Source organism: Lygodium microphyllum, chromosome 7 (assembly GCF_053477565.2).
Source record: "Lygodium microphyllum isolate KBCC chromosome 7, Lygodium_microphyllum_v1.1.10, whole genome shotgun sequence".
NCBI classification, from domain to species: domain Eukaryota; kingdom Viridiplantae; phylum Streptophyta; class Polypodiopsida; order Schizaeales; family Lygodiaceae; genus Lygodium; species Lygodium microphyllum.
In genome coordinates, this window is record NC_141141.1 from 28,194,716 (window position 1) to 28,338,894 (window position 144,179).

Sequence of the window (144,179 nt, forward strand, 5' to 3'; positions counted from 1 at the left end):
GAATAGTGGCTGCACAACATAAAACTGGGCCTTTTCTTGAGTGCGTGCAGAAAAGTTCCGCCTCCAAAACACGCCCCGAAATGGCCTCAAATAAAAAAAACAGGGTCACCGAGGGCTAAAGACCTCGCCCCCGCAGCATATACTGCCCTCTTACTTCACCACGAAGGGCGTCTCAACCTGAGACAATGCACTCTTGCAATTTCTGGCTGTGCTACCTGCAGAAATCTGCTCCCAAAACAGAAAATGAAAGCAACACTACTCCTCTTACCAGAACACCGCGAGCTTGGCTTGCTTTCTTGAGCTCCTTACTACGAACAAGGCTTTGATACCATGTCAAGATTGTGGGAGAGAAGGAAGGAGTCTCACTTGTAGCTTTCTTGCTTGCACAATGGGGGAATACACACACAGGTGGAGGCTGAAAATAGTTTTTCTCTTCTTAGTTGTGTAAGCCAAAAGAACTCTTATACAAAGAAATAGAAGAACCCTATATATGGGTCTCAAACCAAACTCAACTAACTAAGGTGGCATACTAACTGAGCCACGAACTAGAGTAGATAAGGATAGCTGTCATCTAGCTATTATTCATGGGTGGTGTACCAACCGCATCTGCAAAACAACTGACACGTCGGTGACATAAATGCACAACGGTCACCCTGGCATATCACGAGTGGAGTTCGATATCTCAACAAACCTGACTCCCCACATGCTGCATAAAACCTGTGCAAGGTTATCTCGCACATTGTAATTATCGACAGTTTAATCCATACCCTGCATGTGCAATAACGAGGCCTCCACATTGTGAAATCGAGCCCGGGAGTTCAAGACTGCATAACTGCAGGAAAACACCCTTTTGGAAGGGGGAAAAATGGATAATGATGGAAACAAGGAAAATTTTTTTACAAATTCCCCCAGTCGATGCATGGCTGGAGGGAAGGGAATGGGAGAAGGGGGTGATGTGGTGAAGTGGTGTCCAGGGAGGGAGCCATGCACCAGCTATGTGGTGGCTTCTCTCTCCCCCCCTTAAGCCTATATAAGAACACCCCTTAGTGGGGGAAAAAGGGGAGGAGATGGTCGTCCTCCACAATCGAGGAGAGAAGGAGAATGTCGCAGCTGCCGCCTGCTATATTCCGCCACATGTTCACCGACGGGGGCCGCCGCCCATCTCCGCCATCGTCATCAAGTCCCTCCCCCTTGTCCAAGACCACTTCTACTTGCCAATCATTGGCCTTCCACGACATCCCTGCTAGTCCTCAAAAGCTTCTTAGAACCTTCTCTAAGAAGCTTCTAAAGGATAAGGCGATAGGCCTTGTTCTTGCGTGCCTTCTCGGGTTAAAAATAGAGCTCATAAAGCTCCTTCCCACAAGCCTATTCGTAAAGCCCCAAATCCCACAAGCCTGCTCGTAAAAGCCCCAAATCCCGCAAGCCTTCTCGTAAAGCTCCATTCCCGCAAGCCTTCTCGTAAAGCTCCATTCCCGCAAGCCCTCTCACAAAGCTCCTTCCCACAAGCCTCCCCATAAGCCCAAAGTCCACAAGCCCCGGGTTTTTTTTTTTAAAAGATCTGCAATTTGGTGAGGGAATCCCCTGCGTACAAGGGAGAAGGCAAATCTTGAAGCTATTTGGAGAACGCGTAGAAGCGAGGGTAATCCAAGGAGTTCAAATGATGGCTCCCAAGAAGTTGCAAGGGGCACCTACGGGAGGTTCCTCCCCGAGCTTACACGTGGACCTCTCCCCAAGCCCACAAACCCAAGTTTTACAATTCTGATTCCAAGCAAAAGTAATGCATTAAGCACGATAAATTTCATGGAATAGGAAGCACCTATGCATGTTCAAATTCACCTAGCCTAGTTAAAATGAAATTGAGGAAAATTCACCTATTTGATCGATTACTAGAATTAATTCATGACATGCAATTAGGTTATTGGCATTTTCAATATAATGAACGCAAATTGTCTATCCATCTTACAACCTTAGTAGCATGTTGCCTTGTCGTGCATCTCAAAGTGACGAGCCTAAAACACCTATTGCCTATCATTATAAGGTTGAAATTTTTAAGTGCACTTTTGAGTAGACATGGAAAGAATAAGCGTATGTCGCATTTTAGGGAAAAATCTTCATTGTAATGATTCATGAGGAAAAGTCGTTAACACCCATAGGATGTTATCCGAAATGAAATAACAGAGCACGAAAATGATTCTATGGACTTGCATGTGGCATGTGCTTGTAAAATGGAATAAGTTAACACTAGCTTTAGTTTTGCTTGAACTTCATTAACTACGTTGTAGCTAGGAGAAGGTTGCTTGTTGCATATTCGTCATGCAAAAAAAGTTCATTCATCAAGAGTTGCATTTAGGAAGGGTTGCATGGTGTATTAAAGCATGAGATTTTAAAGCATAAACAAAAAGGTTGTAGGCATGATTCCTTGATGTGAGTCCTAGTAGGCCCTATGAAAGTTATTCTGCGAATTATCATGCATTTTGACTTTTAGCAAGAAAGGATAGGATTATCGCGAATCTAGTGGTACGTAGAAGCAATGAATCCCATGTGTAGGTGTATTGTGACATTTTGCAACTATTTTTCTCCTTTAGATCAAGTTTATCATCTCTAGGAAAGGTTCGTCCTTGTCGCAAGACAAGTAGATTGAATTATCTAAATCACCTAACCTGCAAGGGATTCATATAGACATGGTTCAGTCGATACGATAAATACCCCAAGTGCTAACTAGGGTTTAGCATGTTAAGGATTCAACCTAGTTTCGCACTTGTTACCAAATTGAAACCCTCAAACCCAAAGGTCCTACCCACATTCACGGAATGTTAGGTCAATTGGACACTCATGCAAATAATGATCTAGGGTCTCTACCCTAAGGATCGACTGACTTAATGTAAGAACTCGGTTGGAGTTTGGAATCCCTAGGACTGAACATTGTCGGCCTACTGCAATTAGGATTGGGTTGGGTAAGAAGACACCCTAAACCTTGCTTCTTGTCTAAACATAATTCCTTGACCAAGAAACACTGTTCAATGGGTGAAATGATCCCATGGAATAGATGCGACACTTGTGCAACAAGTTGCAACGTCGCATGGCCTTGTGGTTTGATCACAAGAGAGTTTTGCCATTCCTTGGAATGAGGTTGGTAGGTTCTTGCACAAGTTTAACTTGCAAGAGGATGAGTAATCATCCTCTTGCATCACCTTTCTTGGGGACAATTGCCAATTAAGGAAAGATATGTATTTGCTTGGAAGTAAAGGATCAATCAAGTTAGAGCGACATGGTCGCTAGGATTTACTATTGATTTATGAAACCTAGGGTGTTGGTTAAGTTGGGTTAACAGGGTATGGCCGTAATCCAAGGACAAAAGGGCGAACAAAAAAACCCTTGGGGATCTTGCCAAGTTGCAATTGATCCCGGATCAAATGTTGGATGCATTGAGAGATAAGGATTCACTCCTTAGCAGTTGGCCAAATAAACAACCACTAGATTGATTGTGCTTATAATAGTTTAGGAGCACTATTTGCATTGTTTGCTCAAAGAATTAAAAGATGGAAAGTTGATAAATGCTTTAGGTTGAAGGCCTGAAGGAAGAGGCAGTATCAGTTACCCCCGACTATCTGCCTGCTGACCCTAACCAAGGGGGTTGTTAGTCAAACCGAAAACGTGGACCGAACCCGCAGCGAGAGGTCTCTCCGTTGGGCACTACTTGGAGCAGGAGGACGTTTGGGTGCCAGGGGGGCCTCTGGCTGTAAATCCCCTGCCTTCCGGGCCCTACACAAGAGGCCAATGTGACTCCGGATTAGATCTCGAGGCCGGGATACTAGCCTACGGGCGAAATCTTGGATTAGTAATCCCAGAGCACTGACCCAAAGTTTAGGTTACTAGAATCCCGATTTATGCTATTTTAGGGGCTATGCCTGATGGCAAGGAGGTCGAGCTTTGTATCCCTCTCGTTTTCCATTCTCCTTGAACCAAGTGCAGCATGAATCCCGTGCTTCGTCCTTGGAATTTTTGCGAAAAGTAGTTCTCCTGGGGGTTCGATGCTAGCTGCCGTTTAGGAAAGTGACCATTAGGGGAAAACCTGATTCTGGTCGGTCCTAAGTGGGAACGGCCGGAATACTTCCACTACGTGGCAGACGTGGAAAGTCCTAGATCGCAAACCCCACAACATTCCATGGGAGTGTCGGGCGGAGCTTTCTAGACTCTCTTTCCGATGGACTGCTAAGACGTGTCCTGAGAGGGAACAGGTGGACATGTTACACTCTAGGAGGAGCTAGCAACATGGGCACATTTTGAATCTTGCCTCCTCTCCCATTGACAATACTCATGGGCATCCCTTGACCTCCATTTGTCAATGCCAAAGTATTTCCAATACCTAGACTCAAATTCAAGTTTGCCCTAGAGATATAGGCCGGGCAACTCTACCTCCTCTTCTCGTGTAATAGCTGTACCAATGACAGCAAGAGCAACATTGCTCAACTACACTTAAATTTTAAAGTCCAGCCCATGCAAAAAGTATTGCAATTGAGCAATAGCTGGAATGGGAATATAGGTCTGTCGTTTCTTGGCATAGCCTCAAACGTTCTCATGAGATTCTTGACGTGTTACATTGAGAACACGTAGCCAACAATGACCTCCCCTTTCAGGGTCAAACTCTCTTCAAAATACCACAAAGAATATATCAATCATAGTTATGGTTCCAGCCTCTAGGCTATGATACCATATTGCAGCCCATCCTTTCAGAGTCATATTAAAGAACATCATCGTGCCCTTCATCTTGGATTTGATAATTAAACATTAACTTTTAGAATTCATTAATATGAAGTTTCACATCTTCCTCTGCTAACCCATTAAAATTGGGTAAAGGAAATCCTAAGGCTAGCAAGTGCAACATTCATGTGCTGGGATTGCAATGGGTTGCACGATGGTGACAACCAAATTCACTAAAGGAGTTTGAATGGATCACACTATTACTTCACTTGAAGTGGGCTGACTGACTCAAAGAGGGAGAGTACTAGAATGTCCTCCCCCTAACGGACTATGCATGGGGCTTGGGTTACTAAGACCCCTTCCTTGTAGGGATAAAGGAACACTCCTTTCCGGAGAATATCTCCTAATAATTTCGGCCCACCATCTGAAGCTTGGCTTGATGGTCTTTTGGATCTATCTCAGTGTCTTTTGGCATATGCTAATATATTGGTTCCGATTGATTGAGATTCAGAGACTACCACTTATTAGGGGCTCTCAGAAAATGCACCACTTTTTGAAGCCTAAAAGAGGCCTAACACTAGCTCTATGGCACTAGCTAGGCCTCTACTGCACACCCAAACCACCCCACATGGCCTCGCGGCCAAGTGTCTAAGGGGTATACTACCCTAACTGCAAATGTAGAACTTTGTGTTTGTATGGATTTTAATCCAACCAATAACCCTTCCCACACTCCTCAAAGGGAGTCTCTACACATATCGGTGTTATACACTACATAAGCACAAACAAATGGGGCACCCCTTGGTTGATTGTCGTGGCCCCACTACAGCTCTCCCCTGCACCTTGGGGATTAGCCTCGAGATGCATCGTGAACATATAACACACATTTGATACATACTTCACTCTTTTAATGAATTGATCCAAGAGATAATAAACAGTTCTCACTGAATATTCCCCAAGGAAACAAACCACTAACCCTATAGCTTTGGGTACCTCACACTCAACGTAGATCATCATCCATGAAAACAATCACTATGCGTCCAGGATGGTACCATGTGGTGAGTGCAATGCAGTTGTGTATGATGTATAGTACTCAAACTTTATTCATTGACATTGAGCATTGTGAAGGTGCAAAAACAATTCATTTCATGCCTTTCTTATAATTGAGATTGCTACATTACTACTTAGGGCGGCTAGCACTGAGCATGCTCGTGCTATTGGACCCTCTTAAGTTTAAACCACACATATCTTATAAGCCATGCATTAGAAAAAGATTAGAATTCAATGTATTTTAAGCACTTAACATCCCCCTTCTCTCTACCGCTTAAGATTGTGCATTTGGTGGTAGCTTTAGAACATATTTTTAATGTATTTTTCCTTCATGAAAGCAATAAAAACCCATGAAGGCTTCATTGGCATCGTCATTGGCTACACATGAGAAGCTCCCACTAGCTTGTAGGAAAATATTCCCAGAGTCTATTTCACCAAGTAATAATTTTCTACTAGAAGATTTACTTATCTTATGGCCTTGGAAAGCACTTGACAAGTCATGCTTGTGTGTGGCTTTTTTATTTAGTCCTTGATTAATCACTCAAGTGACTCACTAGAGAGTTAAGTGGTAGACAAGGAGTCATGAAATATGGCTAGGATCTTCATCATAATTTTTTACCTATTTTGATAGGCGTCATTGTGTTATCCTAGTCATGGAGAAAAAGAGATGGAGGAGAGCTCATGGGGGCCATGCAACTCAAGTGACAAGTGAGGATGAAGCTCTCAACCATTGGAGCAAGGAAAAATGACTTTTTATTCATGTAAAGGGGCTCTCTTACAGAGAGTGTATTGCTGTATTCTCCGATTTAGAATAGGGTATCCATGGCTAAATACTCAGATTTGTGCTCTTCTTCTCTCTTTATCCTATCCATAGCTTCTTATACTTGCATCTTGGACTTTATCAATAGAAGATTCATCTTTGCTCATCAAAGGAAAGTGCTATGTGTAATGAGTACCATTTGCAGATTGATTTGGGATTTTTTTGATAGTCAACAATAGAGCATACATAAGACTGTAAAGAATGGGATTAGAGTGTCTTACATGGGGTTAACACAGGGATAGCACATGCGAATACCCGGTTACACGGATGGGGTATTTAAGGTGTACAAGGACCTGATTAGGGTACCATTTGATAAATATACATCTATCCTTTCACCTTCTTCACATTCTTCCCTGTCCTTCCATGGCTGCCAGCCATTTCTCTCTCCTCTTCTTGAATTTCTCTCTCTACTCCTAGTATTTCTCTCTCCTCATCACCCTCTTTCTCTCTCTTTCTCTTCTCTCTACAGTTCTTCTCTCTCTTCCTACAGTCTTTATCTCTCTTCTCTGCACTCTCTCTCTCCTCTCCTTCTCTCTCTCCTGTCTCCTTCATTACAGTTGCTATCAGAGCTTAGGTATTTGGTCCCTTTTTCTTTCTCTTTTCTCACATCCAGTTCTATAAAAAATGTAAAAAAACAAACAAACTAGTCAGACAGGTACAGCATGGACAGCAGGAGCTGTAAGGAGCACTGATGGAGTACAAGGGGATGGCAGCTTTCTTGAAGACCACACAAGCTATGCGAGGAGGCTGGGACAAATTGGAGGCAAGGGGATAAAAATGACAATTCATTTCAACCCCAGTCAAAATTAAGAGCCATGGAGGACAGCCTTTCAAGTTGACGCTTTGTTGGAGGAGCTTTTGATAAGAGAGACTCTTCTTTGCGGGATACTGTATGTTTTGTGTTCCATGAAGCATCCATAGCTTTTTCAACCTTTGAAGCCTATGCACCCAAAGGTTTAGTACTAGATGAAGAAACATAAGAGCCACCGGGTTGTTGTTCCAAGGCAAATTACTAGGATGCCAAACCACTGGATTTAGGAGCTGTCCAATTGGAAAGAAACATAAGTTTGTTAGTGTCAAGGGTGTAGTCTTCTCCCGAGTTCTTAACGATCGGCGGGAGCAGGCCTTCAGGAGAAATCCTCACTCTACAGTGAATATTACATCTGCTTTGTTGAGCATTGTGTTGGATAGAAATAGGAGAATCTAGCTCATTGGGCACTCTGGCAGTATCTGTGAAAGCATCTCCGTTCACATTACAGATTTGGATGAAAATCCCCTCTTCCAGCTTTGATGCCTCAGTCTCTACAACCCCCTTAAACACAATTAGGACACACACACCTTCATTATTGTCCATGGCTTCTTAGCAATAGTCTCTGGTAAAGCAAAGTCGAAGGCAGTGGAAGGAAGAAAGAATTTGAGCAAAGTTCACATGATCCAAAGGAATTTGGTTTATATCGTTGGAACACCTGCAAATCCTACTCAGCAACGTTTGGGTGTTGTTCTACCCTCTCCTTTGGATTTGCATTCTACACCTTTGACCACTAATGCACAATGGGAAGATCTGGTACAAGATCCAGAGGTGCCAAAGTAAAAATAATTACAAGCACCACTGTGCCATTAACATCAACACCCAGCAACGATCTCTGCAACATGCAACGTAAGCAAACCATGCAGTCACCTTTCACAAACAGTTATAGTGGTACAAACTGTATGAAACTCAATGCTACAGATGGAGCCTCAAATCCAATTCTGCTCCCGCAGATGCATAGTCTCTTACTTCTCGTGCCTTACAAGCAGAGCTTTATTCTGTAGGTGCTGAATGTAAACACTCATGTTTATATTGAGGCCCTGGATGGGACAACAAAAACTTTTGATCTACCAGCACATTAATCGGTTTGACCTGCCATTTTGTGGTGACCATTTCAGAATTCATCAGTAGCCATTTCAGAGTTCATGGTCTGCTGGAAACGCTCGCTAACCATGCACAATTTTGCTACCACAAACTCGTCACTAAGTTTAATTTCTCATCTAGCCTTTCTGAGGACAATGTGAAGGCAAAGATAGGACAGTCTGGTCGGCAACGTGAAAGAAGTGAGGCCATCAGCTAGAAGCCATTACAGAAATAGGCAGACGCTCTGCATGCAAAGAGTTTTTTTATCTCTGTCCCATTCGAACATTCAACTCCTTTGGAATAGTCTTTGTGATTATTATTTTTTGCAGCTGGCATGATCAAGATTGAATTCTTGTAGTTGAGCCATTAACACTTTCGGAGTGATCCACAGGCCCTTCAGGTTGTCACAGTGCTTTGAAAGTGAGGTGATACCAAACAGAAACAAAGTGACCAACATTCTTCAGAATTGATTGCTATTGCTTCAAATGTATCAGAGATTGTTAAAAGTTTTCAAATTCACTTTGTTAGACTGAAAGGGGTACTATTTACTCGGACCAACTTGGAGATTTTTGCACATGTTCACAATTTCATTTTGTCTTAGTACAAGCAACTGCTTACATCCAAACCTAAGGGAGGAGATCTAGAAGTGAGCTACAATGTTCTGGCTATAGGGGGCATGTGGGGGACATGACCAAACATTGTTCTTTAGCTTGTTGCTATTCTTATCTTTACTATTCACAATGAAATTGGGGCTCTGATTCTCATCAGCCTACCTATGCAGAGATACTTCAACGCTCTGTCATTTTGGAACATGCATTTATGGCCACATTTGAATGTGCAACTGCCATGTCAAGATACATAGAAATTAGCTGCTGATTTTGAGAGGAAATTTCCAAGTCTAGAAATTCAAATGTGTTCAAAATGTCAGCTTGAGCTACCCACCATACATCATCATTTCAGGGAGAAGCTTAAAAGTGGACAGATTGACAGGGCCTTCAGGAGACCAACATCTCCTTGTTTTCCTTGCAGGCTGGCTGGTGTTCAATCCATCAGTTACAATTCCATTGCCCTTAGAAGTGGCAAAACCCCAAAGATGCAGATGAGGTCACTGTTGAATTCGTTGCCAAACTGGAAATGGGACCATTTTCTTCACTACCCCTGAGGAGGGAGTGCATTTTTATGTGAAAGATGGGTACTTCTGTCCCACCATCAGCAAGGCATCTGTGAAGAGGAGAGTCCATATATGTGGTTATAAGTGTGTGCAAGCACTTCATCAGCTTTCTTGGTGGCTACATAAAGGCTGTCAAGAATCGCGTGGTGGAGGAGGTTGCTCAAGATGCTGCGCCGAACACACACAGAATGCACAAAGAGAAGCTCACTCAAGAGACAAGAAGAGAGATGGAGGCCAAAACGTTTTCTTGCTGATTTCTTCTTCTTCTTCCACACACTTTACAATGTACACAAAGTATAGATAAGATACAACATAAAAGGAAAGTGGCCTACTAAGTCAAACAATGCATAACCGACTACACTAGTCGACTGGCGCTATAACTATGCCAGATGTAAATAGGTGTAACAACCTGAATATAATAAGTAATGAGTCAGTGGCCATGTGAGAGTCATAATGACCACCGACGTGCTAAGTGTAGACGTGTGGACCCATCTAACCAGGCGGTCCATCATCCATGTCCACATGTGTTGAGCTTGCCATCTCGACACTCCCCCTCAAGCTCAACTGCATCTCTGCAACTCCAAGTAAGCTTCGAAACTTTTGAAGCTTCTCTGTACCCACTGCCTTCGTGAAGATATCAGCTATCTGATCCTGTGTGCTGACATACACCAAGTCAATCTCACCTGCTAGTACCTTCTCTCTCACAAAGTGGTAGTGTACCTCAATATGTTTTGTCCTGGCATGGAACACAGGGTTCCTAGCCAACTGTATACTGCTCATGTTGTCACAATAAATGACAACTGGACCTTCCACCTGCACATCCAAATCAGCTAGTAACTTTTGCAGCCATACTACCTCACATGCTGCAACAGCAGCACCTCTATACTCAGCCTCTGTACTCGACAAAGCAACTGTAGATTGCTTTTTGCTGCTCCAAGCAACTGCTGCACTACCAAGAGAGAACATGTATCCGCTGGTAGATCGTCTGTCAGACATACTACCAGCCCAATCTGCATCTGTGTATCCAAACACCTGTACGTCTGTACCTGCCTCATAGAAAAGCCCATAATGTAATGTGAACTTCACATATCTCAATATGTGTCTGACTGCATCCAAATGTGGCTTTCTAGGTACTTGCATAAACTGACTCACAAGACCAACAGCGTAGCTCAAGTCTGGCCTTGTAATGGTCATGTAGATCAAATTCCCCACTATCCTCCTAAACATAGTAGGGTCTTCTATCTCATCCCCAACATCAGCACTCAGCTTTACATTCTGCTCCAACGGGACTGAAAGTGGTTTGCATGCAGTCATACCATACTTGGACAACATATCCAAGCCATACTGTCTTTGGGACAGCCATATACCATCATCACATCTGATCACCTCAATGCCAAGGAAGTACCTTAGCTCACCTAAATCCTTCATCTCAAACTTCATCTTCAAACAGCCCTTGACTTCAGCAATTCCACTATCACTATCACCTGTAATAATCAAGTCATCCACATAGATGACTATGATGACCAAGCCTGCATCTCCCTTTCTCACATAAAGTGAGTGATCAGCATCAGAAACATAAAAGCCAATATTGACAAGATACTCTCTAATCTTGTCAGACCATGCTCTAGGTGCTTGCTTGAGCCCATAGAGTGCCTTCTTCAACCTGCACACATACGTGGGATGCTCTAAATCTTCATAACCTGCTGGCTGATCCATATACACTTCTTCCTGCAAATCACCATGCAAGAAGGCATTCTTTACATCCATTTGCTGCAACCTCCAACCTTTGGCTGCTGCCAAAGTAATCACACATCTGACAGTTGCCATCCTAGCAACTGGACTGAAGGTTTCATCATAATCTATGCCATATGTCTGGGCATAGCCTTTTGCAACCAGCCTAGCTTTGTACCTGGTAATAGAACCATCTGCATTGTGCTTAATCTTATAAACCCACTTACATCCAATAGCTTTCTTTCCCTTCGGCAATGATACTAGATCCCAAGTCTTATTGGCCTCTAATGCAGCCATCTCCTCATCCATTGCTGCATCCCAATGAGCATGACCAACAGCCTCCTCAAAACATGTGGGCTCAACATCCTCAACTAGTTTCACCATATAAGCATAATGGTGAGCTGCATAACCTTCAAAACCAAATCTTTTAACAGGGTATCTCACCCTGCTAGACCTGCGTACCACTGGATCACTCAATGGAGTCTTTGCATTAAGACGTGCTCTCTGCACACCTGGAGTCCTCACTGAAGGAATGCCAAGCTCATCATCCAAGCTCTCTGAGCCACTGGAGTCTCCATCAAGAACTGCATCAATGCCTTCAGACACTTTATTCTTTCCTTTGTCTTTACCTGTAGTGCTACTAGATGCACTCGAAGATGTAGAGGTACTCCTTAGTCTCCCAGACCAAGGACTACCAGATGATGTCTCTGGTCCACTAAGAGTCCGTGATTATTGCCTTTCAGCCTGCACATGAGTGTCATGATCATCATCAACATCCAATGCATCACCACTAGATGCATACCAACTGCTCATTTCATCAAAGATGACATCCCTGCTCACTCTGAACTTACATGTGACAGGGTTGTAACAGCGATACCCTTTCTGCTCTAAAGAGTATCCAATAAAGATACACTTTTCAGCTTTTGGATCTAGTTTCTTCCGCAACTCATCTGGCACATGAACATACGCAATGCAGCCAAATACTTTCAAGTGTGAAACATCAGGCTTCTTACCTGTAAAACATTCTTCGGGAGTCATACCATGAACTGCAGCTGTGGGAGTTCTGTTCATAATATAAACAGTAGTATGAACAGCCTCAGACCAAAAATGCTTAGGCATATTCTTTTCAGCCATCAAGGCGCGTGCAACTTCTGCAATATGCCTGTTTTTCCTTTCTACAACCCCATTTTGCTGTGGGGTATACCTGCATGTGAACTGTCTCTTTATCCCATGAGACCTCAGAAAATCACTAAACTCATTGGAGAGGTACTCTCCTCCTCCATCTGACCTCAAACACTTTACTTTCAAGCCTGTTTCTCTTTCAACTGCAGCCTTGAAAGTTCTAAAGTGCTCAAAAGCTTCACTCTTTTCCTTCATAAAATATACCCACAGCTTTCTAGAACAATCATCAATGAATGTGACAAAGTATAAACTGCCTCCAAGAGATACATTTTGTGTAGGCCCCCAAATGTCTGTATGCACAACATCAAGGATATTTCTGCTTACATCCCTGTCATGTGAAAAGGGTTGTCTTTCCTGCTTACCAAACTGACATGCTTCACATACCTTCTGAAATTCTGCAACTTTAAATGTAGGCAAACCTGTAACCAACCCTTTGGACAACATTAATTTCAGCCTTTGTACATTTGCATGTCCAATGCGTTTGTGCCAAATTTCAATGTCTGCAACAGCACCTTTTCCTTTGGCATACATAGCAGCATTCATAGTAGGAATTCCAGCATCTAGAGTGAACATACGTCCAACTCTACTTCCCTTTGCTACCAACCTGCACTTGTCATTGAAGTCTTCTACAAAACAGCCCTTTGCATTAAATCTGACTTGCAGTCCTTGCTCTACCATTTGACCGACTGACACCAAGTTCTTTGTAATAGATGGCACATGTAATACATCTGAAAGACTCTTTGTCTTACCATCATGCAAGGACAAGGGAACTTTTCCAATGTGTGAAATTGGGTGGCATGAGTCATCACCCGTCTGCACATAACCTGCATTCTGCAAATCTTGCATCTCTCCAAACCATTCTGCATGGCTGGTCATATGATTGGATGCACCTGAATCAACATACCAAACATCTTCATGTGTTCCCTTTCCTGTAACAGCATTCACCATATGCTGCATAACGAACAAACGTTCATTTTTGTCTTCATTCTGTCGTGAAGACGATGCATAGTTTCCTTGCTGCAACTTACCACTGCGGATATCATCTCTCTTAGCATAACATTGGGCTGCAATATGACCTGTTTTGCCACAGTAGTGGCACACAATACCAGAGTTGTTAGAACCTCTGTTCTGCCATCCACCTCTTCCTCTAAAGCTCCCCCTGCCTCTAAAGTTACCACGACCTCCTGAAACCTGCATATCGCCAAATTGCTGATTCAATCTGTTTTGCTGGTTGTCACTACCACGTCCTGTACCACGGCCTCTTGAAGAGAACCTGCCACGTCCCCTTCCTGAACTGGAGTAGGAAGCTTGGACCTGTTCACCACTTCTTTCAGATGTCTCACTCTGCATGTTGATCTCTTCAGTGATCATAAGGGAGACCAATTCATCGAAATCTGGAAATGGCTTTCTGACATATACGGAAGTTACAAAAGACTTCCAAGCCTTTTCATTGTTAAGTCCACCCAAGGTAGACGACACCAAATCATCATCATCGGGCATTGCATCAATCGCTGCCAATGCATCTGCAATGCTTCTTACCTTCAATGCATACTCATTGATAGACATCTTTCCTTTCTTTAATGTATTCAACTCTTGCTTGAGTTGGATCTTTCGTGCCTTTGTATTTACAGAAAACATACTTTCAAGTATGGTCCAAGCTGCATATGAATTCTCTGCATTTCTAATGTGTCCCAGCATATTATTGTCAATTACTGCAGACAACCAATACATGACCTTTTTATCCTTTGCATTCCATTCTTTCCGTGCCTTTATCTCTTCTGCAGTTGGAGGATCACTCATCTCCGGCTCCTTTTCTTCACCTGAAACGAACTCGTAGAGGCCTTTTCCAATAAGAACACCATATTGGGGAATATGGGAACTTCCTATAAGTTTGAGACACATGGTCAAATATTTGGATTTGTCATAACTTGAATATTATAACTCCAAATTGAATGCTCTATAGCTCAATAGATTCTATTTTTCAAGCGCTTTCCAATGATAGGTCATTTCATATAGTTTTGAGAAACTTATGAGCATGTTATCCGTGTGCCACCTTTTTAGTATTCAAAAAATGGGAATTGGGAGATTCCCAAACTCATTAATATTATGTTTAAGGAAGTTCGTGACACGAAACTTCCATGATGGGTAGTTGTTCTTGTCGAGCTTCTCAATGATGGGGCTTCCACTGTTCTCTACCATTATCACAAAATTAATACCAAACAGCAAGCAAATCTTCTGCAACCCTTGACCTGTAGTGCACAGCAATACACCAGACAGCCTTTTTCACTGTCTACTCAACAATACATGCAATCTGCAACCAGTTTGCAGATAAACCTTGTGTTTACTCACTGGTAAACACCTTTAAACTTACAGATCTGAAATCTGTAACCTGCGCACCCACGTTCGGTCAATACAGTCGAAGTCACAGCGTACCCTGAAACTGCTGTCTGCAACCTTGCGACTCTAAAACGGGCCCTGAAACGGCCTCAGATGCCCAAAATAACTGTGGGAAAGCCCTAAAGGACTTATTTGCAGAATACACAGCGCTCTTCGCGCACACCAAATCTCACTGCAATCTGAGATTTTTGCTCTGCCCTGCTTCCGGTGCCTCCACAGGCACTATCCAAGAGAAGAAGTGGAAGAATGGGAGAGATTCTTACCCGTAGCTTGCTTGCTCGAACCTTGCTTCTTCTCCTTTGCTTCAACCTTCGAAATCAACCTCTCTCAATGGCGCGGCTCTGATACCATGTCAAGAATCGCGTGGTGGAGGAGGTTGCTCAAGATGCTGCGCCGAACACACACAGAATGCACAAAGAGAAGCTCACTCAAGAGACAAGAAGAGAGATGGAGGCCAAAACGTTTTCTTGCTGATTTCTGTCAGGATTGTGGGAGAGAAGGAAGGAGTCTCACTTGTAGCTTTCTTGCTTGCACAATGGGGGAAGACACACAATGGTGGAGGCTGAAAACTGTTTTTCTCTTCTTAGTTATGTAAGCCAAAAGAACTCAAAATACAAAGAAATAGAAGAACCCTAGATATGGGTCTCAAACCAAACTCAACTAACTAAGGTGGCATACTAACTGAGCCACGAACTAGAGTAGATAAGGATAGCTATCATGTAGCTATTATTCAGGGGCGGTGTACCAACCGCATCTGCAACTGACAAGTCGGTGACAAAAATACACAACGGTCACCCTGGCGTATCACGAGTGGAGCTCGATATCTCAACACTCCCCCTCGAGCTCAATCCCAATTCCTGCACACCAAGCAGGTCTCTGAACTTGCGCAGCTTCTCTGCGCCCAATGCCTTCGTGAATATGTCAGCTACCTGATCCTCTGTGCTGACATAAACTAGATCAATAAGACCTAGTAAAACCCTCTCTCGCACATAGTGATAATGCACCTCAATGTGCTTTGTTCTAGCATGATAGACTGGGTTATTTGCCAAGTGTATACTGCTCATGTTGTCACAATAAATGACAACTGGCCCATCTGTAGAGTGATGCATATCGTAAAGTAGCTTATGCAACCAAGCTACCTCACATGCAGCCATTGCTGCACCCCTGTACTCAGCCTCTGTGCTCGACAAGGCAACTGTAGGCTGTTTCTTGCTGCTCCAAGTGACTGCAGCACTCCCAAAAGAGAACACATATCCACTGGTAGATCGTCTATCAGAAATGCTACCAGCCCAATCAGCATCAGTGTATCCATGCAACTGTATCTGAACCCCAGTCTCATAAAATAGTCCATACTGCAATGTGGACTTCACATATCTGAGTATGCGTCTAGCCGCATCCAAATGTGGTTTCCTTGGAGCCTGCATAAACTGACTTACCAATCCAACAGCATAGCTCAAATCTGGCCTGGTAATAGTCATATAAATCAAACTTCCTACTATGCGTCTGTACATAGTAGGGTCTTCTAGAAGCTCACCTGCATCTGTGCTCAGCTTCACATTCTGCTCCAAAGGAACTGAAATAGGCTTACAGCCTGTCATCCCATATTTGGACAGCATGTCCAATCCATACTACCTCTGCAAGAGCTGTATCCCACTTGGTGATCTAATCACCTCAATGCCCAAGAAATAACGCAGCTCTCCCAAATCCTTCATCTCAAACTTCTGCTTCAATAGCATTTTCACATGAAGGATATCTTCATCACTGTCACCTGTCATAATCAAATCATCAACATAAATGACAAGTAGCATAATACCTTTCTCCGTTTTTCTCACATAAAGTGAGAAATCTGCCTTGGGAATCTGAAAGCCAATAGTGACAAGATACTGTCCTATCTTGTCAGACCATGCTCTAGGTGCTTGCTTCAAGCCATACAAGGCTTTCTTCAACCTGCAAACAAACTCAGGATGAACAACATGCACATAACCTGGTGGCTGCTCCATATATACCTCTTCTTGCAAATCACCATGCAAGAAGGCATTCTTTACATCCATCTGATGTAAAGACCATCCCTTTGATGCAGCCATAGCAATGACTGCTCTTACGGTTGCCATCCTTGCAACCGGACTGAATGTTTCTTCATAGTCAATGCCATATGTTTGTGCATACCCCTTGACTACTAATCTTGCCTTGTATCTGTTCACAGAACCATATGCATTGTGCTTCACCTTATAAACCCACTTACAGCCAATTGCATTCTTACCTTTAGGCAAAGGTACCAATTCCCATGTAGCATTTGCTTCCAAGGCATCCATTTCTTCATCCATGGCTTTCTCCCATTTTTCTTTTCCCATGGCTTGCTCAAAAGAAGTGGGTTCTGGTTCCTGTATCACCTTGACCATATATGCATAGTGAATGGCTGTAAATCCATCATATTTCAGCCTATCCACAGGATACCTAACTCTGATAGACCTGCGCAAAGTGGGTTCACTCCCAGGTGCCCTCAAAACATCCCTGGTCTTCCTTACTCCAGGTGTAACAATAGAAGGAATACCCAACTCATCATCAATGCTCTGTTCTGAGCCACTGGATTCACCATCCACATAAGAGTGACCTGCATTCACATCAAACATGGGCTGATCAACCTTCTCTTTTCCTTTTCGTGATACCTGCATACCACTATCTGCATTGCTTTGAGAAGATTCTCCTGATCTCAATCTGCCTGTCCATGGCGAAGAATGTGAACCACTGCTAGAGGACGCTCCAGGTCCACTAATATTTTGTGACTGCTGCTGTGAATTCTGTGCAGCATTACCATTTTGTGCATCTACATCATCAATCACATTTACTGGTTTATACCAGCTACTCATCTCATAAAAAACAACATCTCTGCTCACTGTAAACTTACGAGTAGAAGGGTTATAGCATCTATACCCTTTTTGCTGCAGAGAGTAACCAATAAAGATGCACTTCTCAGCTTTTGGATCCAACTTGGATCTCAGCTCATCTGGCACATGTACATAGGCAATGCAACCAAAAATTTTCAAATGAGAAATATCTGGTTTCCTACCAGTATACCTCTCCTCTGGAGTCATTCCATGTATTGCTGCAGTGGGAGTCCTGTTCATTATGTAGACTGCTGTAGCAACTGCTTCAGCCCAATAAAAATCTGGCAAGTCTTTTTCATTGAGCATGGCACGAGACACCTCTCCAATATGTCTGTTTTTTCTTTCTGCAATTCCATTTTGCTGTGGGGTATGACTGCATGAATATTGCTGCTTTATGCCATGCTCCTGCAGGAACCTTGCAAACTCATTTGAGAGGTACTCTCCCCCTCCATCTGACCTTAGGCATTGTATTTGCAGGCCTGTTTCTTTTTCAACCATAGCTTTAAGAGTTTTAAAATGCCCAAAAACTTCACTTTTCTTTTTCATAAAATACACCCAAACTTTTCTGCTATAGTCATCAATAAAACTGACAAAATAATGACAGCCTCCAAGAGATGCAGCTTTAGTAGTCCACACATCAGAGTGGATTAATTCCAATGGCTTCTTACTCTCTTGAACATGTCTAGGAAATGGTTTCCTTGCCTGTTTTCCAAACTGACAGGCTTCACATACCTTATGCATTTCTGCAACCTTGAATTTTGGCAATCCTGCAACAATATTTTGGGCCTGCATTGATTTAAGTCGCTGTACATTAACATGACCAATGCGTTTATGCCATATATCAATATCTGCAACTACACCGGTCCCATGTGCAAACATTGCTGCACTCAATTCAGACATGTCTGCATCCAACGTAAACATTCTGCCCTTCTTCTTTCCTTTTGCTATCAAGCGACCTTTATTTTTCATATCCTCAACAAAGCATCCATGAGGATTAAATCTGACCTGCAAGCCCTGCTCAACCATTTGACCGACAGAAACTAGATTCTTGATCATATTCGGGACATGAAATACATCGGATAGGTATTTCTTTTTCCCATCCTGCATAGACAAAGGAATTTTTCCAATCTGCACAATAGGATGTGCAGTATCATCACCAGTCTCCACAAATCCTGGTTTTTCCATTTTCCTTGCATCCTCCATCCATTCTGCATGACCTGTCATGTGGTTTGATGCACCTGAGTCAACATACCATACATCGTTGCTTTCTTCTGCACTTGTCACAGAATTGTTCATGTGCTGCACCATGAACAAATGCTCATTTCTGTCATCACCCTGTCTACTAGAAGATGCATAATTCCCTTGTTGCAGTTTTCCATTCATGATGTCATTCTGCTTTTTATAGCAGTCTTTAGCCATATGACCCATTTTACCACAATAGTAGCATTCAACATTACTGTTTGCATTTTGGCCTCTTTGCCATCTACCACGACCTCTTTGGCTCCCCCTGCCTCTAGAGTTACCACGTCCTCCTCCATAGGACTGGTTTTCTTAAGTTTGCTGCATATTCTGATTTCTACCACGGCCTCCAAATCGGCCTCCTCTACCTCTGCCTCTACCTCTTCCAGCATTTGAGTAGAAGACAGCTTCTTTTGAAGTTCCTCCTGAAGAAGATGCACCACCATTTCTTTGCTCCTCAGAAATTAGAAGAGCAATCAGCTCCTCAAAATCAGGAAATCTTTCACGAACTGAAATGGATGTCCGAAACTGTGCATAATCCTTTCCTAGACCATTCAAGGTCACAGAAACTAAATCATCATCTTCCACTGGCGACCCAATGGAAGCAAGTGCATCTGCAATCTTCTTCACCTTCATGTGGTAGTCATTGATGCTCATATTTTCTCTTTGCACATTATGCAACTCTTGCTTGAGCTGCATTTTCCTGGCTTGAGTATTTGTGCTATACATTTTTGACAAAGTATCCCATGCCTCCTTTGGCGTACTTGCATCCTGAATATGCACAATCATAGAGTCTGAAATACTGATAGACAGCCAGTACATAACTTTCCTGGCTCTCTCATGCCATGATTTGAATGCCTGCATTTGCTGTTGAGTGGGAACATCAGGAAGAACTGGTTCTTCTTCATTTCCTGCAACAAATTCCCAATATCCTTTTCCCATAAGGAAATTCGTCATTCTAAACTTCCATGCCTGGAAGTTGTTCTTGTCAAGCTTTTCAGTGACAATCTGTGAAAGAGAATCAGATGCCATTACAGAATACTGCAAAAAATTCTGTCACTGCAAAAAACACAGCTTCACCCTCACAAGGGCAAGTCTGCAAAACTGGCGAAAGTGGTATTTGACCACACAGTCACTTCCTAGTGACGATTTTGCATAAACAGGAACCAATGATGATTCTGAAACTCCCAATGTCTCTGAGCACAAGCATACGATGCAATCTCTACAGTAACTTTTCACCGACCTGTAGAACAGTGGTTGCACAGCATAAAACTGAGCCTTTTCCTGAGTGCGTGCAGAAAACTTCCGCCTTCAAAACAGGCCCCGAAATGGCCTCAAATCAAAAAAACAGGGTCGCTAAGAGCTAAAGCTCTTACCCGCAGCATATACTGCCCTCTTGCTTCAGCGCGAAGGGCGTCTCAACCTGAGACAATGCACTCCTGCAATTTCCGGCTGTACTACCTGCAGAGATCTACTCCCAAAACAGAAAATGAAAGCAACACTGCTCCTCTTACCAGAACACCGCGAGCCTGGCTTGCTTTCTTGAGCTCCTTACCATGAACAAGGCTCTGATACCATGTCAGGATTGTGGGAGAGAAGGAAGGAGTCTCACTTGTAGCTTTCTTGCTTGCACAATGGGGGAAGACACACAATGGTGGAGGCTGAAAACTGTTTTTCTCTTCTTAGTTGTGTAAGCCAAAAGAACTCAAAATACAAAGAAATAGAAGAACCCTAGATATGGGTCTCAAACCAAACTCAACTAACTAAGGTGGCATACTAACTGAGCCACGAACTAGAGTAGATAAGGATAGCTATCATGTAGCTATTATTCAGGGGCGGTGTACCAACCGCATCTGCAATTGACAAGTCGGTGACAAAAATACACAACGGTCACCCTGGCGTATCACGAGTGGAGCTCGATATCTCAACAATTTCTTCTTCTTCTTCCACACACTTTACAATGTACACAAAGTATAGATAAGATACAACATAAAAGGAAAGTGGCCTACTAAGTCAAACAATGCATAACCGACTACACTAGTCGACTGGCGCTATAACTATGCCAGATGTAAATAGGTGTAACAACCTGAATATAATAAGTAATGAGTCAGTGGCCATGTGAGAGTCATAATGACCACCGACGTGCTAAGTGTAGACGTGTGGACCCATCTAACCAGGCGGTCCATCATCCATGTCCACATGTGTTGAGCTTGCCATCTCAACAAAGGCTTGTAGGGTGATCAGTCCTATTATCTTCAGAAAATAGAACCTTCAAATTTAGGCCATACACACTACTTGATGATGCATAAACTATAGCTCGCTGTCTCTGCAAGTGTAACTGTTTTCAGGGGCTCAGTTACAACTTAGCTTAAGGAGTGTGTTTGCTGCCACCAATGCTGCAGATTTGTAGATGTTAAGTGGAGAAAGCATTGGATGATAAGTCTAATTAACTTTTAACACACAGTGAACAGTGTGCTGTATAGAGTGAGCGACATACAATAGCAAATAGCAGTGTGCAGATCCGATTTTTAGCGGTAACACTGGGGATCTTTTGATGCTCTGATGTGGCAAACAATATAGGTCAGTTGCCGATGCTAAGCTAAATCACATATGGGCAATTTTGATAACCAAAGTATTGTACAATACGACTTTGGGCAACACCTAGGCTATGTACCTTGTCATGAGGGTGGATGATACTCCAATGGATTTGATCAGTAGTATGGCTATCATGGGCAGTATGATTATGGCCATTATGGATAGCATGATTATGCTTACAAGCACTCCTTTATGCAACAGCATAGTTCTTATGCAAGTCATGATCATGGACATGTACATGGTAGCTCATACAGCATTGGTCAACAGCATGCATATGGAGATTCTTATGCAATGCAGGCGCAGCAAGCCAGTGATTATGACCAGCATCATGCCAATATCTATGCTCATGGACTTGCCACTCATCATATTTATGGTCAGCCTAGGATGCAAGGACACCATTGTAGTCATGTTGAAAAATCATCATGCAATCTTGGGCATCATGTTTATGGGCAACAATATGGCCAAGGTTTTGGTAGTAGGCAACAGCAAATAGATGTATTTGGGCAGCAACATGAACATTTTTGTGACATGCATTCTCATAGAGATTATGGACAGCATGACCAATGCTGTGGGATCAATGATCAAAGGCAGCATGCTTATGACGGTTATGCGTGTGATGCACAATAGGGCTATTATCAACATATGCAGTATGGACAACATGAATATCATTATGAGCAGCAGCCACATTGGTATGACCATCCATATGGATAGCATGAGCATTATGGTCATGAGCATGGATAGCCATCTACTGTACATGAGCAGCAAGATGACTATGAGCAGCATGTCAGGACTATTACTGAGCTGACCGATGGTGATGAGCATGTGTGTAAATTGCGATTTAAGGCTAAACACATTAGACACCTTATTAGTGATACGATACGGGAATTGCATGCTGCGGGCTTATGCTATCGATGTGCTAAGCCAATATCTTATAATCATCAAGCCACATGCAGGGCAAAGACTGCCAAAATACTCTTGGTATTAGAGTATTATGATGCAAAGGATGGAGAAGATCTTGTTGAAGACCATTTTGGTATGGGTCCACAACAAGAACTTCAGTTCAAGAAAGAAGATCATGGGCAGCATGTGGATTTGGATGATCATGACCCCATGTAGGAGCCCCTTTAGTCCACAGACCTACAGTTTGAATGCTTGGACATCACTAAGAATGCAGGGTCCATGAATATGCAGCACTTAGGGACTGACACAGTAAACTTTTTAGCTTATGCAACCCCGTGTGTTGTTGACAACATCCAAGCATAAACCGAGCTTAATCATATGATGCTTATGGCAGACTCAATGCAACAACTAGTGGTTCTGTTTGTGGATGGTAACCCAATGCATGGAAAGGATAACCACTTTCCATTTGACCCTGGTGGTAGTGCAGAGACCCACGCTTGCATGGATGACCTGTATGCTAGTGATGCTTACCATGCATGTTATCCATTTGATCCTGGGGGTTAAAGAAAAGCTCTACCTACATCAGCACTTCCCCGGTGCAGTCCCCTCACCTTGAGGCGGCAACCTTGGCTGAAGGACAACTCAATTTGGGCATGTTTTGCAGACAGCCATCTGTTTTCGAACACCCATGCATGACCTATCTGGGCTGAAAGTATGCTCACAATGAGCTTCTTTTTGACATGCGAAACGTCTCGTTTGGAGTTGCCCATGGCAAGTTATGATTAGTTTTCCACCGCATGCCTGTTTGGGACAACATGCTATCTGGTGTTGTCCAGCCTTTTTTCTTTGGAATTGGTGTCTATCTTTGTACCGAGTTACCTTCTCCCCTCATGCTCACAGTGCATAAATGCTCATAGGCTACCGTTCCACAAGATTCCCCCCCTCCCTCCCCACCTAGCCATACCAATACGTCCTCTTTTTGTTTTTGAGGGCAAAAACCTTCCGGGTCAGATGGAATGTAAAGAATGGGATTAGAGGGTCTTACATGGGGATAGCACATGCCAATACCCGGTTACATGGATGGGGTATTTAAGGTGTACAAGGACCTGGTTAGGGTACCATTTGATAAACATACATTTGTCCTTTCACCTTCTTCCCTGTGCTTCCATGGCTGCCAGCCATTTCTCTCTCCTCTTCTTGACTTTCTCTCTCTACTCCTAGTATTTCTCTCTCCTTGTCACCCTCTTTCTCTCTCTTTCTCTTCTCTCTACAGTTATTTTCTCTCTTCTTGCAATCTTTATCACTCTTCTGCACTCTCTCTCTCCTCTCCTTCTCTCTCTCCTGTCTCCTTCATTACAAAGACTCAAGACAAACATTTGATTATTCTCTTCTCTCTTTGAACCAACTATGTAATCATCTACTAGATACATAGCCTCTGACAATGGAAGATTGACCCTTGATCATTCTTGGATTGTTCTACAAGCTTAGAGCTCCATTTTTGGGCTATCTTGACTATTCATGATAGGTCAAAACAGGGCTTAATGTAGTATATGGGTTTCATGCACTCTCTTTGAACACTTTATGGTGGTTTATACTTGGTTCATGGTCCCAAAGAGTAGTGGCACTTGTGTGTTACCCCAAAGAGGAGTTTTGACCATGTATGGACTTGATTTGGGTTGTTTTTTAATGTGATAAACAGTCAAAATTAGGGAAACTTGCTGTGATTTTTGATTTGGATGCATCAAAGTGGTTCTTTTAAATAGCTTTTGACTCAAAAGGAGTCTCTAACAGTAGTAGCATAGTCTAGATAGTTTCGAGCAAAATTATCTTGGAGTTTGAGCTTCTTATGGCTCTTGATTGACTGTGTCACGACAAAAAATGCGCCTAACACTAGCTCTAAGGCTCTAGCTATGCCTCTACACTCAAGTAAAATACCCCACGGCCTCACAGTTAGGAGTGTTTGAAGGCTACACACACTGATCTAGCTAATACATGTGTTTTTGTCCTTTATAGTCCAACAGATCCCTTTCCAACCCCTCACAGGGAGTACTCAAACATAAAGGTGCCTAGTACCTCATAGCATATACACAAGGAGCACCCCCCTTGGTTGAGTGTCGCAATCCACTTTGTCTCTCCTACACCTCAGGGATTGGCCCAAGATGCAATGTTCATACATACAAACATACAATACATAATCCCCCCTTATAATTGATCATTCTAGGAGATAAAGTATAATCCTCACTGAATAAGTTCCCAAAAGAAATGAATCACTAACCCTACAACTTGGGACTCCTCACTTTCTCCACGTAGGTCAACATTTCTAAAAGAAAATGCTATGCATCCAAGATATATATTTCCAATACAATGTAATGAATGCAACACAAGAGTGGATGATTTGTCATTCTTAACCATTTTATTTATTCAAAACACTATTGTGATAGTGCACAAACAATTCTCTTCATGCTTTTCATACTAACGCACTTGCTTCGTTGCATAGGGGCAACATCAAGTATACCCATGCTACTGAACCCTTTAACTCTTAAAATAATCGTGTCCTATATGTAAAGTGCATTTTAAAAAATCAAATTTCAGTCTATATTCAATGCTCATAAATCCTCCTCTCCCTATCGCTTAATGTTATGCTTGCAGTGGTAGGTGTAGAGAATGGTCCATGTCATTTTCTTGTCTGAAAATCAATAAAACACGCAGTATAACATGGAAATGGGGCTAAGCTAAGGCTAAACCTCATGCCTGAGACCCATCATACATCCACGAATACATTTATAATTTTCTATAATTTTTTGCATAAAATCTATTATTTATTTATTTATTTATTTATAAATAGTTACTCTTATTTTCTATTTTTTGATTCAATCTTATTAGGATTATTGAGAATCATCATTATCTTTCATTTCATTCCATAAGAACATTATTTAACACACCAAATCCCCAAAAATCCATTATTTACCCCGTAAAACCACAATTTACGATGTTCATTGTAAAATTAATAGACTATTAATTCTTGCTAATTTTCTTAATATTTCTAATATAGCAAATCATTTGCAATCAATAGAAGCCATTTTCAATATCATAAACTTGCCTATGGTGAAAACAATGGTGTAAAGGCCAAGAAATTTCTAAGCCAACCACCACACTTGAGAAAAGTTGAAGGAAGCTCTGTGCAGGAGATGCCTTTTGCCAACTTATCGGACCATGAAGATGAATGAATTTTTCACATTGTGCCAATTGAGCTTAAGCTTAGAAGCTTATTACTCAAAGTCCTTATCACTTTTAAAGTATGTAGCACTCATGGATACCTCCCAACAGGTATCAAAGTTCTAGTATGGATTGAAATCTCGATTGGATACATGCCTTGAGGCCATGTGTCCATCTGACCTTCAAGATGCATTAATCCAGACAATGCAAATTATTCAAGAGCTTCAATTAAAACCTCCCCCACAACTAGGCATGGAACCCTGCTCCAAGGTAAATTGTTTTGTACCACCACCCAAGGAGCTTTGGATTGGCCCCAATGGCAAGAGGTCGCTCGATGAGGAATCCATTAAGAAAGAGGAGGCAAGAGTGCCAGGGGGGATCTGGCCATAAATCTCTGATCTCTCCTAGGAACTGCCTGACCCTCAAACAAATCAAGATGGGATCCTGGAGTCCCTGGTACTAGTGAAGGGATGGAAATCTTGGAGGTTTTCTTTTCTTTTGCATAGACAAAATGGATTTTTTGGTGAATGGAGGTTTATCTTTTGTGTAGGCAAAAGGGGAAAATCATTCTAAATAACTTTGCAAAATATGTTTTGCCAAAAGACTATTTCTCTATCTTTGTGTTGTGCCCTAAAATTATGCGAAGGAACCTGTGATGACAGGTTAATTAACAAAGCTGCTTTAATATGTTATAACTTAATGTGATAGGTAATTAGAAAACTAAAGAAAACCATTTGTGGGAAGCAGGTGGGCAAGATCCTTGAGATGAATCTGTCCTACGGATGGGTGGTCTAGGTAAGCTGGGAGCTTCTCTCAAGAGATTGAACAAAATGTTAGTTAGGAAAAATTAGGTAGAGCCGAGCATTGACTTACCTAGGGTCAGGTCTTAAAACTCTGATAAAAAATTATCTTAGGGGAAAAGGTGTAGCGGTTGTGTCAGAATTCCATTAGGGTTCCCTAAATCCTAACTTGTTAAAATTACTAGAAAAAAGTGTTACACTCCATGAACCAAGGGTAACTACGATCACTCTAGTCAGACGAGAAGCCCTTGTGGGACATCTCTGATGGAGCTAGCTAATGTATAGATACTTTAGTTGCAAAATTAGGACTTCGAGCTTGTAGGTTGATCCTCGTGGTTGGGGACAGTCGATACCTTTCATTATGGGGTGGACCCTGGGAAACCTATATGATAGACCCCATGCATTCTTGCAGAGTGCTGGGCAAAGTCATCTAGGATAGGAACCACTAAAACATGCTGCCAAGGAATGTTAGGCAAGCACATGACATGTGGTATTAGAGCATAATTGAAATTAAAATATCTATGGTTTTTAAGACCAACTATTCTAAGTAATAATCAGCTTGCTAATTGTTAAGGGACAAACTTTGGTAGAATAGTGAAGCCTAGAACCAATTCCTTGTTTTTTGAACAATGTACAAATCTGCGTTGAACTTCATGGTTGATGAAACAAGAAGAGAAATTATGAGGATACTTGATCACCCAGAGGATCCATCCCCTGTGAATCACGAAAGAAGATGGTTCTATGATGAGTGTTACTGTTACATCGAGGCTGATCAATTCTTCAACATGCAAACTAATCTGAAATGCCTTGAATGGATGGAAAATTTAAAAGTAGTTGAGGCCTTTATCTGAAATGCCTTGAATGGATGGAAAATTTAAAAGTAGTTGAGGCCTTTATCTGAAATGCCTTGAATGGATGGAAATTTTAAAAGTAGTTGAGGCCTTTATCTGAAATGCCTTGAATGGATGGAAATTTTAAAAGTAGTTGAGGCCTTTATCTGAAATGCCTTGAATGGATGGAAATTTTAAAAGTAGTTGAGGCCTTTATCTTTTGTCCGTCTAGAAGGAATTGACTTATGATTACCAGTGGTCGGCAAATATGTCTAGAGACCGTTATGTCTATGACAAGGTACAAAAGGTAATCCTAGCCGACAAGATTATAATCCAAAGACGTAGTAAGTATTGAGATTACCATATCCATGGTTTTTTAGATCTGCCATTTCCACAGTATAGGTTTTTGGACATAGACAACAATCGACCTACTTTCTTCTACATGAATGTAACTGATATCCATCCTTGAAAATGAAAGATATAATGATCTCATGTTTTGGAAAATGTACATAGCATCCAACCTATCCTATCGATAATACTGATGTATCTCTACTTGTAAAAACCTGTCATTTGTAAATATCCCTTACTTGGAAAAATCGTAGCTTATAACTACTGATAATAAAAGATAACAACGGCTAGATTTTGTAAAAATAGTGTGCTCTTTGGCCCATCATTGTTTTACAAAACTAGTAAGTTATGTTAATATGGAAACAAAGTTGAAAAGTTTAAGCATTAAACTAATTCATGAAACTTATGATAACCCAAGGTAATACACCTATCGCTTGCCCGATTGAAATTTAGGAGAATAAGTATCTCTTTAAGCAGGCTAAGCCACCAGAACTTGATGGCAAGGGAAAAGACATTGAAGCTCAGGCAAAGATTTGGATTGAGGCCATGGAGGACTACTTTACTGCCGCGGGAACTATCCCTGCTAATCAAGCTATGATTGACAAGTTGAAATTGATTGGTGAGGCACGCCTGTGGTGGAAACAATGGTGTAAAGACGAGGGACTTGCTGAGATAGCTATTACCTAGGAAAAGCTAAAAGAAGTTGTGTGTGGTCAATATTTGCCGCCAGCTTATCGCACACTAAAAATGAATGAGTTCTTTAACTTAAGACAACTGGGAATGAGCCTAGAGGCATATTACTCAAAGTTTATCTCACAACTTGAATATGTGCCTTCCATGACTATTGCTAGCACAGGTGTTTAAGTTTTATCATGGATTGAATGCTCCTCTAAACACACGCCTTGAATCTATGCACCCAACTGATCTGCAAGATGCTTTGATTTGTGTAGCACCTCTTGTTCAGGAGATTTGTTCAAAGCCAAGGAATAATAGGCTCTAGAATCAAAACAAAGGGACTTCACGGGGCTATGTTAAGCAAGACCAAGGTCAATGTCCGTCTGGTCAAAGAAAGAGGGCCAAAACAAATGCAATTTAAAACTTCATACCTACGGGAGGTAATTTAGGAGTACTTAGGTGTTTCCACTATAATGAGCTAGGCCACCACTATAAAAGACAATGCCCAAAGCTTGGCCAAATTCCTCGCTAAGGACAATATAGAGAGGTCAGAACCAAGCTTCAATTGCAAAAGGAAAAGCATCTGTTGTAATTCTTAAAGAGCTTGAAGAAGAGGGAAACCCAACTATGGAAGCTGGTATGGAGAGGGCATCAGTTCACGCCACCCTCCATAAGAAAGGCCCCAATCACCAGTTTTCGGTGATCCAAACACCAAAAAAATATCAAGGTAAGTCCTTTAAAATTCTAATTGAGTGTGGAAGCACACACTCGTTCATGTCACCAAAGTGTGCCAAGAAATGAAGGAATATGATGAGAAGAGCTGACTATATTACCACCTCAAAGAGAAGTCGATCACGAGATCAGACTTGAACCAGGAGAGACGCTCCAATCGCTAAGAGTCTGTATAAAATATCTATCCCTAAGGCAATTGAGCTAAAACAACAACTCAAGGAGTTACAAGATCAAGGATACATCAGGCCCAGTAATTCTCGCCATGGAGAGCCCTAGTACTGTTTCAAAATAAAAATGACAAAACTCTTCATATTTGCATTGATTATCGAGGACTAAACCAGGTAACAATTAAGAATAAGTATCCAATCCCAAGAATAGACGAGCTACTTGATAGGCTGCAAGGGGCAAAAATCTTTTCCAAGATTGATCTCCGATCCTGGTTATTACCAAATTAGAATCAAGGAAGAAGATATCCCCAAAATTGTCTTTAATACCAGATATGGTCATTTTGAATTTATTGTAATGTCTTTCGGTCTAACTAATGCCCCTACTACATTTAATAGATTAATGCATGAAATTTTTCGACCTTATCATAATGAGTTTGTCCTATTCTTCTTTTATGACATCCTAACATACTCCAAGAGAGACGAAGACCATGAGCTGCAATTGTGCATTGTGCTGGACACAATGAGGATGCACAAGCTCTATGAGAAGAAAAAGAAGTGTACCTTTTTCAAAAGACAGATGGAATATCTCAAATTCATAGTATTTGTTGAAGGAATCTCTGTAGACCTAGTCAAAGTTAGATGTGTTCAAGAGTGGCAACCACCAACGACAGTTAAGAAAGTGAGAAGTTTTTTAGGACTGACTGGATGGTATAGAATTTTCATCAAAAATTACACCCTATAGCTTCACCTCTCACTAATTTGCTGAAAAACAAGACTACTATTGTGTGGACGCCCATTGAGCAAGCCAGTTTTCAGTAGCTCAAGAAAATTTTGGAAACATCACCATTTGAAGTCGTAACAGACGCAAGTTCTCTACAATAGGTTGTGTGCTTATGCAGCAAGGTCATTTGATAGCCTATTCCTCAAGGAAGTTGAAAAGCCATGAGAGGAATTACGCCACATGATCTCAAGCTATTAGCTGTGATCCATGCTCTCAAATTGTGGTGACACTATCTACTTGGAAGCAAGTTTACTTTGGTCATTGACCACAAAAGTCTCAAATGGATCTTTACTCAACCAAACCTCAATATGAGGCAACATTAGTGGATTGAAGTCTTGCAAGAACTTGATTTTGAAATCAAGTTTAGTCCTGGAAAAGAGAATGTTATTGCTGATGCATTAAGTCGTAAATATTTTCTAAATGCACTTATCATGGAAGAGCCATCTAAAGGGGATACTTTAGCTACCATGATATCGATACCTAGCAATCCAGTCATTGAGCTAGCCAAAGAAGAGCCAGACAAGGATCCTAAGTATCAGCTAATGCTTAGAGAAATCCTAGTTAAGGACACTAATCCTAAGCTCAGATTCAAATACCAAAATTTCATTGTGGATGATAGACTTGTCTATTTCAAGACAAGGCTCTGCATTCCTCTTAATAGTCAAGTGCTGAAAAAGAAGATACTATGGGAAGCCCATGACTCCCCATTCTCAAGACACCCTGGCTATGCAAAAACTCTTAATGTGGTTAGGAAAAGTTGCTAATACTAAGAAAAACTAAAGCATGATGTACTCATATATGTTGAATGCCTAAGTTGCCAGCGGGTGAAAGCGGAGCATGTCAAAATGCTAAACAAGCTACAACCACTTGACATTCCATAAATGAAATGGAAGTTCATCAGTATGGATTTCGTAGTTGGCTTACCTTCTGTTCAAGGAGGGTATAATTCAATCATGGTGATTGTGGATATGTTGATGAAGGTCACTCCTCTTATCCCCAAGGAGGGTATAATTCAATCATGGTGATTGTGGATATGTTGACAAAGGTCACTCATCTTATCTCAGGCAAGACCAACTACGAAGCTTCAAATATTGCACAGCTGTTTGTGAAAAAATATTTAGGATTGCCTAAACAGATTGCCTAAATGGATCGTTAGTGATCGCGACTCTTTGTTTACGTTACATTTCTAGAGAAGCCTATTTGAAGTAATTAGAACCTAGCTTTTCTTTAGCACAACTTACCATCCCCAAACTTATGGTCAAACAGAGCGGGTTAATCAAGTCATTGAAGATATTTTGAGATCTTACTGTTCTAGAGGACTAACAAGGTGGATATAGTATTTGCCCTTAGTAGAATTTTCCTACAATGTGTTATATCACTAGAGTATTCAAATGACTCCATTTCAAGCATTGTATGGGCAAGATTTTTTAACGCCATTAAATTTATTTGATCCAACCCTAAAGGTTGAGGCTTCTAAGAAAATGCTAGAAGACATGGATGATCATGTCAAAACTATCGGATAAGGCATCCAAGCTGCCAAAGACTACCATAAAGCTTATGTTAATCTAGGATGGCAAGAGCGTATCTTTCAAGAGGGAGACATGGTTTTCATCAGTGTGTGCCCAAAGAAGAGTTCTCTGTCATTAGGAAAGTTCAAAAAGTTGAGTCCAAGGTATTGTGGACTATACAAGGTTCTCAAATGCCTAGGAGCTAATGCCTGCAACTACAACTTCCTAATCATGTGAAAGTCCACAATGTATTTCGTGTTAGTCTTCTAAAAGCTTATGTGGAAAATCAAGATCATATTCTTGATGACCAACAAATTGTAATGCCTAGTCAAGGAGGCCTTGAACTCTAGCCTAATAAGATTCTAGATATAAAAGAGAAACCTTTGAGAAACAAAACCTTTAGAGAGTATCTTATCTAGTGGAAAGACTATCCTGAGGAGGATGCCACTTGGATAGAAGAGACAACTCTAGAAAGACAGTTTCCCCAGTTCTTTTTGAGATAAGGATATCTCGATTCCTCTAAGGAGGAGAGGATGTAATATTCCTGCCACAACGCTTCATATCAAGAAATGAATTCGAGCTTGAGATGTTTTAGAAATTACTCATTGAGCTGTCACATAAGTGACTGCACATAATTTTCTTGATATCGAGTCTCGCATTACATCAATTCCGCAATCTGACATGAGAAGATACCTCAATGTTCCCAGCCAACAAAAAGCAAAGATGTCTCATAAATAGTATTACGACAGCTTGATCATATAATTTTTCTCGCATTATATTTGATTTGGCATTCGTGATTCCATTTAATGCATCAATGATCGCATTGATTTCGTAACCGCAAGACAATTCATAAAAGCCTCAATCGATACATGAAGAACGTGCAAGAACGAGCATGATATTAAGTAAGTTAAGTGTCAAAGACTATGACATGACTTTATATACTAGATAAGTCATGAAGTAACTAGGCCAAAAACCACCAGAATAAGTCATTTTGAAGAGAAAAAATAAGTTTTTAAAAAAATAAGTCAAAATACATTATGTTTTTGATGCGTGGAGAGAGAGAATGCATTAAATAATCATCCCCATATTACCATCCAATAGGTAAGCAATCAAAATGAATATTTAATAAAGCTCTATTGGCTCTTGATAAGTAGCCAAATGAATTAGTTGACTACATACTCCCCCTTATGCCTATAAATGCACCCCCTCTCCTTCACAAAAATCCAAGAATGAAGACCTTTTGATACTGGCAAAATTTCTCTACTTCTCTTATCCATTGAAGCTTTGAGCAGAAAAATACCCCCCCTTCATGTCGACTGAGAGAGAGAGAGAGAAAGAGAGATCCATAAGCCATCACATTGAGAAAACTGGAGAATTAGAGAGTGTGGGAGAGAGATAGGCCTTCTCAAATGTCAAGGGCAAAGGCCATTTTGATCTCCTCTTGCTAAATTTCTATCTCATTTTCATTTTCTCTACCCCTTGGTACACCTTCATCCCATATGACCATATCACTAGACAAAATGCTAGTGAATTTTTTCTGGACAACCATCAACTCTCCCTAAACTTCCAATGGCTCTGCAAGGTTGCAAAAATTCAAAAAGCGCATTTGAAGCAAGGGAATTAAGGAACGTAGCCAATGGAGAAAATGATACAGTAGGAATTGGCGACACCCCTGTTACAACAAACTTGAGAGAGGTAACATCTCGTCAGTTTGGGAAAAATTAATATTTTATAAGCTTATCGCTTTATTTGGTTTTAAATGATTATAAACGCATTCTAATAAAAATGCATATAAACTATCACTTAGGAAAATAACCTAAGTAATATAATAATTAAATATTCAATAAAAAGAATATTTCACTTAGAAAATGATTATATGACTATCATTAAGAAAATATCTTAGGTATGTTTTATTTTGCGATATTTATTGTTATTTAATTAAAGACGCATGTGATCATAATAACAAAAAAAATGATACACATTGTTAGGGAAGGGAATATTTTATAAAATTTCCTTGAAATTAGTTATCTCTATTTCATTTTGCTAATGATAAAGAGATACATATGAATTTTATAATAATTTATGAAAAATCATTTAGATAATATAATAAAATAATGCATTAAATCAACGAAAAATTGCATAGGAACATATATACTAGAAGCACATAATATAGATGCATGGAAATATAATTCGATATCTGAAAGATAAAATAAAAATTACACTTATGATTTTTTCATTGCTTGGAATAAGATATTCAAAAAAACAAATAGCATTACACCTAGAACATAGGTAAATGAAAATTGATATTTCTAGATAATGTTTTGGTATGAATGAAGGTTTATGTTTCTTATTCACCTTGTAATTGACAAGATCATTTGATGTTAATAGACTTATATCCATCAAGCATCTAAAAGTGGTGGCCAGTAGAATGTGTGGTATATGTAGATGTGAAGGGAGATGAGCCCTGAAGTGGAAGCACTAGGGAGTAAGAGCTATGGTGGAAGGATCAAGAGCAAGAAAGAGTGATAGACTCCAGATGTGGGAACTCCAACAGTCACAATGCATGACCAGCCTTCCCTTTATTCAAATGTCACTGAAAGAATAAAGAATGAAGTGACAATGATGGGTACTTGCTGTTGCCTACAATGTGTAGACGCGAGTACTATCAATGTAATAATACACGAGTAGCTAGACAAAGTGATGCCTTTACTCCCAACAACCTCCCACTTAAAGGTGAATCTTCCTTAGTGAGGAGGAAAAAAAGAAAAAAGGAAGAGAGGAAAAAAATTACAAGTGTACATAGGTAGAATAGGATTGAGGAAACATGTCATCTCATCCTACGCCCATCATCTTCGTGAAGAAGACAAAACGATCCATTAAGAGACTTTTCGTGAGCAAGTTTGCAGGATTCTAGTAAGTCGAGATCTTGACAAGATCAACACTCTTGTCCTCAACAACCTCACAAATGAAGTGATACCTCACCTCAATGTGTTAAATCTTTGCATGGAAGTCCGGATGCTTGGCTTACTAGATAGCACTTAGAGAATTTGAATACAATGTAGGGATAGCATCTGTCACACTAAGGTCAACAACCAAATGGCCTAGCCAGATGGCCTAATTGCAAGCCTCAGTTACAACATACTCATCCTCTTTAGTGGAGAGGGCCGTGCATTTTTTCACCCTAGACATCCATGAAGCAGCACCTGCAGCAAAAGTGAACACATAGCTAGAAGTGGACTTTCTACCATGTGCATGTCCAACATAGTCAGAGTCAGTGTACACCATGACTCATGTATCCTAGTTGCCATTAAAAATGCACATATTAGTAGTTCCCTTTAGGTACCTCATGATACCTTTCACGGCATCCCAATGCCTCTTGCCACGTGTAGCCATATAACGTACCACCACCAACTACAAAAGCAATATCTGGATGGATCACTATCATGGCATACATGAGACTTCCCACTACGGACGCATAGAGAATCTGGGCCATCTCGACCTTTTTCTCATCTATTTGCAAATAATCAACTTGTGATACCTTCACATGAGAAGGTGTAATATTTCTACAACAAAATATTATAGGATCCTAGATCCCACGCAAAAGCAATTTGAAGTAATTTCCTGCAACAAAAAAAAAAACCTCTGGCCTAAGTGCTCCATCCTCGTGTAATAACAATATCATCCCCCGTGTTGTGCATATGAAACCGTGGCTCACAAAACTGCAAATCACCGCAGGAACTCCCCTTCAAGAAAAAGGATAATGAATAATTGCAAAAAAAATTTTAACGCCCTCTCCTCCCGTTGCATGGCAGGGAGAGAGAGAGTGTGTATGAGCTTATGGAGGGGCATGGGGAGGAAAGCATGCGACTGCCACCTGTGTGGCCACCCCCACACCCCCCCCACCTCCACCTTATATGAACCCCCCTCCCAAACTTCAAGGCCATTGTTCGGCCTGCTGCCAGCACCGTCAAGCTGCTGCCAATGCTATCAGGCTGCTGCCGCCATCGCCGCCAGGCTGCCACCATTGTCATCATCTTCCTCATCCTCACGCATTTATTTATCATCATCTTCACCATCATCACCTCATTAGTCATCATCATCATTCATGTCATCTCTAAAAATCAAAAGCTTGAGAAGCTTCTATTGAAGCTCCTCTAGACCAAGTTCACCCGCGGCTTTCGGGATTCCTAGATCATGTTCTGCAGGGCTTAATTCCTGCGCTATGAAGGAGATTCCGGGCTGCTAGTAATTTCGGAACTTGTAAGGGATCCAAGGGAGAGTTTGCTGAGTCGATATTAATTTCGTTAATGGCTCCTAAGCAAAAATTGAGAGGAGCACACGCGGGAGCTTCCACCCAAAGCACGAGAGTGGACGCCTTGATATTAAATGCCCAGGTTCCGAAAAATGTCTTCGCATGGAAAGGATGCATAAAGCATGTTTTAATTCACATAGAAAAACTTAAATGCATTGGAAAATTTATATATTTTTCTTCGATGTAAAAAGTTCAATCGCATGACGAGGTACTTGTAATGCTTGCACTTCCATGGCCAAGGGTAGTCGCATTTTGAACATATGATACACAAGTTAAAAGATGCACTTGTGCAAATATGTCCTTGTTGCATCGCGCAGATAGGTTAAATGCATTTTTGAGATGTTCTTACAAATTGGGAGGTTCACATTGTTGGAAAGGAAGGGGCATATAGCATATGATGCACTTATGTAATAAATTCCTTGCTGTGACTCGTATATAGGATAATTGTAGAAGGTCGTTTAATGATGAATAAATAGTTGCAATGAAAGGAAAAGATTTATGAACTTTGACAAAAAGCATATAGTATGCAACTCGCATGAAATGATAGATACATTTTAGGCTAAGTGAAGTGGTAAAGGAAGGATTAAATCAATGATGTATCCATTGGCATCTGGTCATGAAGGAATGATGCATCCATGCATAGAGTTCTTTCATCAAAGTTCACAATTGGAGAAAGGATGCATCTTCATTAAAATACAAAAGCTTTGAATTCGATGCATAAATGTAAGGGTTATAGGAGATAGTCTTAATGTCAATCAAAATCGTATAGGGCAAGGAAAGATGGAAAGATCATTGTAGATCCTATAGTTGCATAAAGGTGAAAGGCCTATGGTCTTGAAATTGCATATTCGCATGGAATGATACATCTCATACTTCTTGCAGTTACTTACATCTTTTAAGGAAAGTACTTGCAAGTTTAGAGGAAATATTTGCATCTTTAAAGGGAAGATCATCTTTCATTGTAAGTTGGTTAGATCAACTAAGTAATTCGCGTGTAATTGAGTAGCTTACATGAAATTCATAAAGGTATGATTAGCTAGCATACGACGGTCACCTCTATGTGCTAGGTTGGTTAAGTTATGATAAAATTTTGTTTCGTATTGCACTTAGGATGCCGATTTAATATTTTCGATCTTAAAAGTTCTACCCACATTCACGAAATGTTAGGGCTATCAAAACAACCGTGCAAGAATGATCTATGGTTCTCACCCTAAAGATCAGATGACCAAATGCTAGACTTCCGCAAGGAATTTAGGGAACCTAGGGCCAAAACATTTATCAGCCTAGTAGGATTAGGGTTTTGGATTGGCATCAATGGGACTCCCAAACCCTATATCTTGATCAAAGGTATTCTTGATTAAGAAATACCGTATGATGAGAGATGTAACCTCTCAAGTTAGGTACTGACACCTATCTCATGCAACAAGCCTGCAAGGTCATATGCTCTTGCGTCTAAATCACAAGATAGTACTGCTACACCTTAGCCCAAGATTGGCGAGTTCTAATTACAAATTAGATTCTCTAAGAAATGAGTAGTTTCCCTACTACAACACTCCCTCTTGGGAACTGATTTGTCAAGCTTAGGGCAGTGGTGAATTGCCAAGAAGCAAATTGACCAACCAAGTTAGGACGACGGGGTCGTCTAGGATCTATTTAACTATAATATAAGGAAACCTAAGGTAGTGACAATTTGGGGTCAACAGGGTATAAACCCTAACCCAAGGAAAAAGGGTAAACAAGCAACCCAGCTTGCTAAACCTTTGGGATCTTGCCAAGTCGTGAATGATCCAGGATCGAATGCTGGGAGTATTCGGGGAAAAGGAATCACACCTTAGCAGTTGGCCATATGAACAACCACTAGAATGCTCGTGATTGTACACTTAGGTGCACTGTTTGTACTTCTTTACTCAAGGAACTCATCTGACCCTATCCAAGGGGGTTGTTAGCCACGCCGGGTACGTGGACCGAACCCACCGTGAGAGATCTCTCAGTGGGTGCTGCTTGGAGCAAGAGGACGCTTGGGTGCTAGGGGAGGCTCTGGCTATAAATTCCTTACCTCCGGATCCTGCATAAGAGGCCGACGTGACTCGCGATGGGATCTTGAGGCCCGTATACTAGCCAACGGGTGGAACTTGGAGTAGCAATCCTGAGGATTGCTAGGATAGCCTTTGGGCAAGATATTTGATGTATTCCAAAGACTATGATAAATAAAGATCAAATGTTGAAAAAGGAACTTGCTTGACATTGTTTTTCTATGTTAGTGTCTAAGTTACGTAAAGGAACCAGTGTTTAATTGGTTAATTAAGAAAGCTGTTTTTGCATGTCAAGCATAATGTGATAGGTAATTAGATAACTAAGCAATGTGAGGAAAGTGTGGTGGACGTGAATCTGGGTCCATACTACGGAAGGGTGGTCTTGGTTAGCCGGGAACTTTTCTCAAAGGAATTGATAGTGAAATAGTGATGACCTAGAATCAATAGAGTTAGAGTCCCAATTTATGCTGTTTTAGGGGAACGGAATGGGACTATGCCTTATGGGCAAAGAGATTGAGCTTTGCATCCCTCTCATTTCCCATTCTCCTTGAACCAATTGCAGTATAAATCAACTTCGACCCTAATGTTTCTGCGCAAAGTGGTTCTCGTCGCTAGCTACTTTCTAGAAACTTGACTATTAGGAAAACCCTGATTCAGGTCGGTCCTAAGTGGGAACAGCCGGATACTTCCACTTCGTGTGGCAAACTCGGGAAGACCTTGATCGCAAAACCTGTGACATTCCTTGTGAGTGCCAGGCGGCGCTTTCTAGACTCTCTTCCTGATGGGCTGCTAAGACGTGTTCTATAAGTGGACAGGGGGACATGTTACAGAAGGCAATGGATTGCAAATAGGCTTCACATCCTACATATGGAAGCGCTTAAGGACTTTATGAATATACTCCTTCTGTGTGACAGATAGAGTATTCTTTGAGACCTAACACGCGTAATGGACATACCAAGTATATGAGAGGCCTATCCCAGATCTTTCATCTCAAAGCTCTTTTTAGATCCTTAAGAGGATCTAGCTCATCATGAGCTTTCCCTACCAAAATTATGTCATCCACATAGAGTACCAAAATCAATAATGAACCATCACGAGCTTTCTTAGTGTACAAGCACGAATCCATAGCACTATGACTAAAGCCCTGTGACTGCATAAAAACATCAGACTTGTGGTACCATTCCCTAGGTGCTTGCTTTAGATGATAAAGACTCTTCCTCAATCTACACACTAGGTGTTCCTTACCAAGCACTCTGCAAAACCCTTAGGCTACTCCATGTATATCTCATCATGCAAGTCCTCATGTAAGAAATCCGTCTTGACATCCAATTGATAAATATCCAAGTCAAGCTAGGAAACCAAAGCCAAGACTAAGTGTAGGGTAGTCATCTTGACCACAGGAGAAAATACTTTATCAAAGTCAACACCATATTCTTGCTTAGAACCTTAGCAACCAATCTGGCATTATATGCCAACTTGGGGTGGCTAGGGGTACTTTTTAACTTGTATACCCACTTGCAAGGCAAAGCCTTCTTGCCATTAGGCAAGGATACTAGGTCCCACATATGATTCTTATACAATGAGTCAATCTTAGACTACATAGCCCTCTCCCAGGATTGATAGTCACTCCTGCCCATAGCTTCATTATATGTGAGAGGCTATCCTACATCTATAACCAAGATATCATCCATGGAGGGCGTATAACGGTCAGGAGGTCATCTATCTCTAGTATGATACCTCAAGGCAAGTTGTGTTGCGTGTCCAACATCATGTCTAACATCTTGGCCATGAGCATCAGCTACTGGTACAGGCTATCTAGCTAGTTGTGTGGGAGTAGGGGGATCCTCTTGAAAGATAACCCTCTGTATCTCAACCACTTTCTCAAGCTGCCTATGCATCTTGTCTTCTCATGGAAGAATACATCATGGATACAAATGACTTTCTGCACCTGCAGATCCCAAAGATGGCAACCCACTCATCTACATCTCCATATCCAAGGAAAATGCATTTTGCACTTTTTGGATCCAGCTTATTACATTAGTCCTTGGGCACATGGCAGAAGACTTCATATCCAAAGACATGAAAAAGAGCATATGAGGGAGGCTTTTTTTTCCAGAACTCCTCTGTAACCTAGAAGTCAATGCCATTGCAAGGTGAGCTATTAATGAGATGCACGACAATAGAGACTCCCTCAGTCCAAAAAAGTTGTGGTAAGCTTTTTTGGCTAAGCATAATGTGGACCCTCTCCTAGATAGTCCTATTTATGTACTCAATCATACCATTCTTGGGAGGGGTATAAAATGGATGATCACCTAACGCTTAATACCCCACTCACCACAAAATTGCTCAAAGGCACATGAGACGTACTCACCCCCATTATCTGCCCTTAGGTATTTCAACCTATGCTTAGATTGTTTCTTTATGAGAGCAAGCCAGTGCTGAAAGATGGCCAAGACATTAGATTTTTTTCTTTATGGGATAAGCCCAAACCTTACGTGAATAATCATCAATAAATATAACAAAGTACTTCACACCCCCTAATGACTAACAGGGCATGGGTCCACATACATCTGAATACACAAGAGCCAAGGGCTTACCCATGCGTAGAATACCAAACTTTTTATGTGAATTCCTAGTCTGCCTGTCATATAAACAATGATCACACTACTCAAAATGCGAGTAGTCAAAAGGCAAAAGATGTTGCAAAGCACTAAATATTTACATGTCCTTAAGTAACATATGCCCAAGACAAGTATGCCAAAGAAATACATGTGGAACAGAACCCACTAACAAAACATGGTCAAAAGTACTAGATACAACCAAGAGGTAGAGGATGCCAGACTTGGCACCTCTTGCAAGAACAAGCCTGCCACGAGTTATATTCCATGCAGAATCACCAAAGCATATATGATAACCTACATCATCAAGCTGCCCAAGAGACATAAGGCTTTTAGTTAGTGTGGATACATGACATACATTATGCATAACAAAAATGCTATTAGAGGAAAATTGTAGAGTGACATCACCAATGCTGTCAATAGCAAGAGACCGATCATCACCTAAGTGCATGAAAACCAGATACAGTGTGATAGATTTAAAACCACTCACATTAGGGGGTCACATGAAAATATGAACCCAAATCTAAGAGCCAGCATTGTGCATGCATAGACTGAGCCTCAGTCAACTAAGAGGCATCACATGAAGAGGCTGCTAATATATAGTCACCATTGTACTCCTTAGGCTCTGCATGACATTTATCTCCTCAATCCTTACAATCTTTGGAGGTATAATATTGCAATCATTGGATTTATCTTGCACTTTCTCTTTGGCCTTTTCTTTGCACTTGTCGTCATGCATCTTATGACACTATGGCCATATGTGTCCTACTTTCCCACAATAATGGCATGTAAGATCAGGGTTACGTCCACAGGACTTGCTGCATCCATATGATTTAGACCGGGACTTCTGAGAGTCCTTCCCATGACAATCATTATCTTTCTTGCCACTTATGCCACCTCTGATGGATAAAGCATGTGAGCATCATTATTTTTCCTGTTAATTTCTTTAGTCAAAAGAGCACTCTCTACATCTTTCAATTTTAGCCCATCAAGTTTGTTGGTACATATAATAGTGTAAAATACATCTCAAGACTTAGGTAAAGTACTAAGTAGAAAAAAAAGATGTAGATTAACTTGAAACTCAATACCCTGTTGAAGCATATTCTTCATGACAGAATGAAATTGTCTAAAGTGAGCACATAATGGGGTCCACATTAGTTATTTAAGCCAATATATCTGCTAAGTAGGGCAATGCTTTGCATAAAGTTCTTGAATCTTTTCCCATTGATTCCATGCACTCTGATCTTCATCTTCAACAACATTACTATGGACCTCTTCAAAGAGTGTTAAAGTGATAGTGGACTTGCATTGCATACTGCATCTAAATCAACCTAGCCATCATGATCCATATTCTCTGATTTAATACCCTTGTTTCTTAATGGCTTAAGCTACAATTTCTGCACTATAACCTACCATATTTGACACTTCCAATAGCCATATTTTGTGCCATCCAACTTGGTGATGTTAAACAAAGCCATATCTTTGATATGACTAGCCATAATGAGTCTAAAAGAGGCAAATGATGTAGAAAATAGGATGTTGAAATTAGAAGGAAACATGCCAAAACCACTACCAGAACAAGCTGAAAATAAAAGAAACTACTAAAATGAGCAGATGTCCACCAAATATGACCAAAAGAGTGTCAAACAATAATTATTATCCTCAATAAATGCTTACAGTCTACAATTTACATTTTGTAATAAATCACAATAGTAGGTAAAAGAAGCCAAAAGTGTAGCTATCACTGATACATGACCAACTGCAAATGCTAGGAAGAAAATACATTTAAGACTAAGTGAAAAAGAGTCATGGGCACCAAGAATTTTCAACCAAGTAGGGTGTTAGACAAGGTTCATCTCATAGACATAAAAGTCATGCATGTAACAAGTCTCGAGGTAAGAAAAGAGACAAAGCACATGCACAACTAATAGAGCAGTGTAAATAAATCTCAATAGAGAGCCATTCAAGATGCATACATAACTAACAACACCATGACAGAGATAGGTTCCTACCCAAGAGTAGTGTCAGATCAGCCACTAAGCATGAACTTCATACATGAAGCATAGACAGAGCAGATACATATCAACATCCCATGATATCAAGCTCAACTACAAATTCAAAGCTCTATGTATATCCAAATAGGCTAGAATCTCCCATTGGAAGGAAAGTTAGATGCAAATGGAGCAAGCACTACTCAAATACACCAAGTACGTATCATTAGACATGTGACTTCCAAGTAGGATACATCTGGAGCATAAATCCATAAGTAGCTCAAGCTTGTAAAGCATAAAGCACTAAAGCTTCCAAAGTCGAGTAGCTAGCAACCAAATAGAGTGTCCAAGATCTCCAAAATGCTCAAATGCAATCACAAATGAAGCCCCAAATGTCGGTCAGACATAGACATTCCAAGTAGCATCCATTTTTGACATAAGAATCAAAGCATGAAGCCTAGATGTCGAGCATAGATCATAGGCATAAACTAACACAAATAATGCCAACTATAATCCAATGCTAGTTAGTGTAGACATGTAATCACTACTCAAAAGCATTCTTGAACCAAAATAAAGCATTTTCCAACCTCCATATACATCCGTATGGTGCAATATCCATAGGTAGTGCGTATTAGTAGGTAGGGTTACAAACTTTGAGTAGTAAGCTTTCAAGGTTTATTCTACATGCTTCCAAGGTTGATTCCAGTTGCTTGAGCTTGAAGAATTCACTCATTCTCAAAGTCTGGTAAGTTTGCGGAATGTATTGTTCAGGTACAATATCTTTTAGTATAGCCCAAGTAATAGCGGCTTTAGAAATACCTTGACCTTTGTACCATTGCTTCCACCATATCTGAGCCTAGCCAACTAGCTTAAGTCTGGCTATCATTACTTCATATGCAGCAACAGCCTAGCCAACTAACTTAAGTTTGGCTATCATTGCTTGATTGGCAGCAGCAGTCCCCAAAGCAGAGAAATAATCATTCATCGACTCAATCCATATCTCCGCCTCTACTACGACATCTATCCCTTCTCCATCAAACTCGAGTGCCTTAATTTTCTTGAGAAGGAATTTCTTCTCTTGCATGTCAGCATTCGTGGGTGTAGAAGGTCATTAACAATCAAGCCACACCATTTAGGTTATTTTGTTTAAGATATATCTACAAACCATACATAAATCAATCGCATATCATTATGAAGTTTTGCTCTGATACCAACTATAACATTCCCGCCTATCAGCTATCCAAGCACATTTTTCTAAGCGATGCATCCCGGCACTCCCATGGAATGTTACAGGGTTTGTCATGCCTAGGGTTTAATGAGTCTGGCTTGCATTGGAACGCTTGCGATCGAACCCACTAGGATTTACCTAAAATCTAGGTTCCTAGTGGCCAAGGTCTCCTGATAGTATTCTAGTGTCGGATCCTAGACATCCTACTTTACACAAAGATACCCAAGCCAAAGTAGATCCATGCCGCACTTGGTTCAAAGAGAATGAAAAACGAGAAGGATGCATTGCCCAACCTCTCTGCCTATAGGGCATAGTCCCATTCTGGTCCCGTAGAATGACATGAACCAGGTTCTAACTTAACAATACCTAAAGGTCGAATGACGGTAAAACCTTGTGAGAAGCCTCCCAGTTCTCTCGGACAACCCTACCGTAGGACAGATCTGTCGAGGGTTCCACCCACCTGCTTCCCTCACTAGGCATTCTTTAGTTATCTAATTAGGTCCTATTACAGTTATGTGTAGCATTTAAAATTAGCTTCATTATTTAATCCTTTTAGAGAACAGGGTTTGTTCACGTAATTTATGGCACAGGCACGAATACAGAGCAAGAAATCCTTTGACAAAAAAGTTCAAACAAATTTCTTAACTTATCTTCATGTTAATCTTTGTCTCCTACCCATACAGGAGAAATTATGTATCCCTTCTGTCCAATAGAAGTACCTGGTCCAAATCACATGGCACCATAATTTCCATCCTTTATCTAGAATAGGATCTTCCAATGCCTTTGGATGTTAGTCTTCAACTCTGTTCAGAACTCAGCAAGGGGTGTCTAGAGCTCCAGCTGACCCCAAGAGACCTAGGAGTGAGACATAACTTTTGTGGTTGGCCTTTTCACTACTCAACCTTTGGCCCATGAATCGAGGGGTGTTCTCTTGAGTTGAAATGCAGTGTGACCTTAGAGATAATCCACCCATGCAAAAAATCCTTCCTTAATTAATCCAATTAAGAAACAAGCACAATCAAAGTGATCAGTCTAATATCATCTTTCCAGAAAACATTTCTTTATTTTCCATGGCAACTTATTAGCACTGACCCGTGCCATGCATTTACCATCAAATTGAAGCACTTGGAATAATCATCCAAATCACATCCCAACAATCAGTTTAATGCAAAAGCATTTAGGACATTGTTTGATCAATTTAAAAAAACAATGTTATTCTTTTCCAAACATTGCAGGAATAGTCGCGATAACCTTTTCATCACGTATTTGCTCTCCCCTTGGGATCTAAGGGATTCTATGCAAAATTTATTTAACGCTTCGGCTATGAAACATGCCACCACCTCATATGACTATGCAAGAATGTAAATTCGATTGAGCACTTACATTGATCGACAACCCTACATTTTTTCCAACAAGTTTAGAATTATTGGTCTTTTCTTGGTCCCAGGGTTTCCTAACCCCTTGAGTTCTTCCCTTGCCTTTGAGGCCTAGGGATGTTGTTTGGCTCTAGCCCATTGCCTCTAGCCCAATCTTGAATAGGATTGATAAACATAGTCATTATCAGACAGACCTCAAGGCATCTTAGTCTTAATCCTTATGACCATTGCTTATATTACTACGCACATCATCAAGATTCCGATATATCAACATAAGTTATCAATTCTTGTTATTAGTAAAAGCTTGGGTAAGGGCCTAGAGTTCAAAAAATGGTTCTCTTTAGGCTAGGTTGCTTGCCATGCAATCCATCAGGTGTGCAAGTTGCAGCATATACCTTTAAAGTGATGAAGACACCCTACTATCGCAAGGACGCAAAGTTATCTAAATGTTGTTTATGAATTTATTGCATGGCATGTAAATGCAACTAAATTCTCCTAATACCTGCATTTGAGAACTCAATCCTTTGAATAATTGATGAAGCTTAGCTTTTTGAATGAACTATTCTCATGTGGTTTAGTTCGGGTCTAATGCATCTCATGCTAGAATCAAAGCAAGCATCCATGAATTTAGAAATACAATATTTATGACCCGTACAACAGTTGGATTGACAGTGATGCTTTCACTGCCTGAAGCTTCGTTGTTGGTTGTAGGATTGCCATCCTCATGCGACATTCTTTGCTTTGGGGCCATTGATTCCCACAATTGAGAAAAAGAAAATGCTAGGTGAGTCGGGAAGATAAAAGAGAGGTGACCCTCCCTTCTTGATTATGACCCTGAAGAAGTGCACAACCCAGCTTGAAGAGGAACTTTGCACACTGCTTCTGTCTTGAAGCCCATGCAATTTTCAAATTTAGGTGTAGGTACATTCCCCATTGTTAGAGTTTGGTAGTAGTACATCAGCAATTAGCCCTATTCAAGGTACCACAGGTAGTTGAAGGTTCCATTGGAACAAGATTGGAAGAGGTGTAGGGTATCTCCTATTTTCAAGATACCTACAAGTGGTGACAAAGTTTTTTACAAGTCTTATAGAAAGTACCTACCAATCTACATGTTATCCTTGATCCCTACAGGTGCACCATAACCCTATTCTAGTTGCTACAATGGTTTACAAGGGATTTCTCCACTCATGGTAGGGTACTTATAGGTGGTGGACAAGATGTAGGAAACTTCTATTCAGACATGAAGATTCAATTACAAAAATATATGTCCTAATTAAAATTGAGAACTTGATAGCTCCATTTTAAGAGGGGATCCTAAGCTTCTATTTGGATAAAAAAGTTGGGCAATTTGATATTGGGAGTTCAAGTTATTGCTGATTTTCTGACACTAGGTATAGTGAGACAACACCCATTGGGAGACATTGTTTGACATTGTTCCACCCAAAGTATCCAACCCAAGTCCATATCTTTTGAAATATCATAGAGGTATTAATAATTGGGATTGGTGCTATATTCTGAGAGAAATAGGGGATTAATTGATAAGCTATCTACTATTACATCATTATCTCCTAATGGACAGGAATAAGAAGAAATACCCCATTATTAAAGCATTGAATGATGGTGTCATGGACAATCAAGAAAAATTACACAAATTAAGCCCATAATGTTGAACAAATAGATTAATATTTAAGCATTGGGATTGCTTACAACACACACTAAGGAAGGGATGACATACATGAAGTGCATGCAGTGAATGATTACCTTTTACTGTCAAAAGAGTTGGAACATGTCAATAAAGGAATTTCTAAGGATTTGAAAACTTTGAATGAAGGCTTAATACATATGAATCAAGGTTTTTTGTAAGGGATTGAAGAAGTAGACAAGGGAATCTCTGATTTGCAAAGCAACATATCTTTATTCCAAGAACTAAGCTCAGCCATAAAGGAAATTAGGAGCAAACCACAAAGGGAACTTCAAACTATTGAAAATCCACATGCGATCCCCTTTGTTGGAAATCCTTCCCATCCAAAGAAAGAGAGTTCTCAACCAGCTATGCACACTTTTGAAAGGGGGGGAACTATCTACAGTGAGGGGAAACAATCACCCTTCACAAATACATGGCATTCATACCCTCAGGCCTCAGTTTAGCACCCCAAAAGATAGTCATAGACATGATTCAGGGGAACAAGACAACAATGGATAGGATAATGATTATCATGGATGTGATCCCTTCTACAAGACTTTTTATCATCAACCCTCAAATGTACAAAAAGAAAATGCAGTCAACAATCAAGTTTATGAAGGTGGAAGGTATGATGAGCGAAGATCAACCATGACATCCCAAACTAAGAGCATATTTCAAATGGTCAACCCTCATCTCATGGTTTTGGACCACCTACTTTTAGGCAAAACTCATGGAACAAAGGTTCACGAAGGCAACATTCTTATGGGCAGCCATCTTACAATGAAACAGAATATAAGGAAAAGATCAATATCACTAATTTCAAAGGGGATAACTCTTCACCTTCAGAAAGGGAGGAGTGGATTAATAAGCTTAAATTGTACTTCACCCTTTATCCTAAAAGTGAAGAGGCCAAGCTTATTTCACGACACTTCATCTTGAAGGTTACATCCATACTTGGTGGCGTTACATGCACAAGATTGGGCAAAACTTTCTCACTTGGGAGGAGTTCAAGCAAGCAATGATTGATTTTTTGTTTCTTCTTTGAAAAAAGAAAGGCTCCAAAGAAGATGGTATGCATGTGCTCAAAAGGGATTGTCTATTAGAGACTATTCCAACAACTACTTGAATCTCTTTATGTATGTTGAAGGCATTTCAGATTTTGCTAAGCTAAATAAATACATTTTTGGCCTTGACCCTGTCCTATCATCATAGGTGGGATCCCAACAACCAAAAACGTTACATGAGGTCATACAATTGGCTAAAAGATACTGCTTGAAGTACAAGAGAGATGCAGGAAATTTCCAGCAAAGGAGTATGGGAAATAATATTTCCAATCAACCTACAAAATATGGGTAAGTTTTCATCCAATAAAAATACTCTTTTAAGCAAGAAAATAGGGGCTATAATAGTCAAAATAGTTATAACAGCAAATTATCAACTTTTCCCACTATTTATGCCTCTAAACAAGGTAGAAATTATGCATAAATAGGGGTACAATTTCAAAAATGTGGCTAAGACAAGAGGCACTTTTTCAAGAGCTAAAAATGCTCCTAAACTATCCCAAAACTGTTCCAACAACAAATTCCTTCCTCAAGATAATCTTAGAGAAATGCATGCAAAAGGATTATACTTCAAATGTAGGGATAAGTGGTCGCAAGGTCATAAGATAAAGTGTAAAGCTAAGAACTTAAAAATAAATATGGTAATTACTCAAGATGTGGAAGTTGAAGAAGAAAAAGATCAAGAGGGAAATTTATTGCATGTTGAGGCATACCTAATGGTTGAAGAAATTCATGAAGAAGAGGATGCCACTAACGAAGGATTCTATGATCCCATAGATGGAGTTCCATATGATCAAAGTGGCACTCATGATTCTCATGCTTCCTTGTGTACCATTTCACATTATACATGGATCAGTTGCAAAGGAGAAAGTACACTTAGACTCAAAGGTATCATTAATGGCAAGGTTGCACATATTTTAGTGGATACGGGCAGCACTCATAGCTTCCTCAATACCAAATCTTTGAATAGGCTAAAGTTGCTACCCATTGATATAGATTCTTCCTTATAGATACAAGTTACCAATGGTGTATATGAATCTAGTAAAGAAGTGTGTCCATGTACTTCATTTGAGCTATCACCCTCTTGCACAATACAAGTGGACTTGATCACTTTAGATATGGGGACTATTGACATTGTTATTGGATGTAATTGACTGAAGACACTTGGAAAATTCACTTTAGACTTGGAGAAAATGAAAATGGAACTTAACTGGCAAGGACATCACATATAATTGAAAGGCATAGACCACAAATATATAGAACTCATCTCCATGAAGAAATTGCAAAAAGAAATCAATGCTAAGTCATGCATCTTCACTCTTTTTCTTGCAAAAGTAGATGAAGAGCAATCATCAAATCAGCCATCTTCTTCGACATGGAATGGCTGAAAGGTGAGAAGGATCGAAGCTTAAGTGTCATGTGAATGGAAACCTTGGCAAGTTTGAAGTTACACTTTATATAAATTTAATCTCAATTTCATGGACATGGAAAATTTTCTCTTCTTACTTAAGTGTCATGGAATGGCTGAAAGTTGAGAAGGATCGAAGCTTGTACTCAAGAGCTATGGCCGGAGAGCAAGAGTAAGGAAGAGAGAGACAAGAAATGGGAACTCCAACAGTCACAATGTGTGACCGGGCCTTCCTTTATTCAAACTGTCACTAAAAGAATAAAGAATAAAGTGACGGTGACGGGCACCTGCCACATGCAGTGTGCAGTGGAGGTGACTGTCGGTGTAGCAATACACGGGCGGCTAGGCGAAGGTGCCTTTACCCCCAACAACCTCCCACTTAAAGGCGAATCTGCCCTAGTGAGGAGTGAAAAGAAAAAGAAAAAGACAGTACAACATGTACACATGTATAACATAATGAGGAAAGACGTCATCTCATCCCACGCCCATCAACCTCCTGAGGAAGGCAAAGCGCTCCGTAGAGAGGCTTTTCATGAGCAGATCTGCAGGATTCTGGTCTGTCGAGATCTTGATAAGATCAAGAGACTTGTCCTCAACAACCCCACATATGAAGTGATACCTCACCTCAATGTGTTTCGTCTTCGCATGGAAGACCAGATTCTTGGCTAACTGAATAGCACTCATAGAATCCGAATGCAGTGTAGGGATACCATCAATACCAAGGTCAACAACCAAACGACCCAACCAAACGGCCTCCTTGCAAGCCTCAATGGCTGCAACATACTCGGCCTCTGTAGTAGAAAGGGCCATGCATTTCTGCACCCTGGACATCCAAGAAACAACACCTCCAGCATAGGTGAATACATAGCCGGAAGTGGACTTCCTACTATCTGCATGCCTGCATAATCAGAGTCAGTGTACCCCACAACTCCTGTATCCTGGCTGCCATAGCATATGCACATATTTGCAGTGCCCTTTAGGTACCTCATGATACCCTTCACGGCATCCCAATGCTTCTTGCCAAGTGTAGCCATATAGCGTGCCACAACACCAACTACATGATACCCTTCATGGCATCCCAATGCTTCTTACCAAGTGTAGCCATATAGCGTGCCACAACACCAACTGTAAAGGCAATATCTGGACGAGTGGCTATCATGGCATACATAAGACTACCCACTGCGGATGCATAGGGAATCTTGGCCATCTCGGCCCTCTGCTCATTTGTGTGTGGACAATCAGCCTATGATACCTTCACATAAGAAGGCAATGGACAACCAATAGGCTTTACGTCCTGCATGCGGAAGCCCTCAAGGACTTTATGAATGTACTCCCTCTGTGACAAGTACAGGAGTCCCTAATGCCTGTCGCGTCTAACGCGCATACAAAGTATGTGAGCGGCCTGTCCCAGATCTTTCATCTCAAAGCTCTTCTTGAGCCAGCCTTAAGAGCATCTAGCTCGTCATGAGCTTTCCCTGCTATCAGCATATCATCCACATAGAGTACTAAAATCAACAAAGAACCATTACAGGCTTTCTTCGTGTAAAGACACGGATCCATAGTACTCTTGCTGTAGCCCTGTGACTGCATAAAGGCATTAAACTTATGATACCACTCCCTAGGTGCCTGCTTCAAGCCATAAAGACTTTTCTTCAATTTGCACACTAGGTGCTCCCTGGCAGGTTCTGCAAAGCCCTTAGGCTGCTCCATATAACTCTCATCATGTAAGTCCCCATGTAAGAAAGCCGCCTTGACATCCATCTGATATAAATCCAAGTCAAGCTGAGCAACCAAAGCCAAGAATAAGCGTAGGGTGGTCATCTTAACCATAGGAGAAAAGATCTCATCAAAGTCCACACCATGCTCCTGCTTAAAACCCTTTGCTACCAGTCTAGCCTTGAATGCCAGCTTGGCGTGTCCAGGGGTACTTTTCAGCTTATATACCCACTTGCATGGCAAAGCCTTCTTGCCCATAGACAAGGAAACCAAATCCCAAGTGTCATTCTTATGCAAGGACTCTATCTCAAACTGCATAGCCCTCTCCCAGGAGTGACTATCACCCTTGTGCATAGCCTCATCATAAGTGAAAGGCTCTCCTACATCTGTAACCAAGACATAATGCATCAATGGCTGAAATCTATCAAGTGGACATTTGTCTCTAGTAGACCGTCTCACGACAGGCTCTGCTACCTGCCCAACTGCCTATCCAACACCCTGACCATGAGCATCTACTGCAGCTATAGGCTGTCCAAGTGGCTGTGTGGGAGCTCTTGGCTCCTCCTGAAATATGACCCTACGGATCTCAACAACTCTCTTAGGCTGCCGATGCATCTTGTCTTCATGGAAGACTACATCATGACTATGGATGACTTTCCGCACCTGCTACGGATCCCAGAGATGGTAACCCATCTCGCCTAGATCCCCATAACCAAGGAAAATGCATTTGATACTCTTAGGATCCAGCTTACTTCTCTTGCCCCTGGGCACATGGAAAAATGCCTCACATCCAAAGACACGGAGATGCACATAAGAGGGAGGTTTTCCAGTCCATACCTCCTCTGCAACCTGGAAATCCAAACCACTAGAAGGTGATCTATTTATGACATGCACAGATGTACTAACTAACTGCCTCAGCCCAAAAGCTCTGTGGTAGGCTTGCATGGCTAAGCATACTGCGTATATGGTCCTAGATGGTTCTATTCATCCGCTGAGCCAAACCATTTTGGGGGGGTGTAGGGGGCAGTCTATTGATGCTTAATATCCCTCTCATCACATAACTGCTCAAAATCACGTGAGACATATTCACCCCCATTATCTGTCCTTAGGCATTTTAGCCTATACCTAGACTAGTTCTTGTTGAGATTCAGCAATCACACTCACTAAACAGCCTCTTTGTATGGAGCTTCAGGGCCAACAAGGACATGCAGGCTAACCTATCCCATATGCACAGTGGTGCCTACTGCAGTTTCCTACTTTCCTATAAAGCATTGTACTTGCTTCCTTTTCTTAATGCAATGATAGTACTCTTTTCTTTTCAGTGAAGTGTCAATATCATTGTCCACATACACAAGATTGTGTTTATGAGTCCAAGTCTCAATCTTGGAACCTAATTCACTTGTGTAACAAATAGTGTCTTTGTCTTCTCCATCATGAGTCCACACTTTGCCTTCCATCCACCATAACTCACTGCCATGCTCTAGATCCCGCATGTTTCTTAACATGGTATCAGAGCCCAGTCGGGCATGGCTCAGCTCGGCTTAGCTCTCCTCTGTCCTCTCTCAGTCATGTTAATATCTGGTCAGCTTAGTCACATCAATCCATGACATTTGGCTATCTGAAGCTCAGCATTGTGAAAATTCCCAGTCACTGCCATAGTCTTCAACTATGACCTGCATGACATACCCTCCATGGAGCCTTCATATCTCTCTCTGTGGAGCATATCTCCATGAACTTTCTTCTAGACATAACTTCCTCTACTTAGGGCGCTCCCTCCTGGCACAAGAATCGACCACATTGGTGATCTACAGCCCTGGCATTGCAGACATTCAACATCGCTGCCCAAAATTGTGTCGTGCCTGTTGGTCCACTCTGCGCGCGCCATACAGGTCGTGATCTTGACGAGGAGGATAGGGCTTTTGAAGAGCTTGGATTAAGCTTCATTTGCATAAAAAAAGTTTTGGAAATGATGAACCATAGCTCCTGCAATCTGCAAAAAACCAGGGCCCTATCTAAAACCCTAAACTGTCAGCCAAAGCCAAAATCTCTCAAGCTTGTTTTTTCCTCATTTTTCTCACTCCTGACACTAAACCAAGCTAAAGTCCACTCTAATCCATTGACTCAGCATCAAATCAAGGAGGGGAAGGACCTGAGAAGATTGAAGAATGACCAAATGATCCCGAACAAGAAAAATCAAGCTCAACATCAACACTAACATAGTGTGTTTTCACACTATCATTAACTGTGTCTCTTGACACATTGCAATTTGCTCTTCTACTGATAAAATCTCAAAATTCTGGTGTTGATTTTCTGTTGATCTTGCAACCTCAACATGGGAAAAGACTCTCCAAATACTCGATTCAAAGGAGTGGGGTTCCACACTTGGCAAACCCGCATCAAGCTCATCCTGATGAAGAATGGTCTTTGGGCCATCACAAATGGCAAAGAGAAGAAACCCCGAGATGCGGACCTTGCAACTACTTGGCAAAAGAATGATGACAAATCCCAGGCCATTATCAAACTGGAGCTAGACGACAGTTATATCCACCATGTGGATAACTGTGAGACCTCACAGGATACATGGAAGAGACTTGACACCTTGTTCGGTGCACAATCTAAATCATCAAAGTATGGTCTCCTGATTGAGTTCTTCAGGCTTGAAATGAAGTCTAGCACATCACTTGCCACACATCTAAATTACATGGAAGGACTCCTAACCTAACTTGCAGGAATCAACATTAAAATGGACGAAGATGTTTGCATCGGTGTTCTACTTAAGAGTTTGCCTCCTGAATATAATAATGTATCAACAACCTTAATCAACATGCCAAATCCTGAACTTGTTGATATCCAAGCATCAGTGTTAGAAGAGGAAAAGAAGCTAAAAACTAAGGAAGAACCAAGTACCTCTAGAGATGAGCATGCATTATATGTTGGCAACAGGTACAAAGGCAAGAAGGATAAGCTCTTCTGTGACTTCTGCAAAAGGACCGGACACACAGAGAAGTTTTGCCACGCAAGAAAGAGATCCCAAAAGGCCTATCTAGTCGCAGTCAAAGAAGAAGAAGAAAATGGAGCAAAGGAAGAAGAAGAAGAAGAAGAAGAAGACCACCAGGATCGGAAGGACATGACTCATCAGTCCTTCTACTCTCATAACTCTGATAGACTATTTTAAAAGCCTTGTATTTCCTTGCCCTAATGCTTCCTGCCATAAGCTTTGTAAACTCCTTATGTAACTTGGCATTACAGTCCCTGTACACTTTGTGAGGCCCCTGTTACAGCCTCTGGATGTCCATCATGTTTTGGTGCCCACACTTAGCCTTTTCTGTGACAGCCTCTGGTGTCTACCATGTTTGTGGTGTGCCCACACTTTGCAGGTGGTTCTCATTACAACCTCTACACACTTTGTGCCTTTCTAGTTGTGATTGAGGAGGGGTGTTGAGATTCATCAATCACACTCACTAAACAGCCTCTTTGTATGGAGCTTCAGGGCCAACAAGGACATGCAGGCTAACCTATCCCATATGCACAGTGGTGCCTACTGCAGTTTCCTACTTTCCTATAAAGCATTGTACTTGCTTCCTTTTCTTAATGCAATGATAGTACTCTTTTCTTTTCAGTGAAGTGTCAATGTCATTGTCCATATACACAAGATTGTGTTTATGAGTCCAAGTCTCAATCTTGGAACCTAATTCACTTGTGTAACAAACAGTGTCTTTGTCTTCTCCATCATGAGTCCACACTTCTCCTTCCATCCTCCATAACTCACTACCATGCTCTAGATCCCGCATGTTTCTCAACAGTTCTCAACCAATGCAAGCCATCTCTTAAACTTAGCCAAGTCATCAGATTTTAGCTTAATGGGATAAGCCCAAAATTTCTGTGAAAAATTATCTATGAAAGTAGCAAAATACTTGGCACCACCCATAGACTGACAAGGCATGGGCCCACAGACATCCGAATGTACCAATGCCAAGGGCTCACTCATGCGTAGCCTACCAGACTTCTTATTCGTAGACCTAGTTTGCTTGCCATAAAGACAATGCTCACATGAATCAAAACATGCATAATCAAGGGGTAGTAAGTACTGCAAACCAAAAAGCATTTTCATTCCCTTCAAAGATATATGGCCCAAACGGGCAAGCCAAAGAGATACATGTGGGATAGAACCCACATACAAAACATGATCAAGAGAAGAAGCATATACAATCAAGGGATAGAGGCTGCCAGCCTTGGCACCTCTCGCAATCACAAGTCTGCCCACGAGTGATCTTCCATGCAGAGTCTCCAAAAGATACATGATAACATGTGTCATCAAGCTGTCCAACTGACATGAGACTGCATGTCAAAGTAGGTACATGATGTACATCCTGCATAACAAAACTGCTGCCAGAAGGAAATTGCAGCCTAACATCACCAATGCCCAAAATATCAAGAGAGCTATCATCACCCAAGCGCATAGAACCCGAAACAGTAAGGTATGAATGAAACCACTCTTAGCAAGGTGTCACATGAAAGGACACATCTAAGTCCAAGAGCCAACACTATACATACATAGAGTGTATCTCTGTCATCTGCGAAGCACTAGAAGAAGCTGCAAGGATATAATCATCATCAACATCCTCAGGCTGCATAACATTGATCTCTTAAATTTTAACACTGAACTTTGCATGCACTATACTACGACTTATCCTACACTTTGTCTTTCCCCTTATCTTTGCGCCTTTCATTGCGCAGTTCATGGCATTGTGGCCTAATATGGCCCTTTTTCCCACAATGGTGACAAGTAACATCTGCATTCCTGCCACGGGATTTGCTACGTGACTTTCCACAAGACTTGGACCAAGATTTCTAAGAATCCCGTCCACGGCAAGTGCCACTGCCATGCTTTCCATATCTATCATTCCTGCCTCTAACTGTCATAGCATGGGACACACAAGAGGCATCCAAATTCTTACGGTTAACCTCTTCCTGTAGAAGAGCACTCTCAACATCAGATAATTTCAAGGTAGCAATAGAGGCACATAATGCAGTGCAAAATACATCCCATGACTCATTAAGAGTACCAAGCAAGAAAAGAGGAGTGACATCCTCTGCAAAAGTGATGTCCTGCGAAGTCAAGTTCTTGAGTATATCATGAAACTGGCTCAAGTGAGCAGACATAGTCACATTCTCCTTCATGCACAGATCCATAAGATGCTTCAGCCACCAATACATCTGACTCGCTGGACTTTTCTTGTCATAGAGATTCTTAATTTTATCCCATAACTGCCATGCACTCTGTTCTTCCTCAAATACATTGTAATGAACTTGTTCTGTGAGAGATAATACAATAGTGGACTTGCATAACTCATTAAGCTCAAGTCATTCCTCATCTGGCATAGTTGCAGGCGGATGCCCGCTCAACCTCAATGGTTTGATTTGTGATTTCTACACCAACACCTGCCAAATTTGGCTCTTCCAATAAAAGTAATTCGTACCATCAAGCTTAATAATGTTGAAAATAGCATGATTAGTGGACAAACTCGCCATAATGCAGGCTGGAAGACTGTAGACAGTTCAAAATTGCTTATTGTTTATTGTAGAAAATGACCAAAGAATCACCAAAATCGAGAGAAAATGGCGAGAAAAGTGTAATCAAAGCTGCTATCCACCAAGTACTAGTGAAAATACATCATTTCAGAATATTTCAACATGAAAAATCCATGTCAATCCGGAGTTATATGCTTGCTGTAATAAATGACAACAGGGTACTGTGAGAGGCAATTGCAGACCAAATCACTCCACCAAGTCAAGAAAAGATAGCCAAGACATGACCAGCCTTAAACGGGCATAAATCAGCACCAAATAGTCATCAAGACCCTGAGAAAATACCCAAACATGTCACCAAAGCATCTGTCAGTGAGTAGGCATACCTTATGGACAATGTGGCAAAGTATACATAACACTGGGAAGACCTGACACCAGTAGCTGTATGCTCACAAGAGTGCAAAGCCCAAGCTCAGGTCAAAAGCAACTCCAAGATATCAGTGCGCATGAACCATGCAACATTTAAGTGTAAGAGATCCCAAAATCTCAAGTATTTGCAAAATTCTCAAAATAGCATAAACCTCCTGCTCAATGTCAGTCAAGCATACAAGATGCTCCCATTAGCTCAAAATGCAGATAAATGAGCTCAACAGCTCAAGCAAACCAAGTCAAAGTACCAAAGACAGGTAACTAAGATAATGCCTCAATAGCATCCAAGGTCGTAATGGAAAAAGCCAAGTCGTAATGAAAAAATCCAAGTCAGTGTCCAAGTGCTCAAGGGAATACTCAAATGAATGTCAAGACAAGCTCAAACGACTACCATCCACAGCCAAAGCATAAAGCATTCACCAAGACATCATAACCCGTACTAGGTAGCCTAGGCATAAACCATGTCATAGATGAAATGCCAGTTGCAAAGAAGTGACATTCAAACCCAAATCAATCTCTAATCTCAGCTCAAAAGCATTCCGGAGCATAAACAAGACATGTGGCATAGTCCAAATACATCATGACATCATATCGCGTAGTCGGGAGCACCCGTGACCAATAGGCATAACCCAACTGTAGCATAAATAGCTTCAGCACTGAATTTTCCAGCAGCATATAACCTCTATAAACTGAGCAAATCAATGCTCAATCCAAGCTCAAATCCATAGGCAAACCGTAGGCATACATTCCCGTATGTATAGGTACCAATCGGGCATAATCGGGTATCAAATGCCAAGACCTGTAAGCATAAAATTGAAGTAACAGGTGGCTGCCATGTTTTGGACAGATTTGGGATTGTTCAAAACAGTCAATGGATGAGCTATATCAGCTCTAAATGCATCTCACATAAGAGGCATAACATCCACAAGTGATCCGATATCAATAGACATCAATAGAAGCATCACATAAGCCATATGCATATGAATACATGCTATCTCAGACCTGAAATCTGTTGTAGAATATTCTATCATCAGAATTTGGAAAATCCAACATCACCATCGCGTCCGGAGTGTGCCAAAACCCCAACTTAGACTCTTACCTTTCCTGAATCGGGTTCCGAATGCCCAAGATATGACAAAAAGAGTGATTTTTGGGTTAGATTTTAAAACGGGCGCAAACAAAACGTGAGCTGGCTGGGGGGTTTGCTGTCCCACGTGTCAAAAATGGGGCCCAAAGGGAGCATAAATGGGGGCCAAAGAAGGCCTACACCAAGCCTTAGCAAGCCTTGATAGGCTGGAAGCAAGATCCAGGTGAAGGAAGCTCCAAGAGGTGCGAGCTATGGCTGCCCACAATGTGTGAAAACCCTGTTTACCTAGACCTGTGGACTGAGATAAATCTCTAAAATAATAAAGGAATACCTAAATGTCAATGCCCTGATGGTGCCTCAATAGCCCAGGAAGAAGCTCGGGAAGTCGGGGAGTGACGGGAGCTCAAGAGAATGAGCTATGGCTTCCGGAAAGGAGACCCAATGCGAGTGGGGAGTCAATGGGAAGCTGAGAATGCCACAAGCCAAGCTCAAGAGTCAGAAGAAGCCGTGCTATGATACGAGTTGAAAGGTGAGAAGGATCGAAGCTTTCACTCGAGAGCTATGGCGGGAGAGCAAGAGCAAGGAAGAGAGAGACAAGAAATGGGAACTCCAACAGTCACAATGTGTGACCGGGCCTTCCTTTATTCAAACTATCACTAAAAGAATAAAGAATAAAGTGATGGTGATGGGCACCCGCCACCTGCAGTGTGCAGTGGGGGTGACTGTCGGTGTAGTAATACACGGGCCGTTAGGCGGAGGTGCCTTTATCCCCAACAATGGCTTCTCAACTATAAACAACACTAACTTTGAGGAAGACTAAATGTTGAGATATTGAGCTCCACTCGTGATACGCCAGGGTGACCGTTGTGTATTTATGTCACCGACTTGTCAGTTAGACGCGGTTGGTACACCGCCCATGAATAATAGCTACATGACAGCTATCCTTATCTACTCTAGTTCGTGGCTCAGTTAGTATGCCACCTTAGTTAGTTGAGTTTGGTTTGAGACCCATATATAGGGTTCTTCTATTTCTTTGTATGAGAGTTCTTTTGGCTTACACAACTAAGAAGAGGAAAACTGTTTTCAGCCTCCACCTTTGTGTGTATTCCCCCATTGTGCAAGCAAGAAAGCTACAAGTGAGACTCCTTCCTTCTCTCCTACAATCTTAACATGGTATCAGAGCCTTGTTCGTGGTAAGGAGTTCAAGAAAGCAAGCCAAGCTCGCGGTGTTCTGGTAAGAGGAGCAGTGGTGCTTTCATTTTCTGTTTTGGGAGCAGATATCTGCAGGCAGCACAGTCGGAAATTGCAAGAGTGCATTGTCTCAGGTTGAGACGCCCTTCGCGGTGAAGCAAGAGGGCAGTATATGCTGCGGGTGAGGCCTTTAGCCCTTGGGGACCTTGTTTTTTTTATTTGAGGCCATTTTGGGGCCTGTTTTGGAGGCGGAAGTTTTCTGCACGCACTCAGGAAAAGGCCCAGTTTTATGCTGTGCAGCCACTGTTCTACAGGTCGGTGAAAAGTTACTGTAGAAATTGCATCGTATGCTTGTGCGCAAAGACATTGGGAGTTACAGAATCATCCCTGTTGCCTATTGATGCAAAATCGTCACTAGGAAGTAACTGTGTGGTCAAATACCACTTTCGCCAGTTTTGCAGATTTTCCCTTGTGAGGGTGAAGCTGTGTTTTTTGCAGTGACTGAATTTTTTGCAGTGTTCTGTAATGGCATCTGATTCTCTTTCAGAGATTGTCACTGAAAAGCTTGACAAGAATAACTTCCAAGCATGGAAGTTTAGAATGACGAATTTCCTTATGGGAAAAGGATATTGGGAATTTGTTGCAGGAAATGAAGAAGAACCAGTTCTTCCTGATGTTCCCAATCAATAGTAAATGCAGGCATTTAAAGCATGGCATGAGAGAGCCAGAAAAGTTATGTACTGGCTGTCTATCAGCATTTCAGACTCTATGATTGTGCATATTCAAGATGCAAGTACGCCAAAGGAGGCATGGGATACTTTGTCAAAAATGTATAGCACAAATACGCAAGCCAGGAAAATGCAGCTCAAGCAAGAGTTGCACAATGTGCAAAGAGAAAGTATGAGCATCAATGACTACCACATGAAGGTGAAGAAGATTGCAGATGCACTTGCTTCCATTGGGTCGCCAGTGGAAGATGATGATTTAGTCTCAGTGACCTTGAATGGTCTAGGAAAGGATTATGCACAGTTCCGAACATCCATTTCCGTCCGTGAAAGATTTCTTGATTTTGAGGAGTTGATTGCTCTTCTAATTTCTGAGGAGCAGAGAAATGGTGGTGCATCTTCTTCAGGAGGAACTTCAAAAGAAGCTGTCTTCTACTCAAATGCTGGAAGAGGTAGAGGCAGAGGTAGAGGAGGCCGATTTGGAGGCCGTGGCAGAAATCAGAATATGCAGCAAACTCAAGAAAACCAGTCCTATGGAGGAGGACGTGGTAACTCTAGAGGCAGGGGGAGCCAAAGAGGTCGTGGTGGATGGCAAAGAGGCGAAAATGCAAATAGTAATGTTGAATGCTACTATTGTGGTAAAATAGGTCATATGGCTAAAGACTGCTATAAAAAGCAGAATGACATCATGAATGGAAAACTGCAACAAGGAAATTATGCATCTTCTAGTAGACAGGGTGATGACAGAAATGAGCATTTGTTTATGGTGTAGCACATGAACAATTCTGTGACAAGTGCAGAAGAAAGCAATGATGTATGGTATGTTGACTCAGGTGCATCAAACCACTTGACAAGTCATGCAGAATAGATGGAGGATGCAAGGAAAATGGAAAAACCAGGATTTGTGGAGACTGGTGATGATACTGCACATCCTATTGTGCAGATTGGAAAAATTCCTTTGTCTATGCAGGATGGGAAAAAGAAATATCTGTCCGATGTATTTCATATCCCAAATATCACCAAGAATCTGGTTTCTGTTGGTCAAATGGTTGAGCAGGGCTTGTAGGTCAGATTTAATCCTCATGGATGCTTTGTTGAGGATATGAAAAATAAAGGTCGCTTGATAGCAAAAGGAAAGAAGAAGGGCAGAATGTTTATGTTGGATGCAGAAATGCCTGAATTGAGTGCAGCAATGTTTGCACATGGGACCGGTGTAGTTGCAGATATTGATATCTGGCATAAACGCATTGGTCATGTTAATGTACAGCGACTTAAATCAATGCAGGCCCAAAATATTGTTGCAGGTTTGCCTAAATTCAAGGTTGCAGAAATGCATAAGGTATGTGAAGCCTGTCAGTTTGGAAAACAGGCAAGGAAACCATTTCCTAGACATGTTCAAGAGAGTGAGAAGCCATTGGAATTAATCCACTCTGATGTGTGGACTACTAAAGCTGCATCTCTTGGAGGCTGTCATTATTTTGTCACTTTTATTGATGACTATAGCAAAAAAGTTTGGGTGTATTTTATGAAAAAGAAAAGTGAAGTTTTTGGGCATTTCAAAACCCTTAAAGCTATGGTTGAAAAAGAAACATGCCTGCAAATAAAATGCCTAAGGTCAGATGGAGGGGGAGAGTACCTCTCAAATGAGTTTGCAAAGTTCTTGCAGGAGCATGGCATAAAGCAGCAATATTCATGCAGTCATACCCCACAACAAAATGGAATTGCAGAAAGGAAAAACAGGCATATTGGAGAGGTATCTCGTGCCATGCTCAATGAAAAAGACTTGCCAGATTTTTATTGGGCTGAAGCAGTTGCTACAGCAGTCTATATAATGAATAGGACTCCCACTGCAGCAATACATGGGATGACTCCAGAGGAGAGGTATACTGGTAGGAAACTAGATATTTCTCATTGGAAAGTTTTTGGTTGCAATAGCATTTTCACATGAAGGATATCTTCATCACTGTCACCTGTCATAATCAAATCATCAACATAAATGACAAGTAGCATAATACCTTTCTCTGTTTTTCTCACATAAAGCGAGAAATCTGCCTTGGAAATCTGAAAGCCAATAGTGACAAGATACTGTCCTATCTTGTCAGACCATGCTCTAGGTGCTTGCTTCAAGCCATACAAGGCTTTCTTCAACCTGCAAACAAACTTAGGATGAACAGCATGCACATAACCTGGTGGCTGCTCCATATAGACCTCTTCTTGCAAATCACTATGCAAGAAGGCATTCTTTACATCCATCTGATGTAAAGACCATCCCTTTGATGCAGCCATAGCAATGACTCTCAGTATGGATTGGACATGCTGTCCAAATATGGGATGACAGGCTGTAAGCCTATTTCAGTTCCTTTGGAGCAGAATGTGAAGCTGAGCACAGATACATGTGAGCTTCTAGAAGACCCTACTATGAACAGACGCATAGTAGGAAGTTTGATTTATATGACTATTACCAGGCCAGATTTGAGCTATGCTATTGGATTGGTAAGTCAGTTTATGCAGGCTCCAAGGAAACCACATTTGGATGCGGCTAGACGCATACTCAGGTATGTGAAGTCCACATTGCAATATGGACTATTTTATGAGACTGGGGTTCAGATACAGTTGCATGGATACACTGATGTTGATTGGGCTGGTAGTATTTTTGATAGACGATCTACCAGTGGATATGTGTTCTCTTTTGGGAGTGCTGCAGTCACTTGGAGCAGCAAGAAACAGCCTACAGTTGCCTTGTCGAGCACAGAGGCTGAGTACAAGGGTGCAGCAATGGCTGCATGTGAGGTAGCTTGGTTGCATAAGCTACTTTATGATATGCATCAGTCTACAGATGGGCCGGTTGTCATTTATTGTGACAACATGAGTACTATACACTTGGCAAATAACCCAGTCTATCATGCTAGAACAAAGCACATTGAGGTGCATTATCACTATGTGCGAGAGAGGGTTTTACTAGGTCTTATTGATCTAGTTTATGTCAGCACAGAGGATCAGGTAGCTGACATATTCACGAAGGCATTGGGCGCAGAGAAGCTGCGCAAGTTCAGAGACCTGCTTGGTGTGCAGGAATTGGGATTGAGCTCGAGGGGGAGTGTTGAGATATCAAGCTCCACTCATGATATGCCAGGGTGACCGTTGTGTATTTATGTCACCGACTTGTCAGTTTGCAGACGCGGTTGGTACACCGCCCATGAATAATAGCTACATGACAGCTATCCTTATCTACTCTAGTTCGTGGCTCAGTTAGTATGCCACCTTAGTTAGTTGAGTTTGGTTTGAGACCCATATATAGGGTTCTTCTATTTCTTTGTATGAGAGTTCTTTTGGCTTACACAACTAAGAAGAGGAAAACTGTTTTCAGCCTCCACCTTTGTGTGTATTCCCCCATTGTGCAAGCAAGAAAGCTACAAGTGAGACTCCTTCCTTCTCTCCTACAATCTTGATACTAAATTATTGACATCAAATTCATACTTTGAAATTCAAATAGTGCTCCCAAGTATTCGTTTGAGAGAACAAGAAGTTTCAAGACCTAAAACGGGCCTAAAACTAGCTCTAAGGCTTTAGCCAGGTCTCTATGCTCAACCAAAATACCCCACGGTCTCGTGGTTAGGAGTGTCTACTAAGAGATACACTAACCTAACTTTTGATTTAGATATTTGTGTTTGTATGGCACGTAGTCCAAGAGATAACCCTTCCCAAACTCCTCACAGTGAGCCCCTACACATATTGGTGCTATATACCACATAAAATAGACATAGGGAGTACCCCTTGGCTAATTCTACAGCTTACTTTGGCTCTTCTACACCTTGAGGATAGGCCATGAGATGCATTGTGAGCATATATAATACATACGACAAATAGTCCTTTCTTATAATCAATCATTCTAGGAGATAGAATATGATTGTTACTGCACACTCCCCAAAGAAACCAATCACTAGCCCTATGGCTTGGGATACCTCACTCTCAATGTGGGTCAATGTTTATGAAGGCAATTGCCATGTGTCCAAGATGATACCATGTATTGAATGCAACAAAACTGTCAATAATTCATAGTGCTCAACCATTTTTATCCATTTAAAATAGCATTGTGACAATGTGAAACCATTTTTTATTCATGCTTTCATTCTAAGCGTAATTGTTGCGTTGCATTAGATCAGCACCGAGTATGCTCGTGCTACTGAATCCTTTAATTCTCAAAACACACGTGTCCTATATGTAAAATGCATTAAAAAAAATCAAATTTAACGTGTAATTAGCACTTGTTACCCCCTCCTCTCCCTACTGTTTAGGGTTGTGCATTCGGTGGTAGGTTTAGAGAGTGTTTTAATGTATTTTCCTTCATAAAGAGCAGTAAATACTCACTTTAACATAAAGATAGGGCTAAATTCAGGTTAAACCTCATGCTTCAGCCCTACCATAAATCTATAAACACGATATTATTTTTTTCTATTTTTAAAGCATGAAAAACCTTTTTTTTTAATTTTCTCTATTTTTTCCTACTTATTTCTTAATGAATACTAATATTTCTTGATTTTTTGATGTGACTAGATTCGTATTGTTGACAATTATTTTCATCCCATGAGAACACCATTGACATATCAAAACCCCCAAAATCCATGATTTATCCTGAAATCACAATTTTTCACGTTCTGCATGTTTATGGAAAAATTAATAGACGATTGATTCTTGCTAGTTTTCTTGATGATTCTCATAAAACAAAACATTAACAATCAAGAGCAATCATTTTCAACCATCTGCAATCAAGATCTATCATAAAACGATGAAATTTATCACTTACTCATAAAGCCATGCTTTATTTTACATGTATCTCGTATTTAAATGGGTATTGACACTCACTAATAGCTGATAATGCCCCTTCAAATGTTGATCTATGCTCCATCATGTCTCAGCATCATGTTCCAATTAAAATCTTTAAAATCATCCCACCCCCTTGTCTTATAGATTGAACCATAGAAACATACATGAAGAGAAAAGATAGAGAGGAGAGAGAAAGAATGATTTTTGAAGTTTCTATCCGGCCAACCGTTTCACATGAGGAATCACGTGATTGAGAATAAAAAGATCAAAGATTCTATGAGTATGAATAGTTTGGGCACTTCTTTTTCAATCCCTTTCAGCTCTCCACCAAAATCACCATCATGGCATCGCTCTGATACCATCATGAAAAAAACACCCCCTACATGGTTAATTTTGGATGTAAGGGTCCCTAAGACTTATGACCCTTCAAAATTTAGCCAAATTCTAGCCTTCAAATGTTTGGCTTCAGGTTCTTTCCCATTGGGCACTTGATTTGTGATCTGAAAATTTATGTGTGTCCATCTTGAGGTCCTAAATGACTCGAAAGTCCTCTTACTTTGGTCCAACACTAAAAAAAAAAATCTACAACCATTGCAAAGGTTGGTCTTTTGAAGAAATTTGCATTCCGATCTTCCATGGTCAATTAAAACTGTTGGATCTGCGTCTTCTGCTTCCGTTGGGCTTTAAATTTCACTTTAAATTTGCATCATTCTGTTGTTTTCTAGCATGTCTTGGATATTTAAAATCCCACTCTCATTGGTGACCACAAGATAGGTAGACTCAGTCTGTCGAATCCCACAAACTGATATGCACAAACAACGACCATAAAAAGCATCAAGCTGCCACAAAATAGAATACTCAACAAGGCATGAGAACAACCTCTCACCCAACCCCTAACAAAATCAAGGTATGAACCTATGAGAAAGAGGTCTAACATAATCTAACAAAGATCCAGAGCGAGTCGCTAACTAGCTGCTCCAACATAGACTGGCTAAAAAGAACCATTAGACAAGTCATCCTAGGTGGTGGCTTGAACTACCTACCCAACTTAGGACAAGTGGACTAGGAACTCCTACTAAAGTGAGGACTCCAATAGCCTGGTCAGCATATCTTTTCATTTTATGATATTTTTCCTTCAAATTTCCATAATCGGGCATGTAAAAAGGAGGGAGCTAAGCATAGTGACCCAAGGAGAATAGGGCATCAGCCTCAGGTTTTCTTGACTCGATACCCAAGAACCTAACAAGCCCTCACGCAACGACACTTAAATCTTTGTTTCTTCGGCTCACTTTTCTTTTTTCTCCAATCTTCCTTACTATTTTTCTAGCTAGATGCCACCCCTAGGAAGACAAGGTATCGTCCCCCTATCCCCAGGTCGTCCAACTCATCCCCACATGAACCTACCAGGCCCTTGCAAGGTGATGATCAACTGCTCTTAATATTTTTCTTCTTTTTCTTTTCTATTTCTCATTTTCAGGGATTAAAACCCCTTTTTACACATGTCTGTATTTTTATATTTCAAGTAGATTCAAAATTTTCTCTTATTTTTATTTTGGTAGGCTTCTCTAAAACTCTCTCACTACTAACAAAAGCTCCTAGAAACAGCTGCCTAGCAGGTTAGCAAAACACGGTCACTAGGAGAATACATGCTAAAACAATTCTTAGAATGCCTTGACAGACAACTGCTCAAACCTCCCTTAGCCACACCTAACCTTACCGTGGGACTTCATGCCTTGATTTTCGGTCCTCAAAAAAGGAAAAATCCCCCTCAGGTACATAAACACATATAACATAGAGAGAAAGTACTCATAAAGGAAAAATTTCACCTAGACTTGGCCATAAGAAGCTTCTGCGCAATAAGAGACTCTCCTAGGTTTTGCTAAATTTGTATAGCATAGCACTAAAACAAAACCATTAACCACACCCACACTAGATAGAAACACGACTCTCTTGGCCTAATGAGATATAGCACTTCATAATAGAATAACTGGCCCTCTTGGCCAAATGAAATAATTCATGAAACAACCATTCAACAACATACTGCTGAAACAAACCCTTGGTCCCGATGTAACTCTACTGAAGCACAAAACCGACCAAGATTGAGGGCTCCTCGGGCCCTACACTAAGTGCATCAGGTTATTTGGTAACCTCTCTGCATAAATAGCAAGGGGTGTGTGATGAATATGACGATAAATGATCCTATGCGTCCATGATAGAATAGGAAGGTGATCAACTGTCACTTGACTCATAATCCATACTAACCAGCAATGGCCAAAATAGGATGTGTCAAAAAGAAATTTCCAAAGTATCCCTAAGCTGATATTAGGACATAATTTTAAGAGTGCCCCAATACCACAATTGAAAAAGCTATCCTCAAAAAAAGCATAATTGACCAGGAAATCAACAAAGAGATTCTAGTATTGGGGAATAAGCTAGCAAGACACTACCTCAAAAATCTACATCATATCCAAGGCTACACAGTGGTACATCCACAGAATAGGATCCCTCACACTATAAATCCCATTAAATTTATTGATCACTAGCTGCAAGTCACCTTTTACCAATAACCGACAGATACCATCACGTCACGTTGTATTTAGTCCCATGATTAAGGCATTGTATTTTGCCATGTTATTCATAAACACAATGCCAAGATATGCTCCCATTTTCATAAAACTCTATGATAGGGATCTGTAATGACGACACTAACACTTGCATGCTTAGCAAGCCCTCTAGAAACTCCGTCAAAATACAAATTATAAACCTAGTCTTCATTGATAGGCCATGCCATACTACTAACATGTCACTCATACAATCCCTCCTTCCTTGCTGAACTCAATAGAAACACTTGTAAGAATCATTTGACAATGGTAGCAGTAGACCTTAATATCCCACATGAAAGATCTCTCTTTCCACTCAATAACCTAATAACATTTGCTCCACCAAATTGTTAATCATGCAGGATCTAGAGCATGGCAGATGTGGAAGCCATGGAGGTTGGAAGAGAAAGAGTGAGTTCATGAAGACACTTACATGACTGACTGTTACACAAGTGAACTAGGTTCCAAGATGGAAGCTTGGACTCATAAACACAATCTTGCGTATAGACTGACAATGACACAGAGACTTTACTGAAGGATAAAAGTATTATGACATTTCATTAGAAAAGAGAGCAAGTACAATGCTTTATAGGAAACTAGATGGTAGCACTTCTCCTACTGTGCATATGGGATTGTAGTCTTGAGCCCTCACTGCTCCTTCCAAAGAGACTGAAGTAAGTGTGATTGCAAACATCTCAACACAGATCACTCAACCTTGGTTGTAACGTTGCTCTAAATACAAATGGTCAAGATAACAAATGATTTTTCCCATCCAATTGTCTTGGTATCTACTGCAAGTTAAAGCTAAATCATAAAGGACTTACACAAGCAGTAAGCCCAACCTCATCCCTTACACATAGTAAGGATTGAACTTATTAAAGTTTACATTATTTTTAAACTCTACTCCTTTTAAGTTTGCTAAAAGGGCTCTAGAGCCATTCATTCCTATATGGTCAATTTTATATGGCCCATCCCATTTGGGCTCTAGTTTAACAGAAAATAGCTCACGACAAGCATCATAGTGCAACACCAACTAAACCTTCACAAATTTATATTTCTTAGCCTTAAGGATGTGAAGTTCTTTTATTCTCTTCTTCCCTATCTCTTGATGTAATAGAGCTTGTAATCAAATTTCATCAAGATGCACAAGAGAAATAAATCTTTCGTGCAATACTTCTGCCTCACCCAACAAATGATTGAGAGAAAATCGCATAGTGGGTAGCTCTATTTCCAATGGCAAGGCACACTCTTCTCCCCATATACCAACTTGAATAGGGTGTGGCCTGTAGCTCTCTTAAATGCCATATTGTAAGCCTAAGCAACCACATACAGTTCTTATCCCAATCCCGATTACTTTCAGATATTATCTTGGATAAGATACCTACAAGCTATTTATTCGTACTTTTGACTTAACCATTTTCTTGTGGGTAATATGGAGTGGTTTTATTGTGTTTAATCTTCAAAGCTTTAGTAAAGGCTACTATAACCTTATTCAGAGAGTGTGTCCCTTAGTTAGACACTAACTCCTTAGGTGGATCAAAATGGCAAATAATTTGCTCCATAATAGAACTAGCCATCTCCTTAGCACTATCTTTCATCGTTGCTTGGGCTTCAAACCACTTTCACAAGTAGTTCATCTCTACAATGATATAATAAATCCACGTAGTTGACAAAGGGTGTATTGGTCCAATAATATTAATACCACATTTTTTGAAGGGTAACATAACTAAAATAGGATTCAATGGCTGCTTACAATTCTCCTTGGTATCATGTCTTTGATAGACATCACAACACTTAACATAATTGAAAGCATCCTCCAAAATTGATGGCCACCGATATCTAACACGTAGACCTTTTTGGGTAGTAAGCCATCTAGCAAAATGTCCCCCGCATGATGAATCATGGCATTCCCTAGGAATAAATGGTACCTCATCAAATACTATATATCGAAGATAAATCTCATCCACATCTTTCCAATACAAGACACCTATTATAATCAAAAAGCATAGTGCTTGCTGCTTATCCTTCTCTTCTCTGACTTTGATAGAGCAATCCCAACCTCTATTGTAGATAGATAATGTGTTATAGTTGCATACTAGGAAGGGATGGAAGCTGTATCAATTTCTAATAAACCTTCAATGCCACTTTCTTTGGCTCCCCAAAATCCACAAGACATTCCACAATGCCTTGCAGCTTTGGTGGCTTACTCTTAATCTCATAATCAAATTCCTGCAAAGTGATTAAGCACTTTGCTAAATGGTCAGGTAGCTACAACTTGTTTATCAATAGTGTAAGCCCTTCTGCCTTCGTAAACAATACCACCTTGTCATAGAGAATATAGTGCCTAAATTTCTTTTTCAGGAAAACCATCCCAAGGCACAATTTCTCCATATAAGTATAATTAATTTCATATATCTCCAATTTATGGCTAGCAAAGGCAATTGGATGATACCATTCCTCTTTCCAAATTTGGGCTAAATATTAGCTAATATTATTTATTATTGCTAATGATAAAAATATATAGAATAATTCACCTCTTTTGGGTGCTTTTAGGACTGGGGCTTTCTCTAGTTCTTGCTTCACATCCTCAACAAATACCTGACATGCTTCACTCCAATTGAATATATAGTTAATAGAAAATAGGTTTGCCAATGTAATATTTCCGCAATGAAATATTAATGACCCTAGACCCCGCACACCCCACGCAAAAAGCAACCCAAAGTAATCTTCCGCAATAAAGATACACTAGCCTAAGTGCTCCAACATTATGCATTTACAATACCATTTCCGCGTAGTGCATATGCAATCGTGGCTCGAAAACCGCAAGCCACCGTAGGCCTCCGCGAGAACACTCCTTCATGGGACAAAAAGATAATGAATTTGTGCAATTGTTTTTAATTAAACTCCCTCCCCTCCAGTCGTTGCATGGTGGGGAGAGGGAGTATGAGTATGTGTGGAGTAGAGAGGAGCATGGGGAGGGGAAACATGCCACCTGCCACTTGTGTGGCTACCCCCTCTTCACACTATATATAAAACCCCCCTCCCCAAGCTTGAGAGGGGGGAGAAGGAATCGTGCTGCCCACTACTCCCACTGTGGAGGAAGCTGTCGCCGCTGCCCTGGTCATGCCGCCAGGCTGTCGCCTTCATCATCGCCACCATCATCACCATCATCATCATCATCATCATCATCATCATCATCATCACCGTCGTCATCTCCATCTGCTTCATCACTCTCTCTCCACATCATCCCTGTGATTCAGAAGCTTGGAAGCTTCTATTGGAAGCTTCTAATTGAAGCCTCCCTAAGCTAAGTTCACACCGTGCCTTCCCCGATTTTTAAAAACCGTGTCTTGCAAGGTCCAATTTCTGCACAGGGGAGAAATCTCGGCCTAATAGGCAGTTTTGGAAATCGGATAAAGGGAAAGCAGAGGAGTTGAAGTCTACTGCGCCAATGGCTCCTGAGAAAAATTCGAGAGGAGCACACACGGGAGCTTCCACACCGAGTACGCGAGTGGACAACGCCCCGATTCTTAATGCCCAGGTTTCGATAATACTCCCACATGAAAAGGATGCACTAAGCATGTTTAATTCTCATAGGCAAGTTTAAATACATTGGAAAATTTATTTGCTCACTCGATTTACAAGATTTAGTTGCATGTCAAGTATTTGCAATTGCTTGCACTTCCGTGGAAGGGTAGTTGAAATTCTCAATGTATGATGCATAAGTAAAAAGATGGAATTATGCAAAGGCATCTTTGTTGCACCGCGCATAGGAGAGGGCATATAACACATAATGTATAGTTGTGACTTGTGTATAAGATAATCGTAGACGTCCATTAAATGATGTCCAAGTGGTTGCAATGCATGGAAATGATTTATGAACCTTGCAATTTGCATGTGATGATAGTTACATTCTTGGTTGAGTTAAGTGAAAAAGGACGGATAAAATCAATGAAGGACTCATGGCATTCGCTCGTGCATGGAGTTCTTTTATCAAAGTTTGAATGCATCTTCATTAAAAATGTTAAAGCTTTGATTTCGTTGCATCAACGTAGGGTTTATAAGAGTTAGCTCTAATTGTCAATCATTATAGTATAGGGCAAGGAAAAGAAAGATCTCTGTAGATCCTTAAGTTGCATAAAGGCAAAAAGGTCTATGGTTGCGAAATTGCATGGAATGATGCATCTTACCTATCTTGCAGTTACTTAAATCTTTTAGGGGAAAGTACTTGCAAATTTAGAAGAAAGTATTTGCCTCTTTAAAAGGAAAGATAATCTTAAATCGTGGGTTGATTAGATCAACTAAGTAATTCGTGTATAATTGAATAGCTTACATGAGAATCATAAAGGTATGATTAGTTAGTATATGACGATCACCTCAATGTGCTAGGTAGGATTAAGGTATGCTAAAATTATGCCTAGTATCGCACTTGGGTTGCCGAATTAATACTTTCGATCTTAAAGGTCCTACCCATAGTTACAAAGTGTTAGGATTATTTAAACACCGTGCAAGAACGATCTAGGGTTCTCACCCTAAGGATCAATTGACCAAATACTAGACTTACGTATGAATTTAGGAACCCTAGGGCTAAAGCGTTATCGGCCTAGTAGGGTTAGGGTTGGGTTGGGTTGGGTCGAGAAGACTCCCAAGCCCTTATCTTGATCGATGGTATTCTTGACCAAGAAAGACCGTACGAAGAAAGATATACTCCCACAAGTCAGGTACTGACACCTATCTCATGCTACGAGCTGCAACGCCGTATGATCTTGTGTCTAAATCTCAAAATAGTATTGCTACTCCTTAGACCAAGTTTGGCGAGTCCTAATCGCAAGTCAAATTCCCCAAGAATTGAGAAGTCGTCCTGCTTCAACACTTTTCCTTGAAGACTGATTGGTCAAGACAAGGTAATTATGAATTGCCTACTAAGCAATTAAGTGAGGACAACGAGGTTGTCCAAGATTTATTGACCATAATATATGGAAACCTAAAGTAGTGACAATTTGGGTTAATAGGGTATAAACCCTAACCCAAGGAAAAAGGGGTAAACAAGCAACTCAGCTTACGAAACCCTTGGGATCTTGCCAAGTCGCGATTGATCCCAGATCGAATGCTGGATGTATTCAGAGAGAAGGATTCAGACTATAGCAGTTGACCGTATAAACGACCACTGGAATGCTCGTGATTGTACACTTAGGAGCACTGTTTGTACTTCTTTGCTCAAGGAACTAATACTGGAAAAATAACTAATGCTTCAGGTTGAAAGCCTGGAGGGAGAGGCATCATCAGTTACCTCCAAGTGTCTACTTGATCCTATCCAAGGGGGTTGTTAGCCGCACCGGGTACGTGGATCAAACCCGCCCACAAGAGGTCTCTCTGTGGTGCTACTTGGAGCAGGAGGACGCTTGGGTGCCAGGGGAGGCTCTGGCCGTAAATCCCTTGCCTCCGGATCCTGCAGAAGAGGGCGACTTGACTTGATATGGGATCTCGAGGCCCGCATACTAATCAATGGGCAAAACTTGGAATAGCGATCCCTGATGATTGCTGGAATAGCCTTTGGGCGGATTATTTGATGTATTCCAAAGATTGATAAATAAAGATCAAATCTTAAAAAGGAACTTGATTGACATTGTTTTTCTATGTCAGTGCCTAAGTTACGTGAAGGAACCAGTGTTTAATTGGTTAATTAAGGAAGTTATTTTTGCTTGTCAAACTAAATGTGGTAGGTAATTAGATAACTAAAGCAACCTGAGGAAAGTGCGGTGGATGTGACCTTGGGTCCGTCCTACGGAAGGGTGGTCCCGGTTGGCCGAGAACTTTTCTCAAAGGAATTGACAGCGATGTAACAATGACCTAGAATCTAGAGTGTTAGAGTCCCGATTTATACTGTTTTAGGGGAACGGAATAGGACTATGCCTTACGGGCAGAGAGGTTGAGCTTTGCATCCCTCTTGTTTCCCATTCTCCTTGAACCACAAGTGCAGTATAAATCCACTTCGACCCTGACATTTCTGCGCAAAGTAGTTTGTCTGGGCTCGATGCTAGTTACCTCCCAGGAACTTGACCATTAGGGAAACCCTGATTTAGGTCGGTCCTAAGTGGGAACGGCCGGAATGCTTCCGCTTCATGGCAGACTTAGGAAGACCTAGATCGCAAACCCTGTGACATTCCTTGGGAGTGCCGGGTGGCGCTTTCTAGACTCTCTTCCCGATGGGCTGTTAAGACGTGTCCTACAAGTGGACAAGGGGACACGTTATAGTCAATGGCAATGTTCTTTGTGCTAATGTATTGATAAACCTTTGATAGTACCCCACTAATGATAAAAAGTTGTGTACCTCTTTTGGAGTATGTGGCACGATTATAGCAGCAATAACCTTTATCTTTTCATGGTCATTTGCGATCCTTGATGTTGAACTAACCACATGGCCCAATAACATCCCATACGACACTCCAAAGATGCATTTTCATGGATTAAGAGCAATGCAAAATTGTTTGCAATGCTCAAAATATTTCCTTAAAATGATCAACTATCTATCCCTTATGGTGGTTTCCCCCCAGATCATTAATGAAAACTTTTAACTCCTCTAGGGAGATGTCACCAAAAGTTTTATCAGCAGTTCATTGCCAAGAACTAGCCACATTACATAAGCCAATGGCCATAACATGATATGCAAAGGTACCAATGACAATGATAAACATCATTTTTAGCTTACTTGCCTCTACAATAGCCATTTAGTCATATCTAGCAAAGCAATCACCTCTACCAAAGATCAAGTGACCGTCAGGTATATTAACCTAATAGCCCGCTTGTAAGATTATGGCCTACCTAGCAATACTTGATAGCTAGGCCACCTTGTAAACATGATAACCCTAAATTCCAAAATGCATTCCACATTAGCATGACAATCGTGTGGACTTTAGTGATGCAACCTTCATGTTTCCTTGAACGGTCATTGGCCATTCAAAGATTTGTGGAGGCATCATTTTAGATTTCTAACCCTAACCTCTCCATCAATTTTGAACTCACAATGTTGATGGAGGATCCGATGTCGACAATAGCATGTTCTACTGATATGCTATCTGTTAAGAAACAAAAAATGATATATGCTCCAATAAGAGATGTCTTGAGTCCCATATGCACACTGGAGAAAAAGGGAACCATCATGAGGCTATAAAGTGATGTACCTTCTTATCATTCAATGATGGAATACTATTGTACTTTGTCCTTTAAATCACAGTCAATGTCATACTCAAGATTGTGTGTATGATTCAAGCTTGCATCCTGTAACCTAATTCACTTGAGTAACAGTTAGTCTCTCTAATCTATGTCATCATGAACATTGTCTTTCTTTGTTCCATCCGCCATAGCCATGCTCTAGATACATGCATTTCAACATGGTATTAGATCTATGGTGAGCATGGCTTAGCTCTACTTAGCTCCCTTCTCTACTTTGCTATCTCCTCTTCATCATTGCTCAAAATCCAACTCAAGGTCTCATCTTCCACCTCTATCTTCACTTTACCCTTCATGGCAACCATAACTTGCAGGACCCTGTCTACTTGCAGCACTCATATCTCTCTCCACATGCCAAATCTTAGTTAGCTCTCTTTTGGACATCTCTTGTTGGACTTTCTGTGCAACTTCATGTCACATCATTAGGCCATCTAGAGCTCATCATTATCAAGATTCGTGGTTGCTATCTATCTAAAAATCTTCATCTAGTCGTACAACCGTTCTCCCTATGAGTAGTGCAACGTCCACTCTAACCGTAGGGCTTTGAAAGCTTACTACTCAAGCTTCCTTCTCATCAAGTCTTGTGCCAAATGATCATCCCCATGAGCTGTAGGAGGGAGGAAAAAACCAGTCGACCTGTTGAAACCCTAAAGAAAGCCATAGCTCATTTTCACTAGAGCTCATAAAACTCCTCATTTTCTCATGTCTCTCAACTAACTCAAGTGTCTGCCCACTGATCTAAGTCTAAACTTAGTTTCTAGCAAAGACATCGGCAAGGGAAGCAAGAAATCAAACTCAAGATCAATATCAAGTGCTTTAACTACATAGTATCTCTTGATACTACCTAGTATTGGTTAACACTAATCTACTTGTGTTCTTGGGCAACTCACTTTCTAGTATTATCTCAACTATTTGAAGCTGATCAACATGGCAGATAGCCAGATTCAGTGGAGAAGGCTTTCATGCCTAGAAGGAGAATACCATGTACCATCTTATGTGAAAGGACTTGTGGGACGTGTTTGAGGATGATGTAGATAGCAAGAAGGAAGATGATGAAGATGAGTTCATTGAAGAAGACCAGCTCAAGACAAATGAGTGGAAAAAGATGAACAACAAGGCTCCATGCATCATTGCATGGGGACTATCTGATGATGTATTGCACCATATCTCTGGCATTAGAGATGCTAAAAAGGCTTGGGATGAGCTTGATAGGATCTTTGGAAGTCAAGCCAAAAACTCTAAGTCAAGTTGTTAATGCAGTTCTATAAGATTGACATAAAAAATAGCACTTCAATGATTATGCATATTAACAAATTCAAAAGTCTAAAAACTCAACTTGCCACTTTGAAAAAAACAATAGATGAAGATGAAGCCATTGTTGTATTCCTTACTAGTGTAAACTAGGATCCTTATGAAAATATTGTGTCTACTCTCAACAATGTACCTAATCTATCACAAAAAGTTATTGAGAACTCTCTTCTTGATGAAGAGAATAAATAGAAGAACAAGAATGCAAAAGATGGTGTCCCATCATCTAAGGAAAATCTCTTATACACCAAAGGAGCTGCTGGAGCAAAAGGTTGAGGCCGAGGATTCAACTCCAACAACAAAGTTTGGATGACATATCATTATTGTGGTAAGACTGGCCATATAGCTAGTGAATGTTTCCACCGCAAAAGAGCACAACAGGTACAAAATGGTTACCATCAAAATTAGTTCATGAATGAAAGAGAAGAAGAAGAAGATGCTTTCGCCATCAACAACTTTGACAAATTATTTTGAAGAAATTATCTTTCCCATAGTGGATTTTGTTTCCCTTAATGGATTTTATTTGTAAAAAAAAACCCTTACCAAATATGTAAAGTTTCAAACTTTAACTTGACTAGGCTACCTATGAGCTAGTCTCTCTAGCCATGTCATCATGTAGGGAGGGGGCAAAAGCTAGCAAGTGTAGAGACTCATCATTTGAGGGGGGGAATTGAAAAATGAGAGATGATGTATGATTCAAGAAGAGATGTCGTGAATCCCATATGCATAGTGGGGAAAAAGTGAACCATCATGAGCCTATAAAGTGATGTACCTTCTTATTATTCAATGATGGAATACTATTGTACTTTGTCCTTTCAGTCTCACAGAGTCAGTGTCATACTCAAGATTTTTTTTATGAGTCCAAGCTTCCGTCTTGGAACCTAATTCACTTGAGTAACATTTGGTCTCTCTAATCTATGTCATCATGAACATTGTCTTTGTGTTCCGTCAACCATACCATGCTCTAGATCGATGCATTTCAACACTATCAACATATACTGCTACCCTTGGACAATGCTTTTCAACATGCTCAAACTAATCATCTCCTACCCATGCTATACCCAAGGGCTCCATGATATGCCCAATGCATAGAATCTCTTAAACTCCTTGTGCACTTCTAGAGACAGCTTAATCAACTACAGGAGTTTTACATCCACCTTAACCTCACAAATGAAACTTGCTAAATCAAATTCATAAAAGTTAGCAATAGCTCTCTTCTCCTGCCAGAACATTCTCTCCTTTGATCTTTGAATAAGCTTTGGTGCCTCTTTCTTGGCTTTTTCTTTCTTCTTTGGAAATTCCTTATCCTTCTTGGGGTCAACTTTACTATCACCAACTTTTAGAGGGATGCTTTCCATGTCATGATTAAGGACTTGTGTCCTCTTATCATCTTGCTTAGGATTTTCCTCCACAAGTTTTTCCTTGCCTTTTTCACCGTCTTTATCCTTATGATCTCTTATAATGGCTCAAAAATTAGAAGCCTCAATGGCATTATCAAACATAGCTTCAATAAGGCTAACACCACTACCACTGGGTAGCTCCTCTATGGTAAAATTTCCTCTTTGCAATATTTGTTTTGGTTCCTCATCTTACTAGAGATTATTTCCTTGTGCTTAATGGTTGACTCAACCTAGCTGTCTATTTCCTTGTTGGAGAGAGCTAATCCCAATAGATACTTAGTCTAGCTAAGTGGTCAGACTTTCTGCATATGTCACATTTAACATTGGGACAATTCCTAGGGAAATGTTGGCCGCTACACCACTTACAACTTAATCTTGAGGGGCCACCCTCTTCATGGCATCGAATCCCTATCAAATTTTGCTACTTCTTAAGGAAATTTTCATCAACCGCTATTTTCCTATATTTTTTAGTGATCATGTCAATATAGTGTTTCATCATATCCTTAACTTTGCTTAGGACATTCAAGGCACTTGACTCATAGTCGTGATCATCTACTTGTCATTCCATTGGCCTAACCACTTGATTGGGAATTAGCTGCTAACATTTGAATTTGTCATTTGGCTTCCAACATTTGCTAGAGCCATTCGATTGACCATAGGCATGGTCACTCTAGGAGGAGCGAGAACCATGGGAACATTTTGAATCATGGTTTCTCTCCCATTGGAAGTAGTCATGGGTGTCTGTTGACCTCCATTTTTCAATACCGAAGTATTTCCAGCTCCTAGACTCCAATTCCAGTTTTCCTTGGAGGTATAGGCCACTTGTAATCACGGATCTACCTCCTCTACTCGTGTAATAGTTGTAACAATGTTGTCAAGACCAGCACTATTCAATTACACCTAGATGTTAAAGTCCAACCGATGCAAAAATTATTGTAGCTTAGTAGCCAGCTAGAATGGGAATGTAAGTCTGCAACTTACAAAATGCTTCCTTTAGTTTCTTGGCATAGCCTCGAACGTTCTCGCAAGGTTCTTGATGTATTATATTGAGAACACGTAGCCAATACTGACCTCCCATTTTAGGGGAAAACTCTCTTCGAAAGGCCACAAAAAATAGATCAATTGTAGTTATGGTTCTAGCCTTTAGGTTGTGATACCGTACTATAACTTGTCCTTTCAAATTCATATCAAAGAACATCATCAAGTGCCCTTCATCTTGGATTTGATAGTTAAACATTAACTTTTGGAACTCATTAATGTGGAGCTTTACATCTTCCTCTACTAACCCATTAAAAATGGGTAGAGGAAATCCTAAGGCTAGCAAGTCCGCTAGTGTCCCTGTTGTGCTTGGATTGCAATGGGTTGCGCCATTAAGACCACATTCACTAAAGGTCCCTTAACTATGGAAACTATTAGCCCACTCAAAGCGGGCTGATCAACTAGGAGAGGGAAAGTACTAGAACTTCCTCCTCTTCATAACAAACTATTTGTGGAACTAGGGTTGCTAAGACCCCTCACTTGTAGGGATATCGAACTACTCCGCTGAGAAGAATATCTCCTAATAGACTTGGCCTACCTTTGAGCCCTTTCAGCTCTTTCTTGTTGCTTCTGAAGATCAACTTAACAATCTTTTGGATCTATTTCAGTGCCTTTTGGCATACACAAATAAATTGGTCCCTATTGACTAAGATTTAGAAACCGCTACTTATTAGTGGCCCTTGGCAAATGCACCACTTGTGGGATCTAAAATGGGCTCAACATTGGCTCTAAGGCTCTAGCCAACAGGTCTCTATGCTCAACTAAAACAAACACCCCATGTCCTCGTATCTAGGAGCGTTGTCACACGGATTCGCATGGGGATTCATGAAAAGTTGCTTGCTGTAGGGATGCTTAGCAAGATGGGAGCAAAGGATAGTGTTAAGTACTCAAGTCAAGATGAATACATGGAACAAAAGAATGCTTGGGTTTCATGTAAGGTCAATTACATATATTGGTATTAAAAAAATGAGAAGTGGGATTACAAGAAATCCAATCCAAGTTCTCATACATGGATTTCTTGATTTTATTTAAACAGAGCTATGTTAATCATCACCATGACAAGGTCATATGCAGAGAATTGACAAGTCCAAATAATTCCATAGAAACATAGAATTGCAAGAACATGAGTTATAGATGATCTCTTCTCTTGGAACCACTTTCAATATTCTGAGCTAAGGCAAAGCCCCATAATTCACTTTGAAGGGTGGAAGAATTGTGGAAGAAGGGTGGATGACCCCATAGTTTCTTGATAGTATGCTAGAGTGATGACCGGCTTCAGTTCAGTTATTGTCCCTTCAAAACACAAAATGGTTCTCCTTCTTAAGCATGGGAAGGCCCTTGAATGGAGCCATTGGCACAGGTACAATCATCACCATCCGTCTTCTTCTCATTCTTCTCCTCCTCCGAATCAAGTCATCACCTAGCTTTTATACTCTTCTGCCACCTCGAAAAAGCTTTAGGAAAAGCAATAGTTGAAGGTGTCATCGTTAATACCGTTCTTTTCTTCTTTTTGAGGCTTCAAAAAAAAGCTTTAAAAAAGCATTCTTTATTTCATCTCTGATTGACGTCAGAGATTATATTGTGCGGTCGTCATCATCTCTTTGAATTTGCAGGTGCGGCACAGGTCAGTTGAACAAATATAAGCACATTAACCAACAATTGGTTGTTCTAAAAAGGAAACTAGATGAAGATGAGACCAAAGCTATTTTATTAGCAAGTTTTAATGTAGATGATTATCAAAATCTAGCTAAAAGATTATGTAATATGGAATATTTGAAGTTGCATGACATTGATGCATCCTCACTAAAAAGAGAAAGTAAAATTAAATCCATTGGGAGAACCTAAACCACTATCATGACAATATCTTCATCATTACAACAAATAAAGAGCCTAGGGAATGCTAATCACATTATTTATATATTCACATTATGTGAGATCAAGACAAAAAGTTTTTTTTTGTTGAAAAATAATAGATTGGAAAGATATTGGAGCATTCCAATATGGGGAGACGGAAGGTTGCCATTGTTCCATTAGCTCCATATTCAAAACTTAGCTAGGAGGACAACCCCAAGTTAGATGACTAGAATGCTAAAATGGCCAAGGTTTTGCATGCATCCACAATTGGTAGGTTAATATATACCATGCTTGCTAAACCTGCAAACATTGCTTATATAATGGGAGTACCTAACATGCATATGGAAAACCCTAACAAGAAGCATTGGGAGGTAGTAAAGAGTATTACGAGATACTTGAATGGCACTAGGTCTATGTGCATATGCTTTGGAAGGAAGGATGTATCTATTCTTGGATATGCAAATGTCTATTTTGCAAGGAATGTAGACTCTAGAAGATCCACTACATGTTTTTTCTTCACTTTCACAAGTGGTGCACACTCTTGGATCTCTCGATTGCAACAATGTATGGTCTTATCTACCACTAAGGTAAAGTATGTTGGAGCCACTAAGGCCTGAAAGGAAGCTATATGTCTTAGTCATCTAGTGGGTGACTTCGATGTTATAGAAGAGATGACTACATCATCATACTATGATAGTTAGATGCCATTCAATTGGCATGGAACCATGTTCTTCATGTAAAGACAAAGCACATTGAGGTAAAGTATCACCTCATCAAAGAGGTGCTTAAGAATAAGAAAATTCATCTTATCAAGATTCATATAGATGAAAATCCCATTAGGGCCGAAAAACATTAAAAACGACACTTTTGTTAATCTGTGGATTAAGAAAAGGGCCAAAGAGTTTTTGCCACGTGGACAAAAATATGGTATTCTTGTCTCCTCTGCTTTTGAGATAGTAGAGTTCATTTTGTGGTTCTCCCCTCCTATTTAGCTGAAATCTTCAAACCCTGACAAGTTTTGGTAGTCCCAACAGCCCCTGTTAACTAATAAAAGTTGACAAAACCTTTGATAAAGACATGACAAAGTTAAGTTAATTAAGACCATTTTGAGAATCAAGAGAACTTTCAAAGTTCTTGGCGCTCATAGTATTTTTAATCTGTCTCCTTGATCTCTCTCTTTAGGTTTCTTTCTCCACACATTGTCTACATACTCGTTGTCTTTTACATGGCATCCACAAGGCGTCCTTCTCATTCTATAAACTCTTGCACCATGTATAGCAAGAGCGCAAATGGAGAATGGAAGCCCAAAACATTTACTATAAATTATTGGGTTACAATGCTACCATCTTGCAAGGGTTCTCACAGAGTGAAAAAAACAAAACAAAGGGATATCAAATATCATTGGAAGGTATGTATCTTTGCCTTCAAAACCATGCCTCAAGGTTGATTTGCTTTGGTGCAACATGTTTACATGGCTAAAGATATGCACTTGGCTCCACGGGAATGTTTTTCCTAGCAAGCACACTGTAAGTTTGGGTTGTAAAATATACGTGCATATATGGTTTTGTTTGAAGGATATGCTAAATAATGGATTGTTGGTTGTAGATATCTTTCCATCAACAAGCTTCGAGTGGCAACCTATGGAGAGCCTCAGTGGAACATTCCATGCCATTCATAAAGAATTTGTAGACATTATCTATTCTAATTAGACCACAAACTTTTTTTAATGAAAGTGGAGTTTTTGTGTATTATGCACAATATGTGGTTCCTTCAAGAGCAGATGTGTATGGATACCTTGAAGATCTGTAGTTACCAAGCCTCTCATCTTTGAATTGGGAGATGCCTGATGAAGCAACAATGGAGCGTTTTAAACTCAAAATTGCTCAAGATATTCAAAAGGCTATGACTCCTCAAAGGATCTCGAGAAGAGTACGCTTATCTTGGTTTTTACCCTTGCATGTTTTTGTATCTTGCTTTAAAACAACATGTTTACAACGGACGAAGGTTTCATGGCTAAATATAAAATTTTCAGAGGAAGATTTGGACAAAATTTTAGGTCTATGTTGGAAAGTCAAGCAATCTAACCACAAAGGTCACTTTATAGGTTGCAATGTGTGCCCTCAATCATTGGGTTTATCCTATAATATATCTCGACAATCTCTTATCATAGGCTTTGATTGCAGAAGATACAAACGTAGATTGGGTGATTGGGCTCCTTTAGATTTAGATATTGATTGTAATGCATTGAAATTTACACTGTAAGTTATCGCACAAGGCATAGAAGATGTGAAGATTACTTCAAAGTGGAGTCTTAAGGATGTAAGAGACACCTTGGAGTTTCTAGACAATGTTACTCCTGTATATAAGTTCAAGATAAATAGTGCTATAATTGGAAAAAGAGCTGAGAGCTCTGTATCATGTATGAGCTCTTTGCCTCCTAGTGTTGTGAGTTTCGGACCATAAATATGCATGTATAAATAATTTTGAATCTTCATTTTTCTTACAAATATTGCTGCTAGAAACATGGAATTATAAGCCAATTCTTTAGCTTCTCTTTGATCTTTGGCTTCTCCATCCTTAGGCTGCTCTTTAGCTTCTCCTTGATCTATAGCTTCTCCATCCTTATGACTTCTCTCCTTCTTTGGAAAAGGTGCTTCATCTTCCATACTTTCATCTGTCATCACTAGTTTCCTCTTTGTGGGTGTTTTGTTTCGTATGGAAGCCGAAACGATGCTAGGCCTTGAATCCCTCCTCCTCGCTTCACACAAGCGTTTTCCCAATAAAACGTGATAAAGTGAATTTGACTTCCTTCTTTGCCCTTATCGCTTCATATTGGGGACTTCCAACAACACAACACGAATGTATGAGTTTCTTGCTTCTTTTTACATGCCCTCGCTTTTTATTTTTGCCACTTGCATTGCAATGTGGAGGTACGACACCTAGGTCGATCGGACACATTAGTGTACTGTTGGACATACGACACCTCTGTCAATTGGTTACGTCAGTAATGTTGGACGAATGATAGTCATGACATAATGTTTGAATTTGTGCTTGCGCCAAATGAGAAGTTCTTATATACTTGGGGTGCTTCCACGTGTCGTGTTCTCATTGGTTGTGATATTAGGGTTTTTGGAACGTTCCTTCTTCCCCCCTCACGCCTATTTAAGTCCACTCAAAATATTTCATGCCTTTTTCCTCCCCATTTCCTTGCACGCCGGACATCTCCCTCATCGCCCTGCTCGACGCAATGTCTCTATCTCCTTCTGCTTCTCCCCTCAACTCCATCTCCGACTCCTACTCCCCTCAACTCCTTTCAAAGTTTGAATTGTTTGTCTCCATCTTCATCCCCTTCTTAATCACTGACACCCATTCGTCCATAATCCCATTCCCAACACGTCACCCACTGCGTCCATACTTCTTCACCCCCACATTCCATACTCCATCCATAATCCCGTTCCCAACATCCACATCAACCCCTCCTATCATAATCCCGTTCCCAACCTGCACATCATTTCGGTCACTCTGCCATAGAAATCGACACGGTCCCACTCGCATTTACTATACACCTAAGCACATTCCCAAAGTCCATCCGCAAGGCAAAGTACACAAAAACAGTGCGAGAAGGTAAATAGAAAGGTTTCAAATTTCCTCTTATCGCATTGTATTTGCCAGTCTTTCCACAAGGAGCGATAAAGGTATTTTCTCACACATATTTTCCTACCCTCGTGTCATATCAGTGTAGGATCTTAGCTGACTTGCAAACCGAAACGATGCGATGGTGGAGTTTGGAGATTCCTAAATGCTTCAATTCGCGTCATATAATTTATTCATCCAACACAGAGCAAGGGTTCCACTTCAAGAGCCTTATATGTTGATATTTGCATTGTATAGGCAGTAGTCTAAAGTAGAGGTATTGTTTCTCAAGAATATTTCTGGAACAGGGATGTCACACTTGTCCGCCTCCACATACATGAAGGGGAAAAGAGTCCTTGAGACCACAATGACAAAGGAGTTAGTTGCCTCAGATGTTTCAATAGCATCTCATATGTCAGTGACAACTAAAGGTTCAAGGAAGGCTTCAAAGAAGGGAAAGGCTTCAAAGTCTCTTGTGAGGGTCCTAGGGCTATCTCAAATTACAGATGTTACAACCTCTGAGAAGCTTTGGATTTTCTCATAGAAAACAATATTGACATTGCTTTCTATCCAACAGCTAGGGAGATTTTCAATCCACAGTGGGACCTTGATCAAGTTCTTAATTTCTCAAAGGACTTTTGTAAGGAAGATTTTGTAGAGTTTGAAGAGTTGGCATATCCTGTTGTTCAATTGGATTCCAAGGAATATGTTCACACCCCTGTTGGAAGGTCAGACACTGAGAAGTCCTTGTTTACCAAGAAATGTGGTTATCATTCTCTTGATAGATTTTATGTAGCTGAGTTATGCTCTTTACTTCCAAAAAAATATAGGCTTACGCTTAAGTCTACTACATTCATTGTATTTTCCCTTGTAAAATACCCTCTAAAATCTGATGAAAAGCATAAAGAAACCTCAAAATTATCTAATTGTTGCCTTCTTAAAGAGATAGTAGATGAAGTTGATGTTGAGGAGCAAGTAGACACCCAGATGCAAGCATTCATTGCAAAGGAGATGGATGTTGCTGAATTCAAAGCAAAGACAGTAATCGAAGAGACCACTATAGAGGTTGATGAGCCATCTAATAGTCCTTCAAGCCTTATCATTCCATCTTTGCCTACTTTCCCAATTAAAGACACGGAGTACATATTATTGTCTGATCTCCAAATTCTTTTCAATTTGAAAGAAGATTATTGCTTGGCAGTTATTGCAGAGGCATCTATAGATGCAAAAGGTATAGTGGATGTTGAAAATGAGTCGAAGGAGGAGTTACTTAAATTAGATACTCAAATGTTCGAGGAAATGTTTATAGATGCATCAAATGCTTTTTCCCTATGTTTAAGCAAGGTTAAAGATGCTGAGAGAGAGTTACAGGTTGCCAACAAAGAGTTTGACCATTTTCAAGAGAAGCTTGGAATCTCCAATTTTGAAAGGGAGGAGTTAGAATATGTAAAGGAGCTCAAGGATATCAAAGAGACATCAAATAGCTTATGGAATCCAAGTGAACTTGAGAGTGATGAAAATCAAATGGTAATGCATTCTTTTGTTTTTATGGAACCACATACATATTTTCATTTTTTTCATTCTGATTTTTGCTTTTACAGTTGGAGATTGCAGATGAGGATAACTTCTTGGGAAGAGCCAAAGGATCAAGAGTTGATGGTAGTTCCCTAAATGATGTTGCACTTGGGCATTACATATCGAGGACTAATCCCAATATTTTGTTGGTTTTGCATAGTGCTTTCTCAGAGGAGGCCTCATGGACAATTGTCTGTGTTAAAGAACTGTAACGTGTCCGTTTGTATCATCTAGAACACGTCTTAGCAGTCCATCAGAAAGGATATCTAGAAAGCTCCGCCCGGCACTCCCGTGGAATGTTACGGGTTTTGCGATCTAGGTCTTTCCGCGTTTGCTACGTAGCGGAAGTATCCTGGCTGTTCCCACTTAGGAAGACCGGAATTAGGGTTTTCCTGATGGGTCATTAGCTAACAGCAACTAGCGTCAGACCCGAGCGAACTACTTTACGCAGAAACGCCAGGTCCGAAGCGGATTCATGCTGCACTTGGTTCAAGGAGAATGGGAAACGAGAGGGATGCAAAGCTCAACCTCTTTGCCAAAAGGCATAGTCCCATTCCCTTCCCCTAAAACATCGTAAATCGGGTAAGACGTAACTTTAGGTCATTGTTCTCGTTATTCGTTTTGATGATGATGATCATTCCGCTATTCTTCGAGATTTTTGAGAAAAGTTCGCGGCTAACCGGGACCACCCAACCGTAGGACAGACCCATGGCCCATCCTTCGCACTTTCCTCGGTTTGTTTTAGTTGTGTAATTATCTAACACATTAATTTGACATATAACAATCAGCTTCTTTAATTAACCCTGTTAAGCATTGGTTCCTTCACGTAATCTTATCACGTGACATAGAAAAACAACATCAAGCAAGTTCTTTTAACATTTTTTCATTTTATCTTTGAAATACAAGGAGTTCCGCCCATAGGCTTGTCCATAATCTGCCCGAAGGCTATTCAGTAATCTCCAGGGATCACTATTCCAAGCTTCCGCCCGTCAACTAGTATGCGGGCCTCGAGATCCAATCCCGAGTCACGTTAGCCTCTTGTGCAGGACCCGGAAGGCGAGGGATTTACGACCAGAGCCCCCCTTGGCACCCAAGCGTCCTCCTGCTCCAAGTAGAACTCAATGGAGAGACCTCTCACGGCGGGTTCGGTCCACGTTCCCGGCATGGTCAACAACCCCCTTGGTTAGGGTCAGGCAGGCAATCGGGAGTAACTGAAGCTGCCTTTCCCTTCAGGCCTTTAACCTGAAGTATAGGTACTCATTTAATTTGTAATTCATATTTCAAACAGAGCTCTAAAATCTCTAGCAAGCACAAACATTTCCGTTAATCAATCGAGTTGTTTGGCAAACTGCTAAGGAAGTGTTCTTTCCTTTTTGAGTGTATCAGCACTCGTTCCCAAGGTGTCTTGTAAATTGGCAAGATCCTTTTACATTCCAGTGTTAGGGCATACCCAACTTGGTTAACCCTAAAGTGCTTTAGATATGCTAGTTTCCAGTTTACAACTTTTCTTATTTAGAAGGATATCCAAAAATACGTCTTTTTGCAAGATAACTTGCGTAAGGATCTGCCGTCCTTGATGAGGATTTTTCCACTTTCTCCTTGTGAATCAATCACAAGACTAAATGATTTCATACATGTTGCGCAAGTCCTGCGATGGAATAATCTATTTAGATTCATTAAGCTGACGTATGTCAGGCCTGGTTTCTTCTTTTAAGAACCTTAGGGACAAACCCTAGTTTCTTATCTTTATGAATTTATTGTCCCTACGGTAAGGAAAGTAGGCAAGTGTTTAGGGTATGAATGTTTCTATGTTTAGATTGGTTCAGTTATCTTTTGGAAGGTAATATTAATCGTCTTGTCACGGTTTTTCTATCCTTGTGACAATTTACTTTCTCAATCAATACAGTTTAATTTGGCATATAGCATAATGCCAAGGTGATACAAAGAGCGACAATACTCCTTGGGACAAAAAGGCCTAGCTGTGAAATTGGTGTATACACACTTTATTAGTCCCCAAGTCCTCAAATAGCAAGGGAAAAGTATTAATAGAGTGTCATCTAGCAATTCCCCATTACATTTTCTTTCCCAATGAGTTCGTATATCTAATTTTTATACTTGTTAATTCCCAACATTTAACTTCCGTTTTCTTTAAAGATGAACTCATGGCAAATAACAACAATTGCCTTGCTAAGATGTGCAACTAGCAAGGATAACTCCCTAGTAATTTGAGCATCGAAAGAAACCTTTCATGAATTTAGCCATTTACCATGATTCGTTGCGAAAGGAATAAGACTAATGGTGCAAGATATAATTTCTACACCGTAGGATTTAACTAAAATATATTACTATAGTAAATGGATAATCTTGCTCGTAATTTATAATGCTTGATGCAATTTGAAGAAAGCTAAGTTCTATACATTGTCATTCCTAAGCTAAACTCCTTCGTTACAAATAACTCGAACAAATATATCCTATCCTTAACATTTTTCCTTTGCATGATCGACTTAAATCCGAATTAAAGCCAAGAAGAAAGAAAGAAAAAAACCTAGCTTTGAGGTGAGATATCCACATGGATACCGGGGGATGACCCTCCCGCAGCTACACCTTGGACTTTCTTCGGCGGCATCGTAGTTCGAATGTGAGATAGCCTTTTCCTCTTTCTTCTGGAATTCCACCATCTTCTCCTTTTGTCCCTTTCTTTTGTCTTTTTCCCACTCTTCCTCCTTCACTCCTTTTCACTTCCATTTTCTTTCCCTCCCTATCTTTTATCTCACGGTTATTTTTCCCTTACGGGGTACCATCCGAGGCCATGATGATGGTTAGGTTCGGGGGGAAATAATAATGGGGATACGGAGGATTAGGAAGAAAGCTTAGGGAGTTGTGGGAAAGTGAGAGTTATGAGGGGGTTGAAGAAGGGTTAAAAAGGGTTATAAGGAGGTGGAAAAGGTCTTAGGGGAATTAAAACCAGGGGTAGGTTCCCAAAGTCTAAGGGAAGGGCTTAAGGGGAAAAGGGAATTTACTAATCCTAAGGGGGGGGTTTAAAACCAGGGGGGGAAAAGGAAAAAAAAGACTTTAGAGGGATTAAACCCGCGGGGGGGGGGGGGGGGGGGGGGGGGGGGGGGGGGGAGAATTGTAAACCTTGGAAGGGCTTATGGGAGCCCACAGGAAGGGGGGCTACCTAAGGGGGATTTAGAAGCTTCCAAAGAAGCTTGTAAAGTCTTCTGGGCTCGTGATTTTTAACACGTGGAGGAAGAAGAGGGTTTGGCGAAGCTTGTTGGCGGCTAGTTTTTTTTTTGTCCCTCTCGCTTCACGGCGGTCTTCGACCTGTCAAGTCGGCTTCGGATGTTGGCGAAGGCGCAGCTGATCCAGCCTTCGGCTCCTTACCTCCACGCAGCACTATACTACCTTCTCCCTCCCTCTAAACGATGGCATCACCTGATGGCAAAGCGGCGGCAGCAGCCTTCTTTTTTTTCTCTCACGGCTCCAGCCTCCCTCCTTTTTTACCAGCAGCCCCCCCCGTTTAAATAGTGGAGGGGAGTGGGATCTTTCCTCCCGGTGTGTCATCACGCATGGTCCCCCTCCCTCCATAAGGCTCCACCAAGGAGCTTAATAGCTCCTTCTATTCCCCTCCCCCTCTAGCTCGTCAGTCGGGTGGAGGGATAAGGGGGGAATTTTTTTAAAAAAAAATCCATTTCTCCCTTTTTTTTAGATTCAATTGAGACAGGTTCACGCGTTTAGTAAAATAGAATGTTACATTCTCTCCCCCTTAGAGGAATCGAGATGTCCTCATCTCGAAATAAACTGGGGATATTGATGGTTGAGAGAGCTTTCATCTATCCAAGTGGCATCCTCTTTCGGATAATCTTTCCACTGGACGAGGCATTCTCTCAGGGTTCTGGATCTTAATTGTCTCTCCCTAACATCTAAAATCCTATCTGGCCTTAGTTCAAGGACTCCTTGACTAGGCATTACAATTTGTTGGTCATCAAGTACATGATTAGAGTTGGGTACATATTTCTTCAATATGCTGATATGGAATACATTGTGAACCTTTAGCTTCTCAGGGAGTTGCAATCTATAAGCATTGGGTCCTAGGCATTTGAGAATTTTATATGGCCCACAATATCTTGGACTTAGCTTCTTGCATTCTCCTAGGGATAGAGAACTCTTTTTAGGGCGTACTCGAATGAAGACCATGTCTCCTTCTTCGAAGACTCTATCTTGACGTTTCAAATCTGCGTATGCCTTTTGCCTATCCTTGGCCGCTTGTATGTCTTGTCTTATTGATTTTATTTGATCATCCATGTCCTCCAACATTTGTCTTGAAGCTTCAACTCTTAGGGTTGGATTAGAAAAGTTTAGGAGACTTCGACAATCATGACCATACAATGCCTAAAAAGGGGTCATTTGAATGCTCTGTTGGTAAGAAGCATTGTAGGCAAATTCAACTAATGGCAAGTATTGAATCCACCTCTTCGGCTCTCGATAGCAGTATGCCCTAAGCATATCCTCAATGATTTGATTTATTCGCTCTGTTTGGCCATCCGTTTGGGGATGGTAGGTGGTGCTAAAACAAAGTTGAGTCCCAATAGCTTCAAAGATAGCTCTCCAGAAGTGTGATGTGAAGAGAGAATCTCGATCACTAATGATTCTTCTAGGTAACCCATGTAGCTTGAATATCTCCTTGATAAACAATCTCGCAATGTTGGAGGCCTTATAATTTGTCTTTACTGGAATCAGGTGTGTAACCTTGGTAAGCATGTCAACCACAACCATAATGGAATTGTATCCTCCTTGGACTTGGGGTAAGCCCACAACAAAATCCATACTGATGAATTCCCATTTCATTTGGGGAATGTCAAGCGGTTGTAGTTTCCTTGGCATCATGACATGTTCGGCTTTGATACGTTGGCAAGACAAACACTTAGTGATATACTTGAGAACATCACCTTTAAGCCTCTCCCAATGGTAGCTTTTCCTAACTGCATTAAGAGTTTTAGCATAGCCAGGATGTCCTGCGAAAGGAGAATCATGAGCTTCCCATAATATCTTCTACTTAAGTGACTGGCTTGTTGGTATACATAGCCTTGTTCTGTAGTAGAAAAGTCCATTATCAATGGAAAATTCCTGATACTTAGCTTGCAACTTTTGATTCCGCTCCTTGGTAGATATCTCCTTTATCATTGTTTGGTAGGCCAAATCATGGCATGCTTCCTCTCTAGCTAGTTCAAGTATAGGGTTGTTTGGCATAGATACCTTTGTAGCCAGAGATCTGGCCGTTGATGGATTCTGCAAGATTAGGGAATTTAGGAATGCCTTGCGACTGAGTGCATCGGCAACTACATTCTCTTTCCCTGGTTGGTACTTGATTTCAAAATCATATTCCTCCAATACTTCAATCCACCGATGTTGCCTCATGTTGAGCTCGTTCTGGGTAAAAATCCATTTGAGATTCTTATGATCGGTTACTAGAGTAAACTTGTTACCCAACAGGTAGTGTCTCCAAAGCTTTAGAGCATGGATGACAGCTAGTAATTCCAGATCATGCGTGGCATAATTCTTTTCATGACTCTTCAATTTCCTTGAAGAGTATGCTACTAGATGACCTTCCTGCATAAGTACACATCCCAAGGCAAGAATGCTAGCATCAATTACTACATTGAACTCCTTATTGAGGTCAGGAATTTTTAGAATAGGTGCTGATACCAAACTTTGCTTCAGTTTTTCGAAGCTATTTTGTTCGGAAGTTGACCATGTAATGGAAGTCTGCTTCTTTAGTAGATCTGTAAGGGGTGCTGCAATCAAAGCATAGTTTTTGATAAAGACCCTATACCATCCTGTCAATCCAAGAAAGCTACGTATTCCTTTGACAGATACTGGTATTGGCCATTCAAGCACATCTCTGACTTTGGCTGGGTCTACTGATATTCCCTTTGATGATACTATGAATCCCAGATATTCAATCTGACGCTTGAAGAATGCACACTTCTTCATTTTTGCATACTGCTTATAAGACCTCATTGTCTCAAGGACAATCCGAAGTTGAGATTCATGATCTTCTTCTTGTTTGGAATAGACTAAAGTGTCATCGAAGAAGACAAGCACGAAATCATCAAGATATGGTCTAAAAATATCCTGCATTAATCTATTGAAGGTGGTAGGTGCATTGGTAAGCCCGAATGACATAACCAGGAACTCGAAGTGCCCATATCTTGTATTGAAGGCCGTCTTTGGAATATCTTCTTCCTTGATCCTTATTTGATAATAACCTGACCTGAGATCAATCTGGAGAAGATCTTTGCACCTTGAAGACGATCGAGAAGCTCATCAATTCTAGGAATAGGATACTTGTTCTTGACTGTTGATTGATTCAACCCTCGGTAATCAATACATAGTCGAAGTGTACCATCTTTCTTTTTTTGGAATAGTACTGGAGCTCCCCACGGTGAGTTGCTAGGCCGAATGTAACCCCGATCCAATTGAGCTGTTCCTTCAACTCAATTGCTTCTGGTATGGACATTCTATAAGGTCTTTTTGCAATTGGTGCAGCTCCAGGCACTAGCCTAATCTGATCTACTTCTCTTGGAGGTGGAAGTTCAATCAATTCCTCAGGGAATACGTCAGCGTATTCCTTTAGCCAAGAAGGTCCTTCATGAGACTCTTGCTTTTGATCTAACTTGTTGAGTTTGATCAGGTAAACGGGTAATCCCTTTCTGACTCCTTTTATGATCCGAGATACTTTGGCTAATTGGATTCTTGGCACTCCTGCCTCACCTTGAGTTGTGACAAATTCCCTTTCAGAGTTTCGAAAGGAAACTTGACCCTTTCCACAATGAATGTAGGCATCATTAGGCTTAAGCCAATCCATCCTGAGTAGACACTCATGGATACCTAAATTCATGACTCTAAATTTGACTGAGGTTTTCTTTCCTCCCAGAAAGAATTCCACCTTAGCAGTTTGCCAGGTACAAGTTACCTCACGACCGTTTGCCAATTCCACAAGCAGGGTAGGTGCTTCTACTGTGGCTATTCCTAATCTTTTTGCACATGCTGGTGAGATAAAGGAATGTGTACTGCCACAATCAATCAAGGTTTTGAAACCTTTACCTTGATAGTCCGACGGTGTCTGAATCACCGAGAACTGGCGATTCGGCCCTTTCTTGTGTAAAGCGGCATGGGCTGTTGCTCTTCCGAATTCTACTTCCATAGTCGGATCTTCCTCATCTTCTTCTTCGCATATTTGCCTATTGGCAATGCAGGCAGTTCTTCCTCTTTCACGGGTAATGGCTCCTTGACTGCGGCCTGCACCTTGGAAAGGCGTTTGACGATGTCCTCCGCTGAGCTTGGGGCATTGCCTCTTGAAGTGATCGGGTTCATTGTAGTGGAAACAACGGAGATTTCAGCCATTACTTTGAGTAGGAACAAAGTTGTTGATGTTATTTGTCCTTGCTTTCTTCCTTTGTCCCTGATTGTGACCTTGAACTCTCTTCACTTGAGGTCTGAATGCTCCTCTGTTCGGGTCACTATAGGACCAAGTTTTATTACCCTTGGTCTAGCTTGCACCTCCTGAATTATAGGTGCCGCTCGAATGAGTGCATCCTGAAGATCTGATGGACGCATAGATTCGAGATGGATATTTACGGGTGGATTTAAGCCCGCACAAAATTTGGACACCTGCTGTGTCGTGTCCATCTGTGGCGCATACTTTAAGAGTGAGACAAATTTAGAGTAGTATGCATCAAGGGTGAGTCCTAGCTGTTTTAGCTCGTAGAACTCATTCATTTTTTGTGTACGATATGCAGGTGGAAAATATCTCCCCTGCACGGCTTTCTTTAACTTCTCCCAGGTAACGGACCCCTCTGAAGTCCCTTGATCCCTGCACCATTGTTTCCACCAAAGTCTGGCTTCGCCGGTGAGTTTTAACTTAGCGAGCATGGCCTGATTGGTAGGTGCTGTACCAGCTGCTTCAAAGTAATCCTCCATAGATTCAATCCAAATTTCAGCATCAGACTGGATGAATCTGCCCCTCCTGTCAAACTTGGGTGGCTTTATCTGCTTGAGGAGGAACTTCTTCTCTTGGGTCACAGCAGTACTTGATGTAGGGGGCGAATTTGAAACCTGTACCTGGGGTTGTGCCTGGATAAAAGTTTTCTTAACATTATTATATGATAATTGATGTTAGCTTATCTTTAGTTCAGCTATCTCGTAAATAATGAAGCTACTTAACTTTTTAACAACTTTGTTGCACAGCCAGATATTGATAAAAGAAGTCTTTATTTATATTTACATGGGCGTAGCCTTATATAACGTCTCGTGTGATGATAATCCAATCATTACATTCAGTTTGGGGAGAACAATGTTGTATTGCATTTGTCTACAGGAACTGTGTAATAGTAGGGTTTTGGGTCATGGATCTTTAGGAATCGATAATTCATTGGAAGTTCAGGATACCCTTTTTGTTGGAATCCATACTTCTCATGGCGGCCCAACACTTTAATCTTGTCGGCTGGGATTACATGGGTTACTTCCTCATATACATATGAGTTCATTTCAACCCTCCAACCTTGAATATGTAAAGTCGAATTTATGTGAGCTTCCACAAAAATGAATAGCTTCACGACTTTCAAGTATTCCAACCACTTGATCCTCTTTAGGTTGGTCTATAGATAAGCAAACCGGTGGGCGGCTATATAGTAGATTCCTGAAGACCCCGTCCATCTTCATTCTATGTATAAAGGTGATGGATTATAAATCTGCTCCAGGATGTTCATCATCCCAATTCTTTGTCTATAAAGCGGAGAATGCATTGCAGTCATAAACATGACCCGAAACACCAAAAACTTGTTCCACGCTTCATAGTTCTGCAAGACAGCTTTGAAGATGAGAAAATGTTTGGACAGCAACAATTTCTTTACTTCATTTTATTGAGATCTCATAAAAACAATTCCGTTGTTGGTCGACTCTTATACCAACTTGTAACGTGTCCGTTTGTATCATCTAGAACACGTCTTAGCAGTCCATCAGAAAGGATGTCTAGAAAGCTCCACCTGGCACTCCCGTGGAATGTTACGGGTTTTGCGATCTAGGTCTTTCCGCGTCTGCCACATAGTGGAAGTATCCTGGCCGTTCCCACTTAGGATCGACCGGAATTAGGGTTTTCCTGATGGGTCATTAGCTAACAGCAACTAGCGTCAGACCCGAGCGAACTACTTTACGCAAAAACTCCAGGTTCGAAGCGGATTCACGCTGCAGTTGGTTCAAGGAGAATGGGAAATGAGAGGGATGCAAAGCTCAACCTCTCTGCCAAAAGGCATAGTCCCATTCCGTTCCCCTAAAACAATGTAAATCGGGTAAGACGTAACTTTAGGTCATTGTTCTCGTTATTCGTTTTGATGATGATGATCATTCCACTGTTCTTCGAGATTTTTGAGAAAAGTTCCCGGCTAACCGGGACCACCCAACTGTAGGACGGACCCATGGCCCATCCTCCGCACTTTCCTCAATTTGTTTTAGTTGTGTAATTATCTAACACATTAATTTGACATATAACAATCAGCTTCTTTAATTAACCCTGTTAAGCATTGGTTCCTTCACGTAATCTTATCACGTGACATAGAAAAACAACATCAAGCAAGTTCTTTTAACATTTTTTCATTTTATCTTTGAAATACAAGGAGTTCCGCCCGTAGGCTTGTCCATAATCTGCCCGAAGGCTATTCAGTAATCTCCAGGGATCACTATTCCAAGCTTCCGCCCATCAACTAGTATGCGGGCCTCGAGATCCAATCCCGAGTCACGTTAGCCTCTTGTCCAGGACCCGGAAGGCGAGGGATTTACGGCCAGAGCCCCCCCTTGCACCCAAGCGTCCTCCTGCTCCAAGTAGAACTCAACGGAGAGACCTCTCGCGGCGGGTTTGTTCCACGTTCCCGGCGCGGTCAACAACCCCCTTGGTTAGGGTCAGGCAGGCAGTCGAGGGTAACTGAAGCTGCCTCTCCCTTCAGGCCTTTAACCTGAAGTATAGGTACTCATTGAATTTGTAATGCATATTTCAAACAGAGCTCTAAAATCTCTAGCAAGCACAAACATTTCCGTTAATCAACCGAGTTGTTTGGCAAACTGCTAAGGAAGTGTTCTTTCCTTTTTGAGTGTATCAGCACTCGTTCCCAAGGTGTCTTGTAAATTGGCAAGATCCTTTTACATTCCGGTGTTAGGGCATACCCAACTTGGTTGACCCTAAAGTGCTTTAGATATGCTAGTTTCCGGTTTACAACTTTCCTTATTTAGAAGGATATCCAAAAATACGTCTTTTTGCAAGATAACTTGCGTAAGGATCTGCCGTCCTTGATGAGGGTTTTTCCCCTTTCTCCTTGTGAATCAATCACAAGACTAAATGATTTCATACATGTTGCGCAAGTCCTGCGATGGAATAATCTGTTTAGATTCATTAAGCTGATATATGTCAGGCCTGGTTTCTTCTTTTAAGAACCTTAGGGACAAACCCTAGTTTCTTATCTTTATGAATTTATTGTCCCTACAGTAAGGAAAGTAGTCAAGTGTTTAGGGTATGAATGTTTCTATGTTTAGATTGGTTCAGTTATCTTTTGGAAGGTAATATTAATCGTCTTGTCACGGTTTTTCTATCCTTGTGACAATTTACTTTCTCAATCAATACAGTTTAATTTGGCATATAGCATAATGCCAAGGTGATACAAAGAGTGACAATACTCCTTGGGACAAAAAGGCCTAGCTGTGAAATTGGTGTATACACACTTTATTAGTCCCCAAGTCCTCAAATAGCAAGGGAAAAGTATTAATAGAGTGTCATCCAGCAATTCCCCATTACATTTTCTTTCCCAGTGAGTTCGTATATCTAATTTTTATACTTGTTAATTCCTAACATTTAACTTCCGTTTTCTTTAAAGATGAACTCATGGCAAATAACAACAATTGCCTTGCTAAGATGTGCAACTAGCAAGGATAACTCCCTAGTAATTTGAGCATCGAAAGAAACCTTTCATGAATTTAGCCATTTACCATGATTCGTTGCGAAAGGAATAAGACTAATGGTGCAAGATATAATTTCTACACTGTAAGATTTAACTAAAATATATTACTATAGTAAATGGATAATCTTGCTCGTAATTTATAATGCTTGATGCAATTTGAAGAAAGCTAAGTTCTATACATTGTCATTCCTAAGCTAAACTCCTTCGTTACAAATAACTCGAACAAATATATCCTATCCTTAACATTTTTCCTTTGCATGATCGACTTAAATCCGAATTAAAGCCAAGAAGAGAAAAAAGAAAACCTGGCTTTGAGGTGAGATATCCACATGGATACCGGGGGATGACCCTCCCGCAGCTACACCTTGGACTTTCTTCGACGGCATTGTAGTTCGAATGTGAGATAGCCTTTTCCTCTTTCTTCTGGAATTCCACCGTCTCTAAACCGTCAAGGTGTCTCTAAACCTCCATTCGTAGGAATGCAATTCATGGTGTGCTAGCCACATTTGTTGTGATTGCACACAACTCTCTCCAACACTTCCACAATGTTTACATTTGTTTACGAGTATGATTTCTTAGAAATCGTCTAGCTTTTGCACCCCCCAAAGAGACATCCGCTAAGACCTCTCTTGTTTTCCATGAGGCTTTTGGATCCTTTCTTAGGTGAACTTGACCTCCATGAAAATCCATTTTGGACAGTAAAGCCTCACATTTATCAATGCAATCATTTGACAAAGATACTGGTTTTATTAAATATGCATAGTCAAGATGCAATCTAAGCAACTTATCAATTATTGTAATCTCTGCATGTAATGTACAAATATGAATGTTCCTTAGAGAGATTGAGAGAATAGGATCCCATAAGCCATCCATGTTTTTAAACTTACTCAAATCTATAGAGTTTCTAGTCGAGTCTCTTCTTGCTTGCCCCAAAGTACTCCATTCTTTGGATCCCAAACTCTCCATGCAATAAATACAAGGATATTTTGCATTGGCCCCATTGCTTACTCCAAGCATACATTTGATAGTTTTTAAGTCAGCACTCATGCCATTCAACATTAAAACTACCAACACCATCGACTATCAACATTTCACTATCACTTTGAGACGTTATAATATCAGGAATACTTGTATGAGAGAATAACCATTTCAAGATTTCATGACTTTCAATTCGTTCTTGGGCCGCACCAATCCACAAAGCTCCATCTCACATTGTATGTTAATTTTTTGTTCTTATCCCCTACCAATACTGTAATCCAATGCCTTGTTCATGATACCGACGCTGACTCTTTCTATCTTTTGTCCCTTTTGAATTTGTGTTTCATCCTATTTTAGTGCAAACTTCAAAATATCACCACATTCTTGGACAATAAATTTATACATATGGACCATTGCAATATGGATTCTTTTAAGATCAATAAAAATATTATTAAATGTATTGTATTCAAAAAAGGCCTTTGTTTTATGTTTTTCATAGGGCATAGATCCTTCTATATGAATATACTCCCCAAAAATATCTAGAATCCTACGATTCATAGCTATCCTATAGTAATTGAAACTAAAGAAGCTGAGGTAAACCAAATACACTTATTTAATGACATTTAAGATTTGTAAACCAAAATTTAGAGAGAGCATGATAACCTCTACGACTGATACCCATATTGTCACATGTCTCCACTATTTCATTTGGTTTAACTATTCCTTTTAAATCTTTCACTAACTCTTTCGGAGTTTGGCTTCTCAAGTCTACATTTTCAGGTGATTTAATAATCCTTATAATGTCATTCTTTGTCATGGTTTCTTTAATAAGCTTAATCCTCTCAATGTTCTCTCGAATATTAATACCTGAAATATTAGAGACACATCTCTTTGCAAGATTTAGTCTAGTTTTCTTCACTCGACTACACAAGTCCATTATATTTTTAAGTGGTCTTTTTCTCTGTCTAAATCCTATTGGAGTTTCTTTCAAGTGCATTAATTTTTCTTGCAATAACTGATTAGAGTTTTCTAGATTATTAACCTTGTCCGTTAGCTCAGAAATAGTTTTTTGTGTCAATGTTAATGCTTCCTTCATTTCATGCATTTGTTTTGTAAATGTAAAAGATGCAGAATATATCGTCATGCAATAGCCAAGGATACCATCAAAACCATCTCCAACATACCTTATGAAGTTGTGAATATTGTAAAAAGGAGGATGCTTACCTACAGAAGGGTCGGAGGATAAATATTTCCATCCATCCATAAGTCTACATGCTTCTTTCCTTGTAATCGCAACCTGTTAGCTTCATCCTTGTCCAACAATGCTCGATGGTGTATACTCCTCCAAGATAAATAGATAGGATCTAACTGAATAGTAAGTTTATACTTGCATGGTGGGGTTGCGCTTGTATTGCTAGAAGAGGTACTGGTAAGTGTTTTGTTAGGGAGCCCTAAACCAGGCAACAATATCACAGAGAAGGAAATAGAACTACAGGAAAGAGAGGTGCAGAAAATGAATGTCAAGGAACACAAACAAGAGGCGTCTTTTGGTGTGAAAATTCAAAAATACAAGATTTTGCAATTTCCAAGAGAATAAGACTGAAAAGGTGACACTTAATGTCCATTAAATATTGAAGATATTTAATATCTGACCTCTTAAATGAATCATATATTCTCTCATTAATCACATCCAAGCAACCAAATTTAGAGGGTTTTTTCTTCTAAATCTCCTCTAATTAGTAACTTAATCATTTTCTTACAAGTGCCATTTTAAAATGTTTTTGGCCCTAATGCTATAGATCTTCTCACAAAGAGTTTACGTTTTGAGCACTTTGCACACTACAAAGTGCTAATGGGCATTGGATAGTATCTTTACTTTCTTCATGAACTCTCATAGAGTGAAATAATGTACCCATAAAATCGTAGTGTAGGATAGCATTTAGTAATGCTCAAGTCCAATTCTAGTCCTATCCATCTAAAATCTACTAGAACTCTTTGATTTCACCATCCCAAGTCTACTTGAATTCTTCAATTTTGCCAATTGTGCAGCCCTAGCTCTAGCTCTCATTGAAGCTCTTGGCCTTGACCCAATAAGTTTGACCTAAGGGAACTTACCAACCTAACAATCTCTAACAACATTCTAGTGCTTAGTCATGATGATCACATTGAGATCCATTAAGATTGATAGTAGACTTATCATCACACTTGGTTCAAAGAGACCAAAAGACAAAGGGAAGTTAGGATTGACCCCTTGTCCAAAAGGAAAAATCTTAGCTCCAACCTCCTAAAATGACATTTAGTTGTGATTTGAGACAATGACCCTAGGAAGTCTCAATCAAACTTGATCCAATTTTTCATTAGTTGGAAAGAATCCAACTAATCGAGTCCATCTAGCCATTGATCACTCCTAATAGGGGGAGGTGCTCACATGAGCATTACCAAAATCAAATAGATTCTCTTGGTTCTAACTTTGCCATGAGGGAGAACCTTCCACACATGACCTCCTACTCAGACATTGGTAGGAGGTCACTTTGGTTTTCTCACTTTGCCATAAGGGAAAATGTTCAACACGTGACCTCCTATCTAGACACTCATAGATAGATAAAAGTTGGTCTGGATGGTGTAAGAGCCCTAATGAGGTGCTTGGGAAGGTGTGATGCTAATTAATTCCATCTGGCATCTAGGGCATCATTTAGATTTAGAATATTTAATTATATAAATCACAACCAAATATTTTAATGCAATGCATAGAGAAGGGGTGTTGACAAAGTTGGAGTTTGGCTAAGAACTCGATGGTGGAAGACGAAGGAGACATTGTTGTTCATAAGCTCTTGCCTTGTTCATCAAAATGTGATCTTACAAGACTACATTGTTGTTCTAGTAACTCAAAAAATGTTATTGATCATGCTATTACCAATCATATCCATACTGCTATTGGTTTTGTACTTTTATATCATCCACCATTACAATGCTCATGTTGTTCCTGACAACACATAGTTTGTCACCATTGGGAAGTTGAGAGTGGACTTTTGGAGTTGATTTTAAAGTGCACAAGTGGCCCATGAGACGTAAAAGAGAAAATTTTCATGAAAAATGCAACAATTGTGGATCAAGAAGCTAGAACTTTCCTAGATGCATCTTGACGCTGAAAATCCAATATAAGTCTTCGTTAGTCAATTGGAGTTTGCTTGACCCCCCTATTGAGAATAGTAAATTATGATTAATATGTATACCCATAGAGGCTAGATATGTGCCCAAAAGAGGCTTTCCCATAAATGGCTTTGTAGGGAAGATAGACATATGATGTATGCTCTAAGAAGAGATGACAGAATCCCATAAGCACATTGAGGTAGAATGGTACTATCCAAATGGTATATAAGCATGTACTTGACACTCATTTTAATGCAATGGAACTATCAATTTGAGTCATTGTTAGTCTCATTGTCCATCTTACACAAGAATGTCTTTATGAGTCCAAGCTTCCATCTTCGAACCTAATTCACTTGTGTAACAGTTATTCTATCTCTAAGTCCATGTCATCATGAGTAGTGTCCTCATCTTTCATCCACCATAGCTAAACCTTGCTCTAGATTCATGTTTCTCAACATGGTATCAGAGCCATGGTTGAGCTAGGTAGCTAGTGGTGTGATTTCTTCTTCTTTGCAAGCCCTACAATCTATCCCTCTTTCATTCTTATCCTTGTACAAGCCTACTTCTATCCCAATCTCTCAAGCTCATCCAACATCAAGTGTGTATATGAGGCAAAGAAGCTCAAGGAAGGAGGTACTACTGGAAGAGCTCAAGGAAGAAGGTGTTAGTTAAGGCAATGAAGAAGCTTGGTTTGGCCTTCACTTTGAAGGTATTGAAAGTTCTTGTCATTCCCATTTTCTCAAGCTATCATTTGAAAGAAGAAGGGTGCAACCATTGAAGGTCGATTCAAGGTTCTTGGTAGTGTGTCCTTGAGGTTTGGAAAAAGGCTTGCTTAAGTTGGGGGGCAGCTTGTGCTTTGTAAGTAAGGGGGCTTCTTGTTGTCTAAAGAAGCAAGGGGTATTCTTTCTATCTAAGAAATAGATAGAATAGAAAGAAGAGGTGGTTCTCTGAAGAGCTCAAGGCTCTAAGCCTCAATGTATAGTAATCGAGTCTATTTTCTCCCCGGTCGATTGATTTGAAAACATGCCACTGGATATAAAAAACAGCATTGCCTGAAGTAGCTCGTCATTATCTTCATGCATGGAGCAGATTGATATTATCCTCGTTATTCTTTTTTCTCTAAAGCCTAAGATTTAGGTTTAAAAAGTCTCTTACTCAATAAAGCTCCTCTCACACTACAAACTGATTCTTCATTAAACCCATTCTTAAACCTCATTCACACCTTCTCTCCCACACTCAAACTCCATTCACGTTAATCTCGGTTTAAAAACATGTTTACTTCTAATCTATTTCACTCTAGTCCATCAAGTGTCCTTAGACACTAGCATTGTGTGCCTTTCTCAATATCTATTAAAGCATTTTTGTAAAGGGGATAGACACTGCCTGAGTATACTCGCAGTAAGACCTCCTTCAAAATATCGAAACTTGAGCAAATAGCCAAATTCAATGGTGAAGGCTATCGGAATGAAGATCTAGGACATGGCAGTGAGTTATGGTGGATGGAAGGAGAATAATAAACTCATGATGGAGGAGACAAAGACACTGTTTGTTACACAAGTGAATTAGGTTCCAAGATTGAGACTTGGACTCATAAACACAATCTTGTGTGTGTGGACAATGACATGACACTTTACTGATATGAAAAGAGTACTATCATTGCATTAAGAAAAGGAAGCAAGTACAATGCTTTATAGAAAAGTAGGAAACTGCAGTAGGCACCACTGTGCATATGGGATAGGTAAGCCTACATGTCCTTGGCCCTGAAGCTCCATACAAAGAGGCTGTTAGTGAGTGTGATTGTTGAATCTCAACACCCCTCCTCAATCACAACTAGAAAGGCACAAAGTGTGTAGAGGCTATAATGAGAACCACCTACAAAGTGTGGGCACACCACAAACATGGTAGACACCAGAGGCTATTGTAGAAAAGGCTAAGTGTGGGCACCAAAACATGATGGACATCCAGAGGCTGTAACAGGGACCTCACAAAGTGTACAGGGACTGTAGTGCCAAGTTACATGAGGAGTTTACAAAGCTTATGGCAAGAAGCATTTGGGCTAGGAAATACAAGGCTTTTAAAACAGTCTATCAAAGTAATGAGAGTAGAAGGACTGATGAGGCTTGTCCTTCTGATCCTGGTGGTCTTCATCTTCATCTTCATCTTCATCTTTTGGTCCATGGTCTTCTTCTTCTTTCACAGCTGCAAGATAGGCCTTTTGGGACCTCTTCCTAGCATGACAGAACTTCTCAATGTGTCCCGTCCTTTTGCAGAAGTCACAGAAGAGCGGTTCCTTTTTACCTTTGTATCTGTTGTTATCCTTTGAAGTTCTAGGCTCTTCTTTGCTTTTAAGTTTCTTTTCTTCCTCTATCAGAGAGGCTTTAATATCAACAACTTGAGGATCAGGCATATTGGTTAGAGTGGTTGATACATTATCATAGGCAGGAGGTAGACTTTTTAACAAGACACCAATACAAACATCTTCATCCATTTTTAGCTTTATCCCTGCAAGCTGGGTCAGGAGACTTTCCATGTAATTTAGATGGGATGCCAGGGATGTATGAGGCTTCATATCAAGTCGAAAAAATTCAATCAATAGACCATACTTAGACGACTTTGACTGTGCACCAAATAAGGTATCCAATTTGTCCCAAGTGTCATGGGACGTGTCACAGGCATCCACATGATGGATGTAGCTATCATCCAATTCCAGCTTAATGATGGCTTGTGCCTTGTCATCATTCTTCTGCCAAGTAACTACAAGGTCCGCATCTCGAGGTTTCTTTTCTTTGCCATTTGTGATGGCTCAAAGACCCTTCTTCATCAGGATGAGCTTGATGCGGGTTTGCCAAGTGTGAAACTCGACTCCCTTAAACCGAGCATTTGGAGAGTCTTTTTCCATGTTGGATGGTTGAAGCAGCAGCAAATCAGCTCCAAGATTCTTAGATTTTACAAGTGAAAGAGCAGATTACAATGTGTCAAGAGACACAAGTAATGGTAGTGTGAAAACACATTATGTAGAGACTTGATGTTGAGCTTGAATCTTCCTTGCTCGGGGTCGTCGATCCTTCTTTAATCTTCTTAGGTCCTTCCCCTCCTTGATTTGGTGCTGGGACAGTAGATCAGAGTGGCAGTGGGTTGCTCTAGGTGGAAAGAGAGAGAAAATGATGAGATTTTTGAGCTTTGATGAAATTGGTTATGGCTGACAGTTTAGGGTTTCAGACATGGGCCTGGTTTTTTGCAGATTACAGGAGCTGTAGTTGATCATTTCCCAAACTTTTTACATGTATAGGAAGCTTATGTCATAGCCTTTCAAAGCCCTATGGTTGTAGCCTAGAATTCGTCGCGTGCTGATGGCGCAGACAGTATGAACAGGAAGAAGTGTAGATTTGACAGCGACAATGAATTTTTGCAATGCTACTCTCTGATGCGCCTAATGTTGAGGGCTGACATACCACGATGAAGCGCCTTGGAGTGTAGAACACTTTTGTAGAAGAAATAGATTTGAGATATGGTCTGTAGATGCAGTTCTAGGTCCTCAATCAGAGCTATGTGCTCTTTGGCTATGGCTGCCACAAGCTTGGCTGAAGATGAAGTTGAAAAAAAAATTCATACACTGACACTGAGCTGGATGGAGGTTGAGAGGAATCAAGAGAGGCTGGAGAAGTAATGCCATGCCTGACTGGGCTCTGATACCATGTCGGAATGAACGGGATCTAGGACATGGCAGTGAGTTATGGTGGATGGAAGGAGAAGAATAAACTCATGATGGAGGAGACAAAGACACTGTTTGTTACACAAGTGAATTAGGTTCCAAGATTGAGACTTGGACTCATAAACACAATCTTGTGTGTGTGGACAATGACACTGACACTTTACTGATAAGAAAAGAGTACTATCATTGCATTAAGAAAAGGAAGCAAGTACAATGCTTTATAGGAAAGTAGGAAATTGCAATAGGCACCACTGTGCATATGGGATAGGTAAGCCTGCATGTCCTTGGCCTTGAAGCTCCATACAAAGAGGCTGTTAGTGAGTGTGATTGCTGAATCTCAACAAAGGCTTTCACACCTAGAAAGAAAAGACAAGGAACCATCTCATGAGGAAATACCTCTGAGATCTATTTGAGGATGATGTAGGAGATATAGATGACAAGAAGGAAGATGATGAAGACATAGCCATTGGAGAATTCCAGCTCAAGACAAAAGAGTGGAAAAAGATGAGCAACAAGGCTGTAGGCATCATTTTCTAGAGACTATCTGAAGATGTGCTTCACCATATCTCCTACATCAAAGATGCAAAAAATGCATGGGATGAGCTTGACAATATCTTTGGAACTCAAGCAAAAAACTTCAAGGTAAAACTACTCATGCAATTCTATAAATTGGATGTCAAAGATAGTTCTTCTATGACCATGCACATAAATAAGTTTAACAACTTTAAAACTCAACTTGCAACTTTAAAGAAGAACATAGATGAGGATGAAGCCATAGCAGTGCTATCAGGAAGTGTAAATCAAGCCATATGAGAACCTTGTGTCTAAACAAAGTAATGTTCCTAGTGTCTCACTCAAAACATTGAGCACTCTCTACTTGATGGAGAAAGTAAACTTAAAAACAAGGACCACTACATAATAATAGGTGTATAGTGATGGGTGTTTTTTGACTCAAATTAGCAATGTCACTATTTGCAATGCAAATAGTGACGCAAATAGCAATGCCACTTTGAGAAAAAAAAAGGGCAAAAACCCGAGCGCGACATTTTGCCGCAAAGAGTTTGAGGGAGAGCGAAAGAGATTGTGGCTTTGGGAGGGAGAAGGAGAAGAAGAGGGAAAGAGAGAGAAGGAGAGCTTTTCACCGCTGCTACCACCGTTGGGGAAGAAGAGGTAGCAGTGCACAAAGGAGGAAGAGGGGCCATTATGAAGAGGAGATGAAGAATCCATCCTCAGGCCTTTGCAGTAAGTACATTGCCTCCTCTTGGTTTGTTCTTATTATTTCTTCTTTTTTTTATTTGTTTTTCTTGAGAATGAGGTGATTGAGGGAGAAAGAGAGGAAATGAGAGATGGGAAGAAGAAAGGAAAAGGAAGAGAGAATGAGAGAGAGAAAATAAACACGAAAGAGATAGAGAGAGAGAGAGAGAGAGAGAAAGGGAGGGAGAGAGGAGAATGAGTGAGAAGACATGAGGGGGCAGAGAAAAACAAAGAGAGAGGCAACAAAGAAATAGAAAGAGAGAAAGAAAGACAAGGGGGAGATAACATGAAACAAAGAGTGCAAAGAGAGGTGGATAAATTGTGTTAGGTTAGTTAGAAAACTAAAGCTACTCCTCGAGGTTTAAATTTTCCATGGATATTTTTATACATCAAAGTGGTCTTGGTTAGCCAAGAAGATTCCATTAAAAATCTGAAATGCTAGATTAGGTCAAGTTAGAAATGATCAAATGTCAACTATCCTAGTGTGTCATCCTAGATCTAAATCAATGTTATCTTAGAGGGCTTGAGTTGAGACTATACCTTATTAATAAATTGGTTGATGCATATCACTTCCCCTCATTTCTCACTCTCTTTAAATGAATGCAATGTTCTACTTAAGTTTGAGAGATGATAGCAAAGTAGTTATCAAGCTAATGTTAGATAACCATGGTAGGAGACTATAGTCAGGATTTAGGCTTACTTTAGGTTGATCCTTGTGGGGTTGAGGTGGAACTTTCCCTATAAGGTAGACTTAAGTAGTTTGAGGAAATGGAGTTTGATTATTACAAGGGAGTTTTGAGCAGAGGTTACATTGATTACCTCTTGATAATTTGTGACATTAGGATTCGGTGGATAGACATGTTACAAATATAGATATGCACCTAGATATGACTATAGTCTCTAGATTTGCAAGGCTATGTACTCTCTAGATTTTGGATGAAAAGGGATCAATTTGTGCACACATTAGATTAACCTTATGATCTTTCTCTGTCATGAAAGGTGTATGCTTGAGTCTCATGTGATGGGTGACATGTTTTATGAAATCTTGGCATGGACTATAACAACATCCATGCATGTGTTAACGATTGCGTGCTATTTCAAGGAGAGTATGGGACTATAGAGACATGTCCGAAGTGTGGTGCTCATAGGTATCGACAGGACTTGCAAGGGCAAACAATCTCTCAGAAAGTTCTTAGACATTTTTCACTTATCCCGAGTATATGTCACATGTTTTGTACATCGGGCATGGCGAGCTTCACAACGTGGTATACACATCATAATAGATCCATAGATGGAGTCCAACGAATATGAGGCGGATTCACATGCATGAAGCCACATTGACTCTAGCTTTCCAAGCTTTGCATGAGAGCCAAGGAATCTTTGGCCCAGTCTTGCTATGGATGGCGTGAACCCATTTGGTCTCCACTCAACTTCTTACAATGTGTGGCATGTAGTCCTTGTTAATTACAATATCTCACCATGGCTTTCTAGAAAGAAAGGACACATGATTCTTAGCTTGCTTGTTCCTAGGTGATATAAAGTCAACAATATGGATGTCTATCTCTATCCATTAGTTGATGAGCTTAAGATTTTGTGGAAGGAGGGGGTTGCTGTGGAAGATATGAGCAAGTGCAATGGTCGATAGTCCTCCAATATATGAGCAAGTGCGATGGTCGATGGCCCACAAATATATGAGCCATTTTCACGTGGACCTTGCATGACTTTTTGGGATTTGGAGAGTGCTCATGTAAAGAGACTTCCGTTCTCGTTGTTGATATCTAACATAGCTTGTTCAAGTTTGTGTTGACTAAAGTAAGTAGGCTTCTGTTCTCATTGGTGATATCTAACATTGCTCGTTCAAGTTTGTGTTGACTAAATAGGAGTGTTGGAATAGGTTTGGGTACCTCAGGTTATCATGCATGTCCATTATGTGGGTCATAGTTAAACTCTCGAAGGTCACCAACTATGAAGACAATGGTATACTAAGGACACACCACTTTCTTGCTGGAGGGTCATGAACTGAGGAAAGGTTTTCTTGGACAACCTCCAATATGAATGAATGCCCAAAGATGGTACGAGTTAAAAATGGTCCACATGGAGTCACATCCGAATGGAATGCGACAGTTCTCAATTTTCTACAAGTTGGTGTATTGGACCCACTTGCAGATTAACCACTTGTTGGATCCCATGCATATTTTAAAAAATGTGAGCAGCTTACTATGTGACCATATCAGAAGAAAGAGAGACACTATAGGGGCATGAATAGATTTGAAGGAGGTAGGCAAGATGGAGGCACTTGGTCACAGTCTAGTATTGATGGTCACTTCTAACTACCTCACGCTCCTTGGGTTCTGTCCACTAAACAAGAGCGCATTGTGAAGAAAATTATCAGGTCTATATGCACCTCGATAGGTATGATGCGTTCTCTCACATCTGTGTTTTCTAAAGATGGCCAACTATCAGGGTTAAAATCCCATGATTGGCATAAGGTATGCCAAGTACCTTTTACCCTCAATTGTAAGTGGCCTGTATATTTTGCTATTTAGTATCTAGTTGGGATTCATAATGCTTCTTCATTTGTGGTAGTTTGAACTACCTATCGAGATCACAGGATGCCTCACTCTAGAAATACACAGGGCAATTTACAGGTTGTCGAATTCAGTGCAATGGATCTCAGAGAAGGAGATAAATACATCCTCTATTGAATTTGCAAGGCGGGGAGCAGTGGAGACGGTTTGTCTTCTTGAGAAGTACCTGTCCACTAACATGCTCATGATAAAAATCCACCTCTTGGTGCATCTTGTAGATGAAGTGGAGATTGCAAGTCCCCTCCATACACGATGGATGTTCTTCTTGGAGCGCATCATCATAAAAACCTTGAAAGGCTTTATGTGACAATGAGCTCGGCCAGAAGGTAGCATAGCTGAAGGTTGGCTGGTGTCGCAGGTGTTAGTGCATATTTCACACTGGCTACCAACAATGGTGGATTCAGACAACAGTATGCTATGGTCGTCGTCGCTGAAGGACAATGATAGACTGACCGGAGATGTGGTGCTTGGAAATGGGGTAGAAAAAAGGATGGATGCTGTAATGGAGAAGAAAGTGAATCATTTTTGTATGTTGCACCTTGCATCCATGAAGATGTGGCTTGCTAAGTACAAGCAAACAAGGAAATATTGCAAAGTAGTGCAATTGGAATTTTGACGTAGTATACATCATTGACTGATTCGATATCCTAAGGGCATGAGGGAGATGTCGCAGCTTATGTCTATGTGATGGTTACATGGAGCATTGATCGTAGCTTCTTGTGAAGGTATAGAGACCTTTATTGAGGAGTGGAAATTCTCGAGGGGATGTAGTCCAAAGGTGACCACATGTTTTAGAAGTTGTCATATCTAAATTTTATATGTGATAACTAATCTAACTACTTCAATGTAAAATACAAAATATAAAGTGCAGTATGGTCATGCGGGTGAAATTTCTGCATTGAGCGCATCGATAAAATGCACTCTACAACAGATTGTGGTGTCATAGCAAAGTTTGAGCAAGAGAGCCAATAGTGAGCTACGAATACAAACACCGTTATAGATGAGATGGAGTATTTTGGGAACTTGCAAAGTGTTATCTCAGTGGATTATCGTAGCTTTTCCATGATTATATTCGATGTGCAGTGGTTCAAAGTGGTATTGGAAGGAGATGGAAAAACCATACGGTGAGGTCCATCTAGATTTCTTGAAACAGATTTTGAGAAAAGATGGATGGATTTGTGTGACATGTTTGTCTTGTCGATCCATTGTGAATAGGTGTATGAACTGTTTTTAATTTTTTTTTCAAGACATAGATATGTCATAAATGTTGAATCTCTCTTAGATGTGATTTTGAACATGTAATTTTCTAATCCAAACCCCTGACAACCTTGATGGTGGTATGTTGTGCCTTCAGCTCCTCGGAGCACAAGAGTGTATGATGAAAGAAATGTTCCCAACGTAGATGAGGAGAGTATGAAAGTGGAGGGGTCAATATTGCAAGGGGTGGAGGTCTAGAGCATGTAGAGGAGGCAGAATTGGGTAACGATAATGGAAAGACAGGAGGCCAGGAATTCTTTGAGAACAAGATAGAGTCATCCTTTTGTGGTGATCTATCTATCGACCTTCCAATATATGCGGGGTTATGCCAAGAGATTGACATGGGACCATAGAGGCTACCTCATACTTGCAGTATTCACCTACTCAATTTGTTGATGAATCGCTTATAAGGGTACTCTAAAATATGCATTTTAAGTAACATCATTTTTTTCAGAGTTATATTACCATGCTTTACTTAAATATTTTTATTGATTATGCTAACATCATTTTTCTATTTGTTCAAGTGACTTTTGATAATATTTGGAGAGCATGATGAGTTGAGGGATGAGTGACGAGGAGTTGCAGGAGATATTCACACATATGTCTCCAGATCAGATGGCATGATTCAAAGATATAGAGGACCAAGAGATGTCTTAGACACCATCAGGCCGTTTTATTAGATCTACTTCGGCACACTCTGATGACACTTCGGTTTCTAGTAGACGAGGTCAACGCTTCAAACTGAGACCAGACGGAGGGAGTGGTTTTGGGGGGAATTGTAGAGATGTGGATGTTGTGAGTCTGCAATCAGCTTGAGATACAAGTGCTACTACTTTCTCTCATGTAAGTTTGAGAGAGGGTGGCTCATGTGGGTGTTGTGGAGGTACTGATGCAGTGTCTTTGTCTTGTAGTTCTAGTGGAGACATGTCACTTGTAGGATTTGTTACACCTGTGGGGACATCTACTCCAGTGACTCCAGCTTCTTTTGCTCAGTCATTTGTAGGTGGCACCCCTATGGGTGTTACTCCAAGAGATACCACCCCTGTGGGTACACTGGATGTATAGGGGTCTCTTGGTTATGCCCAGGAGCGTGGTCGTAGGTGAGGAACACGGTCGTAGATGATAGGACAGGAGTTGTGATCATGAATGATGAGGGGAGGAGGGTGATGTCTCGCATGAGAGAGTTGTGCCAACAAGTTTTTTGGCACAACGTCTTGGACCATTGGAAGAACATACCCGAGGGGAGAAAGGACTACATAGTAGCATCTTTGCACAAGGAGTTTTCGGTACCCATCGTGACAGAGGTTTTACATTAGGTGAATGAAGGAGTGTATGCGTGCATACATGTCACACAGACAATCAACTTGCAAGGCACTCAAGAGTGGCATCTCAAAGCCTGAGTGGCTAGACGCAGATGTATGATGGAGACTCAGGGATGAGGCTATAGATTCTCAAGGACGTTGACGATAGCAGAGCAGGAGGCAACGAGGGCACAACTAGAGGCAGGGGTAGTGCATCATCTTGGGAGTGGTGGCCACAAGACTTATCTAGAGGACTTTGTAAGTTTTTCTTTTCTTCTTCTCACTTTCTTATTTGCAATATCACTTGTACTAACAATCGTGTTTCTAACAATTACATTTTGTTTTCTTCACAGTACTCCATTACAAACCGCAATCCCACCGACTTGGAGACTCGATATGCAGAGAGACATAGTCTCACTGCATTGATCAATAGATTGTAACCACGCGGTGGCCCAGTAAGTTGATCATCTTTCTTGCCCGTAATTATGTGGGGTAATGTGTAGTTGTTCATTTTGCAGAGTTTGTTTGATGCTCCTTTGCATCAGGACGACGAGCTTTTGGATGGTGAGGATCTATAGCTTGTACTTGGATTCATGAAGTGCACATTCTCTTCTTTTTTGGTCCTCTGATTTATACATGCATCTTCTATACACTATATTGTTATCATCCTTTGTATCTTGCCATGTTCCATGAGTTTTCATTAGCGATCTTGAACTTATTCTATGTGTCAGTCTTGTAGGTTCAAGTATATTTTGTGCTCATCTTGATGCCCATTGCACACTTAACATGTAATCAATTTGTAGAATATAAATATGGCACATAGTGCTATATCTAGCAAGGCACCTTACTGCCCTGCCATAATTTTTTTTCTTTGTAATTATTGATATTAGCATCACAAATTCACTACACACGTTTAGTGATGATGGGGGACATTTTTTAAATGAATAATTTCATCACTTTGAACGTCCATATGAGGCATGTATCTTGTAGTGGATACAAAAGAAATCATCTCCAAGGACATCTTCTTGTACATCAAGGGAACTTATGGAGCAAAAGGATGTGGATGAGGATTCAACACCAACAACAAGGATCGAATGACATGTCATTATTGTGGTAAGACTGGCCACATAGCCAGTGAATGTTTTCACTATAAAAGAGCATAACAAGTGTAGAATGGTAACCATCAAAATCAGTAATAAAGAAGATGAAGAAGATGCTTCCGTTATTGACAAAGACTTTAGGAGATTGTTTTGAAGAAATGATCTTCCCCATAGTGGATGTAAAAACCCTTACAAAAACATAAAGTTTCAAGCCTTAACTTGACTAGGATGCTAAAGAGCTAGTCTCTCGGCCCATGTATACATGTAGGGGGAGAAAAAGCCAGCACAACTATGAACTCATCATTTGAGGGGGGGTCTTGAGAATAGCAAATGATTCTTGATATGTATGCCCATGGAGGCTAGATGTGTACCCAAAAGAGGCTTGCCCATAAATGGATTTGTATGAAAGATAGACATATGATATATGCTCTAGGAACATATGAAAAAAATTCCCATAAGCACAGTGAGGTAGAGTGGTACTATTCAAATGCTATATAAGCACTGACACTCATTTCAATGCAATGGAACTATCAGTTTGAGTCATTGTCAGTGTCATTGTCCATCTTACACAAGAATGTTTTTATGAGTCCAAGCTTCCATCTTGGAACCTAATTCACTTATGTAAGAGTTAGTCTATCTCTAAGTCCATGTCATCATGAGTAGTGTCTTCATCTTTCATCCACCATAGCTAAACCTTGCTCTAGATTCATGTTTCTCAATGCTCCCATTTAATGGCCGAAATGTTTGGTGTAATGAAGAACTACCAAATCTCAAAGCTAGAAAGCATGTGATGGAGATCAAGGTGATAGATTTCAATGCCAAAAAGCCATCCATCCAATTTGGATTGCAATTTTGAGCTTGTTTGTCTCCTCAACCAAATTGGAATCACTTTACTTAAGTGTAAAAAGATCAAAATGAAATAGATAATTTAAACCTTAGTAGTAATCTTGATTAAAATAAGGTTAACTAATGAGAAATGAAATGTGATTAGGGGATACCATTTTTCTAGCACCTCCTCAAAGCCTCTAAAAATGGTATTTTTGGACCTGCAACCATTTTCTTCCTACTCTTAGGTCTAAGCTCTATCATTTTCTCACTCTTTATCACTTCAATTCTTGGAAAGAATAATGTAGTATTCAACAAGATCCAAAATTAGTATTTATCTCTCCTATTTCTCTTGTGCCATAAACATGGTTTATATGGGGTGAGAGAATGAGGAGGAATGGGTACCAGTTGACGATGAAATACAAGGGACTGATTGAGGAAGCATTGATGATTGTAAACAAGCTTTAGTACCTTCTCATTTTTGAATTATGAAGCATACATATGTGATTTTATGAGTAAGTGGACTTCCTCCTAGTTTTATAATGCATATTGGTTTTCTATAGTTGAAATTGGTTTCTAGTATTTGAAAATGATTCATTCTATGAGAAATGTCAACATGAATAGCAAGTCTTAATCATTTATACCCATTATGCAAAACAATCAAAACATTCAAAAGTATGATTTTATGCTAAATCGTCAATTTATGAGTTCCATCATGGCAAATTTGTGAGGTTCCCCATCGTGGTAGCTACTAAGAGGACTCCCCATTTCTCTCTATGCAAGGCAAATGGAAAATTTTATGAGTCCTCTTAGTAGCTGCAAGGCTATGGGATCATTTGACTGAGCATAGGAGATCATCTATAGTCCTAGAGTCGGCGTTGGGCCCAGTTTTGGTACTGATAGCAAGTGGTGCATTTGCCAGGAGCCGCTAATAAGTAGTGATTTTCTAATCTTGGTTAATAGGGACCAATCAACCAATTTATGCCAGATAGCATTGAGATAGATCCATTATTTCTTGATAGACACTATCAAGTTGGGATTTAATGACAAGAAAGAGCTAAAAGGGCTAGAGGTTGAGCTAAAATTATTAGGAGATATTCTCCTAAGAATAGTCGTCCGATATCTTTGAGAATGAGAGGTCTTATTGACCCTATAAATATCCCAGTTAGTTTTGTCAAGGGGAGGAGGAAGCTCTAATATTTCCCTTTCTTTGAAGCATCAACTTACATTGAGTGGGAGTATAACCCCACCGATGCAAACTCCTAGAATAAACTTGATCATCATGATGGCACAACCTATTGCAATTCCTACAAGAATATTGGATTTTCTAGCTTTAGGGTTCCCTCTACCCATCTATAATGGGTTAGTGAAGGAGGATGTGGAGCTTCACATCAGTGAGTTCCAAAACTCATGTTTAATTCAAGAATAAAAGATGAGGGACATCTATTGATATTCTTTAACATGACCCTAAAAGGGAGGGTTGCAATGTGGTGTCATAGGTTAGAAGCCGATATCATAACCACAATCGATTTATTCTTTGTAGCCATTAGAAGGGAATTTGTCCCTGAGAGAGATGGACAATATTGGCTCTGTCATGTGACATGTTAAGAGCCCCATGAAAATGCTTGAGTATATGCTAAGAAGATGAAAGAGGTATTTCATAAACCCACATATTACCCAAATGTAATATTTCTTACATGGATTGGACTTCAATATCCAAGTGCTATTGAGTAGTGTCCCTCTAGTGGATATAAATACTACTATAATCTAAGCAGAGGAAGTAGAGTCCCACTTATAAGCAACCTATGTATCAAGGAAAAGTCTAAATTTGAGCCTTAGTCCTAAAAATAATTTGGAATTGGTTAGTGGAGATCAAGTTGTGCAATGAATACCCTTATGACCAACCCAAATGGTAGAGAAGCATGATGTAGAATGTGCCTTTGTTGCCAACTCCTCCAAATGTTGTTAAGTCAACAGCTAGCCAAAGAGCTCCTTTTGTAAACCAAAGGTCAGTAGAAGTAGCACCCCCTTTGCAAGTTGTGCAACACCTAGTGGGGAGGTAGCTCTTGTAGAGGAAGTAAAAGACATTATGAAACATTATACGAATATGATCACTAAGAAATACTGCTAGATCACCGTAGATGTTAATTTTTTAAAGTGCCAGCAAAATTTGATGGTGGCTAGAAATCCCAATGGGTTCATCATGATTCGGTTGCAACCCATTTGGTGGACAATATTTCCCTCATAATTATCCTAATGTCAAATGCGATATATGTGGGAAGCCCAGTCACTTAACCACTATCTATTGGAGTAGGGTTATGAATCATTGTGTAAATAATGAGAATACTAAAGGAGAGGGCCCCAAGCAAAATTTTCAAAGGGGTAAAGGCACCCTCAAGGAAATGCCAATGAGGTAAGTGTGGTTAAAAATTTGCCAATATGTGAGAGTTTATCTCTTAACAATATTAGGGTAGTAACTAGGGATCAAAAATTAAGAGCCACTCAGATCACCAAGTACAAGCAAAATTAACCCTAAACCTAGCAGGGATGATAAGAAGGTGTTGGATGTGTTGAGACTTATGCAATCACACCCATCTGATAGCCTCTTTGTATGGAGCAATAGAGGAAGGATCAAATAGTTTACTAGAGAGGATGACTAGATCCCATAAGCAGAGTGGAGAAAAAGGGAGCCATTATGAGCCTATAAAGTGATGTATCTTCTTATCATTCAATGATGGAATACTATTGTACTTTGTCCTTTCAGTCATAGTCAGTGTCATACTTAAGATTGTTTTTATGAGTCCAAGATTCCATCTTGGAACCTAATTCACTTGAGTAATAGTTGGTCTCTCTAATTTATGTCATCATTAACATTGTCTTTATGTTCCATCCGCCATATCCATGCTCTAGATCCATGCATTTCAACATGGTATCAAAGATATGGTGAACATGGCTCATCTCCCTTCTCTGCTCCCTTAACTCCTCTTCACTATTGGTTAACTTAGTGTTAGCTCATGAGCTCACTCTCCACCTCTATTTCCACTTGACCTTCCATGGCAGCCATAGCTAACAAGACATACCTCAGTTGGAGCTTCTAGATCTCTCTCTGCAAGCCATATCTTCCAGTGATTCCTTCTAGAGAAATATCCCTCTACTTAGGGTACTTCTTTGTGCTACATAAAGACATTGGTGACTTCATAGCCCAACATTGCAGAAATTTGCCATCGCTGCTCGAAATGCGTCTACAACCTGTGTTGCCTCTGCTTGTTGTGATTCTTCCTACATGTTTAGGGCATTTAAAGCCCTTGCTGTAGGTTCACTTCTCTCCAAGAAACTTTCCATATGATCACGAATACGTGCTGCAATCAATGAAAAACCAGTCGCATGTGAACCCTAAACAAAGGGTAGCCATAACTTTTGAGCTCAAGCTAATAAACCTCTTCAATTTCTCACTCCTTTGGGCTCAACCAACCCTCTGAAATTTTGATTCACTCTAATCTACTCAATTCCCCATTCAAATTAGCAAGGGAAGCAAATGTGTTATGTAAAGTCAATCCGAATGTGAATCTGTTGCTACAACTAATCCCAAAGTCACTTAATGTTTATAAGGAGTTCAAGATTATCCTATGAATGGGTTATATCGTAGAACCTTTTAGTGTTCATCAAGTGGATAGTGAATGGTGGGATCATGTAGAGAAGCATTGTCCTAGGGTACAGGCATATGTCAATGGAATCCTGATAGAAACTATAGTGGTGGACCTTGGCTCATCCAAAAAATTATGGGCACGAATTTATTGGAGAGTCTAGGTCTACCAATCCAAAAGGATGTCATGAAAGATTTTAAAATGGTTAATGATAGCCTAAGGCAACTAGAAGGAATGGTAGTGCAAGTACATGTGACAGTTGTTGCTAATATTGAGTGCAGCCTTAACTTCCATCTTATCCAATTTGATAAGAGGCCAAGCTATTAGTTGTTTCTTGGGATATCCATGGATATTACATTTTGATTGTTTGGTGAATATCCTAGCCAGTCAACTAATTTTTGGATGAGGATTAAAGAGAATAATTCTGGATGCATACCATGAGTACCTATTGGATGAAAGAGAATTATCTCCCACTACAAAATGGGAGGCACTCGAGGGAACCTGAGTTATTAGAACCTCAAGTTCCAATGATTACAAAGAGGGTTCTGCCACTAAGGAGGTTTGCCAAGTATGTTTAAATGAGACAATAGAGGAAAATAATAGGATTCATGATGTTGATGTGATAGAGCTAGATCTTGGGACTCCAACAATCCCTACCCCATTAAATTCAACACAATGTTATCTACTGATGAGCTTGCAAATTATGTGGCACTCCTACATGAGTTTAGGGATATATTTACATGGATTTATGACAAATTGAAGGGGATTCCCCCCTCTATTACCATGCACATGATCCCATTGAAAGAAGGTAGTAAGCCAGTGAGGTAGAAGGTTAAACATATGCTGCTTGAGTTGAGAGAGCCTCTTTTTAAGGAATTGATACATTTAAGAAAGGTTGATTTGATATTTCCCATTGAACATACAGAATGGTGGTCACCGGTGGTAATAACAAAGAAAAAGAATAATCAAATTTGCATGTGTTGGATTTAAGGAATTGAATAAGCAAACCGTGAAGGATTTGCCCTTTATCAATCTATCCTCTACCCTTTATCAATCAGATTTTAGATCAGCTTGGCAAGCTGAGAGATATACTCCAAGGTGCAAGCTCAAGTAAGCTGGATCCTCAAGCTCCAAGCTCCATGCTCCATTGCTGCATGCGAGACAAAAGAAGAGAAGATAAGAGAAGAAGAATAAGAGTGGAGAAGATGGAGAGCTTCTCCATCGGGATTCCTCACACTCAAACTCTCACTCCCTCACACACTCTCTCTCAAGCACAAGCTTGAGCAAGTAAGAAGAAGAAGAAGAAGAAGAAGAGAAGAGAAGAGAAGAGCTAGTTTTGGCCACACACAAGAATGAGCTTCTTCATTCACTTTTTGCCTTTTTATACATAATTCTAATCCCCGGGGAGTTCACCTTATAAAACATGTAAGATACCACATCATTTCAAAAGAAAATATATTATGCTTAGTAAAATTTACAGGATTACATTCAAAAAATGGATTTTTTAAATTATAATTTGAAAAAAATCAGTAAGTTTAGTAAAATAAAAGGGGTCATTTTAAAGCCTTATAGTATGTAAAGAAAGGGTATTTCCTAATATCCTTTGAATGCACATTATATAGATGATTTCTTAAAGGGGGAGCCTCCAGGCCTTAATCTCCTTTTAGGCACCCATCCCTTTTTTACATGCCCAGCCATTTCAACCTAGGTCTTCTTTTCCTATTCCCTTCCTATTTGCATTGTGCCTTCACCCATGTGTGTCTACATTTATAAATTGCACAAGAGAGAGCTTGATGCTATTTTACAAAGATTTAGAGTACAGTTTTATATTTAAAATGTGCATTTTCTCTTTTGCACTTTCCCTAAACTTTTTAGGTTGCCCTTGTGCTTTTGGCATTTTTTCCTTCTATTTCTTCAATGTCAGGCCACCTTTTTCCACTTTGCCACCCTGTGTCTTTTTAATTTTCTTTTTGATTTCTTTACATTGGGGTTAACAATAAGAATAAGATTAATTTTCACTTATGATTTTTCTTAGCATCGTGTCTCTGACAAACATCGCAACACTTAATATATACAAAAGCATCTTGAAAGACTATCGATCACCAATAGCTAGAATGTAAAGCTTTCTAGGAGGTAAGCCATCTAGCAAAATGGCCTCCACATACTGAAATATGACATTCCTCTAGAATAAAGGGTAACTCATTAGGCACCACACAAAGATGATAAATCTCATCCACACCTGTCCTATATAAGACACCCACTATCATTCAAAAGTGAAGACTGGGTTGCCTATTGATAGATAATGTGTGATAAATGCATACCATGATGGAATAGAGATTGCATCAAATTTCCATAAGTCCTCACAGTCACTAATATCTGTCGAGTCTTCCTTAGGCTCACCAAAATCTACTAGACAATCTACGATATCCTGCAGCTTTGGTGGCTTGCTCCTAATCTCGTAGTCAAACTTTTGCAAAGAGATCAACCACTTGGCTAAGGTGATCAAGGGTTTGAAGCTTGTTCAATAAAATAAGTGCAATTTCTTTCCCTTTGGTGGAGAATACCACCTTCTCATAAAGATTATAGTGTCTACTTCTTGGTAACACAATACCCAAGCAAACCTTCTCCAAATAGCTGTAACAAAGCTCATGAAATTCCCAACTTTTGACTTACGAATGCAATAGGATGATAAATTTATGCCTCCCAAATTTGGGATAGGTAGCAACTAATACTACACCTTGTTCACAACCATGAATATATAGAAAACCTCACCCCCTTTTTGGCACTTTTAAAATTGGTGCTTTGAATAATTCCATTTTAACATCTTCAAACACCACTTTGCATGCTTCTATCCATTAAAAAATATGGATGTAAGATAAAAGATTTGTCAAGTGTAATGAATGTTTAACTAATGCATTAATGAATCAACAATATTACCCCACAAGTGAAACAAAAGTGTAGACTTCCTTAGGGAAAGTGGGTGGACTTAGGGCCACAATAACAACCACCTTTTTAAGGTTGGTAGCAATACCATTCGCACTTACAACATAACCCAATAGCAAACTGTAAGGCACCCCAAATACATACTTTTGAGGATTCAACACTATACGATATGAGAGGTATCCATTGCACTTGGCTTGAAACAATTGAAACAATAAGCATTCTGTGTGTCTTGGTGGTCAAGCATGAAGCTCCCACATTTTAGTTTTTTTTGCTAAGACCAATATTTTCAAGCTTTGATTGCTTGCACACTTCGAATCGAGCATTGAAGTAGGGTTTGCCGCCTCGAACACCAGTGCTTGAGATAGGTAGGAAGTGAGGGAGTTGAAGAGGTATTCGATCTTCTTTGCGCGTAAGTTTTTCCATCTTTTGGACTTAGATGAAAAGGTTGGAGTAGTGTAAGTGGTTGCTCGTGATCTGGATGCATTTAGGTGAGGGAAAACCAAGGAAAATGAAGAAATACACAATAGGGTTTTTGATGTAATAGCAGGCCCAAAAAAGGAAAAAAATAGAGAAAAGAGAACTTCAAGGAATTAGGATAGCAAAGAGAGAGAAGGGGGAAGTAATAGGGAAAGAGAGAAAGGGTCTAAGAAGCCAAGAGGGCACAAAGAGAGCTCATTTGTGTGCATTCACTTAAGAGAGAGATTGAGAGGGAGAAAGAGAGCTATAGGGCATGAACACAGATTCGTTCATTAAAATGGATTCCCGCATCCTTGAACCCTACACATATCCTCTAAGTGTCAACTAATGCTTGTTGATCCTAGTTAGGATCCTAGTTGCAATGTAAGGATAGGTGCCATGAGTATTTAAGTGATTTTTTGTCGTTTTGGACCCCCTATCTAGATGCCGCACTTGGACAAATTCCATAGTTGCTCGAGTCTCACTACTGCTACACAATCTGAGTCCTCAATCCATTTGGATGAACCATACCAATCGAAGTGCTAGACTTAGACTTGGACAGGCCCACTAAGACTCGGACAGGACACTCGGCCTCCTAGGACAAGCCACTCAGCTGCCTTAAACGGTCTTGATTGACTCGGAAAATCCGAGTCACAAGTCCACTCAGACAACCAAAAAACCAATTTAAGTTTGAGAATTGGACTCAGACCTTGGACCTGATTTAGACGACTAGGATGGCCAAGCGCTAGACCACTCACACAACCAAAAAACTAATTCGAGTTTGAGACTTTGACTCAGAACCTGGACCTAATTCAAACGACTATGATGGTCAAGCACTAGACCACTCGGATTCAAATAGGTTAGACTCGGATGGGTCCCCAACTCGGACATCTGAGTTTGCAACTTGGACAAGACACTTGGACTCAAATGGTCCAAGTCAAGCACTCGGACACTGTCAGTCAGATAGATTGCACTGAAGCTGGATTCGAGCAAATTTGACCCACCCTAGGGCAGCATGTAGAACCTAAGCCCACCAAGCTAGCCGAAACCGCAATAGATCTCTAGATGCCTAGAATGGCTCATAGAGCCTGATTGACTCAAGAAATGCAACCTAATGGTACAACAAAACAACTATGGTCACACTAACCATCAGTCACTCATCCCTTAGAGAATTGGACTAATTGACCAAACTTGCTACCCCTCGGACCACACATCTAGAATGCCATAGAGACCAAAATTGACCATTGAAGGTGGCCATCACCCACACGAATAAGTTGTAGTTAGTGGGAATTAATTTGAAAGAGTATGATCTGTAGTGCAGTGTTTCCATTGAATTCACACACTACATCAATTGAACATTTGATATGCCCCAGAAAAGCTAAAAGCCTGATTTCTGACAACGCACATTGAGAAGCATCCCACTAGTATTTGATACACTAAGAACGGATTTGAAATACCATTTTTGAAGCGAAAAAGAGTCCAGGAGGCCGTAAAAGACCAACTTTTCATGCAAAATGAAATGATTGCGGATCGATGAGTTAGAGTTTTCCTAGATGGAGTTCAACACCAAGAACTCAATGCAAGTCTTAGTTCGTCGATCGCAGTCCGTTTGACCCCCCATTTAATCCCCTTGTAAGGTTTTGTGTTATGAAGTAGCTACATGATTTGAGAGTCGAAAAGTACGCCATGGGTCCCAGCTTTATAGATTTCAATATCACGAATCTAGCCATCCAAATGGATCTCGAATTCAAGCTTGTTTTTGACCCCCTGAAAGTGAAAAATCCACTTGCCTACAATGTGAAAACTTGAGGATTGAACTAGATATTGTAATGTTAAGCCTTAATAACTTGATTAAGGGGGCCATAAATATTAAAAAAACATTATTGGGGGGAAGGGGGCACCATTTTTTTGGCGTATCCTTTCATGGCCAAAAAATGAGTTTTTCTGATCATGGGAATCATGAGGAATGCTCTGAGACATGAGATCTTGACTTTTTTTGCCCGTTCATCACTCCAAAAATGATCAAATTTGATGCATTAAACAAAGAGATCTATTTTTAGTCTTTCTTTCTCTCCTCTTCTCTCTCCTCTTATTTCTTGTTTCTATGGATCAATTCATGAGAGAAGGGGGTGGAGTTTGATGAAAGATGCAGATGGAGTGATGGAACCGGAGCAAAGGAGATCATAGATCGGGATGTGAGAGAGCATTAGTGGCCAAAGATAAGCATCAAGAGCCTCCGAACCATGAAATACACATCTCTAAAAGCGTGTTTCTATGCGTAAGATTAGTGTATTCTCCTTGTTTTATGATAGATGTTTGATGAAATTGTTTGGAACTAGTTGTCTTTGGTTCTTAATGCTGAAATCTATCAAAAATATTGAAGAATAATAGAAATTTTAATCATATAATAATTTATACCAAAACACGCAAAATCTGTAATTATGCGATTTTCATAGATATGATAAAATTTGGGGGTTTTGTTGTGATTTTGGGATTCATGTGGATTAGAAATGAATGTGAAATCAATTCTCAGTGATTGTGATGAGCCCCAACCCATAAATCAAAAATATCAAAATTTTTATCAAAATAAATGAAGAAAAATAATGAAAAAATGGAGAAACATAGGGTTTTGCATTAGAAAATTAAGAAAAAATATAATTTATGTTCATGGATGTGTGATATGGCTAGAGCATAAGGGATAAGCCTCAATTTATCCTTTCTCTATGTTAAAGTATAGTTTTTATGGCTTTTACAAGAAAAACACATGAAAAACCCGCTTTCTACACCTATCAACCCATGCATAACCTAAATGGTAGGGAGAGAAGGAGGGGTTTTGAGGGTGAGCAATGGCTGATAAGGTTCTAAATTTTGATCTTTTGCTTATGCATGTCATATAAGACATTTATAATTTAAGTTTAAGAGGGTCTTACAGCACAAGAATGCTAGGTGCGCTTACCCTAGCAATGTAGCATTATGTGTAGGTTTGAAATCATTGAAAGAAATGTTTTTGCACCTTACAATGCTGATTTCTAAATTATAAAATGGGTGAACACTATGGTTCATGCACAGTTTCATTGCACGCAACTGATGGTGTCATTCTTGGATGCATTGCAATTGTATTCATGCATATGACCTACGTTGAGTATGTGAGATACCTAAGTTGTAGGTTTAGATGATTGGTTTCCTTGGGGACTATTTAGTAAGGAAAATATCTATATCTCCTAGAATGTTTGAAAAAAATAGTGGAGTTTGTGACGTATGTACTATTTGTGTTAGTGGCACATCAACGGGCCAATCCATGAGGTGAAGGAGAGCCGCAGTGGGGCCATGGCATTCAATCGAGGGGTGTCTGTGTTTGTGCTTATGAGGTGTTTTACATCGATATTTGTGTAGGAAATCCCTCTGAGTATGGAAAAAGCTTAAACATTGGATTACAATCCAAAACAAACACAAAATTTATGATACCAGTTAGGATAGTGAGTCCCTTGGACACTCTTGGCCATGAGACTGAGGAGGTGTGTTCTTTGAGTGTAGAAAGGCCTGGCTAGTGCTTAGAGCCAATGTTAGACCCGTTTTAGGTCCTGACATGCATGCAACATTGAGGATTCTTTTAAATAACAAGGAACTCACACAAGATAAGATGAGCTGAACAAACCCATTAGTAGGAGGAGACCGCATGCATCGAATAGTGGCCAAGGACACCAATCACCAAGTACTAAGAGACTTGAATTGTCAAGTCGCTTAGGGAGCAACAATGATAGGAAGAATTAGGGATGCAACTCTACCCAACTGGATCAATTTAATGGATATCCTTGTTGTCCAAGAAACTAGCAACATGCCAGGAACCAGTGCCAACTCAAAAAATGACCGAGCTTGACTTGGAAGAATTCCCAATCGACATCCAGCAAAACTGATGATCGGGTATGACCTGCAAACCAAAATGGAGCATCATGGTAGAACATCCGAGGACAGCATAGCCAATCTAGAGGAGGAGAGAAGGTTGGCAAGGAAAGTATTGCTAAGCATAGCTGCCTATCACCAAGAGCAATGAGCTCAAAAGCTTAGGCAAGACATAGAAATATGTGAAGTTTAATGCACTTAAGCACTTGCCAAGGGAAATAGGAAAGGACCAAATGCTAAGAGAGATAGAAAACTAGAAGCCGATCTTATGCTGAGTGAGCTTCTCATCAAGCGACTCTTAGACAAGAGGACTGCAGAATAGAGCGGAGCAGTCCTAGTAACTTCATTGCTAGCAAGACTAGGAATCACCCCGAATTCTAGGAGCTAGACCAAGATACATGTGGTTGTTAAGCAACTCGACAAGTATTAGCCCAACAATGACTCGTATAGGACGTGACATGGTACACTAGTCTAAACAATGCCAAATGAATGACTTCAATAACCTCCAAAGTCTCTCATCAAGAGATTCCCTAAGTCCAGATACTTTGACAACCTCAGATTCGTCAAGTTGATGAACATCAGTCAAAAGGATAAGGAGGATATCTGAGACTATGTAACCCACATGCAGTGTCTCTTTAAGAGAATCCTAGCCGCAGAGTGACATAGCAAACAAGCATTCTCCACTATGTTCATAAGAGGAATCTGAAGCGAAGAGCTTTACAAGGCATTGGTGAGCAACTCAACTCTATAAAGGGATGTGCTAGCTAGGGTATTTAAACAAGCCATACGAGTGGATGACCTACTCAAGGAGAGGAGCTTAAGACCCATGACCCGAGATAGCACTACCTCTAGAATTTGAGAAAGAGCATACGACTATTAGTGAAAGATCTAGTGAGAGCACCCAAGACAAGGGAAAGAGTGTTGGATGTAAAGCTAGAGTTAGCTAGGCTTCGAGAGATGATGAGAAGACCCACATGACCTCATATGCAGTGCTTGCATTGCAGAGGAAGCCACCTTTAGGCTGAGTGCATGGATCTCAGATCTAGACCTTGTGCCAATCGCAGTAGGTTTGGCCACGATGTACTGCATTGCCAACTACCGAGGCGATGGCCATACTCATAGCCACACAACTAGCCCTATTACATAGGGATTAGACTGCAATATTTTGGAAGGGGGGCTCCTTTAGCTCTCCTAGCACCCAATTATTCAAAGCTAGCTATTGCTAGGATGGACATCAATCCCACAAGGATATCTAGACCACCTGGACCCATCCACCAAGTGATGCGCTGCATTAGGAAAAAAATGAACTCACAAATGGGCCCTTAAAAATAATATAGTTTAAGATGTGGGCCTTTTGGATTGTCCAATAGGAAGGTTAGATGCTGACATCCATGGAGGGTGAATCTACTCTCTCCAAATCTTGGGTTTTCTATTAAAAAAAGGGGTAGTGGGGGATTAAAAAAAGGGAGAATGAATAGTACACAAAATTTGAGTTTCTCTCACCTCGTATTTCTCCCCTTTTTTTGGAGAATTTTCAATTTCAGTTTTTTTCCCTCTCACGAAATCAGTTTGACCCAAAAGTTGAGCAACATACCACTTTCCCTCTCTTCTCTATACTCGTGAATTTTCGTCTCCATTGAAGCTCCCTACTAGGAGTAATTAGGGTTTTAAGCGTTTTGCTTACCTCTGCACTTTCTTCTCCATGCAGCTCCAGATTTTGGGCAAAACACAGGTGCCCATCTCTCTTCGCATTTTCTCTTGTTTGCTATTTTTTCAATAGGGTTTGATGTCGTTTCTTACTGTTGTTGTTTTATTGCATAGGTTGTTTGGGGCAGGAGATAGAGGTGCTTGTCTCTCTCTCCTTTCTTTCCCCCCCTCTCTATGTGTTGTTTCTCTTTTATGTTGTGTTTTCAATAGAATTTGATGTTGGTTCTAGTTATTGTTTTCTTGCAGAGTTTATTTGGAGCAAGAGGCAACGGTGTTAATCTCTCTCTCTGTTTGTTTGTTTTTTTTTGCTGATATCTTTTCAATACAACACAATGTTATTTCTAACCCTTGTTGTTTTGTTGCAGAGATCATTTTGGGTGACATTGCATAAGTGCTTATCTCTCTCTCCATCTCTCTTTCTCTGTGTATGTTTCCTCTTTTCTACTATTTTTTCAGTATACCTTCATGTAAATACTAACTCTTGCAAAATTGTCTTTTGTAGAGATCAATTTGGGCAAGATTGGATAGGTGCTCATTTCTTTCTCTCTCCCGCGTACTCACACAAACTCTCTCTTTCTTCCTCTCTGCATTATCCCTTTTCTACTATCTTTACAATAGGGTTTGGTGCTAGTTCTAACTTAAGGATCAATTGTTGTTGTAGCACTTAACACAAGGTAGAGCAGAGATTCTGTAGCTCAATTTACAGGTAAATCTACCATAATTTGTGGTGCCAAAATTTATTCATTTAATTAGTGACTTTTATATTTGATGGTATTGATGTTTTCTTATGTCCATCATTTGCAATGGGTTTTGATTAGCAATGATTCAATCTTATCTTCAATAAATCAGCTTATAAGTAAATTGGCCATGTTTTGTATTACTTCTATTCATGTAGTTATCTAGATATTTTTTGCTAAAAGGGATTCATGCAAGTATTTTTGTTAAAAGGGATTCATGCGAGTGTTTTTTTGTACATGCAGGTATTGTACAAGGTTTAGGTGAATCATATCTTTGTGTTGGATGATATGGATCTGCTAGAAGTCAATGGTTCAAAAATCCTTTGCTTTATTGATCCTATGTGTCCATTTGGATCTCCATGCCAATTGGCAATGATCCATGAAACTCTTGTATCATATCATCCATATAACACACAATGTGTTAAGTCTTAGAATATCTCAGGTGTCAATCCAATGTGCCTATTAAGATTTGTATGCCATGTGGCTGCTATCCTTGTAACAACTACTCTATAATACCCACATTTCATACAATGTACTAAGTCAAATCAGACTCCTCTTCATTATAATAAAATTTATTTTGGAGAAATTCTCTAAGTATTCTTGTGCTATTCTTTTCATTATATTTCATGTAAATGGTATGATTAAAGTGATGTCTTGAAATTAAATCTATACTTTGTGTTGATGTATATATCCACATGCATTTTGATATCGATGTTTATATCTATTTACAAAAGTGTAAAAATCTCTTAATGCCATGTTGAATTGTATGGCATATTGGTGATTACTGGACACACTTAAAATGCTTATTATTTAGGGGTTAATATATACTTCTTTACATCTAATGCGTAGGTTATAATGCCTGAGAGAAGAACAAGCATTCTCTCGATAGAAGTACGTAACAGAAAAGTTGAAGAAGGGAATTGGATCACTGATACGTATCATTGCTCGTCTTGGGTACATATGCGTCCAAGTATAAAGGGAGCTTTCAGGGTGAAAGCATCTGCAATTGCAGATGTATCAAAGCATTGGAAGGGTAAAATTTTATCTCTTAGACAAAGGAATGTTGATTCTCACCTTGTAACAGAGGCATTTGTACAACATGTATTCATGCAAAAATAAATACACATTGCGCCCACTGTGCCCTTTCAGCGAAACATTGCAAACAGTAAGTATTTGCAACTCATTGAGAATGAGAACTTTCATGATACTTGTGTAATAACTTGTCTTGTATTTACAAAAGTATACCCTTCGGATTGCTGTGAGCAGCAAAATGTTGAGAGTTTCACTGGTTCTTTTAAGTGTTACCACCTCAAAATTGGTAGATTGCTCTTTGAGGGGCGTACAACTAAGCAACTCGCAGAGGACCTTGTTTTTTTCAATGACCCCAAGTACATATTACCCAAGGGGAGTCGAGAACATGGAACCCTTGAGTATATGCACATATCGAATCTCAATAGCATAGAATGGCCATTGTGTAGTAGCAACATTTTGCACATGTGTAGCACAAAAATTTCCGTAGACATATTGAATTCTATGAAGCCAAGCACCGGCTCAAAGAATGTACATCTAAGTTGGTTCATACCGATTGCAAATTTTGCACACATGCTCAAGGAATGTAAGGGTTTGAGACGTACCAAAAGCACGTACGTCATAAAAAATACATTAGAGGACTATGTAACAAGGATTCTAGGAAAAACTTGGACATAAAAAATAACTCACAGTCCTGACATAGTGGAGTGTCGAGTCGCAACAAGGGACATGGCTTTTAGGTAAAAAATTTCTCTCTTAGTTGACTATTATCTTACTTTGGGATGAATTGGCTAACTTTCCTTTCCAATTACAAGTACTTTGTCGCACGACAAAATTTATGCCTAGTGTTCAAGTATCGTAGATGGAGGATGCTCAAGGGTAAATGGTTGTGCCTTGATCAAGACATGCGTGAAAGTGCAGCTGTGGATGTTACTGTCATTTGTGAGGGTCATGAGCCCCAAGTGTTGCAAATGGAGGATGATTGGCCCTTGAGTATAATGCACCAAGAAATTACAATGTTAATGCAAAATCCCCTGTTAGCTTCTATTCTAAACTAGATGGTAGGAAAATTCGAAGCCGAGTTGAGGATACTGTTACCAATGGAAAGTGTGTGACTCCACATATTTTAAAGTTGTAATATCCAACACTTGTAAATTTTTGGATTTTTTTGGTCAATAGAATATTGTCGCTTACAAACTTGCAATATTTGAAAATTATGGTATTTATACAAAATCATACACTTGTTATACACTTTCCACATCAACACATTTACATATGCATGTAAACTTTACAAAGATGTAAGTAAAGTCATAACTAAATATCGTATGTGAACAACCCTTAATGGTTTAAAACTTAAGGTTTTTAAGGTAGAACTAGTTTAGTTCTTGTTTCATTGTTTCATTTCACACTTTCTCTCTTCATCTCTTTATATCCATAACATCCCTCCTGCCTGCTACGATGGATCCTTTGCATAGAGTATGCACTGTTCCCATGGGAAGTGCACCAAGTACATCACCTTTGGATCTCATGGAGTGTGATTGTGCATTGGCAATTTACCTCCTTGCATTGGATACACCCCTAGAGGAGAAGAGCGATGAAGATACAACTCCACAGGTTGTTTCTATCACATACATGGGAGAAGAACCGATTGAAGAGCTCATAAATGTTGAAGAGGAACATCGAGTGGTGATAAAGCAAGGGTTGGCTCTCATGGTGCCATCTTCTTGAGAACAGCCACAAGTCGACAAACCCAACCTTGTCTCCTTAACACCCATTGAAGTAGATGGTGTACAATACTTACTTCTATCAGATGTACTGCAATACTTGGAAATGAAGGAAGAAGAGTTATTTTCTATCCTAGTCAGGGACTCAATGGAAGACTTGATCGATTATGATTACACGGATGTGCATCCAACAATGGCAGAGATTGAAAGATATGATGGCACAAGCTTAGATACTGTGATTGCGATCATAGCAGCACAGGAGCATATAACCTCGGTTGAAGAAGATTACCTTGTGACCGATGCTGAATTTGAAGCACTACAGCATGATTTGTTCGGACCAAGGCCCCAGCTTCCTACCAAGGAGTTTGTAGATCCCTCTGCCCAAAGAGGTGCCTCCCTGACACACTAGGAAATGAAGATACAAGATGATTTGGAGAAGGTGAGATTTATAACTACCATATATTTTTATGCAATGAAACTTGATGGTAGGGTGCGTCGGGTCCCCCGGAGTCCACCGGTGAAATCTTGGCCAGTCCAGAAAGTGGCCCCAGACGCCAGACTTCGAACAGGGCAGCTGTAGGCATCATTTTTTGCCAAGATTTCATAGGTGGACTCCAGGGGACCTGATGCACCCTACCATCATTTTTCAACAGAAAGTGGCCCTAGACGCCAGCCTTCGGATAGGGCAGCTGCTGCAGGCATCATTTTTGCCAAGATTTCACTAGTGGACTTCGGGGACCCGATGCATCCTACCATCAAGTTTCATTACTTTTGATAACTCTAGGTTAGTCACTAAATATATTGTTTGATTTGAATTTGTCATTCAGGACATATTGTATATAGATGACTTTGCATCAAGGCAAGGAGGAGCTTGACATGCGGACCGACGCAAGGATTGAGCTCTTAAGGAGTATATTGGTAACCTTGTTACAGATTTGGTGGTTTTCCATAAGAAGTGCTCACCAGGAGGGCAAGAAATAATTATGAAAATTCGAGCTTTGACCAAGTTTGGACCTTTTTGAGCAATATCTGTGACATCTAGCTTAGAGAAGGTGGTGCTAATCAAGCGGTCAAAGCTTCTTTATTTGTTTGATCAAACGCGGGGTGGAGCTATGTGTGTGCTTGCGACATTAGCGCTAAAGTATCGGATCCGCTTATCTTGGAGAAAGAGCTGAAGGGGGAGAGCATCATTTTTGAAGCAAAGAAGGAACTTATATTTTCATCGAAAGATGGCCCCTCCTCTCCACCGAAGAAAAAGCCAAGGAACAATCGAGAGTTCTTGTTGGCTATCGACTTTTTGTATCTACCATCACTAACAACCATCACCTGTATTTTTCTTGATGAATATAAGATACTTTACTTTGTCCCAAAAAATAAATATTTATTAAATAAATGTGTGGTTCGTATAAGTGTGACGATAATGTGTGGTACATGAATGACACATTCGCATACATTAACATAATTCAACGCGTAGTACTGCACTTGTGATTGTGTAAGTGTGACGATAATGTGTGGTACGTGAATGACACATCCACATATATTAACATAATTCAATGCGTATTACTACTTTTGATGTGTTCGTATTACTACTTTTGATATGTTCGTACGTTAAACAAAAATTAAGAGTCATGCATTTCAAGAAACAAAACAAAACAACTTTACTCAATTATTTGAATTCAGTACACATCGCACAAGATATTATGTATATATAAATAAATATTCCAATGTGGTAGAGTACAAAATTTTTTGGGCTTCCAAGATGTTATGGCGCTGTAACACCCATTACAAACCTTGCATCATTAATCTAGTAAACTATGGCAGGGTTTCCTTGCTGTGTCGAAGCCGAATGATAAAGTTCATATCTTTGTCTGTGATTGTAACACGCTTTGCATGGATGGCTGCAAGCTGTGTATCATCAAACAAATCGATAAGAAACCCCTCTACAGTGATTTTTAGGGCCTCCATGGCTGCAGTAGTCCACCTTCTTGCTGGTGGGCCATCCCGCACTCATGCCCAAATCTTCCCATCCCTTTCAGCTCCAAGTCTTGCATGACTTCTTGAACAGCTTTATGAAAATAACTTTTTGGGATGAGAAGCTCGTATCAGTGTTGGATTCTCCTTATCTCTCAAAGAGCAACAGTGCCCGGTTTCCATCTCCTCTTCTTCTGTGGTGGTCCTTGTGCTCTACGGGGAGCACTTGTTGCTGCGCTTGAGGAGGCTCCACCTTGTGCTTCAAGTGGCGGGCCTTGGCGTGATGTCTTCCCGGGGCCAAAACGACGACATGCTTGCTTGGTCCGTGCCATGCAAGGAGGGCAAGACGGAGAAGAGACAGAGGTTGGGGATGTGAAAATGGAGGAAGCAAAGAAATCAAGATGTGAAAATGAAAAGAATAATGAACTTTTAACCCATTTAAACCCCAAAACCGAGTTAATAGAGCTTCATACACATTATCCATCGTGTGATCATAAATCCATAACCTTGTATCGGAATGCAATGAAACTTCACATGCGCACTCATTGGGTGGCCAAGAGCCCAAATTATTTTTTTTTGAAAAAAAAGTGCATGCAGACCCCTGGTCTGAAGTCTGGCATCTGGAGACACTTTCACTTCGGACCAGGGGTTTGCAGGCACGTTTTTTTTAACAAAAAATAATTTGGGCTCTTGGCCACCCGACAAGTGCACGTGTGAAGTTTCATTGCGTTCCGATACAGTTTAGTATTTTAAAAATTATCCCACACCAAAATTATGGATGGATTGATAATTGAGAAATTAACATTGCGACTACTGGCCCTTAGAAACTTTGCACCACATAAACTATACAGAGGCATTAGGAGTAAAGTCTACAACAAGAAATGGCAAATTTTTGCATGTTATTCCTATTGAAATTGACAGTGCTATCAAATTGTAAGTAAGAATTGAAAGTACAGCAAAGATGCACAGTCAAAGTTGAGAGTGAAGGACAAGTGTAAAATTTTAATTCATATTTTAAGGGTGCATACAATAGTTTTGCACTGGGATATAGTCATATGTCCAATGCACGAGGATAACATTATGCCAAAAATGATAACATTGCAAACTGTGTTCATTCCATTGGAATGAATGCATCCTTCACTGCTTGAAGATTTCTTACAAGTTGGAAGTCCTTAGGAGTTACAGTGATGCGCTTCGCATGTATTGCACAACGTTAAGCATCAGTCTCATCAAGTCAACTAAAAAGGCCTCTACAGCACACTGTAGAGCATGAAGACATTCTTTTGTGAAGCGATCAGGTCTATCCTGACCTTGTACAAAAACCCACCTCTTGCTTTCTGTGCAGTAGAGGTCTTGCACAATCTCGTGAACAAGTCTCGAGAAGCTCGCCTTCCGAATGATGAGATCAAAAGAGCGTTGATACCTTCTAATTTCTCTCAAGGCCACTATACCTAGCTTCCACTTGCCTTTCTTGTGGGGATGCTGAGGAGGACCCTTGTGAGGATGACTTGAGAAAGGTGGATTAGGTTGAGAAGGGGGTGAACACGATATGGGGCTTTGAGCGGAAGCTTATTTGCAACTGCCTTAGAACTAGCCATCTTTCTTGCACAAGAGATGTGAGAACTCAATGAATAAGATAGAAAGTGAAACGCTCTTTTATATAACCCTAAACTGTGAGACTCATTCACATAGATGCACACTCTCTCTTTTTCTCTTAAACTATGAATTGCATTCATACTGACTCACATTGTTCATCTTACTATCTTAGCTCTTTTTGAACCCATTTGCTGCCTTGTCGAAGCCTTGTTTCTAGCCACTTGACATGGTTTTCTTTGGCACTTGAGGCTTCATAATGCACTCTTTTAGTGACACGACGTGATTCCATCATGTTTGCAGCCGATTCATTATCACTTTCATTTTCTCTCTTTTGTGAGAGTTTAGCTTCATCCGCTACTATAATCCTATACCACCAAGATAGCAATTGGATCATTGGATTGCTACCATTCACCCCTCCACCATGATCAGTTTTTCTTTGGTATGCACCACACGCTATCCAATGTGAATTTTCCATCCTTTGTGTGGACCAAATTCCAATGCTTCCCTTTTTTGCAAAGTATGGCCCATGTGCCTCAAGGATATGCTATAAAGACACATATCACACATGAGTAAAACTATGCTCAATAGTTTATACAATTCATATAATTTTAAAATATTAACTTAGTACGCACCATGTAATGTGTGATAGAGCTTTTGCCCCATGCTTCCACCATATTTTTGTAGAAGCTATGCACATCATTGATAAATTCTTGCTTATCTTCATTGTTAAACACCATCTTGCGAAGTAAGGGAGCCAATTTGTTAAGACTTATCCAAACCTTAGCTTTGGCCAATCTTGTTTTTCCTCCATTACTTCGATCAGGAGCTGCAAAATGTAACTTTTTCCACCCATCGTAGTCCTGCGGCCTACGAACCATGACATTCCCTTTCTCATTGATGTGTACTGAGAGAAACTTCCTAGCCTTTGCTCCTCCAAAGCAAGGCTTTTTTGGCAAGTTACTAGATTTTCCCGATCTCTTCTCATCTTTTTCAATCGTCACTTGACGCTTGTGTAGCCCAATTTCTGATAGCACTCGCTCCACATTCCTACATGTTGCAATGGCTTCTTTTTCTAGTTGCATCCTATAAGCAAAGCAAATGTATTCATATACAAGTTTCTCCATGATTCTGACAAAAGCATGCGATGAACAAATGTGAATACGATCGAAGGAAATGTTGAAGATGGGCTTCCAAGTGGGATCTTCTCTATTGCACGTCAGTGTAGCACTTGTCACCTTTCACCAGTTCTTCTTTCCGTCCTTTCCTTCCACCCTCTCTCTCAAGAAATATAGGCATGGATTCTTTGTATTTGCACCATTGGAGATTCCATACATGCATTTTAAAGTTTTCAAGTCTCCTGTAAGATGCCATTCAACCAAGTATTGACCATACCCTTCAACCGAGAGCATCTCACTATGTTCCTAACAATCGATGATGCTTGGAATGCTTGTGTGCATAAAGAATAGCTACAATACCTCAAATGTTTCCTTAGGAACTTCAAATGCAACGAGCCACCACACATGGCGCTCAGATTGAACACTAAAGTTCCCTGGGTTGTTCTTGTCGAATTGCAAAGCTCTATTCATCAGAGTTACACTAACTCTTTCAAGATTTACTCCTTTGACAACCTAACTTTCATCTAGTTTTATAACAAATTGCAATTTACCATTACATTCCTCAAAAAACATATTGTAGTACATTATCATTGCCGACTGCACCTTGTTCAAATCTAAATAGTAATTATTGAGTTCGGTGAACTTTACCTCATATGCATTTTTGGTCCCAACATCTAGTGTTTCCACACATTGAACATGCATGGGATCTCCTATCAACTCCAAAACCTTTGTATTAAGTTGCCATTAGGCCTCTATTAACTTTGAAGGTTGAGGAAGAGGCACGATTCTATTTCTCTTCAGCGCACGAACAAACCCAGCCTTCACACCTTTGAATATCTTTGAGTAAGTCGTTGTGCTAATGCCGGCCCTGTCACAAATAGATTGTGCATCCATAGCTGAGAACTCATTTGACACATCTTTTAATGTGCACTCAATCACCTTTTCCTTCACAGCCTTAAACTTACGATTGCTCAAAGCGTTTTCCAGTGTACTTGCCTTCAGCAATCTACTAATACATGATCCAACCTCACCCTAACCTAGGTTCTCTTTCTGAGCTACCTTACATGCTTTGATACGTCGCTTCCACTCGCCACTATTCACAATTAATTCATTTATTGGCTTCTTCTTTCATTTGCGCTCCTGTGTTAGCTTGATGTTGATCTTTCTCAAGTCTTCCAATTGTGCCTTTGCCTCCTCATATGAGATACCAATGTCATGGATAGTGTCCTGCATTGAAATAATTGGATTGTTTTGTTGAATTACAATGTCATTCAGTTGTATCACTGGTCCTATGAGCTGTTGTATATGAAGTTGATGTGCAGCGATCACATCATGGCAAATTTTTATGGTTGCCTAGCAAGTTGTAAATACTTTGAATGCCTGATCATTGAGCCACCTAGTATAACCAAGTAACCCATTTTCACCCTCGCACACATACTTTAGCAAATTTTTGATTCCTGAGAAAGTTGGAGGTTTATTGTTTAAGGGGTCAATTGGGTAGATTCCCCCATCAACCCACAAATCCACATGTTTGAATCCCATTTGCCTGTAACTCTGCAAGACTTGAGGGTTGACACTAGTACGCTGGGTTCTTTTGAATAATGGGGCATATTCGATCTCTACCTCAATATGCAACTCCTTCTTTCCTGAATTCATTTTACTATCAATAGAAACGGTGAGCCTACTTGGTTGTCACAAGAGGTAGAGTGGAGATGCACAGAGAGGCACACAAAGGTGCTAAGGGAAAGGAGGGTGTAAGTAATTCACTCTGTTAGTGAAGGTTACATAAACACAGAGAAGAGGTCACAATAGAGCCATGAGAGAGTATAGATATGGGGGGAAATAGCTCAGAGGGTAGGGATGTCCAAGACTTTTCGTATTTTAGATATTTCTATTTTGCCTCCAAAAACATCTCCAAAAAACGCAAAATTTGACCAGTTGGTTTGTTTTTCGACCAAAAGCTAGGATATAAAAAATCCCCAAAATATCTTAAAAGGAACTTTCGAAATTTCATTTTCCTTTTTCTCGATTAAAAAATCAATTACCTCGTATCTACTAATCATTTTGCATTGAAAACGAAGCACCACAATCTCGTAACTAACTCCTTTTTTAATATAAACTTTGGTTGAAAAATACTTCTTCAATGAGGAGAGAGAAGGAATTTGAGTATATCTTTGTAGATAATATAAAAAAGGCAAAACGAGATTGCAAAAGTGGAGAGAGAGGAGGATTATTTAACTATTCTTCTCTCCTCTTTTCCTTGTTTTAAGGAGGAGAGAGGGGGGAGTTAAAAGGCCCATTTGTGAGTTCATTTTTTTCCTAATGGATACATTACATAGGGGAGGCCAGACAGGGAGGAAGTATACAGGAACCCTTATGTTTGGTAAGACAAAGAGGGAAATCGCACCTTGATGGATTTTAGGCTAGTATTAGTGATGGTGTTGGGCACGGGAAGAGGTAGAGGTCTAGGAGGATAGAACCAGGAACCCATTGCATGCTAGACTTAGGATCACCCAAGACACATCTCATCATGGTGCCCAAAAAGGGAGCAAGCCAATCAAGAGAAGGCTGACAATGTGGGATCACACACTTGTACACTGACTGTCCTAGGTAAAAACCTTCCACTAGTTTGGCTATCATACCATTCGTAGCATTGGGAATGTTTGGAGTTGAAACACTTGATGTGAAGCCATACCGATTCCACTAAATGTCACGACCCAGGCAATGGTAAAGCAGGTCGATATTTCATTATTTGTACCTAACAACCTTGATGCAGCTTCAATAGGAAAGAAAAGATGTAGAGGAAGGAAAAAGATGGTTGAGACAAAGAATATGATTAAGACAGATAGTGCCACCATATTACTAAAGGGGAAGCAAGTCACAGATTTAGAAGCAAAGATATTTGCTCCTAAGATAGTAGCAAAGAAAAGTGCCAAGATTGGAGAATATCCCAATCGAAGGTACCAATTGGAAGTGGTAGATAAGGTCAAGGAGTGGGTGAGAGAAGCCTAAGCACACCTAAAGAATGTGGAACCCATTATCGAAGATGAGATTGATGAGCTCTCTAGTGTGAGCACATTGGTTTCACCTACTCAGTTTAAATCAAGAGATGCGTTTGCACCCCACGTAACACTGCATAAACAAAGCCTTGATTCCACAAGTGGACAAATTTTCCAAGATCATTGGAAAAAGAGTGTAGAGCTTAACAAAAATTAGGTAGTTGGCAACTTGCTCATAATGTTAATATTGGTCTCGATGACCCTACCTTTGGGAGGGCTGCTCAAGCAGAACTCGATGCTATGGCAAGGGTTGAAGAAATGGGTAGAATGACATGACAAGCTTGGAGTGACCAACTTGCCTAACCATGATGTATTAGCACACATACCAAGCTTAACTGTGAACTTAGTACCTAAGTCTTTGCACATAAATGCTTTTTGGAAAGGCACAAAGATGCATGCAGTCTTGCCTATCAACTCATTAGGAGATGCTACAAGAAAGGGAATTACAGCTTATGGGAGCTGGAGTTAGTGTGCTCAGCCATATAGTCCTGCAGGCTTAGAGTAACCCATATGTGAAGATTTCAAGGTTTAATGTTACGTTGGCTAATGAAATGAATGTTAGACCATTTGGAGTGCTAAAAGACTAGCCTTTGAAGATAGTGGGAGTCTAGTTTTTAGTGAACTTCATAGTCATGAAGGGAGTGGACTAGTGACATCTTGCTAGGCTGGAAAACACACGAGTGATAAAAGATTAGAGCAACAATCTTATATTCATAGGCAACAAATCGGAGGTTGTAAGAGTCGAGATGGATATCTAGAAGACCACGCCGGTTGACTTAGATGCCATCTCCATTACCTTGAAAGGAGGCTCATAGGTTAAGAATTTTATGAGCTACTAATGAAGTATATCCCTTACCTCGAGGATGAGCAGGATTGGATGCATGTGCCAGCCACCATCAATCTGTCATTGTTAGATGATGATGAAGATTATAAGCAGGCTACCAAGGCAATCAATGAGTCACATCATCTTAGTTGTCACTGAAGAGTAGGATTCCACTATCAGTGCCACTTGCATGATGGCCAAGAGCTCTAGCAATCAACCAACCATAGTGCACCCACCACACCAGCCTCCAATGCTTAACCTGCCTGTAAACATAAGAGTAGCTACCATCACTGAGATTGAGGAAGAGAATGAGGAAGCGTGGCCTTCCAAATATGAGATACATGTAAAATAAAGCATGGTTTCATAAGTGATAAAATTCATTGTTTTATGATAGATCTTGATTGTTGTAGATGGTTGAAAATGATTGCTCTTGATTGTCAATGATTTGTTTTATGGTTGGGAAAGATTAAGAAAATGAGCAAGAATCAATCGTCTATTAATTTTTCCACAAACACACAAAACTTGCAAAATTGCCATTTTAGGGTAAGTCATAGATTTTGGGGGTTTCAATGTGTCAATGGTGTTCTCATGGGATGAAAATAATTCTTAGCAGGTCTAATCAAGTCACATCAAAAAATTAGGAAATATCAACATCTATTGAGAAATAAATAGAAAAAAATAGAAAATTTATATTTTTTGCACTTTAAAAATAGAGAAAAATAATATGTATCCTTGGATATATGGTAGAGGTGAAGCATGAGGTTTAGCCTTATTTTAGCCCTATCTTTATGTTAAAGTGAGTATTTACTTCTCTTTATGAATAAAAATACATGAAAATGCTCTCTAAACCTACCACCAAATGCACAATCCGAAATGGTAGGGAGAGGAGGAGATAATAAGTGCTAATCACATGCTAAATGTGATTTTTTAATGATGCATTTTACATAAAAGACACATGTGTTTTGAGAATTAAAGGGTTTAGTAGCACGAGCATTCTTGGTGCTAATCCTAATGAAAGCATGAGAAGAAATGATTTTGCACTATCAAAATGTTGCTTTCAATTGATAAAAATGGTTGAGCACAATGAATCATTCACAATTGCATTGCATTCAACACATGGTATCATCTTGGATGCATGGCAATTTCCTTCATGAACATTGACCCATGCTAAGGGTGAGGTATGCCAAGCTGTAGAGCTAGTGATTGGTTTCTTCAGGGAGTGTGTAATGAGGATCATATTCTATCTCCTAGAACAATTGATTATAGGAGATGATTATGTGTCATATGTATTATATGTGTTCACGATAATCACATCTTGGGGCCAATCCTCGAGGTGGAGGGGAGAGCGGAAGTGAGTTGCGGCAATTAGCCAAGGGGTGCTCCTTGTGTTTGTCTTACATGGTGTATAATATCAATATGTGTAGGGGCTCCCTAAGGAGTTTGGAAAGGGTTATCTATTGGACTAGCCATACGAAAGAAAATATCTAAATTAGAAGTTAGGTTAGTATATCTCTTAGACATTGTTGTGATGTTGCACGTCCACTACAAAAATGAGGGCAGATTTTTTCACCAAGAATTTGATCACATTAGTCAGCGTCATTAGGAATTTTTTTTTGTTTTGTATGTCTCTTTGTTTGCATTTGCATGAGGCATGAGCACCTATAGTTAGGCTAGGCACAATCTCTTCAATGCATTCATATTTTCTTATGTGGAGCATTGATTGATTGAATGCATCATATAAATCTTAATTTGCATATTTTCTCAAATCATGAATGATTGGATATGAAGTTTTATAGCACATTCTTATTAGGGCACATTGCATTGCAACACTTGTTGAAGTGATCAACCCATTGTAGAGGGTCATGATATTGGAGATCAGTTAGTACTTGGAAAATTACCTATGGCCTTATTTTATGCTAACACATTTACATTGGAACACCTCATGTCAGTCATACTTATGGTGAATGAAAATGAACCTTCTTTAAGAGTGGATCCTTACCTTGAAAAACCAAGAAAGAGGGCTGAGCTTGGCCGAGAAAAATAAACTACTTATTGTTCATCATTCACTATTTTTAGTGCTTAGAAGGAGATGGTTTGAGGTTCTATCCTGCGACTTGTCTCTTTGCAATTATGGCATTACCTCTTTGGATTGAACTCTGTGTGTGTGTGCTTGCGTGCTCCTGCTTGGTCGCTTACTCGAAGGTATCATCATGGATGTCATCATGCTTGTGCATTCTGCAGGCCAAAAGGTCATTAGCTACTGTTGTTCTTCTTAAGCTCTCAGGTACATATGGTGAGAGGAGAGATTCAAGTCTGAATGATTGTCACTCGAGACCTGAGTGATTGTCACTTGAGGGTCTCAAGTGACATGAAACAAGGAGAGCATTGTTGCCAGTATGCTTTGCAAGTTGAGGTTTGAGGCTCAACCTCTACAAAGTTGCATGCCACATTGACTTTATGAGTAGAGGACGTTAAGGAGATTGTATTTTTTACATTTAAGCATGTCGATTGCATGCATGTCATTTAAGAGGGATATGCACTAGTAGTCTGAAGTGGGTCATATCGGTGAATCTAATGAGTTGTTAAGTCTAACAAAGTATAATCTTTGCTGATATGGAAATCAAATATGATAGTCAGTATTTATGGTTCATCTTCATGTGCAACAAAAGAACAAGCTATTTGCTCTACCATATGGTTCTTGGAAGATGGTTAGTCGAGTTACCCCAGGGACACTATTGTTTTTGTTTGAGTATGAAGCAAGGAAATGTAGGGTGTTTACGAGGCCTTGTCGAATGGAAAACTAAATATAAATCCACGAGCTTATTCCAAAGGATCGTTTTTAGCACAGGTCTAGAGACTATGCAAGGCTTTTCTCTAGAAGAAGCTAGCTAATAATCTTGAGACTGAGTGTGAACTTCCACTAAGGCTTTTGAAGGTATCAAAAATCTTTTCATTGGCGCCTCAAAAAGAGGAAAAGAATGGTATTAACGATGATGCCTTCAATGATTACTTTTTCTAAAGCTTTTTCAAGGTGGCAGAAGAGTATAAAAGCAACAAGGAGGTGATGAATTGAAGCATCTCTCAATCATCGAAAGTATTCACACTTGACTCGAAGGAGGAGAAGAACGAGAAGATGGCGGATGGTGGCAATTGTACCTATGTCAATAGCTCCATTCAACAGTCTTCCCATGCTTAAGAAGGAGAACCAGTCTGTGTTTCAAAGGGATGATAACCGAATTAAAGCTAGTCATCACTCTGACGTACTATCAAGAAAATTACGCAACTGTTCTTCTTACTCATTCCTCTCCGATAACCAACCTTATCATGGCTTCTTGTTATTCCTTCTGTTCTTCCTACTCTATCATCTGAGGTGACTCTGAGACGTTTGAAGACTTCATAGCTTGATCAAAAGACCTAGCAACCACTAAAGCTAAAGGGGCTATTTTAGAAACAGAGGTTAATTCTACCCTCCCTAGATTATCACTCCCATATGATCATCATGTTTTATAATGCCATTATCTCCTTTGATTTCAAGAGGCATGCTTAAGAGAAGGTGTTTTAAGGTTTCCATGTGTTCCCATTGTGGCTAGAGAATTAGCCATGTTTCCTAAAATTAACAAAGGGCCCAAAAAGTGACTATTGAAAATAGTGTGATCATGGAATGATTGTTTCCACCTTTTTCGACCCTTCAAAGTGAATTATGGGGATCTAGCTTAACTCAAAATATTGAAAGTGGTCCCAAGAAGAGATCATCTATAACTCATGTTCCTATAATTCTATGTTTCTATGGATTTATTTGGACTTGTAAATTCTTTGCACATGACCTTGTCAAAGTGATGATTAACATAGCTCTATTTAAATCAAATCAAGAAATCCATGTATGAGAACTTGGATTGGATTTCTTGTAAATCCCACTTCTCATTTTTTAATACCAATATATATAATTGATTGAACATGAAGCCCAAGCATTCTTTTTTTCTATGTATTCATCTTGAATTGAGTATTTAACATTATCTTTTGCTCCTATCTTGCTAAGCGTTACTACAGCAAGCGGCTTTTCATGAATCCCCATGCAAATCCTGTGTGATATCTGGTGAACCCGACATGAAAGCATCACTTCTGATCATGAGATGGGAGACTCTTGGAATAATCCATCCTCTTCATTGCTGCTTCTTCCTTTTCGATCGATGAGATGAAGACATTATTACAAACTCTCTCTTCAGTCATTATGATGCAGAATTAGTAGATACATTTATCTATGCAGCAACAACAATAGTTACATCAGCAACAATTGGATCAACAACAAATGTTGCATCGAGAACAATAGTATATGCATGGTGCAACCAAGGCAATCAAGGTTGTGGTTAGTGGGTGCAAATTATTTGATAGCCGAAATGTTTCAACCTATCTCAAAGCCTTTGAAAGCCAGATGTGCTTTTTTGGAGTTCAATCCAATTGGAGCAACTATTTTCTATGGCTTGTCACACCTGCTTTGCGGGTTAGAGTGACATATTTGTTTGTGCAATCAAATTTGAATGTTTTCAAGAAAGTGCTCAAAGATGAATATTTTCTAGAGGATTATGGTATTGCTATGTGGAAGACATTTAAAGAGTGGGTCTATCAGCCCAACAAAGGACTTGTTGCTTTTGAATTGTTGCAGGAGTTTGAAGAGCGATATAACCAGTTGGATGCACTAGAGCAAAGAGCTCTAAACTCAGACAGGGTGGACTTATTCTTACAGGCGGCTGATCCTGCACTTCAAGATGAGTTGGGAGAGCTTCTTGAAGACCGTACGCAGCCTATGGGATTGAAGACTAATTAGCATGATGCCGTCGATGCGGTTTCTACACTAACAAAGAGGCAAATATGGAAGGCTTTCTTGTAGAACGTCATGCATTCAACCCCAGCAATGTCTTCTCCTACCACAACCTCTCCTACTTCTCTTGTTGTACAATCTACTACTTCTCCTATTACTCATCTTATGTCTATGCCTATGCCTATGCCTATCCTCGCTGTGGTTATCAAACCATCTACAAAACCAACTATCGAAGATATGGTGGAGGAAATTTCAAAGAACTTGAAATATCTTCAAATTAAGATGACTAGAAGGGAGCAACAGCCACTTAGTCTAGCTCCAATTTTTGCCCCAACCTCTTCTACTCCTACAAATTATTCCAAGAATGATCACATTCACCATTGCATGTGGTGTGATAGTCCAGATCATGAGAAAAAGGACTGTCAATATTTTGAAGAGGCAAAGAGGCTAAAGTTGGTAGTCTAGAAGGACAAGATGATATGTTTCGGAGATACAAAGCAATTGATTAAACCAAAATTTGGTAAAGGATGTATGAAGAAAGTATTGGAGAAGTCTCTTTTGTGCTCTTGTTATATGATGCAAGAGGTGGCAAGAGAAGCTGATGTCTATGGTCATCAGTTGGAGTAGTTGCCAAAGGACAAATCTCCTTTATGGTCCTATGCACTGCATGTAGAGAAGAAGGGAAAAGATTCATCATCCAAACTTTTAGCCATATGTGATGCCATTAGAAAAGGGACTGGATGGAATGATTGAGTTGATGTCTTTTCTATCTATGCTTACATGGTGAAATCTCAAGGATTTGAAACACTTGTTGAAGAGAAGCAGAAAAGAGATAATGATAAGCCTGAAGGATCGAAGAGGGTGACTAGGAGGAGAGATCTAGTTCTTCAGCCTTCTTCTTCAAAACTAGAGACGAGTATGGCTGATGTTCAAAAGCTAAAAGTACAAGAAGATTTGAAGGTCCAAAAGATAAAGGGTCCAAAGCCAAAAAAGCAACCTATACATAACTTTCACAAGGTAGACTTGAGTTATGCTATTGGCCTTGTCTGTCAATTTATGTAGATGCCTAGAAAGCCTCATTTGGATGCAATTAGATGCATATTGAGATATTTGACATCCATTTTGTATTATGGAATTCTTTATGAGATAGGTAAGAATATACAAGTATTTGAATACACAGATATAGATTGGACTAGTGGCATAGCTGACAGAAGATCTACCAAGGGATTTATATTTTTTCCCTTGGTAGTGTAGTAGCTACATGGAGCAACAAAAAGAAATCTACACCTACTTTATCGAATACAAAGGTGTTGCTATAGCAGCATGTGAGATGATATGACTGCAAGGGTTACCAGGTGATTTGGATGTGCAAGGAGATGGTCCAATTGTCATTCATTACGCCAACATGATCAACATATAGTTAGCTAGGGACCTAGTATTCCTTCCATGCTAGGACAAAACACATTGAGGTGCATTATCACTTTGTGGGAGAGAAGGTACTTGGAGAAGAGATAGACTTGGTATATGTCTGAACACAAACTTAGGTAGCTGACATTTTCACAAAGGCATTAGGTGCATAGAATCTTAAAAAATGTTAAAGCTTACTTGGAGTTGCAGAGATATAGTTGAGCTTGAAGTGTTGTGTTTTCAACATATTTTTGATATGCCTAGAGCTGCCAAGCAGTATTGAAAAGAGAAGAAAAAGAAGTGAAGCTTGTAGGTATTTTGTAGAAAGAAGACAGGGTAGATGGCCTCTATGATGGGCTTTCATGCTCAAATACTATGGAAGAACTTTCAGTATTGCTAAAAATTGAAAATCAAGAGTTGTCATATGTCTTACAGGTCCATTATTTGGTAATGTATTGCAAAATTTCTGATTTTATGCTTCAAGAGAATTCGGGTGTTGAGGATTCTTAGCAAAAAGTATTCTTTGCTAACATATTTCAACAAAAAGAGTTGGATGTTGTTGTTTATACACAACAAAATTTGTGTTTACCAAGGTATTTTCAACAAGGGCTAAAA